The 144,179-nt window shown below is 43.7% G+C and overlaps 1 protein-coding gene across 1 annotated transcript; it reads left to right on the top strand.

The window, feature by feature from the left end:
- Nucleotides 1-65,479: 65,479 nt before the first annotated feature.
- Nucleotides 65,480-102,205, top strand: LOC128719251 (neural cell adhesion molecule 1). Its single transcript, XM_053812874.1, has 12 exons — nt 65,480-65,616; nt 67,377-67,585; nt 91,866-92,183; nt 92,271-92,422; nt 92,562-92,706; nt 92,775-92,905; nt 93,080-93,239; nt 93,436-93,606; nt 93,986-94,108; nt 100,306-100,617; nt 100,703-100,983; nt 101,625-102,205. The coding sequence occupies exons 1-12, from the start codon at nt 65,498-65,500 to the stop codon at nt 102,165-102,167; spliced, it is 2,664 nt and encodes an 887-aa protein (XP_053668849.1). The 5' UTR covers nt 65,480-65,497; the 3' UTR covers nt 102,168-102,205.
- The last annotated feature ends 41,974 nt before the right edge of the window (nt 102,206-144,179 follow it).

The raw sequence follows: 144,179 nt of genomic DNA, 5'->3' as shown, positions 1-144,179 counted from the left end.
AACGAACAAAAAAAACGAAACTTTCATCCAAATTAAAGTCTCTCCCCGTGTACATTCATATGCTGCCGGAGGTTGGGGTGGACCACGAGCACGTGGTGCGATGAAAAATGTTGCAACGGCGCGATGACAGTGTTTAATTAATTTTTAATGGTATAGCGCTGGTGCTGGTGGCGCCCAGCGCAATGGGCGTCCTGCTTTTTGATGATGCATTGCATACGGTGCTTGTACCATTCTGTGTAAGTTTTCCCTATTGTGCGGAAAAGTGCTGCTGACGCAGGAGCCTTGCTTTTTTTTAAAGCCTAATTGCAACAGGATGTACTCAGCACGGATTGGACGGAAATCGATAAAAAATGGAGCCCATCTCAGCAAAGCAAAACTAATCACACGTACACAACAGCCGAGAGGTACCGTTTGAGGTTGTGGAGGAAGAAAAAACTCGCGTTGTCCTGTCCAAAGCACCGACCATTCGCTGTAACGTACGTGTGGGGGGTGTACAACAACGCACCAGACGTGATAAAAACTTTGTCTCCATCAAATAACGTTCCTGGTTCACCTGCTTGTTCGCCTGGTTTTACTGTGGCGATGCATAGCAGTTGGCCTCAGTAAAGTAATGTTGGCATCCGGTGCGAAAGTAGAATGAAATGAAACAAAAAATAATACAAAAAAAATGAAAAACTCCCCGTAAACCAAACGCCAAAGATGCGAAAATGTGCGTTGTCGTCGACGTCGCAAAAGAAAACGTGGCAAGAAAATGATGCTTTTAAAATTTACCGCCATCATTACTTTCGGCGGTGCACTTTTGCCCATCCCATCATCTCCCACCATCGACTTCCCCCCTCAAGAAGGGAAGCCATCCCTTCTGCTCGATGGCTTCTGTCACGGGCATAAAGAAAAACTCGCCCCCACTCTCCCCAAAACAGCGGAGTCGGGTTTTGTTGCGTGTTTTCACGAGATTGTTTCTGTTTAGCGCCATCACCACCAATAGCGCTAAGGGTGTCCTTGAAGGGCTGAAGAATGGAGCGAAAAGACTTCGAGGCGCAGTCCCACGCAAGATGATGGTGTGCGTGTGTTGATTTTTTGTTTGGTTTAGTTGTTAGTGAGGAATTTCGTTAAGGAAAAGCATCATCAAAAGCGTTTGCCATTTTCACCGGCCCGCAAGGAATGTTTTTTGTTGTTGGTGGGGTGGAGGGTGCGTAAAACCGAGGGAAGGGTGTAAAGCGGGGAATGAGGGCCCTCACTATAGGTGTACTTTGGGTGGTGGGCCTAAACTTCTTTCTTGTCGGTTGGTCCTACATAAAACCGTCTGTTCGCGAAAATAACGCCACGCGTTAGACGTGCGGGACGGTTTTCATTTAATTTCCTTCCCTCGATGAACTGGCCCAAACTTGAATCGGAAAACCTGGGTGACGGGTGGTTGTAAGATGGCGCAAAATGGTGGCTGTTGATACGCTTACCCTCCCATCCCTCCCATCCCTCTAAACCCCTCCCATCTCCTATCTTATCCATTCCGCTTCCGGCAGCAGTATGGTTACTGATCTGTGTGCTTCAAAGTTCTTCTGCCTATTGGTGGCTTAGCAGTCGGTGGGTGCAGGCCTGATGTTTTCCCATTTGATTGGCACGATTTTTTGTGTGTTTTATTGTAAAAAATGCAAAACAAGAAAATGATACCCACGATACCTAGAGAGTGCGTGGTATGGAGACACTTTCCATCCCTAGCGGTAGGTTCAAGACGCACCGATCACGTCTGTACCGAGGATCGCGTGAACCGGGCTACACCTTAAATAGGTGTTCTGGGGCAATGGTTGCAATACGTTGATTAAATAGAGCTTTCATCCTGCGTAAGAAAGTGTGCCGCGTATGACCGAAACAAAAAAAAAAAACTCTTCCAAGTAGCCTTGAGCTGTTGGTACAAAGTTTTGTTCTGTGTGTTGTGGCCCGTTCTTTGTTGGTAATGATGTGTTTTTTTTTTCTCCTCCAGTACCCAGTACGCCTCAACCATTACGCTGCTCCGGTGATGCTGCTCGCACAGCTACCAGCACATCACTTTCGTAGAAATCGTTATCTTCTTGAACCGTTTTGCTCGGCCTTCCAGTTGTTGGCGCTTTTAAAACCTTCACAATGAGCTCGTTTTATTCCTCTTGTGACGTGAAGGCATAATCCAGCACTTCCGTTAATCATCTCACGTTTGGCAGCACGGTACACTCTGTGTGATGTCAGTGTCATAAACGACACGTAGTGGTGTTGTCGCTGCTAATAAGAAACCACACACCCACACACTCACGAGCTGCTGGAAAGGAAAGGCTGAAATGGTTTATCTTAACGAGAGTTTTCTTCCGATTGTATGCTTGGTTGTCACAAAATTCCGGATGCCTTCAAATTAAGCAGACCGCCTTGCGTTAAGACGACTTTGTTACATCCACCCATACCAACGGGTGTGGCGAACTGTTTCCCATTCTCGTGATGCGAGACGGAGCAGAAAGCGTCTACATTTTGGCATATTTTCTAATTATGTCCTCCCATTGGAGCTACAGCTACAAGCGAAACACTGAAGACACACACAGAATGATACACCGAGTTTTGGCATATCAACATCAAAACAGATTAAATGGTTATGTTTGTATAGAAAGTGACTTGGCCCAAGGTTTGTATGGGGTAAGGGAAAGGGTGTTCAAATTCGTTCGGATAATGAATATGTTTCACGAATGGGCACGGTGGGTATTTCGGTGCGATGCGTATGGCACGCCTTTGCAATTGCAAGACAATGAAGATGGCATCGGATGGTGATGATGAAGTCTTGCGGTCCGTTGAATGCACTATGGATGGATAAGTACATTTTAATGTTTTACTGGATCGTTCACATCATTGCATACTTTCGAAACGTTAGAATAAATGTTTTTGGTACGGTGGTACGGTTTTAATAGTGGAATGTTATTAACAGTTCATCTTGAATGACTCTCGCTTAAAATAACATGCTTGCAGCATGAATGCATTAAATTATTAAAACCAATGGAACTGATCGTTTAGCAAAACACTGATCAAAACACTGATCGAATCGTGAGAGGATTTTGGACTGGTAGCTGATAAGATTTCCTCATTACGACAGCAAGCCATTTGCGGTCAAAAATTCTTTCGAAGACCTGTTACTTTCTGGAGAAAAATGTCTTCCGAGTTCGATTTCCAGAATATTTGAGCTCCTGTTCAAATAAAAGCACTGAGTTGTAAAGTTGAAGTTGGAAAGAAAGGTTGAATAAAAATATGTTCGTTAACCAGTTAAAATGAAATGTTAATTCAACCATCACACAGTTCTTCGCTCGCAAACACTGACCATCCAAAGTGGTACCGCACACCTGCGCTGCCACAAAATCAGCAATTCAATTGAAACGCTCAAGTCTGCCCCGGACCTGCACCAGCTGCTACGTGCTCGTCTTGTCAATCCGGGCCGTATCTTGCTCCACGCCAACAATGACGCCTTGAGTGGTTAACATTCATTTGATTTGATTTTCTACACTCATTTGCACCTCCTCTGCCATTTTCATAACTAGCACTAGTGCACGCCAGCCCGAACCGGAAAACCTCTTGGGTGCTCCGTAATTAGTTCATTTCAATTTACCCCTTTTCTTTTCGTTGGCGTGCCTACGTTTCGGTTTCATTCCATTGCTGCCGGGGGAATGCCGGAACTGAGAAAAGAAAAATACATCCTTCTAGCGAAGCCATCAGTCGGTGGTACGAATTACCGCGGTACATAACCTGCGCTAGACCATGGTGAGGGCCACGTGTATTTGGCAATTTTCTCACGTTTCCCAGCCACTCGAGTCGGGTGGCTGGCATTGTCGAGCTGGGTCGCTTAACACCAGGAAAAGGAGTGGGCTGTAGTTGTAAGTTGTGACTCGCTGCTTCCCAGGACCCTTGCAACCCGGTGTTTGTAGTAATGGCCTAAAGTTTCTTCAGCATCGTTACCTTGCGTCACCTTTCGATGCTGGGACGGGGATTCTATTTTTCCTCAGAACGTGTCGCTTACGAATGGGGTGCTGAAATGTTAGGGCTTCCCTTGTGTTTCTCGGAAGTGAACCCGTAGTTGCCCCGTGGCTGCCCCAGAGGCTCAGGAAATTAACGAAAACCAACACGGTGACACATTCAAGTAATATTCAAATAAATTCCTAATTAAAGCAGAACGCGTTCCGGGTTCGGACAACCGTGTCGCATGGAATGAGGTTGCACCATTTACTGTGGGAGAGCGCTGGAATACGTTACCAAGAAGCCAATTGGGTTCCAAGCGTCCAAGGAAAAAGGCCGTTTGGGCGATGTTTTCTTCGCTGGTTGTGTAACGGAAGGAAGTGGACAGAAGTTAAGCTACATCCGCCACCAGTTTCAGCCAAACCGGATCTAATTGTGCTGAGTGGTGTTCGGGTAATGTTTTGCCGCAGAGTGCCATTTTTATTTCAATCAAGCCATTTCTCGGCGAATCGTACGGCGGACTGGGTTCGTCCAATATCCCGAGCATGCTGCCACCGCACCGGGGTGGTTTATTTTTGGGGGCTGTGCTTTGGCATTTGGGGTGAAGATGATTCTTTGTAGCAGACTGTGTCGCTGTGACGAAGTGGTTTGTTGAGTTCTTGTTTTGTGTCGATTTTTTTTTTGGTTTTATTTTGCTTCTTCGTTCACTGCCACGTTTAGCACGTAATGGAGAACCGCACAATGGAGACGCACACTGTGCAATAGAGCGTCGTCTCGCATTGGGATGTTAGAGTACCGTGGGAAAAACACGCCAACCAATCCTTTCGTGCTCTTTTGTTCGGTGAATTTAGCTGGTGTGCCGGTACGTCTGGTACGAATGGTACGAATCGGAATGGAAATGCTTTCGCTTCATGTCCTGCTTCCTGTCCTGTCTATGCGGTGTACGAAAAAACGTGCCCGTGCCAGATTTTAGGATTGCTCGCCGTAGAAGAATCGATGCAAAACGATACCATCTCGCTGGGCTGTGCTGCGCTCAGCAGCCGTGTTGGGATGTGCAATGGACGAATCTGTCGATCGGATGATCCATTCGATTCAATATGTAGCAGCAGTGCACTTGGTCACAATGTACGGGCGACGGTTGACACGACAAATCGAATTAATCGCTGCTGCTGAAGCTGATTCGTTCTCTCGGCTATTGTGTGCTGCCTTGATACGTTGACATTTTCTTTCGATCGTCCTTTCTTCTAAACCGGCACCAGAAGGCTCTTGATGAAATTACTAATTCGTATTCTACTTTCGTTGATCGTTTTCGTACTTTAGTCTTTCGCGAGGGAAGAAGGTTTTGTGTGTCTGCGTTGGTCAGGAAAGGGGCTGGAATTGTTGTTTTCCCAAAATCAATCAATATTCCGCGTCATGCTTTCGTAATCCGGTGTAATTTTGTGTTTGTAAGCAGCTTTTGGCGATGTTTTAAGTGTACAGAGGATGAACACATTAGCATTCATGGGCTTAAGTTTACTTTGTTGTTGTTTAGACAAAAGCACTACTAGGAGCAATAAATAATAGTGCTATCTTTTAAGAATAATTTTAGAATACAAAAGTTTCAGAGTTTGGGTGAGAGTGAACAATCATACACTTTGTGTACACATACTATTTCCGAAGCATTGCAAACCTTCGGTTTTTTAGTAGGGTTTGGAATTCTTTTTATTATTTAAAACCATCAAGTAATAGTAATAATCCTGTGTAAAATGGGACTATAAGTAAACACCTGGAATTGAGATTTCGAGATTTTTCAAGGGCCATGATTCGGCCCCATGAAATAAACATTATGATAAACTTCGCATGAATCATACGTTTGGTGAATCGTAGGATGAATTGAAATACAACAGCGTACCACCGATTCTAAGAGCACTCTTGGGAAACAGACAATCTCATCAAAAGCAGTCGCAGCAAACATGATGGAGAAAAATAATAAGATAAGTGCCTAATTAGGCCAACCTAATTGATTCTCCGGGGTCGAGGGGTGTTTTCCGGCGCCATCAAAGCCCTGCTGCATAATTTTCGAGTGGCGTTAGCAAACGAACCATTTCACCAACGCCCAACATCATCGCACCGCCATCAACGATTCATCTTATGAAATTCGATTACATAAAAAAAGCATTCCTCAAATGCACGTGTTTGTGTTGAATGTTTTTGCTGAATGTGTGTAAAGTTTCACCGGGGAAAAACTCTCTGAATAAATGGCTGTTAAATTGGTAGGTCATGCCAGGGGTTCGCTGTAACACGATGTGGAGGTTGAACGTCAAACAGAAAGTTTTGGTCGTTTTCAGCAACCCGCGCACAACGCTCCCGTTGTGATGCTGTGCAATAGGGAAGTATTATTCACGCTCAATTTTTCAACAAACAACTGTTGTTTTCTAATGAGAGTACAAACCGTTTAATTCCAGTCAATTGCTTTTCATTTAATTAGTGGACCTCGTCGTTGCAGGCCAACCCGGGCGAACGCACACAGCACAAACAGTTCTAACATGGAACGGTATTGGTGTATATGCTCGCAAGCAGCAATGTTAGCAGGAATGTACGTCGCAGGTAGTGTACGTCTTGAGAAAATTTGTATGTTCAATTTGTTCCGTAAAGCACACACGCACACGGAAACGATGGATGTGGAAACTCTAGTACTCCCGCTAATGGTTCTCCATTCCGGAGTGAAAGTTTCACCCGAATTCGTAAGGATCCAGACGAAATGCTAAGTAATCCACCGACAATGGGTTTTCCGTTTGAAAAGTGGGAAACCTTTATATCACCGCACAACATCAAAAATTAACGTACGTCGCACCAGCTATCGGCTAACATTTCCTTCGCAGGGTTTCGTTTGGCTATTAGCGCTTCAATCGTGTGCTAAGCTTCAATGAGGTGTGAAGTTGAGCGTGTTTAATCTTACACCGCTACGTGAATGTGCTATACGGTGGCTTATCGTGTGTCAGCGGAAGCACCAACGGTATGAAACGAGCGGACCGGGGTCTAATGAAAGTGACGTACCTTAATTATGTCAAATTCTGCTTTAAGAGCGACACACGATACAAAGGACACTGCAAAGAAACCTAACAATTACACCTTTTCTAAGCAGGCGGGGAGTTTAACTGATTGGAAAAGTTCTGGCGGTACGTGCGTATGGTGGGGGTATGTATTTTTCTCAAGTCAATCGTTTTGCTACGTTTCGTGCCATGAAGCTGTTGGTCACATTCCAGTGCTCTAAACGGTAACACATCTGCCCATATTCCCAAGCGCCATGGGTATATGGCTGTGCAAAATGCGATTATAGAAATATAAAGAAGCACCATTGAGCTGTACCCCCCGAATTACCATCGTCCCCACTTTCACTGGGGCCATCTTTGCCGAAATGGATCCCGGCGTCCCGAAATCCTTGGCAAAAGATGTGACTTTTCTTGAGCACGCGCTGAATACGCATGGTTCCGGATTGGGAAAAAGCCAACATACGCACCGTTCCGCTCGAGGAAATCGTCGGGTAAGGGAAAAGCCCTAACCGGTCTTCAACGGAACCGATATACCGCACCACCATCACCACCTGGGTGTTCGCCCGGTTCCGGTGCTTTTTCCCATTTCCCCGGCGATCGTCGCAATACGAAGGAATCCATTTTCCAATTTTCCAGGGCTTATGCGTCGCTGTCCCAGGGCTGTGCAAACAAACATACAAAGTTATAATTTATATTTATCCGGCCGCTATGCCGTTCATTCTGCTGCTGCTGCTGCTACTGCTTGAATGCGTACACACGTACACGAGGCACATGCCGGGGCCGCTACAGTTCCCAGTGGAGCTTGCAGAAGGGAACGGCGAGTAAAAGTGGGGCAAGACTGTTGACACAAAACCAGTCAAGGAAACCAGCGAATATACGAATGTGTGTGTGTCTGAGTGTGTGTGTGTGAGTATGAGCTCCATTTTCCAGTTTTGCCTACCGCCGTGGCAAATTGTAACGTTACAGCTTCCGGCGCCTCAGGTCGATTTGAACTCATTAAAAGAACGACACTGTTTTTGAAATTTTCCTTCAGCGAGTCAGCATCGGACTGGTTGCTGGCTGGGCAGCGGTATCAGCAGGCCCCCTCCAGCCTTCACCCACCCAGCAGAACCTGTTCCAAAACTGTTGATCAAGATAAATATTTGTGGTGAAATTTCGGTCCACCGAAAAACTATCGCAACACGGGGCAGACGGTGGCCTCGGAACCTTCTGCGGTGTCAAATTGATTTATACCGAACGGGACCACGACCACGCTGCTGTGGGAAATGGGACCATGGGGCCCAGTTTCGTTCGCCCAATTCTTGGGAGAAAGTTGTTTAATGATGCTGGGCGTTGGTGCTGAATTAAGAAAGTCAACGGAGAAATAGTCTTGATGGGAGGAGAAATGCATGAGGCGAATGGGTACTGGGGCTATAAGCTTACTGCGGCAAATTAACGCTTTTCCGACCCGGATCAAAGCGCCGCCGGTACACGGTAGTGTGGGTGTACCGGAGCCTTCGATTGCCATCGACGATGTCCTGGATGGTGATTACGTTTTTCGTTTAAGATTCGTGTGATAAGTATGCAATGGTTTATTATGAAGCGGTATTCAGAGGTTACGTCTGCAATTTGAACTTCGAAAAGCTCACAGACTCAATATGGTGATATTATTTCAATCCTACAGTATAACTGTAATTCTTGCACTTGGAACTGACTTTAGACTACAAATCAACTTTTCTTTTTTTTTCACCACATAGTAATGCTAGCCCAAGGCTTTTTCTACAGCAGAGTTGCTCACATTGTATTTTAATATGAAACTAACAATATTCAGCTAATAATAATATTCAGCTAACGTGTCTGGAGATGAGTTTGGAGATCAGATCTCTATCAACATAAACGATGAAATGTAATTTTCTGTTGAGATTTCGCTAATCGGTTCCAAAGACATCCTAAAAGTGAAATTATGATGTGGTAACAACGGCCAATTCGAATGGTTGCATAACGTAGAACCACTAGCGAATAAAAATCTAAATCTGTGCTAGTAATCAAATGAAAAGAAAAAAATACTATCAATTCGATTACAATTCACGTAGCTTTGAAATAGAAAACAATTAAGGAGCTGTTTTTTTTTGTCCGATACAAAGCAAGACATGGGAATAGGAAAAAATTTGAACATTTCTGTTGTGTAATGAAATCATGTTCCACTCACTGTGCACCTATTTGCTGGTGTATAGTTTTTGTCCCCACGTTATACAACCCCGTAACAATGGAACCTCCCACGGAGTGCTTTTTAATGATAAAAAATGTAACACTGATGTAACGGCACTAGGCACTAATGGTAGATCCTTTTTTAATTAATTAAGATTAAGGGCATTGTTTCGGATTCATGTTTCTTTTTGTTGTCGTGTGGTCTGTGTTAGATGTTAAAATACACTTTCGTCATCACGGCTGTGGGCTTAAAATCTTTCATCAAGACAACTTTGGTGAATTTATTTTTTTGTGTGTGGGTTAGATTTCTGCACTTTTCAGATTTGGAGAATGTGTTTCGCTTTGTTATCGAGCGAAATAAAACAACCATAAGCAAAACATTACAATACAAGTTCGTGCTGAGTGCTGTAGCGCACAGTCAATACTGGAAACGGAAACAGACAGGCTGAATTCGCCATTAAAAAATAAAAAAATGAAGATGAACGAAACAAACAGTAAAATGGATTACAAACAATCGAATTTACCAGCTATGATGTCGCCGGGTGTCGGTGTTTCCGGATGCTGTTCTCTCATCGCCACCGTTTCCGACTCTATTATTCCATAAAAAAAAAAACAGAACCGAATCACACAACAACCATTGCCTTCTAATCACAATGCTTACGACTCTCAACAAAAAGAACCGCCCGTATTTTACAAGCCGCAAAAAGATGGATGGTTTTATGGTAAATTGTTGGCCAAAACAGGCCAGCAGAAAACAAAGACACCAAAAACAGGTTAAAAAACCCATCACCCAGCGGTACGGTGAGGCGAAATGAGTTTCAAGTCGGCCTGTCACCAGTCGGCAGTCAAAACAGGCAGATGACATGCAGATGCCCCGCCGGTTTTGGGCGTTTCTGTCGCTCAAGGCGAGGATTGAGTGAGTCAACATATTTCTTTCAGTTTCTGGTGAGCCTTTTCTTGTTTTGTTTTGTTGTGTGTTGTGTAATGTTTTTATTTTTCCACTCCGGTCTGTTTCCACGCATCCATAGCTATGCCCATCGATGCTGCGAACGTGTTTGCTGACGACCTTCGTTTCCATTGGAAAACCCATTGGCATGTTGGCCTTCGTCAAATTTCTACTATCATGACAACGGCTAGCAACAATACGACGAAGAGTAGTAAGATAGAGCTAGGAATGAAAAAAAACGCATCACTGGGATTTAAATTTAAGCCTAGCTTAAGAGAGAAAAAAATCTTTACGATGAAATTGACAGCCAGAATTTAGCACTATATTTTGACGTTGCCCTTCCCGGGCACTGGTACCGGTCGGTCGTTCATGAGATGATTTGGCTAGTGATGTCAACTCAGCAACGTAACTCGGGTAACCGTGTACCCCGTCAGCCGTAACCATCCTGTTCATCTCGAGCCGACTGCTAGCTGCTTTCGTATGAATAATCCTGTTTGGCTGAATGGGACGATGGATCTTTTCGGGCATGGCTTTAGAAGTAGTAGCTCCGAGTGGGTCGAAAATGGGTCAAACTACTCAAAATCCGGTCCGGACCATCGCTAGAAAAGGACACCGAACGAGTGTAAGTAAACAAGTAACCAAAGAAGTAATAAAGAGAAGTGAGGAGAAAACTAAACAAACATTTTAAGGACAGAAAAAACCAATCCGATTCCATCAAGGTTTTGGTGGGTGGCGGTTTGGTGGCGGGCGATAAAGTGGGGGACTTCCATCTTTCCATCAATCATGGTGGAAATAAAATGTTCACTCGTTTTTGCCTCAGAAGACCTTTCTTGGTTGAAGATTTGGAGTAGGTCTTTAAAAATAGCATAGACCTAGGCTCAATATTTAAAGACGCTTCTGTGGTTCAAAGGAAGGAATACTCCCTACATTTGTCAATATAGCGTGTGTAATGTCCCCAAACACCAAATGCGTCCTAATACAATAATTGCTCATTTTTTATTTATTTATTTCAGTTTAAGTTTTTTGGCAACAAGACATGTGATTTTACAGAAAACACAGTTTGTGTATCAACATTATTGAACGAATTAAACTCTTTTCAATCCATTGAAGAAACAGAAACATGAAGAAACATTTTTAACCATGTTTCTATTGCAGTTTCAGATGTAGAGAAAAACCCCTTTTTGGTATTCAAAGAGGATATTTTAATGTGGTATCTGTTTTTAAATTTCAAAACTTTTACGTATTGTTACGTTCGATTTATTTATGTTTGGGTATTTATTTTTTGAGAATCACATTGCTTTTTGTTTAGTTTCAGTTAAATTTAGTAGTTTGTAGAGACATATCATATCGGAAGTGGAAAACAATGCAACATTTTTACAACAATGCAACATCTTTGCTTCCGTTTTGACGAACCCAACAATCGCAAATAGGACTAGAACTTTCTGATCTTTTGGTACGAGTGTTGGATTCATGTAATTACACTAATTTGTTGCAGTGCGTAATAAAGAGTAGGTTTGAGAGTAGAATAGCAGAACGCAGAATTATCGTTGTTTAATGTGGTTTGAAGATCGCGTACGAGACAAAACGTCTGATCTAGTAGCTCTTTTGCTCGTAATGGTGAAAGGTATAATGGAGATGTTCAATGTCTTCTCGAACCTACTTACTACTTACTCACAGAAATACTTTTTTCAATCTAGTGCTCATATTCGGGACAGAATTACATTATTAAAATCATTTCCGGAAAAACCAAAATCTCAGAATTCACCTTGTTTCATTAATGCTTGCCGATATTTTGTCATACTGCCTCTGTTAAACGACAGAAACATGGCATGTTTTATTCCATCTGTATTTTTCGTCTCCTTCGCTAGAAAAGTTGTTCCATTTTTTCTCCATTTTTTTTAAACGCAACGCTATGTGGATAGGTCGCAACTCATATGCACGAGCAGGATATAGGTTGGTACGAAGAGCTGAAAAGAAATAATATCCAGCAGCTCTATTGAAGCGCCATATGCATCAACACACATAGCCACAGACGCGTATGTGATATAAAAGCAGGTTGCAACATCTAGCAAATCTCGGTAAAGCGCTGCTCCTTGATCAACCCCCGTAGCACAGCGCAAGACTCGCCGGTACAATGCGATCCGCTCAATGGAAGCACGAATTCTGACATAAATCTTTGGCGTATCCGTCCGTTGTGGCACTTGGGGTGCTCGGGAGTTTTTTTGTTGTTGTGTGTGCCATCCTTTCATTCTTTTTCCCGTTTCGTCCACCCTCACACGGGTCGTGTTGCAGTTGGTCACCGGTTAGTGGTGCGATGGTGAGATGGTGCAGCATTTGCCAACCACAGAAACCTCCGTACCCGACGGGTGCATGTTCCTTCTATTTGTTTTTATTTTGATGGTACACTGTTAGCACGGCATCGAGCATCGCTATTGTGCTCATTTTTGTGTTTTTTTGTTCCGTGCTCGTCGGGCGTCGAGTGGCCGCAAGGCAAAACCGCGGAATTCTGTCCCCAGCAGCCCGGGCTGGCATGTGAATCTGCTTGCCGTGCTTTCAATAGGATGGGATGTTTCATTAAACCTCCGTTTTTCGCAATCGGTGCACCGGATGATGATGCTTTTGGGAAGATGGTAGAACGGCGGTCTTGTTATCACGTTAAGCCTTTCAAATGGTTGATGGTAGAGACAAGCAAAAGAGGGAACACCTGCATCATCGTCGAGCGTGTACAGCAAGTATGCATGCGACCGTGTGAGCTCGCTTTTATTCGACATCGACGATGACAAAACGATGCTTTGAGAAGCTTTCCTGCGGATGACACACATACACACACTCTGATGTACACATGGAAAAAAGAGCGAACACATCCCATTGCATCAAATTCTGCAACATTCATCCATCGTGATCGTTTTTTGCTACGGTTCTAAGTCATGCTTCAGAAGGAAGAGGCAGAATTCTTCGCCGTCACCGTACAGCTGCGTACTCGCTGCAATTCGACCTACGCGTTTACGCTCGGGTTGGTAGAGTCAGCGGTAGTTGGCGTTGGTCAAAGCCGGTTGGCTTTCTTGCAGCTCACCAGGACCGCACACGCAAAGAACTAGGGTGGGTAGCCAACCAATATCCCACAGCCACCAGCTTTGATGGTTTGCAATGAAACGGCAACCACCGTTGAGTTGAGTTGCGTTTTAATCAACGATTTGCTTCAAAATGCTTCCAGTTGCTGGAAACGACTTTTTGCTCCAGCTGTACCCGGGTCCACCAGAACCAGACCGAACCATTAGGGCATGGCGTCTCACCGACGCACGCGGCAAAGGAGGACCGTTTTTCCGATCATGCATTTTGATTTTGCTGAATGCGCGCGCGACATCACTCCCGCTAGGGACACATGCTTTGCTGATTTCGATTTCAGTTTCGATGTTTGCCGTGTTTTCCGGTCAGCATGTTTCGGTCGCAAAACGCAAAACTCGTCGAATGCTCGAGCTCGGTATTGTCCCGCGGGCAGCCCAAAATTTGTGTGATTGAAATCCAAAGCTGGAATCGAAAACCACAAATCCTTTAGATTCAGTGGAGATTCTGGCAGTGCGAGGAGATGCTATTTTTTTCTCTCGCTCTCTCTCTCTTCAGGTCCGTTTCAATAACCATTACCAGTTGGTGATTGTGGTTGTTCGTAATTGAATCTAATCATTTATGACAGTTTGTGGTGCTTCGAGTGCTAGCGGATTGAGATGTTTGATTCTACCGCAGGATACAATGTTTTTCTCAAATGAATGTAGAGGTTTGGGTCGATCAAATGACATGTTGGTGGTAATATCGTTTCATATTACTAATCTGTACAAATTGAAAAAAATATTTTTGAAATATTTTCTTGTACAACATTAGGCTGCGATGGATAAAGTAGCTTTTGGTAAAATCTAAAAAATCAAAATAATCAAGAAATTGATAATGTTTATAATTGTTAATTGTTTTTATTGCCTACTTCATCTTCACAAACCAAGTTTAAATTTCATTAAATTTTATTTTCGAGCTCGGAATACCATACATTTTGAAAACAGCAGCATAATTGACGTATAAATACTAGCATGTATTAATATAGGTTTGCAATAAGTTTGAATCATAGATGTGATACATGTGTGTAGATAATTTTTTTTTTTTTACACGTAAACGATTGTTTAAGACAAAGTAGAATACAATTATAATAAAATGTATAATTTTCCATATGAAAATTATCAAGAATTACTTTTGGAACTGCAAAAATAAAACAAATCATTTGTACTCCCCGAAATATACCTAAATTGGCTTTTTTATACTATGTTTATATGATTCTACAATAATATGTATTTTATTTGTATATTAAACAATGCGGTGAGTCAAAAACACTTGGAAAATAACTTCCAAATAATGAAGTTTGGCTGGTGAAGAACATTTTGCTCGAAAACTGAAATGCTATAAAAACCACACAGATACGGCGTTGAATGTACGCAAATATCATCTGACGGAGGGTTGGATGGGTTTCGGAACGCAAAGCAAACAAAATGCTCCCGAAACGCGCGCTACGGTGCCCCGGTACGTGAGGCCCATTGTAAGCTTACTCACCACTGTTTGTCGATGTTGCTGCCCGAACAATAGCAAAAATGGTGGCAAATGAGGGCAACTGTGGCAAACAAGCGTGAAACGCGAATAAAAAAAGAAAGGAAACAAATTCCGCTCTAGCACTGCTTGCTAATCGCGTGCTGCCGCGGGAATCGCTGGACGGCGCGCTTTAGGATGGTATTTCGTTTGTGATTGAGTTGGTGTTTATTGTTATTCGCCCACGAAGTACCGTATCCTGCGTGGCACGAGTGAAAGGGGCCTCTGCCGGATTTGAGAATGAGGTGGGCGGATGAACTGTAATTTTTGCACCGTTCGGAACCACAAATGGAGAGGGCCCGTTTGGCTGTGGCGTTACATTTTTCACGTCAAACACTGGCCAGGCCGGTGTGTTCGGCCGGTGTGCAGCTCGATTTGTAATCATTACCATTATTACCGATTGCGGAAATGTACCTTTTGTGACGGTTTTGCCACGATAGTTATTTATCCGCCGAAACATGGTTTACCTAATCGTGAAAACGGTCTGCTTTTTTATCTCTGTTTGTACTGCTGCGGGTTTAGTGTTTGGTCCTTTCGGGTGCGAAAAAAAACAGAACAACACAAAGGAATTGAACAGTTTGTGCTGAGCGTGATGTTTTATTTTGAAGCCGAGTGGTACCAGCAGCATGGTTTGCGTGTGGCAGCAAATAATGTTTCACATTGTACAAACGATTTAGATTAAGGACATAGTTTAAATGTATTTGAAAGCGTGAAGCTAAATGTATGGAAATTGCAAATGACAGTTGTGTTATGCGGAAGTTTCCCTTTGTTGTTTTGTAGCCAATTAATGTTATGTTAGCATTGGTAAAGAATTTTTCATTCGTCATACTCAATTCATTTAACATATCGTATATTTATGGGGGCGCCCAGTGGTTTAGGTCACGCTTTGAATTGAACACATATTTTATGTTAACATTTCTATAGCATGGGTGTTTTGGTTGAATGTTTAATTCTGGCATGTTTACATGTTTCTGAATGGTCAAATGGTTATAAAAAACTTCATTATTTTTTCTATTTTCAGATGCTGCTAAGATGCCTAACATCATACAAGAATCATGCCTCGCACTGCACGAGTAACAACGTTTAAAATGTCGCAGTGTGAGCTTTCACAAAGACCATTAACAAAATGGCTCGGAAATAGGAGTGAGGATTAAACAGTCACGAAATAACCGCCACAAATGAGCTGTCACTGGTTGTTGAATTATCTTTCCTGCGATCGAATGCATTAAACACCGCCATACCGCTTGTTGTACCACCGGGATCGTTCAGAGACAAATAAGCTTTAAAAAAGCAGCTTCGTCCAGACACCAAACATGGTGATGATAAACGAGGTGTATTACGCCCGTGCACCGGGAGCTAACAAAGATGGCTGAATTTGATATGGAAATCGTGTGAATATCGGCTCAAATTTGGCAGCAAACCGGCAGCAGGTACGGTTCGATTCGGTGGGTTTTCCAAAAAGTTTCGATGCAGTGTAGCGGCATGCAGGATGGGAGAGAAAGTTATTTTTTTCCATGAAAACTTTCGCTACGGGAAACAAGTATCTTGCAGCACGATGTGGCTGCTTCCGGGTTGCTCAATAGTCGTTGCGCTGGTGTATTGAAGTGTGTTGGTTCTTTTTTGTTTTCTTGGTTGTGGTGCGGCTTGCGTATTTTGGTTCCGTTTTCCTATAAGTTTGCCTTTCGTTTGAAGTGTGTGTTTGTTTGTGGAAGTGTGCGTACACATGGGTGTTGAATCAGTGTACAGGAAATAAGCTGTGGAAAGATGAGCCGGTGACGCCGCTTGGGTTCAAAGTTATAAATTAGCTTCCATCGAGAGAAGTTGATCGATGAATTTGTGGCATAGCGGAGGTGCTACACAGTCGCACGGCCTGTTGGGGGGCGGAGAGCTTTCGGTGCCAACAGCTGGAGTATCAAAATTACGTTACATGTGCAAACAGTGTGTGGGAGTGTAAGCGAGCTACAGTGGCAGTGAATGCAGAGAAAAAAAACCTTTCCTAAAAGCATTTTAAGGTACAACTTTCAGCGCGTCAGGTATCGAGTGCTAGCAGCTGTGACGTGACGGCGGCATCTGGCATAGATAAGCATAAAAAGTATTTCTGCCCCAAAACACACAAGGCATGATAAGCGTTTGCTACGGGGAAAGTGAGAGACATAGTTGAGGTATAGGAAAAGTGAAAATAAACTTACTCGGCAGTCACTATGGAGTCTACAATGCTGCTTCAGCTGGGCGGTCTGTTGCTGTTGTTCATAGTTCAGTACACTGCAAGTGTGAAAGATGGTAAGTACACAAAATTGCGAGAAAGTATCTAAGAACAGATGAAATAATATTATTGAAAGTTTCATTAATGTTTGACAGTATCAACCTTCTTTGAAAATTTGATTGATCAAAATGTTTTATGTAAGTAGCCATGCGTCTCCATCAGGTTTTGGTTTGTACAAGCTTATAAACAACCACGCGCCTCCATTAGCTTTTGCGTTGTTTGATTTTATTGTTTTATGGATAAAAACACACGTAAAGAACGAAAGGGTAGCAGATTTTGTATAAAGTAAAGATTCGCACTCGTACATATAATGTACAAATTTTTATTTTTTTCGTGTCATACAAAATCTCTGGAACAGTTTACTACAGACAAGGCGTCTCCATTTCAAATGTTGGTTAATGTATGTAACTGTTCGAGTGTATAACTTTAAACTATGTTTTCAAAAACAAATCACTGGGGTTGTGAATAGTTTATTGTCATTTATTATTGTTGTATCGTGTATTAAAACTTTAATGTAGTTTCGTAATTTATATTTTAAAAGAGATAGTTACAAATCATTCTGTCGATTATATCATTATTTAACAGAAAGTTTGATAACATCGCGGTGTAATTCATTGCGTAAAATTTAAAAAACTACATGCGCAAAAGTGTAATATAATTTATCAGCAAAATCTTGCTTCGTTTAATACAGGCGTAGCGATCTGGGGAGCGATAAATAAGTTACTCTCAATATGTCATGATGAGAGCTGAGATTGGACGCCAGCCGCACTGCTCGGCAGTAAGAAACAGGGCGTACAGCGCCAAAGTGAATGGTGAATTATGACGAAGAGCCTTTATGAAAATGGCTTCCGTTTTGGTCCATTGCTTTATTAATTTATGGCCACGGTGGCTGAACTTTCGTAGCCGGTCAAGGAACGAGACAGAACCGCTCCACCCCCCCGAGCCCAAAACCATGAATCGACACAACGGCATCAGAAAGCTATAATTTCGTGGATTTAACGGGTGGTGTGTCAGTGTGTGTGTTAGTTTGAATGTGCGCCGAATGGTGACAGAAAATGAAGCGAAAGATGTTACTCGAGCGGCTGTCTTCTACGCGCCGAATGAAATCGATCGACCGAAAGAATGACTAAATGAAGCACCCTCGAAAATACAGTCCGTGGGGTACATAAAATTGTAACGATAACAATTTGGGTCGGCTTTCGGTGCTGTATTTCGATTATAGACCATCGTTGAGCAGGAGTTACTGTGGCCAAAGCTGTTGGGTGGGAGGATGCGGATCACGACCTCTCGTCGGTGGCGTGATTTTCGGCAAGCGTTGTGTGGCGGGTGATGATGGAAAATCAAATGGCTCGTTGCTCGTTAAATTCCAAGCAAGCAGTTGTTACTGGGTCCATTTGGATGGGGCGCTTGAAATTGGGGAACGAAGCAGTGCAACGAATGGTTGTCGCAAATTTGGCAACATTTCGTGGTTTATAGTACATCAAGCTGGATGAAATTTGAAAACGTGCCTGAGGCTTTCGCTGGTTTCTAGAGCATGAGTAACAGAGTCAGAAAGTGTATATAATTCCATTTTATTCAGTACTCTTTACGAATAGATGTAAAAAAGATGTATCCGGCAAAAGACGTGTTCGAAACTTTTCCAAAATCTAATTGGATACAAATGATCTAACTTTGAATCATTTTCAAAACAGCTTTGTTATTATTTTCCTTGTATAAACAAGATGGTGAATCGCTGTTTTAATTATTTGTTGAATAATGTTTTATTTATGTGCAAAACAAGTAGTGAAAATGAGAAAAACGAAAATGAACTAAGTGAAGGATAAGTATTGCGAATTTGTCCAAATCAACTGTGAACGATTAGTTATACGTAAGTTGGTAGCCGCTGTAAAGTAAAACAAGACTGACAGCGTTATTTCTTTAGCAGCGCAATTCGTCCGAATGAATATTATAATAGCCTTCAAATTTTTAAATTCATAATTTCACAGCCTTGTTGCTTTCATGTGAATAAAAGTTCCAGCAATTTCGATTTAATTTTCCTATGAATCGCTCTTGCTTAATTGAGACCGTTCTAGAAAATGTCAAATTGCAATGCCCTTCACGGTGCGAGCGCCAACCAGCCAGGCGTAATGCGTTCCGGGAACGAATGGCCTCGATGATGGAAGGAAAATCGTTTTGCCACTCTCACACACATACGTGCATGTTTTATCATAAATCAATTTATTTGTATGAAAAGTTTTAATCTCATAATCTGATGATGGATGGAGTTAGTCCTGTTCAGTGCTCGTATAGTTGTGCGCTAGTTGTGTGCAGAGACATTCCGAACCGATCCGGGTTTGCAAGTTACTGGTAAAAGAGGCAAGATTATTGATGCATTTCCAAGCAGACTAAGTGGTTTCCTCCTGATCACTGGCTATGCCCCGTTTGCCCGGCAGCCAACCACGCGTTCGTGTTGCTGCCGCTTCGCTTGGAAACAGGCTCACACGGGGTCCCTGTGCATAACGGGGACCGGGTTTTTGAAATATTACATCGAAGCCAAACATCCCTCAAAGTGGGGAACGGAACCGCAACAAAGGACAAACTATTTTCCAAGCACACAACCAGCAAAGCAGATACGCCTGAGCTTGTTATCCAATAGATTTTGTGAGCGAGAGCAACTGGCTAGGATCACACGTCCGGGATGGTGCGAGTTAGTTGCCACTGCTGAACTGACATCCGTGCGGTAGGATTTACTATTTCCTTCTAGTATACCATTGGGTCCAGTGTTTTTTTTGTAGTGTTAGCTTTCCAGCAGCAGGTTGTTTGCAAGGACGGGACTAACATGCAATTCTAGAAGGTGTCAAATTCATTTAAAATAGATGATGGTGTAATGGCATGCTTTGATATTTGATAAACCCACCTATTCCGGTGGTTCTGTTAGAGAGATATTTCAAATGAATAGAGATAGTCCGTCCCTTCCGAAGTGCTGGAGCAAAGGGCACAATAGCAGTGAGTTTATTAAATGCACTTTTGTTAAGTAATGAAAACGTTCCTCCATGACTAACGTGCTGAAATGCGTTGGACACCAGCAAACAAAGAATTACAGAAGAGTCATTTTTAGGATGCATGTGAACAGAAAGTTGGATCGGTAGGGTAGGTAATTGATAACGTTCTTTGAGCACTTGGATGAGGATGAACTAGCTTAACTAGGAATTAGAAATGTTTTTTTTCCTTTTTTGTCATGATCGTTGTGGAAATGAAACATGTTTAAAGAGTTTTGATTAAAAATAGAATCGTCAATAAAGTGTATCTTTTTTCTTCAAATCGGAAAACTAGGTGACTTATTCGTTTTCTAAACTGTTGCCTGCCAAACGAAGGGTTGGCTAACAAAATTTCAAAAATATTAAACATTCAATTTATAGTACTTCTACTTATCCTCCATATGCTGTTAATCGTATCTTACATGCAAGTGAAAAATACAGCTGAGTGAATTCTTTTCAATTCCACCATTGCCATGATTTAGTTTCCTTTTTGTTAAATAAAGTAATTAAAACTAATTACCGCGCGGCCCGGTGACATGAAAATAGCGTCGCCGGTCTTCACACAAACGGACCGGGCCAAAATCCCGTCCGGACCAATCCCCCTTAGCAAGGACTGACTATTCGGCTACATATACAATCCAACAATTTGATCTTTCAATGGTTCGATCGTTTCAGAAAGAAAGTGTGTTGCTATATTTGCGGTGCCTTCGGCCAAAACAATTCCATCAAACGTAATTCAATACTGCGGTTCCACAACACACTAACCCGCGTTGCTACACGTCGGTCGAACGTTATGTATGTTTCCGTAAATCCCGTAATTGAAAGTGGATCCATGTGTTCGTTGCACCGTGATGTATGCAATTCATATTCCTGCCAGACGCATATTGATTACACAAAACTCATTTACGTTCAATTTGAATACTTTTGTCCGGGCAGTCGCTGGCCCCATCACTAGCACTTGTTCCATTTAGTTCGATGTGTTGGTATCGCTCGCATCGAAATAATGACGGCTGTAATTCTTTTGTACCAGTCTGGTGGTTGGATGATGATGGCTTCTATGGTGGGAACGCAGTATTGTAGTTTGTTATGCTTTGCTATGATGAAAATGGTTTAAACAGCCTTGATGCATAGTACGCCTTTGTAAAACAAATCACAAATACAATCCAATTAGCAAGTTTTCTAAATCAATTATTTAATCCTCATCGAAATTAACGTGATACCATCCGCTAATTCTGATTCGTCTCAGGTTTCACATACACTGTGTGAAATTTTATATCATTGAGTTACCAACTCAACTGACCGGATTGACGCCACCCAAAATGTGAAAATAACCGGATCAAATCTACTGCAACTGACAGACGCGACCAGCAACAGTATCGGCCGAAACAAAATTTTCGCCCGGAAATACTTCAAACTAGTTCGCTTAATTGCATTATTTAGCGCGTTTTACGATTGACGCTAGTAATAAAATGTTCACACAATTGTACCAGAAAACTGTCCACATTCCGAGCAGTGCAGTAGCATATTCGTTAGTCAATCTTGTCCTAAATTGCTGCTCGCCTGTCCAAGCCCAAGCTGATCGCCGCACGGAAACGTACCCGCCCCGGGGAAAGTTATACGCTTAGTTATGCAGTTTATGCTGTTTCTGATTTGATTGTGCTCGTTTTGTGCCGAACTTTCGCAGCACCGTTCCGGTTTTCATGCCAAAAGATATGTGATTTAGTGTTGGAGCTTAATGAACGGCAAAAGGAAAACTTTTCGCCGACCCCGTCAAAACAGCGTGCCCCGCGCATGAAACCGTCCGTGGGCCGGACCGTTTTCTGCCGGAGGACGGTTTTCAATCAGTCGTCTCGGTCCCGATTGGCCGGGCGTAGCTGGTGCGAAAGACGCTGGCAAGCGGTTTCCGAAACCATTGCGGTGGATCTTTCCTGTCTCGATTTTGGTGAGGCTCTATTCCATTCCAACCGTGCCATGTCTAGGCGCGTCCTTACCGGTTCGGTAGCAGTTGGTTTAGTCAAACATTCATTTTAATCTGCAATTAGCTTCACTTTCGGCAGTCGACTGGATGTAAGAGTGCGGGGATCGAGCGTTTCATGTTTGTTAAGAAGCGGCACAGGAAGCGAAATCGGAAGCCCTTGGTTTCCGTTGGGAAACTTTGCATCTCGCATAAACCCATCCACAATGGAGGAATGGGTTTTTGGAATGAGAAATAAGCAAACGATTCATCACTTTAGAAGCCGAAACTGGTACCAAAAGGCAGAAAAAATTAGGAGAAATTGTCTCGGACGAGATACCCAAATGAAATCATACAGTGACTTTGATGTAGGAACATTCAAGCCAACATTCAGCACATGTTACGTTGAGTGATAGTTATTTAGAATCAATTTGTTTGAATTAAAGGAATGTAAAATACTTGCATTCAATATAATAAAATGTTAAGTTCAATTGCTTAGACTTCCGAGTAGGTACATGAATAAGTACCCTGTTCGAGCAGACCTCCAAAAATGACATTTTCAGCTTTAGGGAACTGACTCCCCCAACGTATTTTTCATCGGTTAAATATAATAGGCAAGTTGTACTGCGTTTTAAATGGTAATCATTTACATCTGACCCACCAAACCGTGAATATCGTTCCATTGATTACACCAATGAACTTTGAGCGTTTGTTTCGGGAATGCTACAACATTTTCACTCAATCAAAGTCAAAGTCAATGGGACGGGGTTTAAAGCAAGCGTGCGCTAAAATTGACCGTAACTAATGAATGGCGCTAAATTTGTCCTCCGGAAGCTTCTACAAATACTGTCGCCGTAGGTATAGTTTCGCCGAGGTTGATTTAATTAGAGCCAATCCCGTTTCGCACCGAACCGAACAAAGCTTGATCCTATCAGACTTTTCACCACGCACGCGTCACCGTCTCGTGCCGATGCTTCCGCCTCGGCCGGGTATTAAACCACAGGCAATTAGGGTAAACTTTTGTCGCAATACCTTAGCACCGTGTCCGGGTAAGATCATTCATCTTTGCCCCCGAACAACTCCGACCACAGTTTCGCTGTCCGGGCACTCGCTGTAATCCATCATGGAGCTACCCGGTTACTCGGGGGACCGTACGGTGCGGTGTGTCAAACGTTGCGTTGACGGACACCCAATCTCACCGTTCAGCCTCGGTAGCGAACCTCATTACGTTAATTACACCCGTAGAACGAGACCGGACGGTTCGGTCCAACAATTCCAACGCACCAGACACGGGAACGTTGAAATGTTCATCACCATCAATCATATTTCGTTATTCTGTCAAAAGCTCCAACACCCCGGAGCCCACAATGGTGCACAATGGTGACACACTGTGCCTTCCGGTTTGCCACGATCGCCTGTTGCTTCGGCCTGTTCGGACACCAATAGTGACTAGCGAGTGCAGGAGCGAGAGAAGAAAACACTACACAGGACATGTCAAAACCGAAATCCCACCAGCCCTGACGTGCTTGCTGAGGATTGGCCGAGAAACCTTCGTCAAAAGTCATCCGACATTATCATCTACGGGGGTTTTTTTCGAGATCGAAATGATAGCGACCACCACGCTGCAGGTGGTTCACTGGATAAGGCAGAATTTGCATCGAGAGAAAGTTTGTTGCGAATGTTTTCTTTTTTTACCAAATTGTTCACCGGGGTTGTGGCCGGGAACTCTGTTGAAACCGGACACAATCGCAAGCATTTGGCATGATTTTTACTCTGTCCGAGATGTGAGCAAAAGTAGCAACTCCCCGGGTGCCTTTTTTCCTTTTCCTTCTGAAACGATCCCAACCCATAAAACATAGGCACAAGTGGTCGAAAGAAGAGGCTCATCAACTATCAAGCCGAGCAGGGTCTAGTGCGCCACATAAAGCATCCGTAAACACGTTTTAAATAAAACCAGGCCTTATCAGGAAAACTCTCCAGCGGCACAGTTTTAAGGATGGCGGCAAATTTATGCACTCCCGTTGTGACCATGCTTGGAAGTGAGGCAAAATTTTAAAAATTCGTCCCCGTACCCTCGCTCACACACACTCACAATTGGCATACCTTTTTTAACGAGCCACCCAGCAGCTGACCGGTCCGCTTCCGCTTTCTTTCCCGAGTGCCATTTGCCAAGGGGCGCACAATTATACGGCATAATAAACTAAACAATGGTATGCAAATTTCTACAAATTCAATTAAAACAACGGCTTCATAATGCACGGGGTGAGGGCTATGATGTGCACAGCGAGAGTGAGAGACCAAGTGTGTCCGATTGAGTGACGAAGGGAGTTGAACACTTCAAGTTGGACAGTCACAGGGAAAGTGGCTGTACGTACACCGTCGAGCAGCCACACTCTCCAAATCAAACCGGGAGCCAAAAGTTGCCAAGAGACATCGTTGCGCCCGTACCGAGTGCTTGCTGAAAGATGAAGTGTCTCGTACATTTCCCATCAACAGTGAGGCTTCCCGGCTCGATACGGTAGCCTCTCCGAGCGCTTGCAGTCCAAACTCGATCTCTGGCTCCAGTCGCACGAGCAGGAACAAAAAAAGATTTAAATATTTTAGCATAACATTTGAATACACAAACGTTTGCACCATCGAACATGAACACTGGCCCCGATCGTTTCTCACGAGGGACACTGGCTGGTTGGGTTTGGGGTGGAAGATATTAAGCTTCCTAAATTTGTTTCCAGCTAGATTGGATCGGAGGGGCCCGGGGTCAGTACGGCTCTCCTTTATGCTCCACTCACTCGTGACTTGTGAAATGGCGGCGGCGTTCATGCAAGCTTTAGAAGCACGCAGCCATTCGAATGTCACTGCGATCCGCTACCATCCGCCGACCGAACCTCGTGCAAATGCGCCTAGAAATGCATTCGCAATGCAAAAGCGAACCGACGACTCACTTTTCGACACGCCAGACACTGTGCCGGAGAGCCAGTGCTGGGAGACGGAGGTTGGGCGAACCGTTGTATCCGAAAATAGTAATAATGTATTCGTATTCAGGGCGGAAAATGTTCGGCTCCTAGCGTCCCGCATGGCCCAGTTTGTGGCGTCCAATGTTTTTTTGAGCGCGGTGCACTTGGACTGCAGGTTCGTAGTTTTGTGCCGACAGCACGACAACGCCCTGCGGTCTCGGCTGGTGCAGCGGTAGGTGCATGCATAATCCTGGTGCAGCGGGAAAGACGTACTGCTGTCTTGCCGGGCGCTAGGCGTTTTGGGGTGTTCTTGTTGTTCTGGGAACGGTTTACGAAAACATCGTCGCACATTCGCACTGGCAGCGACTTGGTGGCGAACGCCGGAAGATACGCCTGCAACCAATCCTGTCAACTTCCTGACAATTTCCCATTTCCGGCAGGGGCAGAACTGCTTCTGCCGGACCAGTGTTTTGCATTGGATGCCGACGGTTGAAGCGAGACAGCAAACGTTGTGCTGCAACTTAGCGAAGTGGAATGGGTGGCCGCTCGCTTACCGGTTACCCGGTTCCGACCGCATTGTGAAAGCAATAGTTTAGTTTCAATTTCCATACGATCGTAAGTGTACGACCGGGAGCAATTCCAAAACTGACCCTGTTCTCGTTCGCATGCGTTTGGAACGATGTTTTCGGCCGGATGTATTGATTTGAGCTAATACTGAGCATGCACACCCACACATGTATAACCATCGAGCCCGTAAAGAAGTTTACCTAGATTTTTGAGTGAAGTTTTGTGGGAGCCCATTTATATTTCCTGCCCTGCTTTATTGCAGGCTTTCATGAAGTTTAACTTGAAATACCAATTTATGGCAAAAACAAATACGACGAATGTACATTCGTTCCAATTATTTGTAGAATGAGTAGTATGCTTGGTATTTGGCTTGCCTGTTGATGCGTACATCAATAAAACATGGCACAATTACTGTCCTTCGCCATTATTGGCTTGTAAAATCCATGTACACATCGGTGCATTTGGTAAATAACGTCCTTTGAAAGAGACAAAATATTTTCACAACCATTCCCAACCGATGCTCGTTATGTTGGAATAAAGCCGACTATTCTTGAAAAGCATGTACCTCGTACTAGGGAAACACCTCAGGAAGGATCCTTGGAGCGATGATTTAGACCAGGCATGTCAGAATGCTAATTATTAGTTGTAATGCCAACAGTACGAATCGTTGAAGCTGTGTTGTTTCATTCACATAGAGTTCAATATAATCATATCATGTGGATGAGAAACTAAACAGTGTGGAGAGTAAAATGATAATAATGGTGTGCATAATTAACATTGTTCTAATAATAAATTTCCTAGAAGGTATAGCATCGATGCATGATGCGTTTCAACTGGGAATTAGTTACAATTTGTTTGACATTTTGAAATACGACCTTGCATAACTTTATTAATATTTTAAGATTTGAAAAATCATCACAGATTTGTTTAGTTTAGCGATAATCTTGATTCGAATCTTATGATTCTTAAAAGATTCTATATTAGCAAAGCTTCAGAAAGCTTTGAACAAATCTCTAGAGTTTTACAAACTGTAAAAGAAGTAAACCATGATTAATATTAACGAAACTTTGCAAAAGATTCAGCAAGCACTACACTACTTTAAATCGCCAACTATGGCATAATGTTTGATCAATTACCGAAACTGATGAAATAATGACACACCACAACACTTTTCACCAGGCAATCAGTAGCGGAAACAGCTGCGAAGAAAGATGCGTTAATGCCTTGACGATAAAGACTTGGATAAAGACTTGGACGATAAAGCTTCAGTGTGACGAAACGGTGAAGATGACTTACCATTAGATGAAAATGAAAACACGGGTTCGTTTTACTCGACCGAGCGGAAGCGCCGTCACCCTATCCCTCCGCTGGTGCTTCAAATTTCCTTAACTGATAACGCATAGGAACGGGTTCGTGGGACAGAGTAGCGCAGGAAAAGTCAAATGAAGAATTTCCATTCCCTATTACTCGGTGACGTACAAAAAACAACGTTTAGGCAGATAACGGTTTGCACGGTTGAAGTGTCCGTTTCTTTTTCATCCCACCCGTTCCCGTACTCATCAAATAAACAAACCGCATACTACTTGCACTCTTCTCTTGCCGTCTCATCACCATCGGGCCATGTTGGTACGGGACAGTGCGCCTGCAAGAAAAACGGACCAGAGAAGCGGTACAGTCAGGGTGTTCCACGAACTTCCCGCTACCGCTAGCATCCTTCCCAGGGCAGCTTGTGAGGTAACATTATACACATCGATGGTCTTTACTTTGTTCTTCCATTATGCTGCTCTTTCGAGGCAACCGACCATACCGTTGGGACAATCTTTTCCACTGCCTGCCGTTTGTTTGGCACCGAAGCGAACCCGCAGAGCAGAGAAGCGTCGTAGAATGTGTTGCCAAGGCATAATGGTTCCAGATGGCGAAGGATGTGGTTTGACGAAGACAAAAAGAAAGGCGTACATTCTGCCAAGATGTTAACGTTGGTGGAACAGGGTAGCAGGGTGTCTTACGGGGGAAATCTTCCATGCGCCCGGTAGGTCGTTCGGAACACTTTGATAACCCACGACGATGGAGACGCCCGGTAGCCCGTGAACAAAAGTTTGGGAAACATGAAGATCTGACCGAGCTATGGGTACCAAATGAGCTCGTTGCCAACCCCCGTGAAAGCCAACGTAGAAAGAGTTTCTCAAAAAGGCTGCCAAAAGTGGTGAGGAGATGAAAATGCGTCGCCATTAACTGGCGGAAAACAAGAGCAGCATCGAGCATATTTTCGGCGGGAAATTGGGTCTCGAATTTCAGGCCTCCGTGGAAAATGATTGAGATCACACGAGGAAGGTGTGTGTGTGTGTAAGAAAGAAAAGGTAATAAAATGATGAAAAAAGAGAACATTACATTAGCGAGGAAGAGAAAGAGAGAAAGTGACGGATCTAGCAAGCAATGAAGATTGCCTTTAACGACATCAATGCTTGAAGAGTGCAAATAAAATGTGTGTTTTGCCCTCGGATCTACCAGTGATGGTTTTGAAGACTATAGGCTTTCCTGGAATATGATTTGACAGAACGCCGCAAAATAAACATAATCGACAGGAAAAGGTAAAAATTCGAAGAATGGTAATCACTGTAGAATCGATGCTTTTGAATGAAAGAGACAACAGAATGGCAAATGGTATGAGGAAAATACAATGAAAAGTAAAATTTTGTTAGGCAGAGCGTACATCGTACATCAATCACCGCCATGTTTACCGAAACGTTGTGCACAGAGACCGATCTTTTGATATGCTGGTGTACATTTAGAACACTGCTTGTTTGCTCCGGTTTCTGTGTCACTTTACCAAAAATAAAATTTCCCGCTTGGAGTTAACACAATGCATACACAGTTTCACGATCAAAGGAGTGGTTATAATCGATTGAGAATTGGATCGTTACTAATACCATCATTGTCATAGCGGAAGACTACAAGCGGAAAACATTTGTAAATCATGCAGAAATGATGGCATTTGCCAAATTGATTGATATCATCAACTATATCACTTGCAAATTGAGCGTTATAGCTGTTGTTTGAGGGATTGGTGATTGAAGAGGTTCTAAAACGATGGAATACTGTGTTTTTTTATAGCTTTTTAAGAGTTGGTTTTGATGTCAAAATGGTTTTGATGTGCATTTATATAAATATGTATCGATATTTAAATGGAATAATAGTAGAGTAACCAACAATAGCATGCTACAGTCACAGTCGTCTCAGTTTCCTAAACCTTCTACGTAAGTTGGTGTCCCGGTAATAGTAGTTGTGCAGTGCGCTTCAATTTCTAACTTACCCCAAAATGGATTAGCATAACTGAGGCTTAGCCGACGGTTCCAATGAAACAAATCGCTCGAGTTGGTTTATACTATTATCATACTTAGCGCACTGCCATTTGCACAGCCCTATCAGACCGAATCTGCGGTAACCCCGGACCGAGTGTCGCGCCCGCCTTGCCGCATGGCAACCTTTGAACCGAATCCATTTCTAAGTCCACGCGTCACGGCCAAACGATGGGTGGCCCCCGAAAGTTGGTGGCCCGCCGCCGGGCGCACTCTGAAATTCATCATAATTGGATTACTCTAATCGAGTTTAAATTAACGACCTGCCTGCCGGTCGTCGTGCACGGGCAAGTCAGATTTAATTATGGCTACGTGAGCAAAAGGAATAAAATGAAGCAACCCAAAAAAAAAAAACGATGGTGACAAAAGTACAAACGACGAATTCGCCGAAGGAAATCCTAACCACCCAGGAGTACGGTACGGTGGTACTTTTTCTTCGGCAAAAATTGAGAAAATTGCTTTATAACGACCATCCCGGCTTTCTGACGGATGTTGCACTAGGGTGACAAAAAACAGCAGATAAAAATAGAAGCAGCGAAAGAAAAGTCTAAGCGGTCAATCATGGGCGATCTAGAGAGGATTTAACCTTTCGCAATGGGCACAGAGAACGCGCAATATACGCTGATGTCCGTAGAGACAATGCATTAGACTTTTTTCACGTTTTGCTGTTCGCCTGTCAAAGCAAAGAATAATTTTTAAATTGCTATATGTGTGAATGTTATATGAAACACAGTTATAAAACGTATATCAATAAAATTTAAAGATGTACTGAAAACCATTGGAAATATTTCGAAGCTAAGCGGGACTTTGTCGTCATGAGCCATAAAAAAGATCAACTTTCTTTTTTATCGGAAAATAAATTAGAAGTTATTTTTGTTGTTTTCCATTCTGTCATTTATCATTATGTTTAAATGATTATTCAAATGAAGAACTTCTGTACAAAATACGGTCAAAGATCGGGCCTCCAACTGCAAATACACTGGTCAACAATGCTGCCATACTCGTGAATCCTTCGACAGGACAGCAAAACCAACATGTCACACATGTAAACATCTTTGCAGAACAGCATGCCATTGTCGGGGCGTGACCATGTGCCTGTGTGTTACCGGTTTTGCGAAGTTGGTCCAAATTTGTGCTTCGCACGATAAGAAAGCGAACCGTAGTGACCCGGGTACTCGGGAGAAACGTGCTTCCCAAAACTCCTCCGGTTTTCCCATACAAGTTGTACTTTTTTACACGGCCGGCGAAATCAAGCGACCAATAAATTTTGCAGTCTTTTCGATAATGTTCAAGTACGTTATTTATGAGTTTTATTAGACCGTGGCCAATATATCAGCCCCTGTTTTGTGGGGCATTCCGGGGTATCAAACTGTGCATCGTTGGGCGGTGGTACGGGTTGATCGAAAAGTCATTCCGGGGGCTTACAATAACGATAAAAAGAGCCCCCGGAAGTTCACGCATGTACACACACACACATGCGTGTGTTGCGTGCGTGTTAAGAAGCTCAACTGTAGGGCGGCAATTAATTTATGTCTATTTTTGCTCATCTTCATCACACGAAACGACAACCGGCAAGTGGTTAATGTTTTCTGTTTTATTTTTTGTTTGTGTCTGTGAACAATGCATGCGACCGTGGAAGATTTGTGTATGTGAGTTATACATTTTTTGCGCCTGTTTATGTTACCACGCAAGGCGGGACGCTCCAGGCGGTCTTGAGATCCTGCGCACGATGAGGATCCTGTGCTATGCAAGGTAATGATTTATGGTGTATCATAGGCCATTATTGTGCGGGAGGCTGTCGTGGCCACCCGGGGTGGGCATGAAATATGCTCGCGCGTATTAGTGCATATCATTCTGGAGGAGACATTATCAACGCGGTCTCGAATTGCTGCAACTCGTTCGTTCGTGCCCTCAATTTACTGCGACGCGTGAGTGAAAGTGGTACATTTCTCCGATGTGATGCTGTAACAAAGTTAAAATGGGCTTTCGAAAAATGGGCTACATAATTCCGAACGCTTGCGGCGATGCTCGGGAAGTGTGTGAGTGATTGTTTACGATACAGAGAAGATGTTATGGTGAAGCGAATCATTAACCTGTTTTACGGCTTCTTTTATTGCGAAGCATCAACGTGCGGGCAAGTGATCCTCATATTCAATTGATCATTTTGTGTGCCGTGAGTGTTCGAACGGGCACACACCAACACGCACGCGCGATGATTGACAGCACAATGATGTGGTCCATTAGAGAGGGAAAATGCTTTTTCCCCCATTAAATTTATGACACGCATAATGTACACCCATAATCAGACCATTCAAGTGTTCCGCCATAAACTAACCTGTTTAAAATATATTTAAATTTGTTTTGCAACCATTCACACCCAAAAACGATAAGCTTACGGTGGCGAAATTGAATTTTATTAACGAATTGTAACGTAGCAACTGCGTCATACTTCAGCTTTCTATAATTGACAGTTGTCCTCGGATTCGTTCCGAGGCGTGCTGGCCCGTTCGTGTAGGCGGATCACCCGTAGCAAGTTGCCTGCCGCTCTGCACTGCAAATACAATTTATTCCCGAGACAGATCGAAGCAATGGGCGAGAACAGACAGCTGGACGGTTAGGGACGCTCCGGTTCCGGTTTGGAAATCGAATTTCAAACCATCCATCGTCCGTATCGCTCAGCGCGGTGCGGGTCACGAGCCAACGGATGGGAATAAAAATCACAAGCACAAGGAAGTCCTCGGAGCATCATCCGAGCGTGTAGCGCGGTAGAACTCTGGAACCGTTTCGTTTGACACACATTGTATTGTCGGCAAACACGAGGCAGGGCCCAGGGGCAGCTGGGGACCACCCGAGCGCAGAATATACGAGCTTTCGAGCGCTGCCGACGAATGGTGGCTGTAAACACATAAAAATAATCCACTTCCAGTCGTTCGAGGTTTTCGGAGCATCGTGTGAGGAATGGATGGGTAACTTCTTGCGACGGGCGAGGTCGGTCGGTCCGCTAGAACGAAGGGGAAGGATTTTATTTCGTTACGAACCGGAAACAGTCTCTCGCTCTGACCGGCACAACGAGCGTAAGGTTTACGAGCTTGTTTCTACCCGCGAATGGTGAAGCGAGTGCAAAACTTCTATCTCCACTTCGGAAGCCGCAACCAACCGCTCGAGCACTTCCGGTATTCCGGTCCAGTTGCGGGCGAGCTTCCGTTTCCGAGCCGAGCAAATCACGGGACTACTGTGGGCCATGTTGCGGAGGGACGAGAGCCGGATTGCCTATGTCTGACCTGAGCATGGTTCATTGTTAAATATGGTCGCTTGTTAGCGGAAAGAACAGCAATATAATTGAATCAAATTTGATAACATCTCTCACACGGCCACACGGTGTGCCGAACATTCTTCGCCCGATTCCGCTTCCTTCGCTCCGTAAAGCTTTGTGGGGCGCAAAGCGTTTTATTTTTGTGCACACGGCTTCTTATTTTCACTTGCTGGCGCTCTCATCAACACGTGAAGCGAACCGGCCCATCGTCGAGTGACTGGCGGAAATAGCGCTCGAATAAAAAAAATAAAACAGCAACAAGGCATGAGCATGGATTTGGGCTGTGTTGATTTATGGGTTCCGTTGCGAAATTGAATTTACTTCCACGCTCACTTACACTCGCCGGGCGATCCACTCGAAAAGTGAAAGCTATACGGCTCGAGCACACCCTGTCAGGATTGTCGGTAAACGATGTGTAATGACCTCCACCTTCCGGTACGTTGGCCCACTCGGCTTGCCCGAAATTCGCAAGGTGGCGGCAGGGTTGGAATTCCTGCAGCTGCCCGCCTGCCGATAAAGATCATAAACGTGGAATGTATGTTCCACATAACCACCAAAACGGTCACACAATCGAATCGGAAACACGATAGCAATCAACAAGCATAAAACTAATAAAAATCATAAAGAAACATAATCCCGTGCGGATTTACCGGGGCGAAAACAGGGGGCGGGACAAAATTGAATTTTCTCCCCAGGTTTTGTTTCGTGGATTAAAGAGGTTATGTCTCGGGGAAGCCCGCTAGGGATGTAGTCGAAATTCGACAAACCTAGACGAACGACACGATTGTTGGAATGTTGTTCCACCTGCGTTTACAAATTCCACCGTACCAACGTACATCGTGCCATGGTCTGTCGGTGATCCATTTGTTGTGTTGCTGCCCGTGCAACCATCTTTCCTCCGTGTGTCTATGACCATTGTTGAAATCGATTTGTTGTAATTGAATTTCTTTTGAATTGGCCGCCAACAATGTCCCCCCTCATTGTGTAAAGGAAGAAAGAATTTTCTTTCTCGTTATTACATATTCTGTATTCTCGCTTAGAGCGTGTTTTTCCGGACAGGGATGCGGCCCCATTTTGTTGCGCTTGGGGTAATCAGTTTTACAAAGATTAATTACCAGATAACTAGCTACAGCTCGCTGGAACTCGTGCTTCTTGTGCACGAGAAATTGGGAAAATCGATACAATAACCGTAGAAGACGCTTCTTTGCGAAAGGTGTACATGGTATGTGTGTGTGACTTGCACACCGTTGAATTAATTAGTCAAGATCCGGACGGGGGTAGCACAGGGAACCGAACCGAACCAACGCAACGCTGTCACTCACCATGATAAAAGACCGATGTGTGTCGAGCTGTCAATTAGCAAAATGGTTAATTTACAAAACACAGTTAAAGCTGACGAAGTTGTACCAGAACAATCGTTCACTTTGGTTGGAAAAGGTTCCGACTTTCGCTTGGTATTGTTTGATGAAACTGCACTCTTTTGCTCGCCAAAAATCAATTCATCTCAATTAGCGCGTATAAATGCGTTGACAGAATGCTCGGTTTGTTGGAATATGTATTTAAAATGATTTATTAAGACAAATAGCGTTCTGTGAGCGTTGAACAAAGCAAGTAGAAAAAATCGAATATTAAAAGAAAATAAAGTTACTTCGCCTGCGTCACCTTGCGGGGGCTCATAACAAACATGTGTTTCTTCGTATAAATCAAAGTTTATCAATTGATTGCGGTTGATTTGGTTTGGAAAAAGTCTGTACACGTAGAAAAGTTCATTAACCTTCCTCTTGGATGTTAGAAAACGATGCTGGAGGATACTTGTCCATACGCACACGTCCGCGGCAGGTTTCGCTCGTAACTTTTCTCATCTAAGGTCAGCTCCATTGGTCCAGTGTCCCGTCCAGGGCCCTGTTTGAGAAGAATGTTTCCGACCCATGCTGGTACGGTTGTTGCTGTTGTCCGTGGTGAAACAAGTAACAAAAAAGAAAATTCTCCCTCCCCAGCGCTGGCCGTTCATTCGCTTCACCCGGATGATAAACTCATGCAAAGTTAGGGCAACAGTCGGACAGAGCAACATTCTGCAACTTTTACCGTGCCTGACCCAACAGCGTACTTTACGAGTTTGACCTTCCCGAAATGCTAACCCCGGGAGTAAAATCGGCGACGACGGTGATCTCGCATCAAAGTTTCGTATATTCCCATTTGCAGCAGAAGCTCCTAACGCCCAATGCTCCGAGCACCAGAAGAGAGAGAAAGTCTGGGCATGGGGACCGGTAAGCGTATAGCTAGCGAATGGTGCAGGGCTGCTTTTAACATATTTATGAGATGTGATGAACAATAAAAATCTCAAAAACAGAAGTTTCGTTTCGGGTTTCCACGCTCCGCCATGGTTTCTTCCCTATTCGCGACGCTTCGATGGGTGACCGTGCGGCGCCAGCTAATCCGACGAAATAGGGCAAAACTCGGACGACCAGAAGCAGCGGCACGAGGTGTCTCATTTCCTGCACCGGGCTTGGTTTGACGTCCTGCAGGAGCCTTATTTTCAGCAGTTCTTTCAATCCACTTCCGCTACGGGGTTGGAAACTCCAGGATATTACGAAAGAAAGCAGCAAAAAATGCAGCCACCGACACAGTCTCAATATTCCATATTAGCACCATCATTGGCAAGGGAGAACTTCACACCGGGGTGTTGGATGCACTTTGCAACCGAGAATCGATGCAACGTTGTTGTCCCACACTGTCAGTGTTCTCGACTCTACGACTCGAGCTTGTGGTTGCAGGAACAGATGAAGAAAAAAAAAACCAAAGAGCTGCTCCAAATGGCATGCCGCAGTGAGCAATGGGGAAGTTGCATAAAATGCCACACAGAAAAGGTGGAAATTACCACTTGGGCCATCGGTTCTCCAGCCTGCTTAGCCGACGAATCCATCATCGGGCACGTTGTCGGCTATCGATTGCAGACAGCCGCCGGGTACCGTGTACAAGGTGAACGGTTTTACATGGCCACCGTACAACGTACTGGTGGTATGAGCCTGTCGAAGCATTCGATTGGTAGTATTTGAAAGTATCGCCCCAGGAAGCGTCAGCGGTATGAGAGTGCTGGAATTGCTGCTGTTCGTGACTTTCGCGAAACGAGAACTCGAGCACGAACTAACTTTTCCCGATACCGACATGTCCGACCAGTTCGGATGGAAATGAAGCAGTAGGAGGAGGAGGAGTACTGAACCCAGCCAGCCCAAGAAAGGAGATGAAATTATTCAAATATTTTATATCTTTTTCTTACTGCTACTTCCCAGCTCATCTCCGCTTCACCACACCCCACCATAACTTCAACACCCTCCGAACGTGCTCATCTTTCCATTAGGTTTGCATTGGCCTCGTTCGCCTGGTGCCGATGAAAATTTGCCGTTTGCCCATCGTCATCTACTTCCGCCGTTATCGACCGTGCACAAGTGTGCAGAGAGGCGAATGCTTACACATTAGCATATTTTTCTCACACGATCCTAGAACCCGGTGGAATGTTCTGGGCTGGCCTGGTTTTCCCGTCCGGGCGGCCAGGATATACGCTAGGAAGGGAAGCAATATTGGCGATGTTTCGATCGCCTTGGCTCGACGGAGGTCGCCAATAACGCCAAATGGAACTGCAGTAACTAAGTGTGACATGGTTTTTACTTTTCTTTTCTTTCCTATGGTGTCCTCTTTTTGCATATCGGAACTGCTTCCGTCTCATCGATCGTCCATCTTTGGCTGCTTTCCGTCTGTCTATCGGTACGCTCGCCCCGAAGTGCATTAGTTCGTATGCATACAATGTCGGTGCAAACATTTGCGGTCATCGTGATCCGAAACTCGGTTTTTGAGTGCTAGCCAAGTGTTTTTGCACTGCAAGTGGGGGCATGAGTTCGTTTATGTTCGGTACATATTTGTCGAAAGATTACTAAATGATGGAATTACATTTAATGCTGCCCGTACCATGCCGGTAATGGGGAAAATGTTATTGCAAACGGGAAGCATAATTTAAACTTGTAAGTAAATGTGTCCTTATGAAATTGATAAAAAAAATTAAATGATCTTTCTACTCCTCTGCCTCGTACCTGGAGTGTGTGTATTGCGTATTTTATATTACCAGGTTCGCAAATGAAAGGATATGTCGACCGTAACTTTCTGCATCGTTCAAATGAATAAGGTAAATGGATAGTTTGATAGTGAAACACTAAAAACTTTACTGAATCAGCAAAACTGAAATGGAACATCGTGCGTCGGTTTACATCACTCTGGTGAAGGTTTTGCAAAACAAAACAAACCGTACCAAATTTACCCAAAAATAACAAACGGTTGGATTAAACATACCGCCTCGCACCCTTTTAAAGGCCTACAGATGCGGAGTTGAATGTCCCAAATATTGTACCACTAATAAAGACACGAAAACGGGCTCGCCTGCTCATGCTGCCAAGCCGTGCAAACCCGGCCAGCTTTACTGTCTACAATGGAAAACTCAGCAGCACATAAAACAATGCAAATACATAGCCCATAAGCTAGCGATTCCATCGGCCGAACATGTAAAACGGGAACAGGGCTGGCAAGCGTTCGTCTGCCAGGGGATGACGGTCGGTACGGGCATGTTTTGCGATAATAATGGGCGCCTAGAACTGGAACAGAGTGCAATGGAACGGAAGCGTGTACAGTAAAAATCGTGGTTGGCCACCACGCCAAAGAGGAGGGTTGGGAAAACGAGAGGAAAAGGGAACGGGAAGGCACGGAATACGACACAAACAAAAAACAGCAACGGGCGCGCGTGGGGAAAAAGAATGAAAAAAAACCAACTTGCAAAACACAACATCGAACAGCCGCACTTATAAATTCTAATACTGTACCGAATTATGTCCGATTCTGTTTGGGTCAGCTTTCGGGTCCCGTTCCGGCCCTCTGGCACTGGTGGCGTTTTCACAGTGCCACGCTTCCATGGCCATGGTAACGTGCTGTGCAGCAGTGCCTAGCGAATGGGAGGGAAAGCCGGCACCGGAGAGGGTATGGTGCACAAGGGGAAGGGAAGAAATATGTTTTTAAGTTATTTTATGCTCCACATAAAACAATACAACGCATAGGCGCATGTTGGCCGGGAAACCGAGAAATTGCCCACTACGGCAAGCGGAATTCACTGTGGACAGTTCGATGCTGTTGTTGGCACGGTCTGGCATTTCTAGTTCTGAATTCTGATGGGTACGCGCTGGAGTGCGTGTGTGTGTGTGTGCTTAGGGGGAATTCAGCATATTCGTCATCACTTTCACGGGCTCGGTAGCGTACCGCGATCGAAGTGAAACTTCGTTTACAGGTAATTTTTGTTCCAAGCGTTCCGTTCCGTTGTTCGATTCGGTGCGTAGATTTTGCTCGAACACAAGCACAAATGGAGCGTATAGCCTGCAGCCATATTTCAGCACACCAACCATATCGACAATGGTCGGCAAGATCCTCGAGATTTCTGCACCGTTTGGGATCGATCGTTGGCGTAATATGTGCGATTCTGTCGACCAGAACGAACGCTTCAGTTGATTTTACATTTCATCGCAAATGTTACGCCTCGGGGAGTATTTTGAAGCGAGTCAAGCAAATACGTGTAGGTTGCCAGTCATAGCCATACCTTGGACTTAAACGAGCAAAGCTGTTTAAATTCATTGTTTGTTGCTGATCATGACGGCTTTAATAGAGTTTGCTGTATAAATAGTTATAGATAATAAATAGTTTACTACACTTTAGTGTAGTTTTTTGATACGCTGCTGCATTAATAGATGTCAGCAGTGTTATTGAAATAAGTTTTTTCTAATTTATTTCTCGAATCAAACCTTTTGCGTAAAATGGGTTTTCCGATTTAGTTCGAACCAGTACCCTGCAGTGAATGTTTTTCTTTGCCTAAGAACATCCTGCTTTACTTAGTACTGCAGAGAAAATCAACAAAACAAATGTCGTCCCGTCCTTCAATCGAATGCATCTCGATGCAACTGCCCACTGCCAGCGTTATGCATGAGCAGTTTATTATGCGTGCATTATTTCATAATTTATTGCTCCATTCTCTTGAAAATGGATTGAACTCGGATTGTGTTGCCCCAATCCGGTCACCGGTGAATAAGTAGAAAAGCGCATTCTTCGGCTTCCGTGCATCATGCAGCACCTGGTCCCCTGTTTCAAATGCATTGTGGATGATTCGCTCTACCGGAAATGTCAACCGTCGACAGCCAATACCCAATCCGAGGCAGTTCGTATGTAAACAAGCAGTACGCAATAAGTCAAAAGTTGCCGGACAACAAGGCCCACCAATCGGGACCGTAAGGGGCTGAATGGTTTTGCAATCATGCTGCTTACCGAAATGCTTCACGTTCCGGTTGACCTGACAATGTTTTCCGAAGCTTCGTACCCCCTGCACCGCCGCATATTTTCTCCTTTGTCCGCCCGGTCAGCTACCGTCTAGTGGGGCGCATACCTCATTTAGTCGGTGCGCTTGAATGGTTCGACAAATGATGATGATTTCGGCTTTAGCACCTAATTTCCATCGGAATATTTGGCAAAATGGACCCTTCCTGTCTTCACCGACCGGCTTCTTGTCAATGCGGGGGTAGTTGTGGGATGCGGACACTCCACCGTACAAACCGTATGCTAATGTGGAAGGAGAGAGCGAGAGAATGAAAATATCGTCCCGTGTTCCCTTGAAACTCTTGTTCGGGTCTCTTTCGTACAGCAGCGATCAAAGGTGGCATCACACGTACACACGCATACGCGGCCATCACCAATACCGGCAACGCATCAGTTCCGGGTCATGCTAATGGAGCGGAAACAAGAGTTCTGACTTCCGCCTCGAAGTGATTGTATAAACAATCGATACCGAAAGCAGCTGAGTCAGCCAGCAAACCACCGGTATGGTGCTCCCGGAGATGTTGAAGATGAAAATTGCAACCCGTAGCTGAGATCGGTTCACCGTAAATGTTGTGATGAAAATTGTACTTTTCGGCACAACATTCACCGGTGAGCTTTTGTTTTCGGGACCGCTCGCAAATGAATGAGCTTCGGGGGAGTGGATCATGATGAGCTGAAGGCTTTCTCTCGCTCGTCTGAATGTTCTCTTACCGTATGAGATTTTTGGTAATGGAAGTGATGTAGAAATTTCCCGGCAGTTTTTCCGACAATTACATAATTTAAATACAAATATTTAATATTCAATAAGTGAAAATAAAATTTAATAAGGGAAATGTTGGATGGAAGGGCCCAAAAATCATCACATTATTGTCCCTAGAGAAATCTACCAAAAAGTAGGCCACGATACTGTCCAATATGGCTGAAATACATAATAATAAATTATGTAAAACTGATGCTATTCATATTACAAAAAGAAAAAAGCAATGCTGTCTTTCATAAAAAAATAATTTCTCTACTATATTTCTGCCACAATTTTCCTATTTATTCCAAAGAGTTTGAACAGACAGAAGCATTTGGCATAGGCAACGAGGTCCAAACAAAAAAAATAAAGTTTTCCAATCAAACAAGACAGCGTTTTCCCTTTCTGTTGCTACAATCAATGAATCGGTGGTAAAAGCTATCTGATTGAAGCTTTTCCCTTTTCGTAGCGATTAAAACCTTACTGAACGGGAAATTGAACCGAAATGAAAACTCTCCACCATAACGATGATTTTGCTACTCATTTGTTCCGACAAGTTCCGGAAGCAAAAGATGCTGGCTTCGAGCGTAAATCCGTGGCCACCATTCAACGAGGCAGCCATCGAGCATTGCTTGCCGAACGCTGGAAGGGAACAGGTCGTAGCAAATTATTATCAACTCGGTTGGAAAACTTTTGGGGAAAATCGATGAACCGCCCTAATCAGTACGCAGAATTCCCTGCACTGCACGGCAGCAGCAGATGGAGCATGGCGTAGAAAGGGGAAAAAACGGAACCTTGGAAACTGCGGCACGGCGGGTGGTATAGGGTTTTTTTTTTGTTCTGTGCTCTCTTAACCACCCAACGCCATGGTGGTAAGGACACGCAGGAGGTGACGCCATTAAGACGTAAAGATGTATGTTTATGCCCGCTGTGAACGTGATGTTCCCGGGGCTTTCGTGGTCGTGGTCTATTGCCCAGTTGACCATCCAGAAAGCGTAAGATAAGCGCCATGGAAAGCAAAACCACCAGCTATTAGGAGGCGCGCGTCCGGCGGACCGTTGGTGTGAACGGAAACGACGTCATAGAATCGGTCCAGATCACTCCCCGCAGGACAAAAGAGGTGGACACATGGGCAGCGATTAAGAGAAAGAGAGAGAGAGAGAGAGAGAGAGAGAGAGAGAGAGTAGAAAAAAGCGAGCCCGTAAGGGTGTTCTGCCGTTGACGTTATGGCATTGTCCTGGCAGTTTCCCGAAAGGTTTGGGCGAGGGCCTGTTGCGTCAGCCATTTTCCGGTTCACGAAATGTCCCACCCAGACGAGCATGGGAAGATTGTTCGAGGGCGTTGTTTGCTTACACGCGTGTGTGTGTGTGTGTGCGTAATAAACGATAATCCTTCGTCGGGACAGAACGTACCATAACTTCTTACTTTTCGTGTACCAAGTGCTCGCGTGTTTATAGAGTGACGATGGAATGTAAAACACATTTTGGGAAGGGCAACACAGCATAAGAAGGTGGCACGTCAGGGCAAGACGGGGGGAAAGGAAACACGCACACACAAAGAAAACCTGTATGGGAAAACTGATTTCGAAATATTTATGCCCAGACGGTTCGGGCAATAAATTGTACACAAGGCACCACCCGTTACGCCCATTCCACCCCGTCCGATTGGACCGCCCTCGCTTTCCGCCAAAGAAAAGGCATTTGTCGATTTTATGCTTCTGTCCCGTGCACGTTTCACGCCTTTACCATCGGCAGTCGTCCGATTCGCTCGGTGAAGTTTGTGTTTCAATTTGTTACCGTTTTGTTGCTGCATTCTCGCGTTTTCCATTTTACCAAGATTGGCGGGTAGCTTATGTGCAAATAAAACAGGGTTCGGTGGGGTGAGCTGGTGTTCAATATTTTGTTCCCTACCTAACCAACCAGCCCCTCCCCACGTTTAACGTCTGTTTGGTTGGTGGAACACTTTCAAATTCATCTCCTACGTAGAGTTTCGATTTTTTTAATGCTACGCTTCTGTTTTTTTCGCGCTTGTGTTATTAATGAAAAGTGGCATACACCTAAACACCACCCAAACGATCGTACCGCACCACTTCAAAGTCGGAATCCATCCGTCTCCTGCCGTAGTGTGTGCGCTTCCGGGCCCTCCGTTCAGGCAATTGGGTCAGTAGCAAATTCGCACAAATGAGAATATATTGATCTGGGGCAACAATAAAAGGTTATTTATTGGCAGTGATCGCACCGATTCCCGTACCGCGTCCGTGCACTCGGTGACCTCGGTGGTGATGGCGGTGTGTTGCAAGCAGGTCCGGCCCGCGATGTGCTTCCGGGTTTCCTGCTCCTGTCCGCGGCATTCACCGTGGCATTATGGCCAAAACCGAAACCGAGCACAGTACGCTAGAATTTGGTACGACTTTGATAAACCTTTTATGCTTGCTCGAAAGGACTCACTGGAATTGATCACGTGATACACGTGGGGCGTACAGTACAAATGGGTGCGCGTACATTTATAATGGTGGAACCCATTTTCAGTACTCGTTGATTTGGGTATGATGTATGAGGCTTGGCAATAGATGAATGGAGCATTTTTTTGTTTCGTTTCACGTACAAGCACACACGCACACTGTATCGATATTGCCATAAGTGTAACGAGGTGTTCATAATCTTGCTGCCAAATTGTCTGAAAAATTGAGTGTGTATCGTTTGCGCGCGTTCAGTTTTTATCGCGTATTTCACGTGGTACCATTTTTATCTACGCGGTGAGTTATGATGGTAGAATAAACTTTAGGAAATTCCATTTTGAAGTCCCGTGTGCGTGTGTGTGTGTGTATGTGACGTTGATTTTCTTTGGTTAGCCTTAAAAAAAGTCATAATTCTCTGTCAAATGCAATTGGAATTCGGTCCCGATTATGGAGGCTGTTAACGATGATTCAACTTTGCCTGTACCAACGAACTCTGCACATGCACGGCACAGTAATATGATTTACGGGGATCAGACAGTCTGCATAAGTATTTATGGGTAGGAAAATTCTTACGTTCTGCCATTTCGTTCGACGTTCGGTGATAGCTTCTAATTTTGGATGAAGATGTGACCTGCGTAAATGTGATCCGCGTTTTCGAAACTGTCCTAGATATTAAGTTGACGTTTGATGCTCACTTAAAAACTGTTGAGAGAAAAATTCAACGTCAATGTTAGAGTTCATTTGCTAGTTAGTTCAATAGTTTACTGGCTCTTTTGTGAGTAAGGACATTGGATATTAGGTGTTTTTAGGATGAAAGATAAAGTATTAAAATTGGTACTTAAAGGTATCATTTGATCAGCATAATAGTATCATTTGATGTCTGTCCTCCAATTACCAAAATTAACTATTTCTTGCCCATAGACGTAGTTCAATTGGTAGGTTTGCAACCGAAGAGATTGAAGTACCTGATTAGTGGGTTAAATTGAACAGATGTGCTGGAATATTGTACAATATTTATGTCTTGCCATAAGCCGCTCCTGTTAACGATGATGAGACGTTTTAATTTAAGATTCCAATCTTCAGCAACAGTAAATTATGGCTATTTAATGCTACATTCAGATGGAGGAATAGGCTTGAATGGAGTGTGGTGATATCAAAACCGAGAAGGTAATAAATAAAACAATATTAAAAATTATTTAATTCTTATTTTTATTATTGACCCCATAAATTGATTACTAGATACATAAATTAATAAATGAAATGACAGCTATATCCAATGATAACGGTTTTGCAATTGATTTTTGCTTATTTGAAGGTGGTTAAACATGAAAAAGGTTTTAGGGTATATGATTAAAATTTACAATTTTTAAGGGGAATGGTGTCACTATTTTTAAAAATATTATGTGTATTTCATGCAAAACATTTTTTATGAATGGTTCATTTTGGTGGACTGCTTTTAACATGCTAAATCGATTATTTCACGTAATTCAAGTCTTCATCTCAATCCCATACGATTGTTATACAATTTGCTGCATGATAGGCCTAACTATAATTTCCCGCAAACACCACTTGATCCTGGCGTTCGTATGGTTTCCTGGTGTGGCGTTTGATAAATATTCGTTAAGCTAATCTTATTCAACCGGCAATCGGAATGCATAACAAAAGCACATACACCTCACACGCACAAACGCACACACTAACGTGGTGTTCGTCAGGAGAAAAAAAATACTATGTTAAAAGAATTTCATCAGCAAACTCTAGGGAGTGCACGTCCTGTTACCCTATCGAGTGCAAATGGCAAACTGTTCATCATGCAGCAACTAACGCGAGAAGAAAAACTGAATATTAACGAGCAATAAACCAATTTCTGACACCAAACATCATTCATCAAACCTTTCGCACGAAACGGAAGCCAAAAAGGGGAGAGCGACAAAAAAAACAGCAACCGTAACCAACGCGCTTCGACATTGAGGCTCGACTGTGTACGTGGGCTCACCTTCGAGTGCCAGCTACGGGTGGAGGAGGCCCGTCGTACATTGTAGGACGTTAGCAAAACCAACAGACAGGTGTGATATTTGTCATCGGGTTTGAATCAATTTATTATTTAGCCCTTTGCTCAAACCGTCCCGGCTGGGCTTCGGGGATTCCCGTGCTATAGGTTAGGCGCGAATGCGATCTACATTGAACGGTGACCGAACAGCAGCGGGTCACATGCCCTTTAATACGGTTAGGCTGTGGGAATTGTGTGCTTGTTGAGATCGGAGAGTCGAACGGTCGCCGCTGGGTTGCACCAGTGGTGGAAATGAACACGGCCAACTGTGCTAAATGTGCTATCACTCACTTTGCCGAGGACACCAGCAGGCAGTACCTAGCGCGGTAACTTTCGCTGTAGAATGTAGCAATCCGGAATCGTTTCAGCTTGTACACGGATGGGAACGAGCTGGTGTGATGGGTGGAGGGTGCGAAATGTACAGAATTTAACATTTAATACGACGCCTACCCACTGCCCCTACCTTGGCGGCATCCTGTGCCACAGTTCATCATTTTGAAGTTTCTTGTTCGTTTCGGCCTGGAAGCTAACACCCGGGTAAGGGTAAGTCGCTGAAGTGAAGCTTCGCTTTGCGCTGTCACGGCCGCACCAGGGCAATGATGTTGTCGTCCGTGTTCGGCACGCAAGGAAGGTAGGGAAGGTATTTGATAAGAAGATATATGGTTTCTTCGGAGGCCCATCGGGAACATCCTCAGCTTCACCACAGACAGGCTCTAGTTGATGTTGCACGGGCTGGAAACATCCATCATTCCAGCCAGGGGGTGCTGTGCCAGAGCGAGTCGGGTTTTGTGTGTGTGTGGCTTGTACGTCACCGTGGTTCAGCATCATCATAATCATCATTCAGGTTCATCAGGCCTTCTCGAGAGTGACGTCAGAGACACTCGGAGATTTTCCCTGTTGAAATGAAGCCGGCCAACTGAGCGCAAGAATTGTTTAGACATGCTGCGATACCGGAGACGGATGGGAACGGTACAGAAACTCGAGCCAAACCCTGTCGCTGCTGCGGTGGGCGATGGTACATAGCACGGGACGGCGATTCTGGGCCGGAGTCCGTACTTTTACGCGTCATCTGGATGAAGTAAATTTCCTTGCCTTTAATTAATCTTTTATCTAAATTTATTCATCAACATGTACTGGTGCGGGGGAGAATGTTTCGCGCAAGCTTTTCCACGTTTTGTTCATACGCTTTCGCATCGAAAATGGATTTAGACAGCGTGAAAGGAGTTAAATCGGGAAGGTAAGGAAGGTAGGCACGAAGGGTAACGGAAAACGCCTTTTCTGCTCGGTACGTAAATTATGAGACATTTACACAGGACAATCGAGGAGTTTGTTACGCTGTTCCGCTGTCATGTCGCGGCTCGTTCATTCGCCAATGTTTCTGTCAGCTACTAGCAGTCGTGCGAACAATTTGGTCTCCACACCGTGTACAAGAGAAGAAAACGCGTGAGTGGTGAGATGATAAGATGGCAGATAAGTGTCGCTAAGTGAATGGTGGCAGAGTAGCACTGTTGAACTCTCGTACCAGTGAACGGTAGCTGATTGTCGCAAAATACAAGAGCGTTATGATGAACACTATGGACACGAAATCCGATCACTCAGCATTTAAGGTACGGTGTCACCGTTGCAAACACTTTCCAAATGGTAGGCATGGTATATCTGCCTAAAAGCACTTTGCATGCAGATTTTTGTTAATGTTAGATTGAAATCGATTCTTGACTTTAATGAAGTTAAAGCGATTTACGGGGAATGTGCGACACTTTGCGCTATTTAAAGTCATGGATACGTACCTCTATCGCTATCATCAACCTCTTCCAAGAAATAAACTTTTAGAAAGAAAGGTCAGAAGTAACTTTGTTCTCAGAAAAGAAGACTTATTTTTGCAGCGTGTGCCGATTAGTCAGCCCTTATTGGTCTCTAGGAAGTCTTTACAGTATTGTGAGAATAACCGATGACTTGCTGCCTCTTCTGAAAAGTCCCTATTGTCAATCAATCAATCGATCAATACTTGGGTTTATACTTAAATTAGTTTTCTTTTGAAATAGACGATTTCTTCCATTCGATGCACTCTATTCATGATTTGTTTTGTGAAAAAGCATTCTACAAAGTTTGAGATTGCTTCGAGCAGATGCACGATTATCTGTTCTTATGCAAACAGTCAACCGATTCAATCTACTCGTTCTCGCTTAGCTTAACAACATGAAAATTTTGGCAACCGGATCTGTGCGTAGAAAGTTGCTGTCTTTATCGCTCCCGCTGTATTGTTTGCGGTTTTCGAAAAACTCTCATTCGGTTTCATGTTCGCCGGAGGTACGAACCTTCTAAGAGTTGGATTGTTTATTCCTCATTTCCCATGCCACCGTCATTTGCAAGATGCTTTTCGAAGGATAGAATGACATTTAGTGCCCACAAAACCCGGCAAGGAAACCAAGGTGCCTTTTATGCAACCGAGATTCGCAAACACTTGCCCAATCGCTTTGTACATCGCTTTGTGCACCGACGAGGTCATGGGACACGGGACTCCGGTTGGGGATGATGGAGTTGCATATTTTACCGCCAACCGATACAAATCGTACTGATTTCCGGAGCACACAGTTTCTACTGAAGTGCGCTTATTTCGGGGATCCTTCCCGTCAGCGTGATACCCGTAAGAAGCAGGTTAATACTTCCGACAGCGCACAGCAGAAGGGGTTGTTTGGCCGAAGGAAAAACTTTGCCATGCGGTTAGTGCTTCCAGGGTGGAGACAGCTCCGAGACCTTGTGAGCTCTTTGATGGAGGCTTTGGGAAAGTCTTTTTGAATGTGTAAGGGAAAACTATCCGTTACCGCAATGTTAAGCGCGAAGATTGTGTCTGCTCTTCGGTGCTATCGTTGCCGGTAGTGAGCTTTATCATCGTTCGGGTGGACGTGCGAGATGAAATATGGTGTAGTTAAGCTGCCGTACTTGCTGTAGTGGGAGAAAGTTTTCCGAATAGCTAACGATAGCGCAGAACCTCGGGAGTGATAGGAACGACGTTGAGCGACGTCGGAGTTGGGGACGAAGACAGAATGTACGGGCACGTAAGGAAGGTTTCAATTGCCGGATAATGAATGTGAGAAATGAGATATTTTTCCTGGTAATCACTACAGAGCGCATGATGGCGTAGACGATGTAACAGAGATTGTAAACGCATTTACGCCTACCTATGGTTTTGGTGGAATTAAAGCGATCCAAGTGAAAGCTCTACCAGGAAATATAGTGAAATAATTAAAGCTGTTTTCATCAGGGCAATATTATTAAAATCTGTTTGCGATGAACGCGATTGCGATGAAGAAAGTTACGATGATTGGGGTATAATTTCAACCTGGATCAGCCCAACAAATATTCACAGCGACAACAGAAGCTTGTGTTACACTTGAGTAGAAATGATTTATCGCAAAGATACACTTAGATTGATTGCACACACGACCACCATATCCCTCATCGCAATTGCACGAGGTAAGATCGTCGTATCGTTTCGTTATGGACGGTCGAGTTTTGAACGGCTAGTCCATCATCCGTAAGCCCCGTCCATAATACCAACGAAATAAAGGGATGCAAACGGAGATTGGAATATAAACAGGCAACGTTTGAAGCAAATCTGATTGCCCAGCAAATGCTTTAAGGCGCCAAGGGATTGGATTGCGCTGTTCGCAATATGGAGTGTGTTTTGATTTGCTGTCGCTTCAAAATAACATCCATCCAGTCAACAGCTGCTATGTTGAAAGCGATGCAGGGAAAGCGAATGAAATAAAAGAAACTCAAAATCTAAACGTTTGTTGTGTCACGTTGCATATCCTGCGTCGCAATGTCACTGTCCTTTTGCAAATGGCGAAATCGTTTCGATTGATAGTGAAATGGTTGATAGGAAAGCACATCCGCCATCCATAAATTATGCAACACTATGTAGGTTACACAAATGGTTTCCATATCTCATCCATCGAAAAGCGATTGTGAAGCGTGGCCAAAAAAGCGTTCGCCCATACCCCGCCAGTAAACTGTACTGGAACTGTACAAGGAAAAGCTGACAGAAAAAGCTTCATGCAACCCATCGTTTCTTGGGTGTAAGAAACGCGTCCAACAGCCGATCGATATCTACTGCGATATTTGAGTGTTGCTTGTCGTACAAAGTATGTAGCGGAAAGGAAGCTTTTCTGGTTCGATCAAAGCTTTTGCCATGATTGGCATGGGTTTCGCTATATTTTCCCATCCTTCTGGACGAAACAGATGGAAACATACGCGCTCGCGCTCGCGCACACACACAAACACATCGAGAAACATACATAGAAACTTTGCGATTGATTATGCTTTTCGTACGAATATTTGGCACGACATGCGACTGCTTCTGACAGATGAGCTAGCTTTTGGGAGTGCTTGTGTCAGCCGAAATTTGGATCAATGCACGTCGCATGGGAAATGGCAGCAAAAGAACGTATGTGACCAGGTCGTGACAGCTTGCATGACGGATAAGGCGGCACACGACCACACCACACCCTCGCCCCACACCCCCTGACAACGCCCACAGGGTGCTCATAATTGATCAACGATGGAGACGGATGGTTGTTTACGTATGCGATTATTTTGACATATCGGTAGCCGTTCGCCGTGTGAGCGTATATGTCGATTGAGTGATAAAATTGCTAGAGTTGGATTGATGAATTATGGTATAGCCGTATTTTTTGTTTTGTTTTCGTTTGTATGTTCCCTCGCGGACGTATGTTTGTTATCGCAGGTGAGTGATCGTACACGTTAACAGCAATATGGGACGACACAAGTGACACAATGTAAACAAGTTGTTTTGGGTGACAAACTTCACGTGCTGAATGTGATCCGCGTGGGGATTGATTTATGGCACTATGAACGGATGAAACATACGGTAAATTGGTTGCATCATTATCAATAATTCATAGCCAAGGTGTAATTGAATAGGGATGGGAAAAGACTCAATAAACTTCAATCAAAATGTAACAGAAATGTATGATTGACTCGTTACCTTGATATCATCTACACATTAGTATACGATATATTAATTATGTGGTTTATTGCAATCCAATTGATTTGCCCGTGTCGCTCTTAATATGATTGAAGTCATATGATTGTAAAATTTTAAGCAATTGGTAGAAAGCGTTCAATCAGTAATGAAAATCGATTTCCAATTAATAATAATTAATGTTTTTTTACATCACTGACGTTTAAAACATAAAGAGAAAATTATTCCATTTTTTTGTCACCTCATCGTGGAAAGCTTATGGGTATTATTCCGTAATAACCTTACGTAATTGAAATTATACATGGATATAGTTAATTGAAATAGAAAAGCAGAAAATTATTTAGTGTATCCGAAGAAGATGCAGTGACTATTTTAATTGTAATAATTTAATAATTTTATTTTTATTATAATAATACTACAATCATAATATTGACCTGGGTATTGACTCGGTTTATTGCTATTGCTGAGTACAGGGTATTGCTGAGTGCAGATCGCGATACTACTTATGGGATCCGTAAACCAATAATACCTGAGTCTTCAGGGTGTACCAGGAACAGGGATAACTTACAGAAGATGGTTCTCGAAGTTCCAGTGAGTTGCAAATGAACCTTTACGGAGATCGTCTCGGATCGTACAGAGGCTCTTTTGAGCTCTCCAGGGTCCTGCGAGTTATATATCCTTAATAACCTGGATTGTGACCTTGACAGTGTGTATTTCAAACACGTTGGTTAAGTTTGACTCCAAACCTAAAGTCTAGGAGTGTAAGGTTGATGTCTAAGAGAAGATGGTAGACTCCTCCACTCCTTCCTGTTGCTTCAATATTTTTGCCAGGAATCTGATCAGTGGTTTTTCGTTTCTAAACCCTCAATCATAGTTTTTTACTTTGTACTACGAATGAGATTAGTGTATTGTATAGTACTATGGAGAATATCTGGCAGGCGATATGCAACATCATTTAAGGATCCAACCACAAGGGATCGATTTAATATTTCATACCTATTTACTAGTTTGATGAAGGAAAGCAAAAACTCTTTTGATGGAGTATCGTTGTTTATTTATTTATTTACTTAATTACCAGTATGACTTCTGTTGCTGTATTATCATAACATCGTTTTCTGCTTTAATTTTTAATATATATCCAGGATGACAGTTCTTTTAATATATCCCCCCACAAGAAATCCCCAAGAAAAATCCTTAAGACGCATTTGAGAATATCCGATAACAACCATCTCTGTACACACGATAGAGCATTTTGACCTGATGAATTGATAGGAGTTCCCACGCGCAAGGAAAACAAAGAAATTATCAGCAAATAAATCAACGCACCGTTGGTTGGTGTTTGCCCAGCGGATCATGGTTTCTAGGCAAACGGTTAATCACATTCCTGCACACCGGCAGACCAAAATGGAGCAAACTTAAACCAACAACAAACCATCCCCTCAAAATGTCCATCGGTTAGGGTTGTCAAATAGCAGCAGAAGAGCAGAAGAAGAAGAAGCAACGAAACAAAAATCCTTCACACGTGCATATGTGCTCATCGCCAAAGCCACTGATGAATCCGAATCGAAGGTAGTGGCTTTTCTGTGCCACCTGCTTATCGCTACTGATACCATCTCGCCCGGCATTCGGTGTTTGTACACTGACGAAACACAGGGCAAACATTGCACGCTTCTGAAGGCACCCAACGAAATGTGGCACGTTTTATGACACCTTGCGGAAGGTATGTGTGTGTGTGTGTGTTATGGGATGGCGGCAGAAGGAAACATTGGTGCGTCGCTGGAAAGTGAGGAAGAAAAAAAAAACCTGAATGTCTGCACATTGCTCGACATCGGGGTTTTTTTTTAAATGAAAATGTTGGAACATTCTGCGTATGTGTTTGTATGGGATGCTGTGAGGGTTTTTCGTCCCCCCCAAAGGCTTTGCTTATTGAATCGGTTATGTTCTGAAAGCCTCCGGAGAGACCCGACCATAGAAATGGCACGATATCTCACATGGTATGCACACACCGCCCGCACAGCACAGCCGCACCCTTCCTTCTGCCACAACATCAACAGGCACATTTTATGTGTTTTCGTTTGTTTGATAAAAATCAACCAGGGTGCAGGGTAAATAGAGCCGCGTGCACCAAAATGTACCGTAATCAGCGAACCGGTTGCGGCTCTGCAGCAAGAAAACATGAACAACACATATGTTCGGGCAGCATCCCGAACAGTTTGGGCCTCGTGGTGGATGGGCAAAATGGCGACCAGCAAGCGGGAGCGGCATTCATAAGCGTGTGTGTGCGTGTGAAAGGATTGAGAAAATATTTTCCCAGCACATAAGCATGTTGATAAAATCGATTGCTTTCATCACCTTGCGGTGGTGAGCATGTCCGGTATGGAATGCTGTATTTGAGCGTTTTCGTACCATGGTGGTAAAGTGTCTACGCTACACTATCGTGATGTTTCACGTTTCGCATAAAGGAACCGCTTCGACGAGATGCAGTAGCATCACCATGTCATCATGACCGTCACATCACACTGGTGATTTGAGCGCAATGGCGTAGTTCTGAAGCGTACACTCCCGTCCAATATCCCGCACTGGCCGCAGACACTTTAGAATGATAGCACAATCATGACACACTGCGGCACCTGGCAGTGGATTCGCTTCCCAACCCACCCCCCTCACGGAACATATTTCTTTTCAATAACTTAACGACCACCATGCGCACCATGCAGTGCGCTGTCCAATGAGTGTGCTGTCAAGTGTACCTTGGAAGGATATTCGCAAGTGGCACAACGCAAAGCAAAAACGATAACATCAGTCCCCCGCCCTGAGCGTACCGGCACACAAAAGGAGTCGCGGTTTTATCCATCCTTTAATGAGAAAAGAAACACTTGAGGCGACGTCGTCCGTCGTCCCGGGGGCGTGCGGCCATTTGCTTACCGGTGATTGTGATTGTGTGGCGACTGATAACGATCTACCACCGGCCCAACCTGCCGGGTGTCGGTTGGTGTGGTTGGTACGGTCCGAGCCTGCCTAACTACGCTAGCGCACCTCTGCTTCGATGCTGCGATGTTGGTGGCTTTGTATGCGGTGTGCATATTCCGTGCGTTTTTGTCTTCGCGCTACTCCTTAAAGCTTTTATGCATCGTTTCATCCAGTGAAAGCGTCATCCGCCCGGGAAGATGGGCAAATTTGTGCCCCGGAATGAAGCATAAAAACCTTCGCACACCCGAATCGTTTCGCCACGGCGCAATGGCTTCACGTGCATGTGGCAAAAGTGTGGTCTACCTCAACAGCACTCAACAATGTTCGGACCGGAGTAAAGCTTTATGCCCGGTTCGGTTCGGTACCGCTTCCCTGGCCGCCCGGTGATGCGCCCGGGGCCGTGGAAGGATCAAGAAGTACATAAGCCCTACCAGAAAAAAGCCCCACCCCGTCTCGAAACGATCGATGCCTCGAGGGCGTCGGGAACATAAACGTAAAGCCAAAGCACAAATAAATTATCCACGCAAGATGAATACGTAATATCTTAATCTTCATCATATTATGTGTTCCGTAAGGGCTTTTCCATCAAGCGAAGGCTTGTTTTTCGCTTTCCGTCCTTCGTAGCAGCGGTTCATTGTGGTACGGAGGTCGTGCCGGTTCGGTCGGTTATCGGGTGTCTCTTCTATTTCTGGTTCAACGGATGTGACGGTGCGCGACGGGCAGCGGGTTGCAAATGGAGCAAGACTTCCAGCGAACTTCGTCCCCAAACCACGATGGGCGTAACACCAAAGGGGGAACGAACTATGTGTATATCCCGTTTGGCACGCGGAACCGTATCCTCGACCGCTTGTGTGTATGTTTTTTTTTTCTTCGTTGGTTTTTTATTACGAGCGTCAAGCCTTTTATGTGCGTGATTGTGTCATTCAGTTCCTGTGCCAGCCGAAGAACGGCAGCAGTAGCGCTGGCATTTTCATCACAATTTTCCACCGTCTGCTCGTCGTTCGGATTTTGTCATATTTGCGGGTGCAAAAGTGTGCCCGGAAGAGGGCAGTACACTGGTTGGGAGCACTGGCACTGGATTGCAGAACATCGGAAGATGGGAGCAATCTTAATGGGCCAACAGAAGAAGCCTCTTCTTAGCGTTTGATTTTTGCTTTTGCTGCTTGAGACTGTTTTATGTGAGTGTGGAAAAGTATAAAACGTGTCTTTATGTATGACGAAGATTGGTTGTTTTGATTGAAGTGAAAATCTCTCTCTCTGTCTCTCTTTCTTCCTCTCTAGTTAAGGTGATTTTGTTTAGCCTCTTTTGCACACAATGTTTATGAAGAATACGATTTATAGAGCTATTACTAAAATTAGTCGGTAAAGAAAGTAACTTTTCAATAATAAAATGAATAAAATAAACTTAACATTGAGAGAGTATCCTCCTATTTTGGAGAAATCATCATGCTCAGTTGCGTTGAAGTGGTTAACAGACAGGCACAAAGGGTTTATCGTTAGCTATCGGGCAACATGGCAATTACTAAACGATCGGCTATTTCGCTCTTATTATCAGATCTCAAACCACAAAAGCTTGAAACCGGAGTAAGCGCCACATACACAAGATAAAGACGAGAGAAAAAAACTTTCCCTAAACACAGAAATGACACTTCTAATCACTGTTCCGATGAGGCATGAAGCTGGAAACTTTTCCCATCGCTATAACACCCTACAATGTCATACTTGGTTCTGGCCCCTTTTTTGTCCGGTGTTTTGCTTCTACTTTTGGTCCCATGGTAGAGGCTTTCGTTTCTTTTTTTCCTATTGGCAGTCCAAGTTTCACGAGCCAAAGGGACCAATCAGTAACACTCATCACTATCCCGGGGTGAAGCATGTCAGGGCTCGAAGAAGGTGGCAGGGTCCACCTATACGGACACACGCTCATCGCCCGTTTTGTGCCGAACTTTGTCACTCAACGGAACAAGAGTTCTGCTGACGTTTTCGATAACATCTCATGCTCGTCCGGCAATGGTTGGCATGTAGGCGGCACACTTCAAATTACGCATGACTGACAAGCCTGTTACAAGGGCGAAAAATTTGACAAAATGTTGAACAAAATTAATGGTTTCATTCACTTTCCCGAAAGGGAAAAGGTGATGGCTCTCTTAATAGAGTGATTCAAACATGTGTCATGGTCGTGAATGAAGTAGCGTGTATCGTACGATGCTTTAGTACAGTTAAGTAATTAATTCTCATTTTATTGCTCTTACTTAACGTCAAAGCTAATTTGCCCGGTTTGCATTTAAGTTTTGCATTCTCTTCGTTGTAAGTAATGAATTTTCTCCAAAATCGGATTTTCTTCTTTAATTTGCGTGTTACAAATAACGTTTTTTGCTGTGGGTTTGCGTTCCAATAACGGAAATAATTGCAATAAATCACTGTTACTTGTCTTTCCGGAAACGAGAGCTTTATGGAAACTTTAGCTGAACGTCTTGGAGACTCAACAGGCCATAAAAACGTAGCACATTCGTTCACATCGGCCAACATAAATCAATAAACCCTAAGACTGGGTATCACGGGGCCATCTCGAAAAGCTGTCTTTGAAGTTTTGCTTCTATATCATTTTCTCGACAAGATTTTGTTTAGCCAAGAAGTCCTTCCAAAACAATAACGTTAGGCATAAGTTTCAGGTGTGTACCAATTGCCAGCACTGCCAGCTATTGGTTTTAATTTCCTTCCGTGACACACGGTGCCACACTCAAGCTGACGGCTCAAGTGATGGTTCGTGATTAGACAATCGGGAAAGCTACATTTAGCTAAATAATCCATAAATATGATACAAATTTGATGATCATCTACAAGTGGGTTTATTGTAACTGTTGTGCTAGTTAAGTGGAATTGATGGTATGGATTTCATATTCGTTAAACACAATGTATCTTATGCAAATATCAAATGTATAGGTAGGTGTAGGCATTAAACCGCAATTCATCACATCTGCATGAGGTGTGTAGGCTCGTGTAGTAAGTAATCATTTGCGGCTGAAATACACATAATTTACATATTGGTGAAACAATTTACACACAAATAAGGTTTCGCATCAACAACAGAAGCTAGTAACGGTTGATGAAAAACGAGTACAATGTAACTAAAACGATCGAAACAATTTAAAACAAAACAATACGGTGGTGTTATTGCATTGCACTGTCATCAATGAGTAAAAATAGACACAAATGGGGATATGTTATAATATCCTATGTTTGACATTTGCAAACCAAGTTTTTTTTTATATTATTCTTTGGTAGATATAGAAAAGTTATAATACAATCGCGAGGTGAAAGCAAAAATTGGCTTACCCAATCATCGAAATGCAAATAAGCCCTCAGCCTGGCCTACATTTGAGATGCATTTTATGCATCCACATACCTTTCATTGATCCTTTGAATGAAGCGCTAATTAATTAAATTAGTTCATCCCCTCCATTTTGTGCAGCCAGAAACGCGTTCGCTGTATCGAACCATTTCAGCTAAAAAACACTGTACCACGGCCGGCGCAAGGCACTGCCGACCAGTATTGCTATTAACGATGGTAGCAACATTAGGCTAAATAATGCATACGTCTGAATAATGGCCGGATATTTCACAAAGAAGATGTTTTTGATTTAATTAATTTTGAGTTTGATCTTTGACGGTATATTGCTGGCGTTCCGCATCAATAGCGCGGTTAACAAAAGATGGTAAACCTCATTGCCATGTGCTTGTAGATGGTGGGTGTTGAATATATACGGTGCATTGTAGAGTTATGCAACACTTCTGTAAGAGTTTTAGGGAAGTGAACTCTTCATTATAATCATTAGATAGCCTTGAACAATAATAGCAAAGCTGTATGATGTTAAACGGAGACTGGTACGAAATTTGATCAATATTTGTATAAATGATTTGCACTGTTTCCTTCACGGACAATATTCTCAAAAACTGCTTTATAGCATCAAGCCGCTAGATGAAACCATCCGCCCGCATACCAATATGCATTACAGCGCCATACCCGCTGCCATACCCCCTGCTGAGGGAAAATTATTTTGACTTTGAAACATAAACAGAGCTCTTGAAAACAAATCTTATTTTAACGAGGTATCGCCTATGTTGCCGATATGCAATCGAGCCGATGTTTTGTATCCACAGCAACATTTCACGAGATCACGTTCCATTGAGGATTCGTGTGAACGTGTACTTTGTTGGCATCATTTCTCCGTAGCGCTATAGAGAAGTCAGATGCTGTTGTTATTTGGAGCTTTTTGTTTTGTTGCTGTTTTATGCAAGCTGGCAAGTTTCAATGACTGTTTTTGTTTTGTTTTCCTTTGTTTTTGCTTGCCGTGTGAGGATTCCGAAAGCCGAAACGTGTCGCAATCATGTCATTTTTGAACGTATTCTATCTATTTTTATCATTTCTCCTCGTAGGTGTTTGAATATAATAACCATTCTGTTTAATACAGTTTCAATTCACAAAATGGGCATAAAACACTGAAGCCAAGCAAAACCTCTCCCTTCCAAAACTTCTGGCTTTAAGATGTTGTGAATCGTTTGTATCTGTGAAAGGCACGGAACGTCACCCTTTGTGTAATTTTGGAAAGAAAACTCAATCGTTTTTTTTTAGACTTTCTCTAGCGGAACGTAAATAACAAAGAAATCCTGTTGGATTAAATGTCTGACTGAGAAGAACAACATTGCGCTTCAAATTCGGTTAAGCTTGGAAGAAACAGAGCTTTAGCAAGTGGAAAACCATGTATTTGGCTTATTTTTCGCTAAGACTTCAAACATTCTGTACTGGGCCCAATGCTTGAACAGCTATCAAATGTGCAGATTTCGGTGAAATGTAATATGCTGTAAGAAAATAAAATATTTGTGCGCAACAATCAGGCAAGGCTTTTTCCCTTTTCCAGGAAAAAAACACAATTTTTGGGGATCACCTGTGTTCCGACTCCGATTTCCCTCGGAGCCATCAACAATGAGACGTTCGTATTTTCGAACGGAGAGCCTTCCATTTTTTATCGTTTAAATAAGGCATGAGGCAACCCACTGCCGTATAACCTCCGCATTGACCACTCTGATTGATATTCTGACGTCAAACGGACCAACGTTCTGGCACAGATATGCTTCGTTAGCTACCGTTCCAGGTTCGAATATTTCACCTGCTCGCACCGATTGCAAACCCCTGGCGGTGGTGATGGTGGCTCAGCAGTTTAATATTATTTCCCATCCCAAGGGACCGAAGCGATTCCTTTTCGGGCTCCCTGTTTTTGCTTTATGTGCGTCTCTGGGGATCCTTTTAAAATTAGCCTAATTATATTTTAATTGGATCGTATTATTTTTCGGTTGCAAAGTTTCTCGAGCTTCTCTGGGGGGACTTTTTTTTGTTGTTGTCGGTTCGATTCCAGTTGAAAAGTTTCATCAATGCTGTGTAAAAACGATGACAACCTGTGCGAATTCGATGCGGTTTGCCAATGCGAAACCGGACGATGGTTGGCAAATCAACCAAAAAATTGAAAAAAAGCCACTCTGACCACCAACCTTAACGGTTACGGGCCCTTCATGACTTCTAGCACTGCTGGTACTGGCCAGGTACGGGCAAGGTGAGATGAAATGAAAACGGAAGAGACATTACATTCCTGATCGCACGCAGCATCAACATTAAAAAAAAAAAAACAAGCAACAACAAAAAACTCTGACCCAAATGGCAGGAAATCAAAGAACCAATCAAATCGAGGAATACAAGTTTAATTGACCTTTACTGACTGCGTGGGGTTCGGCATTAATCCAGGGCCGAATGTACCGGGTGCTGTGGTTCGCTTCAAACGATTTGTGTCCTCAATTTCACAGCATCTTAACTCTGGCACCATCCCCCTCCCTCATTCGACCTTCCGATCACCCAATCGTTCCACAGGAAATCGATTGAAATATGGCCACAGCCCGGAAAACATGGGATGGTTTGGAAAACGGCCGATGTAACCCTTTCTATTCCTTGGAACATTCGGGTGAGGAATAATTCTCGACAATCGAACCTGAAGCTTTGGATGAGGTAAAACCAAGTCAAACGGTTAAACGGATAGATGAACTTCAAACGAAAACCTTCGGAAAAGGTCCGATTTGCTCTAAAGCTTTTCGGTTTGATTAAGCTGAAATGCAACTGTAACAGCACCGTAGGTGTTCTATAATCTTTTGATATAGTGAGATCTTTTGATTAAGGTCAGCTGGTCAATTGCTAGTGTTTTACGATTGGTTTTCATCACTGATTAGTCGGATTCCGTTGGCTTAATGTGTTTGGATGCTTAATAACGTTAGGTCGATTGGTGAAGTTTGCTGATTTAATACAGGTACCCTGTGAGATATACTTCATCCAATTTAAAGGGGTTACTGAAAAGAAGCAGACAATATTCGACAGTGAGTAATTTTTAGCTCAATGAGGTTTACAATACGTCTACATCCAAGTACCTCCGATGCTATAACTATAACATTAGAGATACATAAATCACAGCGTACCTCTAAAATAGTGAAATATTGGTCTCCTCGAGGACCTGTGGTTTTGTGTGTTAAAATAACAACATCATTATTTCAGTCTTTAGAGGAGTATTTATCAAAGTACAGCAAAAGTATGAAGTTCTAGTTGTGTAATGAGCCTGATTTGTATAAATGTTGGTTGTGTGAGCTTCCACAGAGACTTTGAGACTTATGATGATTTCAATCCTGTCCAACATACATTGTACGTGTTGTATTCTGATCCATAATTTATGCAATTTTTTACCAGCCGAACGCGAATACATTAGAAGTTTTCCGAGTTTTGCGTTCACAGTTCTAACATATCATTAACTAATCTGTGTCACGCGCCGTAAGAGAGCAAAGCATCCGGTCCAGTGAACCGACAAAACGATACTCCAATGAAATTCCTACCAGAACTGAACCCATATTGTAACCAGCTTACAAGAGGAGCCTGAAAACAAAACACATAACCGGAGGGAAAAATGTTTGCCAGGGCTCGGAAAATCACAGCAATACTCGATTAGTTCCCGTTGGCGTGCAACGAAAAACAACTCTCTACTGTTCCTTCTTCTCGATAGGCCTCGACGGAAGCTGAGTGCTGAACTGTTCGCCACAACAGGAAAAACGGAAAAAGCTTGTACACCATCACCACCAACACGAGTAAGAGCAAACGGTCCCCTTGCTCTAGAACGTAATCCGGGTGGCTGTGAACCGGGATGTTCGGTTTGGTCGGTGATTCTTTCGTTCACCGTTCGCGGGGAACCAGATTATCATTTCGTTCCATTAGATTTGCGCGCAACGATCATCAAACGTTTCGCCTCACAACGCAATGTGCTCACGAGTGAGTGAACATGTGGAAGGTTCGCTCTATTGTTCACCATTAACGAACGTTTCGGATTGTCTTTCAATGGTGGTGGTGGTTGATTTCGCCGCTCGATGAGCTATAGATGCTTTGCCAGGGGGATGCTGTAGATTGTCGACAATGCGGCTGACGCCACATTCCACCTGTCGCCATCGTTCGCTAAATCAATAACATCTCTCCCGATCCGGTTCCCGACAGGAGCGCTTCGTTTCGATACGAGGTGGCCCAGAGTTGTTGGGAAGTCAAAAGTGGGTGAAAAGAAAAAGAATACCATCGTTTAAAAAAAAAATCGAAGAACACAGCAAATGCGCCACAATGTCGTGCTTCATCGGATCCACGTTGGGTTGCTTGATAGAAACAAACATGAAACACAAAAAAAAAAACACAAATTCGTTTTGCAAGCACTGGAAGCAATGGAATCGACGTTTGGGAAATAATAATCGTAATCTTATTTGTAATTTGTCTACCGACTCAAGTCAAAACCCGACAAGTCGAAACGTGTCGACGCTATGAACGTAGCAGCGAGCAGAAACGCAACAAAATAAGTTGAATGAAGGGAAAATATCCCTCCATCACGGTTTGTCTGGTGGTGTATGTTCCGAGGTGCCGGAAACCATCTTTGCTTCACGCTTTTCCCGGAGATGTTTTCCATTCTTCTTACCACTCAACCGTTGTACCAGCAGCTTGTTGTTATGGGTAATAGTATTGACGAAAGAGATAAGCGATCCATTGGAGCGCTTGTCACTGGCGTGGCGCATAAAGAAACATATTTCCGTTCATTACCATTTTGGGCTGATGTTGGCAACTTAGCAAGGATTGCTTTCACTTAAATTGTGTGTAGTGAAAAATTTCTCTCCTTCCTTCGAACGCTGGGTAATGGAATGGAATGGAACGCCATCCTCAGCACAATAAGCTAGCACGAATGGGAAGGGTGCTAGAATTCAACGCGCCGCTCAAACCGTGAAAGACAGTTTGCGACACAGTTCCCTCAACCCATCGAACATCGATCATTTCGGGTCAATCCAAATCGGGCGAACGTCGAATATGTGTGTGCTACCCTACGCCGGGTTTAAATTTGGGGCCCGTTGTTAATAATCGATCGGTTTGCGGTGGTGATAATTTTCATTAGCGACAGCCACCAAAAAGCCATGGCTCCAAATCGACGTTTCACACGTGTCAGGTATAATGTTATGGTGCAAAGATATTGAAACGTGCAAAGCAAATTGAAAATCCAAATTGAGCATCAATTTGTGTCTATGTGTACGCAACAGAGAGAAGATGGAGGAAATCGAGCGAGGGCCCCAAGTTCACACATATCGATCCTGTTCAGGAATGCTTTCAAGTTTCCCTTGTCAGGCAGGGCGCGTAATGATATAAATTAGATTTGTCTCCGTGGCATGATTTCGGTATTATCGCCATTTATTTGACATTTTAAATGCAAATCATTTTTGTCCATTGTTCGTTGAGTTACCGCCGGTAGGATGTCTTTTTTTGTTGTTGGTTAGCTGTACGATTCCTCTAGTGCCATTCGGTACATAAAAATGTGGTGATGATGAGAAGTGTGTTATTGTCACTGTTTTTTTTTGTGGATTTGAGCTGAAGTGGAAATTTAAAAAAAATAGTGAAAGGTTATTTTGACGAACTTACTTGCACAGGTTTAGTAACCTTGGCCTACTGCAGAAGTTCTTCTGTGAACTGATCTTCTATTCATCTTAACATATGGAGTTAACTCATCTACATCATCGTAGCATGTCAATTTAATCCAGTCAGAACTTCTCTATCCATACGGATGACTCGTTAAGCGTTTACGAGCAGGATGATCTAATGTTATTCGAATGGCATGACCTGTTCATTAGATTTGAAATACTATACATCTTTTCATCTTCTACCATAAATTGACATGATGTTCGATCGTGGAAAAAATATGTTAAATTTTTGTATCATATTTTACATCTTGAATGCAATTCTGAGTAATGTGATCAGTTGGGGGAACAATTAGATTTAGTTTAGTTAATGGTCATGTGAATATCAGCTCACAACCTCTGGTTTGATCATCTGGTTGTTTGCACGTCTAAGTTGTGTCCCGCGATTCCTCTTTGTTTCATCCAGGTCACTTTTAATTATTGGTTATGATTGTTTAATCCATTATCAACTTATCCTTATCAAACTTTTTTGTGTGTTTATTTTTTTGTGTACGCATGTAACATATCTGATTGTACACTGTATTATGAGTGGTAACTTTAGACCAATGAAAGGTAACGCATTAAACTTCTAAAGTTCAACCATTATGTACTTTTCGTCGTGAAACTCTAATTCCAAGCTACAATCAGAAGCGTAACGTTCAGATTTGGGACATTGCTTCAATATAAAGAAGTAATTCCATTTGTTTAACGTTCTCTTAGCTTTGATCCAGTCAGCATGATCATTTTGGCTGTCATTGTAATTTCAGCAATAAATATACTACACATCAGCATCTGAACATTTTTTTTTGTTATTTATGCTGACTTTATTACAGGGTTAGGTTAGAAGAGCAAATCATTTTTACACCGTGTTCACGGTAGCAGCCTGTTATGCGGGCACGAGATACCACCGACACTCCCTGGAAAAACATGCTACAAAATGGACTAAAATGCAAGCTTTCATCCTTGTTGCTGTTGTTCAGTAAGCTTACTCCTGCCCATGTGTGCGAGTAATATGCTCCGTCATCTGTCCAGGGTTAGCAGGCGTCGTAAAAATCACTGTAATTTGTGTAATATCCTTTGATTGTGCAGGCAGAATTTTTTTGTTTCATCCCATCGTAAACCATCAACTTACCGTGCCAGATGGATTGCCGTTCGGTTTTCGGTACGGTCAAAATTTGTCCCTTGTTGGTGGGGATTTTTGGGTGTGTGTGTTGAGTATAGATCCCACCCCCAGAGTGGCCAGCGTAAAAGTTGATGAAGCAAACCGAACCGAAAGCCTTCTTTTATTGTACCGATGACGTCAGCATAACTAAACATATGATTCCACAAAACCGTCCATCCGTTTGTGCATTTATCCATCCAAACTGTCCGCTTTGGTCGGAAGCTTTATGTTTTGCTTTTCTTTCTCTGTTGGCCATCCGTTTTTATTCCGGTTACACCACGAGTTTGGGAAAGTCTTACACTCCAACCCACCACTCAATCCATCATGCGTGGGTCGGAGTGATATTTGCAGCTTGAAGCAGGGTAATACATGCGGTCCTGTTGACCTATCCGGTTGCTGCCATTTGGGGGCACACGTTGGAATAAATTTGTTATTCCCCCTGCTCACGTAACGCGGGTTTGTTTTATCGTCGCTTAGTTTCACATTTCCATTTCCAAACGCGACGTACATTTACTCGTCTCCTATCGGCTAGATTCTGGCCCGTAGCATTTTGCTCTTGTTCCGCACCATGACCGCACACCAATCGTTGGAACTCAATCATTTGCGATGGAAAGTATCTTTTACGCTGTGGGGCAATTTGGTGGAAAAAAACCACTTCCCACCCTACCATTCACTGACCTGCTTCATGAAGCCATCAAACAGATCGACCGGTCGAAAATAGCAAACCCCGGAAATTGCGTCCGATTCACTCGGCTGGAGAAATGGCCAGTTCGGGAAACGGTTTCATATCGACATTCAAATCGCGACCGGTGCTATGGAACGCTGGCCTATTGGTGAAAATTTCGATATGACAAACAGAGAAAAAGGCTTTTTTGCTACTAGTGGAAAACAATAACACAATACCTTATTGGTGACAATGGCAATGTGATGGCAAAATGTGGCTGAAGTCTCATGATGGAATGAAATTGAAGCCGTGGCGTCGCAAACACAAATGATTGCTGATGGAAACAATGCAGCACCGCGCGATAGATGATTGGTTTTGTTTCCTTTTTAAGTAAGCTTGCGCATAACTGTTTATGGTTGGTTTTTCGTGGTTTTCTGTTGAAAGCTGAAATGACGCTGTTACGATAATTTGATTTGCCGTCCAGTCGGACCAGTAGCATTTGTTTTCGAAAACAAATCAAATCATGTAGTTTATATAGCTTCGCATTGTTTGAATTTATAGTTTCAGTAATGCGCAATAATTTGGTACGCTTTATGCTGTGGTTTTCAGTCAAAAATAAACGTTCATCTAAACCTTGATCAACGATGACATCTTTATTGACATGTTCTATGTCTATGGATATGATATTTGCGATATAGGGACCAAATAAAACCAAAAAAAGAGTTTTTGACAACACACTTTGCAGGATGTCATTTGGAAATCAAGGTTGTTTCGGTAGCGGTATCGATAAAATTTTCTGTTCTTCCCGTCTCTTCCAACGGCTCTTCCATGTACCGATTTAGATCGTGGATGATTTGATCTAAGTATCTAAGCAGTTGTTAAGCATATCCTGTAGAAGAATAATACAAAACTTAAATTTCACCAAACAAAACCAGAATAGAGAAAATCGGAGCACTCTAAAGGTTTGGAATGTATTGCTATAGACCATCATTAATCTACTAAAAAAAATCTTGCAGGCTTTATTGTTGACCATGAAAGGTAAAAATGATTTGAACTACTAGTTCCTTTTAGTGATCAAACTGTTACCCTAATGAACTTTTATGACACATAAAAATAATAGTTCAAAAGATACACGATACCTTATCCGCTCGTATTGGTTACGTTTGGGAGAAAATACAAGAAAAGAAAACAACATCTGCAAATCCAAACCGTGCATCCAACCGGAGAATCGTTAAGCGCTCATCGCACCGTAAACCATGCCGGCAAGCCCAGACACCAAATTAGCCCCCCATTTAATCTCAAACAGTTTCGGCAGCAGAACCGGTACGCATACAATAGCGACTTCCGACGGGTTGGGCCATAGGTTCAAGCCCGACACGAAAGGGTGAAATACAGTCATTTACTCCTTTCCATCGTTATGATAAAAATCCTAAAAAGCATTCCACACTTTCGAAACGGCACGAGCGGTTCCGTGTTACAAACGAAACTTGAGAAGCGGAAAAAAATGAAGGTAACACGCTCAAAATTCGAAATTTGACCACGATGGGCCAGGTTCACTGATGGGACCGTGCGATGTTGGGCTGAATTCAAGCTGATGTTATCCCGGTTACTTCAACGTGACGCAGCGCAGGATCACCGTTACAATCCGGGTTGGGTGAGTGTAGTGTGTTTTTTTTTCTTCTGCCTGTTCTCATCCGGTCCAATTCGGGGCCATTGGTTAGCTCACATCCAACACCGTGCTAGCACGGGATAAGCCGTGTAACAAGGATCACGTTCTTGTTGGGTTCCGTGATGGAGGGCCCGGGGTTTTTTTTTTTTCATTTGATCCGCAGTCCGTTGCGTTAGCTTCATTTTACCATCAAGGTTTCCGAATTCTTGTATCTTCATTCGGCACCCAATGAACCTTTTTTGCTGTTATTGTTGGAGAAGCTGTGCCGCGTCTCATTGATGGGTACATGCTACGGTCTCTGGGTCCATTTTCATGATTTCAAACACCCAACGACGTGTATTCGAGACGTGGTCTGGCAACCGGAAACAGATTCCGCAACGTTTGCAGAAGCGCCCGTGGACGATTTGTGGCAGTAAACGATGACCGGGACTAAACTGGAGTTCATCAGTGTGTGTTGGTGTGCGCATTGGGGTATGAGTGGTTTTTTTTTTTTTCGTTAGTGCCACTTTTCCCATATCCCTATGCGGACGTTCGACAACTCCTCGTTTGGATGCTGTATTCTGAATATTCATTTGAGTTTTGTTGTATGAATCTTTTATCTCCCCCCTCCCCATTCACATCCTCGTGCCCTCCACCCACTTCCTGGATGACCTGCAAAAGCATGATTGGGCATCCAATCGTCGATACTGTAGAACGGGAAGCAAAAACGACCAGAAACATATCACACGCTCGCATACGACTCCGGGAATTCAACAAAAACACAAAACAGCGCCCGTAAAAATAGGGGCGACTTCAAGCTGGAACAACAATCGAATGTAATATGCATAAGAGTACGCCCACGGTTTGGGGGCAGTGACGCACAGGAACAAACACACTCTGACAGACATACATACATGCACAAAAAAGGATGGGAAACAAAAAAAAAGGAACATTTCATGCTCGTCGCCAATGGTGCTGATGGTGGCGTTCATTTCCGACAGGCATCCCAGGCGGATATATTGGCAAACAGTTGACAAAAATATTGACATAAATCCCGGACACGATCTCGCGCTCCGTGCCGTCCACCCGCGAACGGCAGAACAGAACGGCTGGCAGGCAGGATTGACATGTTTCACTCCCATTCTAACGTTCGTATTCGTTTCTTCCACAGTTCCTGTCGTTACGATGGAGGCGCTCGTTGGCGAGACAATCTATCTGCCGTGCAACGTCAGCACACACGAACCGGGTGACAATGTCGTGCTGGTGCTATGGTACCGGGAAGATAAAGGATCGCCCATATACAGGTAAGCCGATTACGCGGCAACAAAATGAAAACTGACCCACGGAAGGGGAGTGTGTGTGTGGATCGAGTTAAAAACAAAACAGAAATGGAAGAGTGTCTAGCCGAAAGTTTCGCGATCGGCACCGGCTCAATCCTGGTTGAACGAAAACCAGCGCCTAGTTACAAAGCTCCACGAATGACTGATTTATGGGCAACAGCGAGTCTTCTGTTTGCACCACCAGACCCGTACCAAACACATGCTAGCATACGAACCTCTTCCGACCGGACAGTGCTGCTGACGAAAGGATCTCATTTGATTATACAACCAATTATTGAGATTGCACTCGCAGGAACAGAGCGTACTGGTTCTGGTAGTTAGAGTTGCGGGTTGTATTATTCTAATTAGCAAGCAGTGCAGTGTTTCTATTGCAACGGCTAATTTGATTAGTTGGCCACGGATACGGTGAGGATTTTGGTGTAAGGACCCAAAACATATCTCATGACGAACAGTGCGTTTGCATTCGTACGAAGATACTAAATCTCACATCGTTGTGTTGGAAGAAACATTAGAGAGCTGTTGCGAGAAACGTTGCAAGCATGGGTGGTAATATCGCCGGTCTTTACACGACTGAAGCGGAACCAAATCTCATCGGGGATACCTCCCTGGACACAGAGGACAGACTGTGACAGAAGGCAGTTCATGATAAGTAAAGTCAAAGTAAGACGTAAAAGGCAGGCCTTCAGATTTGGGGATGTAATGCCAAAGAAGACGATGAAGAAGCATGATTCAATCAATCAATGATAAAGTCAACCAAATGACTTCTTTTCATACGGCCTTTTTTCAACAACTTCCCTTTTTAATATTTGAGCTAAACAAATTACGTACAACCTGTTTTCAGCTTTCAATTAAAGAAAGGACTCTGTTTGATTTATCCTTAACCTTTTACATGACACAACAGAAAAGATCAATCAACGCCAATCAGCGCGAAACAAACGCCAATACGCACTGTTTTCCACTGCGTTCCGAGCTTGCACAATCTGGAAATGTCCAAATAAAAATCCCTTGCCACCCGAATAAGCTGATCGAAATAACGACGACGGCAAAAAGCCGACATTCCACATCATCGGGTGTGCGGGTGTCGTCGACAAAAGTTTCTCGCTCTCAGGCCTCAATTTCGCAACACTTCAATCAATTCTTCATCAATTATGTAGATCATGTTTCCTTTGCGTACTGCGTGTCCTTCGCGGCCCTCACCCAATCTCAACGTCTTGGGTGCGGGTACGGGGCAAAGGCTTCGTGACGCTATGCAACGACGATTTCAGTTGCTTTGGCCGCGTGAAGGCCTCCCCGTTTGAAGGTGTGAATAAATAATTCATCTTTAGTCGTACTTTTTTCACTTTTTTTATGTTCTTGTACGAGACTTGGTCCAACGCCCCAAATACCTTAAGAAATGTTCCAGTCCCACGAGAACCGTACTTTGGTGCGGTGAGTGGATTAGTGATGGACGACAAAGGACACGGCTACGCAGGCAAACAACAAATGCACAAATTGTGAAGATTGAGATTTGGCGAATTCGTCCGAAACTTGAGCAAACTGTGCCGCATGATAGGAATACTGTATTAAGTTATATTGCTGGAATAAATTAAATGTAAGATTTCCCAACTTCACCAACATGCGAATGGCTTCATTTCATACAGGACACCTCTCGTTACTCGGTTGGCTTCGTTTGGGGTTTTGAAGGTACCTGCTTCTCATTGCTTAATGTCTCTTTCTCTTCACAGTGCTGATACTCGAGGGCGTGAGATCGGATCGGCCAAGCGCTGGTCCGATGATGCCATGTTCGGCGATCGGGCGTACTTCCAGTTCGAGAAGGAACCGGGCGAACTGGCGGTACAGAATGTTCGCGAAACCGACAGTGGCATGTACCGGTGTCGGGTGGACTTCATCGTAGCACAAACTAGAAATAGTGTCGTAAATCTTACAATAATCGGTAAGTAACGGTTGGTTTGGTTAACTGCAAACGATAATTGATTTGCGCGGTTGTGACTGGATGTGGTATTTGTTAAACTATTCCAAAATACAAAAAGTTAAAATGTCTTGAAAATAAATTCACTTGCAGGTAACTTCTTCACGACAAAACTCTCTTGAAGTCTTTACGGAGAGAGTTTCCGTTTTAATGATGTTCCAACATTAGGTTTTACTTAACTTAACGCATAATGATAATAAAACAAATTACGTCAGATGGTGATAATTCCAAAAGCTCGTGCGCTTACAGATCAGAACTTTGTCGGTTTGGATACTTGAATAAGATTTCATCTCAAGATGGGTTAATTCCACAAAGCGATATGGTGGAATGGCAAACGACTATTTGCGGCAGTGTTACAATTTTTCGGCTTAAAGCACTTACCGCTTACACTTCAATGGTTTTCCATCAAACAATTGTAAATCACTTGCCGCGAAAAAGTATTCCCTCGACAGTTAAACCATTTCCTATCGTGTCGATCTGAACCCCTTTCGTGTCACTCATCATCGCTATTATCAGGACGGCCGCCGGAACCTTATCCCGAGTACGATCGTTTGGGGAAATGGTTTCCCACCGGCAGCCGGCTGTATCGTTGATTTCAGTGAACGTTGTAATGATTAAATATAAATCAGAATCAATAGCGTTGCTTGTAACTGCGTGGTATTAAAACCCAGTGCCCGATTCTCTTTTACGCTCCACCGGGGACCAATTTGGTTTGCCGGCGGTCTGTCCGATTGCGTTCGCGCCAGTATCATGATTCCTGCTCCGGTACTTACATCTTTCCGTTCGGATATGAAACATCGAAATGTGTGTTTCTGTGCAATGGAAATATAGTGCCCGGATGTGATGTGCGGGAAGATGTGAGGGAAAAAGATGAAACCAACATCGCTTTAAAAGTACTTCCAGCGCGATGTTAAAGAGCCACCATCGAATCATAAAGCACCACACAATCGTAATGCTCTGGCAAATGCTGGTGACATATCTTTACGACCGTCCGGTGTGTAGGGTGGGATGGTCGTTATCGAAAAACTCGGGCTGTACCCGTGATGATAGAGTATTATGATAGAGCAATCATAATCGGGAGTTCGCGCGCACGGTACCAGGGCCAAGCATACACGACATGGCACATGGCAGGTCACAAAACTTCCCAAATTGACATCTTGACGACCGACTGCCACTCGATGCGCTGCTCCAGATGGATTAGTGTCGTCAAGATTGCTCGTAAGCAGTAGCGGTGGACCGTTATGTCATTCCGTCAGTTCGATCACTTGCCCGACCTTGTTTGGGCTTGTTTAAGTTGAGTAGTATCGATGGTAAAGGCCAACAAAAGGGAAGAATACAGATCCACTGGAAACCGTGGCACTGTTCCCTGGTGAAGCGGTGGTACCATACATGTTTGATTTGACGGGTAGGCTAGTTACCGGTAACGGCAAAGGAGCAGCTTTGTGAAATTCCCATGAGGACATATTTTTTGTCCTCCCACCGTGGGTGAAGAGTGGAATGGAGAGTGGATAATACGGACATCTACTCGTTATGCTCACCATCCGTTCTAGTGGGATAATAAATTGATATTTGTGTACAAACCTTGCTGCACCTTACTCGTTGACGATACTGTGACAGGGAACTGATTTTTTTTGTCCTGAACGGTGGGTAAATAAATAAATATTACACGTATGACATGAGTGCTTCAAGAGTTTCTATTGACACGCGGGACTAGAGTGTAGGTGAAATGATGTTCTCCGATACGAAATAAGGGCAACATTCCTACACGGTAACGAAAAGTTAATCAATGGGCAACTTATTAATAACGTTTGAAAGAATTATCTCTGCAGTAGAATGAAGGTTTTTGCTTCACAATGATTTCCATTTCATTGCTTTTGCTTGCTTTCATGTATTCATTTTACTCTAATAACGTTTGTTGACCTGCCAATCACAATAGTAGACTATCTGCGAAATGAATTACTTACACCTATTGTGGAAGGTTGTTATTACTGAGTATGAGGTGGAAAATAAAGCAGAGACTTCTCTCTTCTCCTTTAATGACACTAATACCTCAAGAGGTCCAGACCTGCAATTTCTGGCTTTTGTTTGATTAAAACCCTTTACCATAGAGTACTGGTTACACTAAGAGCTGCAGCTTAGCCGCATTATTGTTTCAATAAAATCATCAGAAATGCACAATAATATTAATGAGTTGGTGTGTTTCTATTACTCTCTATCATACTACAATAAGATGGCTCCGATTGCCAATCTGAGATGTCTGCATTCTGTCGGAGGATATTAAGATTGGAGTTTCAAATCACCATCAGCTCACTAGAGACCAATTACTTAAGTAATCCAATTCGCACAGCACACTTTAGACGAAAAAAAATGAGGCCCAGGAAATCATGAAAGACAAACAAAATGATACCAAGTTGCACTTACTCTTTTACAAGCATTAAACCGCTCAAAATCGATTCCGGAACGGGCCGGTACTCCAAGCGCAAAACATAAAATGGCATATTTATCTGGGGAAGCATTTTGCGACATTTGCTCACCATCTGAACTGAAGGCAGGCAGTGAACCGTCCATACACCCCAGGTGCCTGGTAAGGCGTATGAGCGCGTGCCCTGCTGTGAGTGAAAAGTTGATGGAATAAAAATAACCTAAACCGTTTACAAACATACCGTTCCGAGTACGAACGACCGGCCCTCCCACACACCGAGCGCCGATCCATATGGCTGCAAAGAGTTCTCGAAGAAGTGGTTTAACCACCAAGCTGCTGCCTTGCATCCGTTAGAGTTGAGAGCGCACCGTGAGATGTCGTAGGTGTGTCCCAAACCCTGAGCACCCTGCAACATAGACGAGTGTCAATGTTGGGCACTGTAGGCGGGCCGCCGGATACTTGCGATCTGAGGTGGCCTTAGATAACCTTTTAAAGTGGAAATTTATAACGTAATAATGTGAGTTTTGTTATTTTCCACTCTTGGCCGGTGTCGTTGCGTTATGGCGGTGGCCTTTTGCGCACCAAAGCAAAGCTCACCGTGGTGCTGGAATATGACACGAGCGGTTCGTACCTCGTGCTTGCTTCTGCTTCGGAGCTACTTGCTCGGGGTTTGATTTTATTAAACGAAGCACCCGGCCCCTCGAACGATGCTTTGTCATTGAGCTTTTAAGCCCGGTACACTGTGGCCACTACATACGGCCACAAGAAGTCATCAAGTGTAGCCGTCCTCGACGTAACAATCTATGTACCATAAAGTAGTGAGTTTTATTCACTCCTTTTTACTATCTTTAAAAACGGAACCCTGAAGATGCTGTTCTTATGAGATTTGACCGACGACTTTTTTATCGCTCAATTCGGGGGCGTTTGTTTTGTAATGCTTGGGGATAAGATAACGATCGGTTGTATGCACAGAGGAGCCGTTGTCTCAGGCGAAATGAGAACTTTGTAGTTTCAACTTCATACCGTAAAGAACTCACATTTAATTTCACCTTGCATAAACTTATGATGTGTCGTTTATCACATTATCGCCCCACAGTATCAGTTCCTCAAACGATACCTTTAAACGCCAAAGAAACTCAGCTAATCATTTCAAGCTACTCCTTTTAGTGCCCTGTTTAATAACGAAATTGTGCCGCTAAGTGTATTTTCACACTGCTAAAAGAAACCATTTTGTGCTGAAAATTTGCTCCTTCATTATGCTGACATTTCCCTTCGGACCAGCCGCAACCAGTCGAACCGTGACTGTAAAGCCAAACTACACAGCACGTAATCAGTGACCGGCCTGGCAGCAGAAAACTTTCTATACAATCAACCCCAGCTGCCGGTATTGCTCCTGGTGGAATAATTCTGTCGAACGATTCCACCGGTACGGAGCGGGTTTTCGCCAAAGCAACGTAAATATGAAGGCGCCTGGCAGTGGAAATGGCTGGTCGGGAAAACAAATCCTAGTGGACCGGTTGCAACGACCCATCCCCGTTGCGAAGAAGCGAACAGTAAAGGCGACAGTAACAAACAACGGTGGTGCGGATGGCTGTTTGCCATTGCCGTCGCATTATCCTCGGTCGTCAGCCCAGTGTCAAGCTGTTTGTCACAACTCTCGCACAGAATGGGAATGGGAGCATTTGCCCGGGTGCACTAATCGTCCTGACCTCAAACTTTTCCACTAACGAGATCGGACCGATTAATTTCCGTTTGTTGCATTTGCCACCGCCGCTCGGCACGCTGTTTCCTTCTTTTGCACTTGCTTTTTACTCTCTTCTGTTGCAAACCCATTGAACAGCCATCATCTACAATCATCCCGTAAGGTGATTGGGAACAGAGCGCGCTGCAAATAATCATCTCATTCAACAGATCGATTTATGTTAAATTGATTATTTTCCCCCATCCGTTCCGACGTTCTCCGGACACTTGTCACGTCCTCTCTCTCTTTATCTCGGTTTGGTCGTGCATTCGGGCCGGCCATGAAATACGATTGCAGCAAAAGGATAGTAATGGAACACGGAATCGCCACATAGACCATCATCTCCCGAGTGAACAATCGGACAAACGGGGACTGCGAGACGTGAAGGTTACAGCCAACGAGACGAGGGCCGAGGGTGACTTCCATTGAGAAAACGATTTGTTTTTCTTCGCCGTCGTCGTGCTGTTTGTGCTTCTTTTACACCCGTTTTGGCATGGAGTCGTGATGCTGGTAGTGGTAGTGGGAAAGCTTAATGGAAGGAAAACATTGAACCGTCGGCAGGATTGATTGATCCTGTACTGGGAAAGGTTTTCTTTCGAGCCGTTGTTGTAACCCTGCCTGTTCCTCCACATCCACCTCTTCTCGCTTGCCATCTAACCAACAAACAAACTCCCAGACATTAGGAGCAGGCAATGTTAAGATCACCTCTTTCCGGTTGATTGAACGCAAGGCAGCAGCATGTCTCGAACGATTGTTTGTCAACGATTGCACCCCTTCTTGACTTCTCATTTCACAGCGAACTCCACTCCAGAGTTTGCAGAGAAGGGTTCACGGAGACAAAGAGAATAAAAAAAAACACACACACACCCAACCATTTACCACCGACGTCTGTAGGGAAAGGCAAAGGCAGGGCATTCCATTCCGACGTCATTCCATCGGTTGACCCCATGCCCAGAACCCAGGGTCGCCATTAGTGGGTTGAGCCAACCGTAGGAACTGTGGAAATGGAAAGCATGTCGCCCGAATACGGTTGTTCACACTGCGCCACACTCCAGTCGAGTTTCTGACAAGCTAACTGATGATGACTCGTGTCGATCGAACAAGGGCGACCAAAAATCGAGCGAAAACAATCTCGTGGGAGGGTTTCGTCCAACACGCGTCACGTGAAATGGGCAAACGTGTACGTGTACGGAAACCGTTTCGGGATCAGAGGTCAAACGCATGTTTTTCCATGTGTGTGTGTGTGTGTGTGTGTGTGTGTATGTTTTGCTATCAAATCGGGAGTTTGCTTTTGCCTTTTTTTTTGGCAAAAGCACTTTGAAATAGATTCCGGCAACAGTTTGGACGTGATAAATGTGTTATCTACAATTGTTCTGGTCGAGTCTTTTGAAAGACTTTCCTGTGGAGGAAACAGGGTTAAGTCGATGTATTTGCTGATCGTTTGAAATCAATGTGAGATGGGAAGCAGGGAAAAGGCAAGTTTGTTTGTACCTTTTCGTGACACTTTAAATCGTTAATAATATGAAACGAGGAAGATCTAAGTGGAAAGGTTCAACCATGATTATTTATAAAAGGAAACATAATTTTGTTTTATGCTTATCACTTAATAGTCCTTTACGACACATATGGTTTTTCGAAGTTTACTTGAAAACCAAGAACTATTCGCCTTTAATATTAAGGACTCGTAAACAACCGGGCCGAAAAGTGGCAAAATCTGAATATCCGAAGAACTTATTATTTGTAGTAGCTATTCTGCGCCAACTTTGTCAGGATATATTATACAAACAAAGCGATGATTCGTAATTCATGTATCTAGCTCTTTTTTAATGATATCACTAGATTTATATACATAGCGTTACTACAAGAAACTTACTTATTATTGAAGTTAAAGAGAGTAAACTTGCATAATAGATGAAGCCCTAATGAAACCACAGTTGTCTGTGTAGCTGATAGATTAAAAATCCAAGTTATATTCTAATCATAACACATCTGTTAGATTAGATCCGATGTTTGACAAATATCTAAATCTTTTCCTACTCCGTATGTAAATTTTATCGTTTTATTTCACGCAGAGTGTCTATAGAGTGTGTGCCTAATCATAACACATTCTCTTTTTAAAAGTTAAATATGAAAACTAATGCCATCAAAAATTTGTAAAAGTACTAGTAATCAAATGATTCAAAAGACATAGCGTAAAAGTATGGATACGTGTTTACCAACTCCACTATCAAACATCAGCAAAAAGAGAAAACTTTCACTACATAATTCACAACAACTGTCCATTCTCTTTCTTTATCAAACGAAGAAGGAAGAAAAAAAACATGTTCAAAAACTTTTCCAAAGCTGTTACCATATTCTTGAATTTGTCAACCTTAACGCACGGCAACTTCCGTGCGAATGTACCCATGAAGCGCAACCGGAATCGAACACTTGCGACAGCGACGGATCGGAAAGATGGTCGTTCGAATTTTTCTATTGGAAAATCGCTTTTTCCTGCATGTACAGCAGCTGGCCCCTGCTATCGGAATGCTTTCGCCGTAGTGGCAAGTCGTTGGATGCCGCTTGCGCGCGCGCTTGGTAGACATGAAAGTTATGGAAAAGTTTTTTCCTCTTGTTGCATAATTTTCAATATCCTATTCAGGCTGGTTCATGGCTGAAGCGCGAAACCCCGTTTTGCCTCCGGAATTTTCCACTCGAACCCGCGAGCCAACTCGTTCGCCTGGGCGACTGAGTCCTGCAAGACTGGGCGGGTCTTGCAAACCACAATAAATATCTCGAAAGTTGAAGTGTCTCGGGTATAATGGTGCCGCTACCGTTGCGACGCTCTGACGACGACGTCCTTGGCACGATCTTGGACGCGTATGCTCGGTTTGCTCTGAAAATGCCTTCATCCTGGCGCCCATTGTATGGTGGAGGGAGGCGGGGGAGAGGTACAGGAAGGTTGGGCGAATGAAGGGGCTGGAGGGAGGTTGGAGAAGTAAAAACATTTCCCACCGCGTAAAGCGTAAAGAAACGGATGCGCGATCACCGATAGAAATGTATAACTTTTATGGCGCATAACTTTGGTGTATTGAAAAAACGCATCGATTCAGCGTTTGAAACGAAGTTTTTGCTTGATCCGGATGCGGTCGCGTTTTGTGGAGACGTACTATGTGGACGTGCCCGTATCGGACGGGAAATGAAATCGAACTTTTATGCCTTTCCACGAGGGCCATTATTTCTCCATCTTCAGCCGTACTTCACCACGCCAAAAACCCGGCGTTCCTGCACTGAGCTGGTCGCGAATCGAGTGGTTCGTCGGTTAACCGGGAACGGAAAAGACGGAAAGAGGCGGCAAGAGGCGGAAAGAGACGGCAGCAGCTTTTTTGTGTTCGATTTCTTCTCACGATGACGCATTTATGATCTTACCGATGACCTTTTATAATGTTGCTGCTAGTCAAGTGTAAATGTGAAACGGTCCTAGCGGTTCCCGGCCGTAAGACCCTGGGGCGGGGAGCGAAGATTAGAGCTGCCTCGCGGACGTTGAAGTGATGGCTCCTGAAGCCCTCCTGAAGATGTGTCGAGCAAAGCTGGATGTGGCTCGTTTCCCAGCTGAGTGAAAGTGACAATAACGATGCCATTTTTATGAGCTCAACCCATACCCGGGCGATGTAATCGATGGGAAGCGTTATCGAACGCCATGTCATCGCAATATTATCAGTCGATGAAGACCTTCGAGCACGATGTGCGCTATATTGGAAAGGTTGACGAGGAATTTTAATTTCGTTATGAAAACCGATGATGAAAGGGACACCTCTTTTGTTGGGTAGTTTGCTCGAGTGCAGATACTCGAGATCAGCGCGCCACCGAGAGTGAACTTTTTTTTGTATTAAAAAGTGCAATATTTAGCACTTAAAATGAGAATTAATTGTTTTTCTTCACACAAGTAGGATAACAGGAAAATTCAAAGTTTAATTTGAACTCAATGCATCGCACTCTAAGTAAATAAGTGTTGTTGGAAGGTTATGCAACCTTAAAAATACACTTCACACGAATTACCATTCGACTCGCTCAGGTGCTGCCATGATGATCATTAACATTGTTTGTATTTTTGTTAACGGTTGCATATCGGACATGTGCAGATCGGAAAAAACTACATGCCTCGTATGTCTAGCATTATTTCATCCCTTTATTATTGATTTTTTAATGTCGATATTGACTCGAGCTCTACCGATAGTTTGTTTTCAGGAGTGTTGAAATACTCTTCAAGCTTATAATAACAGCTTATGAACTTATTACCAGCCCATAACGGGTGAGTTTCTTTACACACGTTTAAAGGTTTAGTAAAAGAGCTCCTGAACTCGTATTTATTTTTTTTAATCGTGTAATGACTCACATGAATCAAGCTAAGGACTAGCAAAAGTGACTTTCACCCCAATAAACTCCAGGCACGTGCCAATGATCCACTTAAGCTATATGCAGTCGCATTAATTGAAGCAAAAGCTAAAGCGTTAAAGTCTGAAATGAATGAACTGCCAGCGGAATGGCATCCTTCTGCCGGTGAAGTACTTTTCCGCCTCCTACCACAAGTGTACAGCGTCACGTAAACTTATCCCGAACCGTTTTCATCCCATCGATTACCACTCACCTTTCAACCGGAATGGACGATGACGGATGTTTTGATAGGACGCGTTTGTCCCTAACGCGACTACGCTCCTAAAGCGCTTTGATGCTACCCTGCATAAAAGTAACCGTTAAAATCTAAATGGTCTATACCGGTGAAGCGAATAATGACCCGCACCGAACAACGACGAACAGCAATGGCAAATAACTAACAAACAAACAAAAAAAACACATCGGTCTCCACAAAAAAGGGCGTCAAATGAAATGGAACGAAATAAACATAAAACACGATAGGATGGTCCGTTCCCGGTTCGGGAATCCAAATGGAGATGGAGGAATAAAATTGAAGAACCATCGAAAAAAGCAAACCAAACAGCAATATCCAGCTCACCCGCTTCATCGTCGTCAATGCTAGACAGTATTCAAATTCAACCTGCTCATCAGTGCTTGCCATTTTCATTCGGAGAGTGAGATACACAGAGCAAGATAGCCATACTGTAAAGCTTTTCCATTTGGATTGACTGCAAAACACGCTCATCCGCATTCAAGTGGCACTCACACACACACACACACACACATCCGGACCACAGAACCGGCGAGTGAAAGTAGCCGGAAATATTGCTGACCATAGGGAAACCTCGTCAAACCGGGGCATCGATGATACAGGCGAACATGGTGCAGCGAAAAAGAGAAATCACCGCCTGTGATGGAAAAAAGCTGTTTGATCCCTTCCTTATGGTTACCGTTTGTCATTCATCGTTCTCATTTCCGGGATTTGATAAGGCGCGTGCAATGGTGTCGTAAAGTGCTATCAAAAATGGCGGAAACGCAAAAAAAGCGAAAGAAAGAAAGATAAAATCCTTCGAACGCGAGCCTGGCGGCCTGGCGCTGCCAACGGTTACCCAGTGCGCGACGGGAACCGGGAACCATAGCATGGTAACATCATTGAGAGATGATTTGTGTGTAGCACTTCAAACGTGAATCGTTCCATGAAGCGGATGAAAAATATATGTGTGCTGTGTGTTTGCTTTTAAAGTACTAACCCAATAAAGTTAACACACTGGGCGGCGATGGGTTCAGTTCATTTGCTGGGGCGAAATGCTTTCAGCCTTTGTGTGGAGGTGTTGAATGTTTAATTCCTCAGTGGTAGTTGAATTGCAAATGTTTAAACTTAATTCTTCCAATTTACTCTGTTCGTGGGAAAATTTTTGCCCTTTGCGCAACATTCTATGCTGCGGCGTACCGGTACGACCGGTCGTACATCTGGTTGCAATAATTCCGCCAAACCATTTTAGATAAATTGCATCTCTTTAGTGCAAGGCAGCAATCGAACAGAAAGGAACGTTAAAATGCTGTGTAAAAGTACGAGCACTCTTCTGCTTCGAATTCGTTCACCGGAAACCGGTGGAAGTACATCAATCTTGACCGCGTGTGCGCAGGTCGCACTCTACCGAAACCGTGCGACTGCACAGAGACCAAGGAACAGCTGGTAGAGGTTAATTTCTGGGTTCACTTTGCCCAAAAGAAGCAAAACAACGTAAAAAAAAACACCTCCCAATACCTGTGCTTCATGAGGCACTAAATTTACCCAATGAAGAGCCGGTGCCGGAGCTCTGGACAGGAGGTTCGCGTTCTATTTGCAGCTGTGTTAAATTATCGGTAGCAAATATTAAGCGACTGCAATTGCCGTTCGAACGATACGGTTGGCCGCCACCAAACTGAAAGCTAACGAATGGGATCCAGCCAGACCATGGACATCAAGGAATTGGTGAAGGTTTTGCACTTTAAGAATTGGGACCTACTCCACTGCGAAGAAGCGGGTTGCGAAGGAGAACGATGCAAGAGTTATTGCTCGACAAACTTGCTATAGAACTCCGGCGTCCTGTTGCGAGAGTTCGGGAAGCGAGTAGCGAACGGCTAGAATGGTCCGGTATTATTTTCGGTTCAGTGCACCAAGTAACCAGTGTGGTTTTTCTCGGGTTCCGTATCATGTAAGCCGACTGCAGCTCCCACGTCGGGGTTTCGGCGCTGAAGATCTGGTAAAACTGAATCGGCAATTAGGATACGCGGCGCGGCATGATATGCTTGATGAAAAAGAAAAAAGTAGAAGATGAATAGGAGGAAAAAGAAATAGAGTCCAACAACGCAGCTCCCTTTCATTCGGGCATTCGGGAGAACATCTGCTTTGCCACCCCCGGTTACTGACTTGACTCACTTTTTCTTTGTTTGCGAATTCAAGCATCAGCGCGCGCGTTGGATTCTGCGAAATCTTGGCGCTAATTCTTTCCCTTCAGACATGTTATTCATGCTCCATGTCTTTACCCTTACCTTTTTTTTGCGGGGTGGAAAACCACCCCGGTAGCCTGTATCGAGTGTTCTCAGTTGCAGAGAGGTCCCCGGTCCCAGTGTACGCCTTTCACGTTTCGCATGGCTGACTGTTGGCTACACCGTTAAGTGGAATCTCCCAGCAACTTGCCTTTTCGTCTCCAGATTCCACCCCCACCCCACATGGCCAATGCCTTGTGGGCAAATCTTCTGCGTTAGCTTCACTTTACTCTCGGATGGCCGTTAATGCTTTCGGTGCTGTTCAGCCGGGTGAGACTTCAAGCCTCCCTGTAAGCAGCAAAACCGTACCATTGAAAGGATCTCCGTCCTAAGGTTTTTTTTTGTTGGCCCAGTCCCTTCACAACGGTGGCAGGGTGGCCATTCAGCTTAGCCAAACCGAACAATCAATGTTTTCTTCTTAGGTTCGTGTGAGAAACCCACAAGAACCGCCTACGGGAGTGTGCGGGTAGGCAAGAATAGCAAAGCAGATAAAAAGTAAAGCAGCAAACCATGCAAGCGTGGCTCGCGGAAGCTGAAACCGATCGAGGTGGTGGGGGATGGCTGGTGGGAAAAAACGGGCTGGAAAACTCACCGGTCTTACAAGCGCTCGTCTCGTCTACAGGCTCACGGCTGGAGGTTGGGAAGGGACGTTAAGTAAAAACCATCGAGACGGGACGGAGCGTTCTAGAAGAAAGGTTTATTTTTGCACAAGAGATTTATTCACTTTCCTCTAATGTGTGTTTAATGCCCGCTGCTGGACCAGACGCTGCTGTCGCTGTGCTCTTCCATCTGGAGGATGTGCTATGACGCACACCTCCCCATGCTTTCGGCTCTCGACCGTAATCTTCGTTCTTTTCTCTTCGGAACCTTCCATTTCTGAGGGGCAGCTATTGCGCCCAAGCGAAATGATTTACGGGTAGAAGAGTTTCGTGTAAGTTGTGTATGTCCTTTGAGATTGTTCTCTGTGGAACAAAAACAATTTTCCCGTCTCTTTTGGCAACACTAATAAGAAATAGTGTTTTTAGGGTAAGTCTCCTAACAAATCATTAGCATCTGCTTAAGGTAATGTGTTTCCCAACGCCAGTTTCCCAAATGCTAGACAATCGATTTACTTCTTTCAATAATCCCATCGACGATACAACCTTCCGCCAACTACCCTGCTGGACGTCCCCTCAGGTTTGTCATGGCAGCGAACGAAATAAATCACTCTTTAACGTCAAATATACCGCTTTTGTTAGCGGAAAAGGATCATCATCATCGTCAGTGTCTGACTGTCGGTGTGAATCGCACCAAAGTTGAAGCCACAAGATGAACCCCCGCTTCCCACCCACCATCCGTCGCACAAAGCCCATCCTCACCGCCTTTTTGGAGCATTTGGTTTCGGTATGGTGGGGAACATTAACCATCCACCCACTGACAGGGATGCTGTTGCCCACAACGAACGCTCTTTCTGGAGCCTTTGGTCGATTTTGTCGCTGTCACTAATCCGTTCGTTAGTATACCGCCGCTGGTGTATGCCCAGTGTCTAGTCTACGGTTTGCGGCAAAAGGGGAGACACACGCATACCAAAAAAAAAAAAACGCTGATGGTAAGCTTTCCCAAACACAGGACCCTGGCCCGGGCAGGCTTTTCCCTTTTTCACCGCCTCAACCGTTTTCCATCAAACTCCACCAGAAAGCTGTAAATTAATTATGTTTAAATGGTTTAAGCAGGGAATAATGATGGGAGATTTGGACAAACAACGCAACCATTAGGCCGTCGTTGACCGGCAACGGATTGTCCAGCGTGCGGGATGGATCGTTTTTACACCCAGCTGCCCCCCTGTTTTTTTTTTTGCTCTACTTAGCAGCGTTTTTGTTGGGAGTTTGTGTGTGTTCTTTTTTGTTTTGTCCTGTGCGTTTCATTGGTATGGAATTGTAAGTAATGAAGGAGAGCTTCACAGCAAAACCAAAAAAAAAAGGAAGGCGGGCATATACAAAGCATAGCGGAAAGGCCTACGGGGCTCATCCCGGCCAGCGATGGTTGGGCATAATTGCTTTCGGAGGTGCGTCCCTTTGTCAATGCGAGAACTGATGACTGATGAGTTCAGGACATTAGGCATCGAGGAGGCTGGGATCACGCCACCCGGGAGGAAAGGAAAGCTTGCGAACGTTCGCCAGAGATGAAATAAGTTATTTAACAATCGAAAGTATAATCCTTCGTCATACCGGCAGGACGTTGGGAGTTTGGTGGTAGAGTTGGTGGAATAGGATGTCGGTGTTTCTAATTTTGGGGCAGAAAAACTTCATTCAGTTTTTTGTTACGGCATTAATTTATTTTTCTAAGAAGATTAATCCTTAGCGTAACTAAGCGCCCATTAATGGTTTCGTTGTCTGTGTGTGGTCTAACAATAGAAAATCAATAGCTTGTGCCCGTCGAGTGTCGATAGTTGTTGAAGGATAATAAGTGCTGAAGCTTAAAAGATGTAAAGAGCCCTCTTGGAATCTCTAGAGCACTAAACTGATGATGCTCATTGATGTTTGAGCAGTTTGATGTTACACTATTTTTAATTGGCCTCAAATTGAACAAAGAACTAAATGCACATCATTAGCATAAACTCTCAACTTTATGGATAGCTTCAGCTTTGCTTCCACCAAATTTCCACCTCTCGTGCACTCATGTCTTACAGGCATGAACAAATCATGAACTGGAGTGGTTACATTTTGTACATAGCAACCAAAACCGATAATCCGCTTGTGGGTAGTTGGTACCGAGAATTTTATAGAGTGCGCAACGCTACTATATGTGTCCCAGGTTGGAGTTTTACTTTTGTTTACACCAAAGGGAGAATAGAATTTCCCTCTGCGGTAGGGTTCGTTTCCTACGCTATGTAGCACCAACAATGCCAGTACATTAGCACATCTTTCGCTTCCGTTGTCCCCAAGCGCGGGGTTCTCTTCTCCTCGTCTCCTGCAGCTTCCAACGAGTTGGTTTGCTGGATGATGAGCGGTTTGTAATAGATAGTTTTTTGTGTGCCTTGATCCCCGTCATCCGTGCTGTTTCGTTCTTCTGTTTGACTAGTATGCTTCTTTCCAAACAATTTTCCAAAACTGCATGTGCACCTTCCTTCGGTAGCGGACGTTTCGCAATTGCCTCCGTTACCGACCGATGGCAGAGTGTACACCGCAGCAGTCACAGCAGGGCCCGTGTTTCCAGTTCGGGGTGGAAGCCAACGGAAAAAGCACGAGCATTAAACTGTATTTGTTTTACTTTTGCTTGAATTCTACCCAACCATGTTTCCCCGGGTTTGCGCAGTATGGGATCTCCATGTGTCCATATTTCATCCACATCACATGCACTCGCCGCTCCCACTTCATCCTTCCTGCCCGGTCATCTCCCCCCACCTACCAACCACACCGGTCCTTGGCTTTACTTTTTACGGTGAAAATTAGCCACGAGGGAGTGCTTTGATATTCAACGAGTCGCTCGCGACCCGGTCCCAACCATACCTCGGGGCCTCCCACCACCACACGGTCGGTCGGATCCACTCCACAATGTGGTACGCTTCACGCGAATAAAATATGAAATATGTAGAACAATAGTCGGATTCTGTTTCTGCGCATTCCAAATTCCGCAAACTCGAAACGGGAGCTATCAAGAGCTGGGGCCAAAATATGGATGGCTCATGCATTATGCGTGGCTGGGTGAGCGTACATGTGCGTACAAACATGAGCGTGTGTGTGTGTGTGGGTGTGAGTGCATGTGAAATTGAGCCGTCGTTTTGTCCCTCCGCTCTCTTTTCATACTGTGCCACAGACACATACACACGCCAGTCTACATCCCAAACAGCCCCAACGAGCTAAACTGGCCGGAAAGAATTGTGCTAACTCGTTGAAAACACAACTCAATGGTACCCGGCACATTCCCGGTTTTTTTGGGGGGTGGAGGGGGGTGCGGTTTGTGAAAACTGTCTTTTTTCCCATGCACATGATTGCAGCCAATGGTATACACCCTTCAGGAAGCTTCATTCCCTTGATGGACATTTTTCTCATTTATGTGTTATATTTTGCCATTTTTTATTGGCAATTTTACTGTATGTGTGTGTGTATGGTTTTTTTTATTTGTCACTGTGTGGTTCACATCACGAAGCGAGTTGGTCGCGTTATGTGCGTTGTGCCCGCCAAGCACCAGTTCAGTTAAGTTTTGAGCATAATCTGACGTATAGCGTGCATACATCGTACGTGGGGATGGATGCGAATGACAAACCATCGTTCGGTACATTTATGCTTTGCGCTTCATTTATGAGCGTACGACAGTTTTGCCATTGTCTCGTACCGCTGCTCAAGCTCGTTAAGTTAACAAGCTAAGCGGCTGGCGTAATTAGCTGGCTGATGTGTTTGATATTATTTTATCGCTTTCTGCAATATTAACTTCTCTGTAAGCTGAGCATACGAACCAACTATAATTGGTTTGTTTAATATACAATTTTATAATAGCTACTTGTTATCAACTTGGAATTACATTTTCATAAAAACAATTCCTTCGACGGCAAAATGACGTATAACATAATAGAAACTGAACACGTTTTTTTTTCGAATCTCTGAAATAAACCATTTATTTCCAGTGAAAGCTATGAGCATCTAGTAATTGGTTAGTGGTTTTGGACGAAATTAACGTTTTAGCATTAAGCAAATTCATTTTCTGTAACTTTGAACTGTTTGGTGATTTGTTTAACACATATCCGGAATGTAACTATTTGTACTTCCCTCTTGATTAACAGTTTGAAGATATGCTGGGCACATTTTTAAACAGTGAATCCGTACTAGAGGGGTCTCACACTAAAAATGGAGCAGCCTGGTCCTTTGTAAAGCTGAAAATCCTTATTTCGTGAAGCAATTACACTTTTTTAAAAAAAAAACAAAACATGGGAAGCTTCTCGTTACTTTTACTAGAAACACCTACTTTTTTACAGCTTAAAATAGCATAGATTTAACTATTCTAAATGCCATCTCACTGCTCTTGATTCGTAATTCGTTTGTTGTTTCCGTAGTTAGATACGACCATGTTGTTTTCTTGTGCTTCGAAATGAAAATTAGTATCTGTCGGTTTCAGTTTCTGAGCTGTTACAACTTTTTTTTTAAATTTTAGTAATACAACATAATATTTTTATCATTGGTATTTAACAGAAATCGTCTAAAAGATCTCTACATCAGTAGATCTCTTGATCGCTAGACAAAAGTCTTTCACACCAGAAATTATAGGCATACCCACGGAGGGTCGCATAACTCAGACACTACGCCACGAACAAGAAGATGACTGTGAAGATGATTGTCTCAAAGACGAATTATTTAAAACATCATAAGCGTGATAATTAACGTCACGGTTGAGAATCGAATCCTCTAAGAGAATTTCAATGAAATCAATGGACACTCTACCTGTCAAAATTGCCTTTTGAGCTCCAAAGATCGGAGTTCCAGTATTGGCACGTTTGAACCACTGTATTTAACAATCCCTGGATGAAGAACTTTTAAAACCCTCTGATGACTTTCATTCCGGAAATGGAAATAGTGTAATTTCAATAAAGCATTCCAACATCCAAGCATCCAATCCCCTCCCCTTCTAAGCTTCCACCAAAAGCTAAAGCAAACCGTTTCGAGTACACCTACAATTGCACCTCCCTTTTGGCTGACTGCTTAAATATGCTGTCTGGAAGATTCACTGCAGTGCATAATTAAGCGACAGAAATACTTGCAGCAACACCATTACACCACTGCCACCATGCTGTCTGCTACTTAGCTGTAGTCAAAGGACTCATCCGTGAGTGTCAATTTCGTGTTTTAATGTTCTTCCCATCGATGCTCTTCGCTCCAATATGGTGAGAAGCAGCACCGTTACAACCATCATCATCATTCCCTTCGTTATCGCTTACGTTGGTTGCCAAGTACCAGTATTGGGTCAAGAGTTCAGAGAAAGAGATGCAGTTCTGGTGTGTGTGAGTATGGGTTTTTTTTGTGCGCACTCTTCACCCCCATCCAGGTAAGGTAACCACCAAGTTGCCGCAAGCCAGTAAAACCCAGCAAAACTTCCCGTCGTTGCCACCATGGACAGTGTGGATTGGAAGGTGCGCTTGTGGAAACGTAATTAAACTGCAGATCATTAAAATTAGTGCACAAGAAAATGAGCACTGCACTGGTGGCCCCCGTGCAGACGACAAGCGTTTGGCAAAGTTTTTGGTCAATCCTACAGCAACCGTGGTCTAGGAGGAGGAAGTCGTGGAGAGGCTGCCGCAGATATTGCGCGTGGAAAAACGAACCGAACCGCTCGGTTAGCAAGGCGGGGAAAGAACTTTTGCCAAGATTTTCCATTAAGTACACATCCTGTTCTAGTTCGCACGATCGAAAGGGGGACTCGGCGTTGGGAAAGTAAGCCGGGCAAGCCGGAGCAACCCTCGAGGTGATTGTTGTGAAAACAACGCGTCAATGTAGTGGTGCGCACGCGGTGACAGCGAAGGTTACTGCAGTAATAAGTTCACCGTTTGATGAAATGTCAAGCGAGATAGGATCATGACGAAACAGTGTGCGAGTCGACATTGGAGAAAGATGATGGCCGTTAGGAGAGCGGAAAATTGTATAAATAGGGGGTGAAAGGGACGATTTCGTTCTTTTCCAAACTAAGCGGCAATAAAGACCAATTTGTGGTTGCTAACGATTAGCACAACCGACAAAACCTTTTTTCGCCGTTACTTTTACAACATTCCACAAATTGTTAATCGTGTAACGCGATTCACCCGAGTTCGTTTTTTTGTTCACAATTTCACGTAGTTAAGTCACTCGCGGGTAAAGTGCAAATCGTTCGATCACCAAGTAGTGTTACGGTACGCGCGCGAAAACTACGAAAGTGAAACCGTCAATCGACAGTGGATTTTAGTGCACTCATACGAGGTGAAGCGTTTGTTGTAAGGGACATGGAAGAAGCAAAAAGTTCAGGAAGTGCGAGTGTGGACCGGGAGCTTCAGCCGGAGCCACTTCAATATACTTCAGGGAGGCGTACTGATACACATGCGCCATCCGCTGATGAAGAGTCCATCTGCTCAAGAAGGACGAATAGATCCGACCTGGAAGCCAGAGAGCTCAATCTGGCGCGAAAGCAGCTGGAGTTGGAACGTCGAGAGCTGGAACTAGAGCGTCGCGAATTCGCACGAGAACGCGAAAGAGCCGTTTCGGACGGAATACCGAGCGGAAAAGTGGAAGGATTAGAGGGCTGGGTGCGAGACACAGAGAGGCTGGGAGCGACGCCGACAGATCGGGTCGCAGCCACAATAGCGCAGCTTGACCGGCGAGTTCATCACCCCTTGACCCCAGTATCGTCCCCGGATGGATACGGAGCACGAATGGCGCAACCAAACAGCAGCAGGATGGCGGTCAACCAACGTCGCTGGCGTCCATTCGAGGGCGCGATGGCCGCATCACCGCCATGCTACGACCAAACGTTGGTCATCGATGAAGCCGCAGCAGCAGATCAGGAATACGCGGAATGGCGTCGCGCGGTCGATGAATCCCTTGCAACGCACCGTGAGACGCAGGACGGACAACAAGAGAAACCCGGAAACACGACAGCAGGTGAGCGTGGTGTGTCTTTCCAGGTAGCAAAGCCGTTGGATGTTACCCCAGAGGATGACACGTTAACAGCTCGTCAAAAGGCGGCACGAAAGATTGTAAGCAGAGAGCTGCCTACCTTTTCCGGGGTACCAGAACAATGGCCGATGTTTTACTCCAGCTACGAGCGATCGTCTGCAGCTTGTGGTTTTAACGAGGAAGAAAACCTACTACGGCTACAACGAGCCTTGCGGGGTCAAGCCTTGGATTCGGTCGACCACATTCTGCTAATGCCGTCGGGACTGAAAAAGGCACTGGACATCCTCAAATCCGAATACGGTAGGCCGGGGCTCATTGTGGAGAGTCTAATACAGAAGGTGAGGAAAATGCCCGCACCTAGGGCGGAAAGTTTGGAGACCATAGCAGCCTTCGGGAAGAGCGTACAGAAGATGTGCGCAACGATCCAGATATCGGGGATGCGGCAATACAACTGCGACGTCGCACTACTCGAAGAGCTGGAGGCAAAGCTACCCCCGGAGCGTCTACTAGAGTGGGCCCGATACAAGCTACAATTGTCGGAGGCTACAGTCAGTGAGTTTGGCACTTGGATAGGAGAGATCGCAACTGCGGCCAGATTAATGGCGAAACCATCGAAACGGGGGCCGATTATTGACCGTCGTGAATCGAACTGGCCGCCGAAAACTCGAAACGCTCACGTATCCGTACACACATCTGAACCATCCACCAGCCGCGAGTGCAAGTTGTGTCATGACTCGTGGCACAAACTGGTGGACTGCGAACTATTTCGAGAACTACCGTTATCGGAACGACGTGCACACGTACAAAACGAAGGCTTATGCGTACGATGTTTGGCAGCGCATCGAGGTGTGTGCTTCATAAAAACGGTGTGTAACATCGACGGGTGCAAACTAAGACACCACACACTGTTGCACGAGAGAAATGACACTACGCGTAAAACCGGCACTGAACACAACACTAAACAAGGCGCCACACGTAACGGTAAACAATGTAACACACACTCAAGCACAGATGCAAACATCCTACTACGCTATGTACCGGTGATCCTCTACGGCAACGACAAGGAGGTGAGGACATACGCCCTCCTCGACGAAGGGTCAACGGCGACCTTCATTGAACATAGTTTGATTGGCGAGTTAGGTGTTGAAAGCAGGCCGGATCCATTGAGCTTGAGGTGGACGGGAGGCACAACTCGGCAGGAAGTTGGCTCAGTCCGTGCGGCACTTCGCATCGCAGGCGTGCGCGATGGGTCAAGATCATTTCACCTAAAAATAGTGCATTCTATTAATGACTTGTCTCTTCCAGAACAATCGCTAAACATGGAAGAGCTAGGTGAGAGGTATACTCATCTGAAGGGACTGCCCATTGCCTCGTATAGTAAGGCGAGACCACGCATACTGATTGGAGTGGACAACTGGAGTCTAGGAAGGCCCCTCAAGTATGCAGAAGGACGAAGTAGTGAACCGATCGCCACAAAGACGAAGCTTGGCTGGACAGTGTTCGGGGCACGCGGCGGGTCGATGCATGAAGATGAAGTCCGCAGCTGCTACCATGTCTGCATATGTGACGACGCCTCGAACGAGCTTCTACACAATACGTTGAAGACACACTACGCTATTGAATCGCTGGGAATTAGCAACGTAAACCATCTCGTTCCGAGGGAGAGTGAAAGGGCCAATGCAATACTGGCCTCAGAAACCCGGCTGCTGGATAATCGCTACCAAACCGCCTTGCTATGGAAATACGACGATGTGCGGTTACCGTGTAACAGGAGCATGGCGTTGAGGAGATACTTGGGCCTACGGAAGAAAATGGAGAAGGATCCTACGTTAGCGAATGCCATTATCCAAAAGATGAAGGACTACGAGGAGAAGGGCTACATCCGTCGAGTGACGGAGAGCGAGATTGCCGAACGGGGACCCAGAGACTGGTTTTTGCCGATCTTCCCAGTCTTTAATCCAAATAAGCCTGGAAAGCTTCGAATGGTGTTCGATGCTGCCGCGCAGGTCCAGGGAGTTAGTTTAAACAGTTTTCTCCTCACAGGACCAGACCAATTGGTAGGATTGGTTGCAGTACTCTACAAATTTCGCGAGTTCCGGGTTGCGGTAACGGGAGACATTCGCGAGATGTTTTTCCAAGTCCGTATGAAGCCAGCCGACCAGCGGAGCCAAATGTTCTTCTGGAACAGCGATACAACCCCAAATGGATCGCCAAAGATTTACGCAGTCTCCGTCATGACCTTTGGTGCGGCATGTTCCCCAGGTAGTGCCCACTATGTGAAGAACATCAACGCGGATAGATTCGCAGACAGATTTCCTCGAGCTTCGGAGTGTATAAAGCTTGAGCACTACGTAGACGACATGCTGTCCAGCGTTGAGACGGTCCAGGAGGCGGTGACGCTAGCAGAAGACGTTCGACACGTACATGCACAAGGTGGGTTCGAAATCCGTAACTGGCTATCCAATTCCAGGGAGGTCGTTGAGCGCTTGCGGGGGGGAGCATGCAACCAAGCAAGCATCGAGATGTGCCCCGAGCAAGGTACTGAGAAGGTGTTGGGAATGTGGTGGAACACGGAAGACGACACGTTCACATTCCGACTCAGCCCGAAGAATGACCAGGAACTATTAGCTGGAATCCGGATGCCCACGAAACGCGAGGTACTTCGAACATTGATGGTCATATATGACCCATTAGGCCTGATTGGCCATTTCCTGATGTTTTTAAAGGTCTTACTGCAAGAACTGTGGCGATCCCGACTGGGATGGGACGATACACTGGAGGGTGACGTCGCGAAGAAATGGTTGAAATGGGTCGCCGTGCTGCCCGACCTGCAAAAAACAACCATCAGAAGATGTTATCGAAAACTATCATCGTACCACACCAAGAACATACAGCTGCACATATTCTGCGACGCCAGTCAAAATGGTATGGCAGCGGTGGCTTACCTGCGTTTCGAAGAAAATGGTGTAATAGAGTGTGTGCTAGTCGGCTCGAAGACGCGAGTGGCGCCGATCAAGTACCTATCCATCCCGAGACTCGAGCTGCAAGCGGCGCTAATAGGAACCCGTTTTGCCAAGCACATAGAAGAAGAACATCGATTGAGTATTGCTAGAAGGGTATTCTGGACCGACTCGAAGAACGTCATTAGCTGGATCAGGTCCGATCACAGGCGATACTCACCATTTGTGGCTGTGCGGGTAAGCGAACTGGTCGAATCTACTAAGGCGGAAGAATGGCAATGGCTTTCAACTAAGCTAAACGTCGCGGACGACGCGACTAAGTGGCAGACAATACCAGAGATGGGGCCGTCAGGACGATGGTTCCGTGGACCGGAGTTTATCTGGCAACCAGAAGGAGAATGGCCGATTAACAACACAGACGCCGGAGAAACGACCGAGGAAGCCCGGCAAGTGATCCTGCACCACACAATGGAAGATCACTTCGTTAACTTCACACGGTTTTCTCGATGGAAAACGCTCCTGAGATCAGTCGGATACGTTATTCGGTATGTAAAAACTTTACGGCACAAGGTTCGACAGTTGGAAACACCGAGGGGACCACTCACTCAAGAGGAGCTATCAACGGCGGAACGAATCATATTCATCACGATTCAAAGGGAAGAGTTTGGTTGCGAGATCAAACGCATGACGAACACCGCTGACAGAAAGTATCTTTGGACGAAACCCCTAAAAAAGGATAGTAAACTATATAAACTCTGTCCCATTTTAGATGAACATGGCGTGCTTAGGACACACGGGCGTATTAATAATTACCTTTTCGATGAGTCGCTTCAGAGATCGGTCATCCTCCCGAGACGACACCATGTCACAACACTGATAATTCAGGATTTCCATGAAAGATACTGTCACCGCAACCATAGGACAGTAGTAAACCAACTGAGGGCCAAGTTTCACATACCGAAGGTGCTAATGGAGTTCAACCGTGTGCGGCGACTGTGTCAATGGTGCAAGGTTCGTGATGCTGTGCCAAACCCCCCGTTAATGGGGAAGATTCCCGATCAGAGGCTTGCGGTTTCACAGAGACCCTTCACTTACACCGGAGTGGACTATTTCGGTCCGATACATGTAGCCGTTGGACGTCGCCACGAGAAACGATGGGGGGTGATCTTCACCTGTTTGACCACGCGAGCAATTCATTTGGAGGTGGCCCACTCACTAACGACGGCCTCGTGCATTTTGGCGATTCGACGATTTATGGCGAGGCGCGGATCACCGCGCGAAATCATCAGTGACCAGGGCACCAACTTCGTCGGCGCAGCGCGAGAGTTACGAGCAGCTATGAAGGACGTCGACGCTAAATCGTTGATGGAAAGTTTTTCGAGCCCGACAACGAAATGGAGCTTCAACCCACCAGCTGCACCTCATTTTGGTGGTTGTTGGGAGCGTCTGGTGCAGTCCGTTAAGAGGGCACTAAGTAGCCTGGATCTACCAAAGACTCCGAGCGAGGAGCAGCTGCTGTCAACACTAACGGAAATAGAACTTATTATTAATTGCAGGCCGTTAACGTACCTACCGTTAGAAGACGAAATGGACTCCCCAATAACGCCAAACCACCTTCTGTTGGGTAGCTCGGACGGAGCTAAACCACAAGCCTTCCTTGACGATTCACCGGCAGCAGTGAGAGCGATATGGAGCGCGGCTCAACGCAATGCGCAGCTATTTTGGAAGAGGTGGATCCAAGACTACTTGCCCACGCTAACCCGTCGAACTAAGTGGTTCGAGCCTGTAAAGCCGATCGCGGTCGGCGATATCGTGTTGATCGTGGATGGGAACCTGCCTCGCAACAGTTGGCCGAAGGGACGTGTGATTGCAGCGGTTAGGGCTAGTGACGGTCAGGTTAGGCGTGCGACAATACAAACCAATACCGGTACGATCGAGCGACCCGCAACTAAAATAGCAGTATTAGATGTAAAACCGCGGAAGGAATAAGGACTTATCAAACGATCAGAACATACAAAACTAGGAACCGCGTGGTTTACAGTGACGTTTCGTTAAGTGAAGAACCGAGTTGCAACACTGGAGGGGAGAATGTTGTGAAAACAACGCGTCAATGTAGTGGTGCGCACGCGGTGACAGCGAAGGTTACTGCAGTAATAAGTTCACCGTTTGATGAAATGTCAAGCGAGATAGGATCATGACGAAACAGTGTGCGAGTCGACATTGGAGAAAGATGATGGCCGTTAGGAGAGCGGAAAATTGTATAAATAGGGGGTGAAAGGGACGATTTCGTTCTTTTCCAAACTAAGCGGCAATAAAGACCAATTTGTGGTTGCTAACGATTAGCACAACCGACAAAACCTTTTTTCGCCGTTACTTTTACAACAGTGATAGTTGAAAGCGTGAATTTCCAGTACGGTTCAGAAAATGATTCGGGGTTTTTTTGCGCGTGTACAGGGAAAAGTTTTATTATATCAGTAATTTTATTACTTTTCTGACGCTAACTTTCTTTTTCCGTATTGCTGTTGTACTTTCGTTTTCGCTCGTCTTGTCTGCACCCCATGGACCGGTTGATTACTTGCAGTCCCGCCGGAGCGGATGGTGATACGTGATCAGCTCGGCATGGAGCGCACGACGGTGGCCGGACCGTACAGCGAAGGGGACAACATCAAGCTGCGCTGTGACGTGTACGGTGGTCGGCCAACGCCGACCGTTACATGGTACCGGGACGGTGTGCCAATGGCAGCCGACACCAAGTACATGCCGCTCGGGAAGCATTTGCGGAGTGAGATTGCGCTCGGTCCGCTGACCCGCCAGGACCTGCACACCAAGCTCGTCTGCCGGGCGACCAACCATGCCCGGGCCAATCCAGTGGAGCAGTCCGTCCAGATCGATATGAACTGTAAGTGATTGAGCAATGTTGATCAGCAGTATTACACTATACTCATCGGCACTGTTTTCCGTCTGGTTCTCGGATACACACCACTAGTTGCTCCACTTAACATAAGACTGATCGGCGCCCATCAACCGTTGTCGGCCGGCCGAAGATATGACCTTCTGTGCCAAAGTGCTGGTTCACGGCCAGCCGCTTCCATCACCTGGTTCCTGGACGGTGTGCGGCTCGACAAAAGCAAGGAAACGGTAAGTCGACCATGTTTAGCGTTGGAATCGTTTTGGCGGTTGACCACGCGCCAGCATCACACTTACACATTCTTGGTATTGCAATCCGCTGTCACCACGCCAACGGGGATCTCGGCGACCGGCGCCATCACAAACGCAGACATCGGCCGACGGCAACCAAACCACAAGCACACTATCCATCGTGTTGAACCGAACCGATGCGGGCAAATATTTGTCCTGCAAGGCGTACAATTCCTACGTGCAATCGGACGCCCTCGAGGACGGTTGGCAGCTGGACATTCAGTGTAAGTAGTGCCAAGCAGTGGAAATAACCGCACGCGTTACCTTATTCGCATTGGCTTGTCATTTGCAGACGTACCAGATGCGACCGTCAGGCTAGGGAGCTCCCTGGACCCGAACGCAATCCGTGAAGGCACGGACGTTTACTTCGACTGTATCGTCAAAGCGCATCCGGCCGTTTATAAGGTCGAATGGAAGCACAATGTGAGTGGATCGTCGGCCGGAACCGGCAAGAACTCCTCGTTGTGTGCCTTTTTTTTTTAGTCTGACTCAACTTTTTCTTTCAATTCTCTAAATTTCCTATTTCCTTGCTATGCGGATAAAAAAACACTGCTCCAAATACCGACGACAACACGATCCTACCATCGGGTTGTGCAGAACAAAACGCTAACACGCAACATATCGCAGGGTGTCATCGTTAGCAAGCACTCGCTAGTGCTGCAGGGCGTCTCACGTACCACCGCCGGCAACTACACCTGCGTCGGCTTCAATGCCGAGGGTGAAGGTAGCAGCCCTACGTTCGAGCTGAATGTGATGTGTAAGTGAATAATTGAATTTTTCATTTCGTCTACCGACCCACGCCGTCATGCCCGGAGCATGTCACACCGGTACGCTTGCACTGTCGGGGTTCCGTGTTACAAGGACTCGGCCATCGATTCGGTGTAGCGTAGCGGGACAATTGGTTAGCAATGGTTTTGTCGTGTCATGTGCCGCCCGTTCTTTCCCATTTGCAGATGCACCGACCTGTGCCCCGAACCAACCGCGGGTGTACGGTGTGGCCAAGCAGGAAAATGCCGAGATACGCTGTGTCGTCGACGCTAATCCACCGGACGTGGAGTTCAAGTGGACGTTTAATAATTCAGCCGAAAGCATCGATGTGCAGGCGAGCCACATTTCAAGACTGGGTAATGTATTGCCATTTTCATTGACTTCCTTCGATGGTTTTTGATTTTTTAAATTGTCAGTACGGTTGAATTTTGTCACAGTACTGTTGCGAAGTAGGAGGTTTAGAGCAGTTGGTAAAAGGTAATATCGTACAACGGGGCGAACGTAAACCCATCCATTCTGCTTACAAGTTCGTTACGATGTTACCGGTTCATTTTAATTCCAGTTAGCTGCATAACTTCCACTAACTCTCCGCATTTTGTGTTGCTGTTTCTTTTTTTCTTTTTCCTGCTACCATGCTGCTCCTGGCGGGCAATATCGTTTCGCTCCGTTTTCGTACTTGTCGTGCTGCCCGAATAAATGATGAACCTCGGGGTGTGTGTCGCCACCGTACAGCAGGCACGTCATCGATCGTATCGTACACGCCAATGACCGAGCTCGACTACGGTACGCTGCTCTGTTCGGCGACCAACAAGATCGGCAAGCAACGGCAACCGTGCGTTTTCCACATCATCGCTGCAGGTAAATTCCAAGTCAACGGTAACCCGGCAAGACGATGAACCCCGTAGCCGTATTTGAGATTACTTCTAGGTGATGCTTGGGCGAGCTTTTGCACCCCGGACTGCAATAACTTTCACTTGTTTGCCAACTTTTTTTTTCGGGCCCTGGTTAGATGCTAGCATGATGAAAGTGTATGTGTGTGTGTGTGGGAGGGGGTTGGGGAGTGGTTGTTTTTGCTGAAGATGAAAGATTTGCATCATGCGGCACATGATACCTATTCGCTGTACGTCCGACGGGACGATGTTAGATATTGATTTTATCACACTGGTGCTGTTTTAGATGCGTGTTTGTGATAATATTCGGCGCTAGTTTTAACTAAGCAAAGTTTTTACTGCATTGTTACGTTGTTTGAAACTGATTATTCTTGTTAAACAAACTGGAATTAATTTTGATAAACAACGAAACGATGTAGCTTTTTTGGGACCGTTGGGACGTGAGTGTTTCGTTCACTTATTTGTTGCGGCAATATGCGAACCTCCCAAGCACCAAGCTTCGGTGATTGCGCACCAATGGGCTACTAAACGACACTTACTCAATGAAGAATTTTAAGCAAAATTTCATATCCTTAACAACCTTACCAGACATCAATTTATTCGGTCCGTTGGGCCGCACCGAAACAGAAGCTCCGTTTTGCTGGACGCTCTGCTAGCCGTACCGAATGCGGCAAGATAATCCAATCGGTTCCGTAATCGTGAAGTAACATTTTGACATCAACCGATCGCCTTCCAAACTTCGATTCGATGAATCAGAGCTGAGTGAGGGAATGGCGCTGAACGGAACGGAGATAGAATGTCGGTGCCTATCTGCTAGATACGAGACCGCATAAAACAGCATCTAAGCACCGACTTTATCTACGGATGCAGAGCAGCTTCTGCTGTGTTGGGTGATGTGTAAAAAAGTGAAGTAAAACCAAGGGAAAAAAGCTCCATCCCGTTACGATCTTTTGCCAAGGCATTTGCTGGGAACGAGAGATCCATTAGCTGGTTTTAGTATTTCCTGCCAGGCAGCGTTTCATCTCGCCTGTCGATCACTTCATTCCAAGGCAAAGACGGACTGATAGGATGAGTTGAGTACCGCACGAAATTAAATCCAGGGCAGAGGGAAGTTTCATCTAATCAACTTGATTAGTAAAGCGAGTGTTGTTGTTCTTCCAGGGCAGCAGTCTTCTTGCTCTCTTTTGTACCAACTGGTACTAATGTATTGCTCTCTCTTCTACTGGTGCTGTAGATAAAAAGCACAAAAAATGGAAATATAATCCGGTACCGGTAAATTAATCCAAATAGTGAGGATGCATAAAACAGCACACGCTAACAATACCTTTACATTGATTAGTGGAAAATTAATTTCAAAAAAGAATGCTTTTAAACAAATCTTTCTTTGCTAGCTAATCGGTTTCACTGTAAGCAAATACAATGAAATCACTCCTAATCCGGAACCCTTTAAATATCTTTAACTTTTCGATAACTAAATATCTTGTTCCTTGTCGCTTGCCCGGCCAGGCCAATAACATTATTTTCGCTGGGAAACAGCAGACGTGAGATTAGCATATTTATTGCTGTACGTTCTACTTCACCGTATATTGCATTAATCAACCGTTTGAAAATCTAATGGTCACATCAAAGAGCGACCAGCGAAGAAGATGTAGAATCTAATTATATGTACTAACATCCACACACACACACACACACACACAAAGATATGTTTTGCTAAATCAAGCGTTGCTAGCTGACGAAACTCTCGCCAATCAATTTGGTACCTTTCGAGAACCCTACGTCGGTGGTATTGGTTTGGTAGCTGGTAGTTGTGCAAACGTTTAAATGAAACCTTCCTGGAGGGATTTCATTAGGAGTTTTCGTGGCATAAATTTCTTTCCACACCATCCGTCCCATCTGTTGGCCCGGTGCGGGCCCAAGCAAGCACAACGAATATCTATTTCACTTATCAGTACGTTCTACGGGGCTCTAGCCGTACCTGATTGGATGCTATTGGATTTGCTCGTTGATGAGTGATCTTTTTCTTTTGCTTGGCAATGTTTTGATTACGGTCCTTAGTTAGTAAAAATTGAAAATCATTTTGCAATTAACTGTGGAGGTGGGTTTTTTTGAGATAAATTATGTGAGCAAATGTTTAAAAATTATACTGCTGCATTTTTAGTTAGTTTTTTACGTTAACAAATATTCTACTACATTACGAGTAATTAAATTGTTTACCTGACTCGTAGCACAAATGCACAAATGTCTCATATAAGATGGTCAAAAACAAAGCTGTTTTATCCAAACTGGATAGATGTTTCGTTTATAGTAACGTTCATTTTCTACATATGAAACAAAGCATATGGGACGCTGCAGCGATTCAGTAGCGTGGTGGCATAGCTGGGCTTCCGTACGACTGGACCAATATCAAACCTGTTCCAGACCATGCCCAGGAGCACAGCTAGGCCTATTGACTATTTCGTAACGAGAAAAGGAAGCTCTGTACAGGCAGTCCTCGAAAAACTCTAAAACATCAAACATTAAAGATACCATTAAAGATACCAAAGATACCATACCATATGCCGTATGGTCGCGTTTCATTGACGATCCTGGGCGAAATGTAAAATTTTATAATAGGAACAACATTTTTAATCCTTTGGTTTAGGATCGAACACCGATACCTTTTAACAAGACTCGATTTCGGCAGATTATTATGAGTGGGCGCACTAGAGCATAGTGAGCGAAGAGTACAGTCCTTAACGTATTTAAAAGCAATAGATGTAGCAACTATGCCCACTAATAGTGCACCTCATCTTTCACCATGTCTTGCGCTCATGTCTAATTAAACACAAGCTGAAAGATGGTTTGCGTTGTACTTATAAAAAACAAACAGATTATCTTACCCATAAAAATATTTCAATAGCGAAAGAAAGTACCTTAAACAATAGTGCGAAGAATATAAGGGTATTAAATGCCCGTACCAATCCACTTAAGCTTTCCGTTCAAATGTTTCGTCGCACACAAGAGCCGGACTAAATTAACGAGCATAATCCTGGCTGATCTTTTGTCAGGCAAATTGTTTTGCCTTTACGTGGGTGCACCGGTTTTTTGTGAGGTGAGAACGACCCCACGAGGAAACATTCCCCGAGAGTGGTATAGTTCCATTTCGCAGAAAAAGGTCACAGGGTAGCTGTACAGGAAATGGAGATAGTATTCCGTGAGAGTGAAACTGAAGAACAGATTAAATATTAAATAATACACCCAAGAAACAACACCCAATGTGGCCGAAATGAACAAACCAAAAAGAAAATCCATTATCCTTCTTTTCTACTACCTTTTCCTGGAGTTCTAAACGAAATGTTTTATTGCTGTAGAAAAAGCGCAGTTAAAGGAGTGTCCTGTTGTGTGCCTGTGCCGTTGAGAACAAAAAAGACAAGCTTTTGAGCATAGTGCCACACCTGAAAGGGAAAAGTATTGCAAAATGAATGAGGCAGTACACATACCTTACAGCGAACGCGAAACCAGATCTCGGAAGATGGAAACGAAGTTTTCTGTTTTGAAAATTTAACTACCTTTTCGGAACGCCACTTTGCCCGCATCTTGAAGCTTTTACTAGTAAGGGGATAGCAACTACGAACCGAAAAGAAGGGAAGACCGTTTGCTGGACAGTAAGGGTAGAAGCCACATGATAGTTGACTGATGAAAGCTTCGAACATCATCGCCGTGTCGAACGTCCGGTTCAGACCCAACGTTGTTGATGTAGATGATCAAACGGTGCGCACTGTTAACTAGTCGGCCCAACCGATCCAGGGTAATCTTTTGTATTGGGTTGCGTAGCTCAAAACAAAAGAATCATCGTCCTGTGAAGTAGCAGTAGCAAAGGTCCTCCTCCGGGAAGTTGACCGGAAAGTCTACAGTTGGGTACCGTTGTCCGGAACATAGCTCACGTCAGGATGCTGTTTCTGAGGGATAGCACAATAAGAAGCGCTGGTTAATGTGTTGTGAATACACTAGTTTATAATTGTTCGGATTTTGTTGAAAAATAGTAGGATAAAGGTAAAACAATCAACAGGAAGATAGCAGAAAGGAAGCACTGTGCGATGGAATTAGGGGTAGATAGTTGGGATAATATCGTACCTAATTTGCACATTACTAATTTGCAGTTGAAAATCGTAAGTAATTATGTCTTAATATTTATTATTCATAGATAATATGACTATGAAGCCTTTATGACTAAGGCTTACGTTTTAAGATAAGTAATTTGAGTAATGTAGAATATTCTTGAAACTCGACTTGCCCCTTAGAATGTCATTTCGGAGCTAAAAATTTAAAAATTCTCTTCAATTCTTAGCCGTCACTGCATAAGTTTTGTAATGAATCTTTAAAGCTTCTTGCAAACACGTTGAAGTACACAATTGCCACAAAATTCACACAACTAGCTGCAAATGATGTGCCCAGTAGCTCACGTAAGAATGCAGCACATCATTATGTTATCATCACCAACGTTTCTTTCCGGCACGCTTTCTATGGCCCGTTCAATCCAACCTAATGGCGGTGAACCTTACGGCCACCGTAGTACTGTGATTACCTTGGCTAAATACCGCATTTAAATGGATCTGGTAAAGTAGCGCCAACGTCACTGTAAACGCTACCACCTGCACCAGAGCAGCTGTGCATTCGGGCACAAACAAACATTTCAGCACAGCCACCGCCCAATCCGGTCCCAGTTTCCCATCCAGCAAGGACCCGCTCCGGTGCTGGAAGTTTAATTCGGTAACGCGAAGCAGAAGCAACCCAATCTTGGCATAACCTGCGAATAAGCGGCAGCATCGTCAGCACTATTATGTTTTTGTGGTGACTTTGGCAAATTTTCAACGAGAGGTTCATTTCGAGGTTTGTTTGTGGTCTTTTAGTAGGTGAAGAGGAGCAAAAGAACGACGCAAAAAATAACCCACACACACACACATACACACAAAGCAAGGTTTAAACGAGTAAATGGGAATAGTGGAGGAGTTCTCCGAATTTACCCTCCTGAGGTGGCGCAGTGGAGTGTGCCACCTTTCTTTTTTTTTTGTCGCAAGTTTACTGAAGTTTGATGTTAGTTTGTTTGCGCTGGAAGTTGTTGTTTGGCACCACGTTTTTGGGGGAAAATTCTCTGCGGAAGGACGTTTTCCGAATTTTCGTCTTTCCCTTTGAGAGTTGCGGAATTGGGGTGTAAGCGACCAGCGCCACCGTATGTCGTAAGTGCAAGTGCAACTTTTCAGTGCTCCTTCAAAACTGGTTTGAGGCACGGAATAACAACAAGAGAGAGAAAAAGAAAAGGGGGATGAGAAAAAAACCTCTAAGCGCACACAATTCCACAACGCCCGGGCCGAGTAAGTGTCGAGTACCATTGGCAGCTATTTAGGAATCACTTTTCATCAACATCGACCGAGGTCGTGGAAGTGCGGACAGCTGCAGCATTAGCTGGAAGAAAGAACGAAACTGCAGCTCAGTGGCACAACACTGAGATGCAGCGGTGCTGTTGGAAAGTAAATCTTATTTTTCTTACTTTGGTGCGACGCGAGCATATAAAAAAGTGCACGTACAGTGGACCATCACGTATGTTCGCGACCCGTACCTTCCCATCCGTCTTCGGAAAGCTGTTTGCGGAGCCAACAAACAACCAATTACTCTCTACCACTCCTATGGACGAGTGGTGTATCCTACCCTTTGCCCGAATCTCGGGAATAAAAGAATGTTTTCTCCAGCTTTTTTTATTGTGCCATATATCTTTGCCTTCCATTCTTGTCCACACACAAAGAAAAATCATTTCATCACCTGGCTGGTTTATCGAACGCTGATCGTCAGCTGTGCAGCAGTCGAAAGGACCGAAGGGTCCTAATTGGAAGTGCACTTTTTTATTACCACGGTCGTGGACGGATAGATACGAAGCGTCCATTTTTATTCACCCAGCTGAGCTTCTCATGTGCACCGGACAAGCAATAAGTTCCTATCTGCCACGTGGAAGCACAACTCGTTCGCCACAGCACGCTAGGCCATTGAAGTTCGGAATTGGGTTCACCGTTCGGTGCACAATACACGGATGATACCTTTTCTATTGCAACGCTTACATTGTTTCCCTTTCCTTCCTTTTTTTTTCTTCTCTTTCTCTCTCTCACACGCGTTCCATTCTCACATCCTTAGGTCGGCCGGATCAAGTACACAACTGTACGGTGGCGAACGTGTCCATGACGTCGTTGGCGGTTCGTTGCTATGAAGGATTCAATGGTGGGTTAGCGCAATCCTTCTTTCTCGAGCTGCGCGACAGCCACTCGCAAGAGATGCGCTTCAACAACACCTCGCCCGTGCCACGGTTCACGGTGCCAAATCTACACCCGAGCGCCATCTACCAGCTGGCCGTGTACGCGTTCAACTCGAAGGGCCGCTCGGAACCGTACGTCATGAGTGCCGCCACCCAGCGACTGCCGGAGAAGCAGATGAAGGACTCGGAGAAGGGTACGGTTCCTGGGACGACCGTTCACGGCGAACCTGTAGGATTACACTCATTTTGTCTCGCTCTCGTGTTCCCATCTCGTTGCAGTGGAGCGTCCCCGATCGCCGCTACCGCTCACGCCTACCCTGTCGATTGCTATCGGGTTGGCGGCGGCCGTACTTATTGGCAGCTGTGCCATCGTGCTGGCACTGAAGTTCCCGTGCGGGGCGGGTGGCCGACGGAACAAGGAGACGGCCCAGAGTACGACCGTGCGGACATCATCGCCCGGACCGAGCGATAAAAGCGTCGCCAGCAAGGAGTACGATGGTAACGAGAGTGACGAGAAAAACCCGGACGTTATTCCGGACACAATCGATTCAGATGATCAGGTTAGTGTGTGCTTGAGATGCATGTGATTGTTTTCAATGTTGGACCGGTGCATAAATTGAAATCACATCAAAGCGAGAACCCTTCTTTAGTATAACGTTGCTAGGGATGAAACGAACTAGATCGTATGATCGTCATTGGATCGTGTGCAAAGTCGTAAAATAGAGATCGAGATACAGGACAAAACCGCTACTGAATGACATTTTGTATATTTCGGACCCGTATTTTGGCTTTTGACTCGGGAAAAGTCTTCTATCCGAACAACCAAAAGTTGTTTTATCAGATTTAAGTGGTAAAGTAGGACATAATGCAGGATTTTTTATTTCAGCTAGCAAAGTCGGAACCATTTCTTTACCACATGCACTCAAAGGCAACGCAAATTATCAAATTATGAGACTAAAATAAAAACGTTTTTTTATTTTTGTGGCTCTTCTTTGCACACATGGATTCAGTATAAGGTTTCAACGGCAAATAAATTACTCTTAAAATACCGCTTACAGAGTTCTTGCGATAAAATAGAAGAGTTGAAGGCAATGCTGGGCTCGTTTAAATTTAAATACTGTTTTAAAAATTCAATATTGTTTAAACAATTATCATAAAACTTTTCAAAAATACGTTCTAATGTTAACATTCCCATCCCTAGATGGAGTTCATCAAACGAAGACAACACATATCGACCATTGACACAAGCAGTCCGAGCAGGTTGCTACTGACGACCACCGCACCGAATCAAAACTTCATCGGTTCGTCAATGGCGGCCGCACTGCATGCCAACCATTCCTCCACCCTTGGTTACTGCACGCTCCGTAACGGTGCACCGCAGGCCTCCAACTCCATCACGAACGTGTCGATGTGCCACATGCCGTCGACCTTCACGACGGCATCCCACACGACCTGCACGCTGCCGCGGCATCCGGTGACGGCCGTCAGCGGGCCCGGCCCGGGCATTGCGATGCCACCCAACGCGCACCACTGGCCATCGTACGGTGGTACGATCGCGGGTGTCCGCAACATAACGGCCATCTCCGTCACCAGCAACCAGGGCTCGCCGGCCCCACCGCCACCGTCGGCCATCGCAATGCAGCATCTCGGACCGACGGCCCGGACACGGGTGTGCATCGGGCTGCCCGAGGACGAAGTGTCCGCCGATACGCCCCTCATGATGAAACGCGAAAGCACCGTATGACTATAGGAGTCTCACAGGGTCGGTGATACGGCCCTGTGAGAATGTGCCGCGGCTCCGTTTCTCACGCGAAAGGGTAACGTTCGACAGGCGATGCCACTAGCACCGCTGGCAGACGAAACAGCCAGCGGCGGTGCATTGTCAACCTAATTAAGTCCAGAGGGTTTGCTTCCAATGGAAGTCACCATTACCGCTGGAGCGAAGACCAAACAGTCGACTGCAGGCTGCAGCACACAGATGGCGTGGGTGCATTTTCGTTTGCTAGAACCGTTGTATCATTTTGTGATATGAGTACGCTGTGAATAGTAGTCGAGTTCGTGTTGTGAGAAGGTAGGTACCGTGGGGCGCTGTAGTGTGGAATCGAACGAGTGAACAGAACCAGCTGGCAAAGTCGTACAAAACGGACGCTCGGACGTAGTGCGTCCTGGCAGCAGCATGGGGATGGACAAAATGGGGGACACAACAAAAGAAACACAAATCCACAGACACCCACACACACACTAGTGAGCTTTTTTCAAATGCAACTTAATGCAATCGACCCTATCCTTACGACGGATTCGGCCTGTAAATAGTGTACAAAGACAAACTGGCTCAAGTGACCGTAGGAAAACTTTGGTGTCAGTTCCAACTCTCCCCACATCACACATACACAAACACAGAGATCCATCAAAAATAGCCAAAAAATACTTCATTCATTCGGGTTTGGCAAAGTAAAGGATGCATTAGGGATCTATAAAACATAAGCGAAAGATGATCATTAAACAAAACAAACTTTGAAAAACTAAATTTAGAGACGGAAAAGAAAGCAAAATTACACCTGTAAACAAACACGCGGCACAACCAAAACACACACACGCAAATACATAAGAAACCAATTCCACATGCAATTAAGAGGTATTAGTTCCCGCAACACACTAGCTAGCGAATAATAAAACCCAGTAAACAAGTGAAATGAGAACTGACTGGGAAGGAAAACGATTGCCAAACGCGATATGGGGATGTTTCTAGTGAGACAACCACACTGAGGCAGTGTGAAAAGCAATGTGACCGAGTTGCAACGAACGTCGCCTGTATGTGCGCCGCTCCTGTTCCCATGTTGGTTTCTGTCCCGCCCGGGGCCACCCTTGCTCCGTTTTCGATGAATTGGATAAGCGCGTCTCAGAGGTGATTCTCGTGTTACCGTTTTTCTTTTCCTAGGACACGAGCACCTTAGGAATTGCGCCTTATCGCCAGTAGTTGTGCTATCTTTCCATCCAGCGATGTGTCGTCCATTTCCCATGACACACACACACTCTCACTCTCTCTCGTTCTCTTTCTCTCCCTGGGAAGCCTTTCCGGTTGCATAACGACGCGGTAACACACCAGTGCATACCGGTGCGCCACGACAGTGATTGATGACGTTAAAAATGGCGAAATATTTGTGTCGCTTTTTTGCTGTTGTGCTGTTGTTGTTTCCGTATTGGAAAACGTTTCGCGCAGTGTCGCAGGAAGCCACTATCTTGTGGGTGTATGATATGAAGCTCGCTTCGTGTGAGCTTCTTGCCCGTTACAGCTGTCAACACAATCGATGATAGATGTTTTCTTTCTTTGTCTCTCGCTCTCTCTTTTCCCGCTCGTTGTACGTAACCGTACGTACCCTTGGGTGAAGGAAATTGGATTTTCACGTACGGAAAACTGTTTCTCGCCAGTATGCTTTATTTTTGCTTACTTTTATTTGTAACGTGCTAAACTGAGTTGATGTTGTAGTTGTTTGTTGGTTTTGTGTTACATTATTTATTTTAAAGCTTTTTCATACTTCATTTTTAAATCTGCACTCTTTCTTGCTTAATTTCTTTTATTTTTACTTACTTTTTATTCCCTTTCAATATCATTTGGAATCAAATTATTCACGTTATGAAATATGTTCGATGTACATTTTTAATTATTTTTGTATTATGCATAGTGCTGGGTTCAATTTCATTTTAAGCATTGGTTTTAGATGCAAATTTACACTCATTTCACGTCACTCAATAAAGTGGCGATGGAATGATTGTTTAGCATAATAATTAATGAAACAGCACGGTTAGTTATTAATCAATTTCAAGACTTTCAAGACGCCGTTTCGACTTCAAGTGCCAAAGTCAGAGCGATTTTCAGATTATTTTTAAGGTGAAGTGAACAATGTTGATGTAGATGTGAAATTCTATCCCTCTTCGTCAAACTTTTTAACAAGAAAAAAATGATTATGTATAAAGCTTTCAGTGTTTTATTAGATCAGACTGAGAACATAATCGATATCAGTTTCTAAAAGTTTCCGAAAGTGGCAACGCTTTCGGAACTTCCCCATCATATTCTTGATGCACTTGTACGCAACCTAGCAATGCCTTCAACTTTAAAACTTGAGTTAGAATACCCTGTGTTATTATTTTAATTTTCCTTTCTGGAGTGAAACAGTTTCATACAAACATATTGGAATTTTTGACAACTTGCATTAAACCCTTTCCGATCTGTTTCAATAACTGAATGCGATTTTCGGTGTTTGCAAATCTTCCCACAGTGTTTTTCAAGGACATGTACAGTTATTCATGTGACTAAGGGCTCTTCATTGTTAAACAAGTACAGCATGAGCATAGCTCATTTAAAGCTTTTGTCTTAACAAGGCGTGGCACATTAAAATGGATTTCCATATCAGGGTCACTTAAAGTATGCCAGCAATAAAAGCAACATGCTGCACAAATCTCCACGAATCTCTTCATGATTTTCTCTCTTCTTCCATTGGGACATGAATGGCGCTCAGCATTGGCAAGTTTAAAAGACTTCTTCTAAAAGATAGCTTTTCTGGAAGATTATCACTACGTTATGATTCTGGCAAATCACGGTAAGCAGCGAGCACACACAGCATGCAAAATCAAAGTTAAAATCAAAAGCAGCTCAATCCTTTCAATTAGGTCAATTGCCTTGAACGTTTGCGCCGTGAGATCGACGGCTGGTGGTTAGCGGCCATTCATATTATACGGTCTTCTAACCAAGGCTAACATACGTGTGCATGTCTTGCTAAACCTACACAATCTGTCAAACCAGTTCCAGGCGCCGTTAAGCTGTAAATATGTAATATTACGTACCAAACGATACAAAATCTCACAAATTAGCCGAATGAACGATAGAAAAGGAAATCACTACCGTGGGTGGAATAAAAATGCGACCCGGAAGGAGAAAAAGTAAAAACCACAAAATCAAAAGTTGGATTCTTTATTACCTAGATATTAATATATCAATACATGAGGTCTAAAGTGCGCTACACAATTTAAATTGTAGGACCCGGCCCGACAGTCACAATGACGTCTACGGAAGGGCCAAAACGGGGAAAGAAACGGGGGTTAGAGTATGAAAAGTCCTACCATAGGTAATATCGACCGATTAGTTACAGAAACAATGCAGCATGTTATGGTTGAGCGGTGTAAATTGGTGCAATCGAGGCCGTTTCGGGGACACTGTTTTCAAAGTCGGGCAGGAAAATGAATCTTAAGCACAGTACAGTGTGTGCAAACATATGATTATAAATTGCAGTTGTAAATAAAATAGATAAATTTATAAAACATGAAGCAGTGAATTGTTTTGCGGTTCGTTGCGTTTTGACCAGTTTGTGATGACAGTTGCGATATGTTTGCTTCACCCATGAGTACTCATTCATTTTACTTTATTAATCTCCGAGCGGTCATAGCACTTTTTATCCACGATGACACTCACTGTGTGGCGAAATGTGCATTTCCGGAAGTGGAAAGCACACACACAACTATAACCCGGTAAAGGCAGAGAAAACATATCAGATAATCCACTTATTGCCTGTCCAGAACGTTCCGTACGCTTGGCAAACAAAAACTACATCCGAAGCTCGAACAAAACTGTTTAAAAACCGTAAATTAAATAAATTAATTTGAATAAATGGATAAAATCACACGTTATGCCGCGCTGGTGTGCGATACCGTTCAATGTGCGCGCGGGTGATGGTGGTGTGCGTGTGTTTCCGCACACATGAATGATTTATTTATTTGCAGCGTTTCTTCGCTGGACAGAGGGAATCGGACAGGCACACAGGTGGATTCGGACAGGATGCCAAGCGTTAACAGGAAAGCGGAAATTCGCAACCCAAAACCGACGCAAAACAATGTCCCGGCCCCGGCTTGGCGATCGTAACCACGACTGAAAGGTGAGCATTATTAGCGTGCAATTGGAAGGAGAACAGCACAGCAGAAATAAAATAAACAAACAACAACAATCTCCACCAAGTGTTGGCTATAAAGCAAGCGAAAACGAAGAGAAACGAGCTAACGAGTATGACCTGGAATGAGCCAAATGAGTCAAATCGAGTTCCGTTCAACAATAGATAAAGTATTCAATTAAATTCACTTCATGCAACGTGTGCATAACCACATCAAAGCGGTTCAGGCTGCTGGCCTTTCATTGTCATTGATTGAATGGACAGCGAAGACAAAACAGATTTGAAGTGGCATATTTTTTCCGAAACACAGCAGAAACATTCGGGAAATTGTAACAACTTGCACACGTTCAATACATAATGCGCATTATGTGTTGCCGTGTACTTTTGTATGAATTTCGGCTTTGTACGCATGAATTTGATTAGTAACAGAAAAGGAAACATTTTCATCGCTAGCAAGAGTGCATTTAAAATGAAAAAAGCAGATTAATATTAGGTATTAAACTAAAATTCTTTGAAAATCCCCAGAAATGGACGGTTTGGAATAATAGAGCGGGTTTAGTTGAGTATTCCCTATCTAGTAGATTTTTATAACACTGGTAATTCCAAGCGATAATAACAATCCTTTCAGGTAGAAAGGCTTTTAAAGGATTTGGGTACACGTACATGATATGATTTTTCCGCCAACTCCATTCCAGCAAAAAAAAAAAGCTCAATCCATGGAATGATTCTTTCGGATTGCTGATTCTGTTCTTCCCTTAATTGCAATTAGGATACGGTTTGTGCTCAAATCAATCACACATTCATTTCCATCCCATTGATTGTCATTGGCACAGTGAAACATTTATGTTGCTTTCCTTTTGGGCCAACATAAATCCATTCCATTTCTTACTCACATGGACGCCTTTTGTGCACAATGTTTCAATACGTTCCCCATCGCATCCTGCCGCGACACATATTAAAATGAAATTTTACATTAATATCAGCTGAACAGAATGCCATTCATTTAGGCTTCTGTTTTGCCTTCGCACGCAATATTGTTTATCGCTTTTTTGTCGACTTGTTCCATGTTGCTTTCCGTTTCGAACACGGATGGGAATGCGTTTCCATCACCTGTACGGTGAGTTACACGCCGCCGGTACTGAATTGATGTTTTGTTGTTTTTGTTAAGGCCAGCTTTCATAGTAGGCTTTCAATTTTCTCCCCGGGGCGGACCAACTTCGAAACGTTAATGACACATTAATTCAAAAGGTCTCGCGAGCCAATCGTACCGCCGCGGTCGAAATGAAAACTGGCGGAACGTAAAATGAAACGTGAAAAATCGAATTTCATTTAATTAGCCGTATTTACGACACGTATTTTTGGTCCCCGGTACGGTTACGGCAGACGGTCGTTAAAAAAGGGGTCGCATGTGCGAAAGGTTCCAGCAAACAAAGTAACGTAAAGAAAGCGTAATGAAAGCAAGCGGTCCTCGAGAAGATTGGTGAAAACTGCTACAGGATAGATAAATAGCGTTCGAAATGGTTAATGCACGGTAGCAAGACAAACAAAAAAAACGATGAACGGTGTAAAAAATCACCTTTACTTTCCGGTTTTCCATTACAATTTATTCGCTTCAGTAGTCATTTACAACTTTGTTATAGTTTTTGTCAGAGATTGAAAAAATAAAAATATTGTAGTTGGTTGCACTAGAGGCATTCGGTATACCACCGGTCCAAGGTGATCATACGCAAAAAGGTTTATTGGGGGTTTTTTTATAATCCAGATGACAAAGTCAACAAAGTTAAGTTAACGTGTTAAATGTTTTTGGTCAAACACCTGCAAGGTAAAGAGTACAAATATTTTTAAAAAATACGGACCTTTAGATATTTATCCTTTTATTTTAAATCACAATATTTATCCGATACTTTTCAAACGTATTGTGTTCGAAAAACTTGACAATCAATCAAATAATCTTGTTGTTTGACTTTTAAAATTAGTACAATTTTATAACAAGCAACGCAAGCCTAAAAAAAGCGACTTGAAAGCAGCTTTACAATTTTGTCCCATAAAATCGAGGGTATTCCCCAGTGAGTTGGGTAAAATATTCATTAATAAACTATGCATAAATGTGCAGGAATGCGGAATCGGTGCATGAATGTGTCATGAATGGTTGGAACGGAAACAAAGGAATAATATATGAATGTGTTATGGTCGAAAGGTACCAAATTTGACTGTGTTTGTCTTAACTACCAACCGAAATAGAACAGAGTTTTTCGAAGCCCATCGTTAAATAGGAATTTAAGTCTTTGTTTGTAATCCGAATAATCGAATGAATGCCTAAGTTGGAATAAAATTTAAAATGCTGCTTTAATTTTTGTAAGTAAAATGTTGAACAACATCTTGCTGCTTGACTTTAAGTCAAATCATCCCGAAACGCTTTTGCTTTCATTTGTCTAGTACAGGTTGAAATTGAAAATTAAAATGCAGGTCACAGCGAAACGACGTTGGGTTCGGGGTGTCTTTGTCATCGCGAATGAACTTTTCACTTTGATTATGTGCCCATGTCCGTTTCTGTTTCGTTCATTTTTTTGTTTTCACAACCCAAACTTCTTGCCATCAAATTACGGCAACCTTTCTCTTTGTCACAGCTTGCGGATTTCGTTCCGGTTCCGGTGTGTCTCGCTGTGTTTCCAATATCGGTGATTTTCCTCACTCACCTGGCACAATGTTGCTACACGATGCTTATCACAGGAATGGGACATTTCTTTGTTTCGAGACTTTGGGAGCTGAGAAACAAACATCATCCCAAACATAAGCAACCATCACAGTTTTTAATGAAGACTTTACCATCATGCGACAACCGTGGTAAAACGGCGGGGCGGAAATCCGGACCATGGATTGGACGAATTATATAAACCTAAACGGAATTAGCAACAAAAGCAGAGGTTTGCAGATTGGGCTGCTCAATTGTGACCATTAGATGGATTACTTTTTGTTCCAACCTGCTCTGTTAGGGTTCGGTTCGCTTTGTTACCGTGAGCAATGTTTCATGTGCTGCGAACTGAAACACACCATGCGCCTCCATTTCGTAAATTTCATTATTCGATCATCATCATCCACCGTACGTCATGTCCGTTGGGTTGCTTGGACACAAAAAAGCACGTGAAAATTTTCGTTGCGTTTCATCTCCTTTCGTTGTTTCCAGCACACCAGACCAATTCTTTGGCTTTCCCTGCCCTACGCTAAGCACCGCATCAGCTCCAAACACAGTAGAATCAGAATTCGGGAGCGTTTGTTGTTCCGCTTCCCTGGGACACCGGGTTTTCTCGGGTGCGTTTGTTTAATTTTCCCGGACCAATTCGTCCCCGTTCGTATGGTTCAATAAATCTGTCACACCTGATTGATTTATTGCCCGGCACATCCCGTCCCGTGTAACGCAGTACGAATGACAAACGAAGGGCCGATGAAAATGGACATTGATGAAAACTATTATAGAAACAAAACGTAACAAAATCAATACGGATAGGAGAGAGGGACAAAAAAAGACAAACAAAACGATACCCTGGATGCTATAAAATGTGATTTTATTGTACCCGTGAAAAATGAGCCCGGTACTTAGGAGATCTTTATCTATGCGCAGAGGAACCAAATGATTAAGCAGTCGATTTTTTTGGGCATTTGGCAACTTTACTCTACATGAAGTATACATTTTGAAAAGCTGCAAAGTATAACAATTGGATATGTAATGTTTGCACAGGATCTGAAAATTGATTCCGTTTCAAATCTGAGTTTCACTGAATACATTTTTCAGTCAACTACAACTGGTATTCTGTGGTTGGTGTACATTTGCAAATAATTCTAGAAGTGACATTTTGTTTGCTTTGATGTTAATTAACTGTTGCTTTTGAAATAGATTTCTGACATAAAAATCCGTCTGCTGCTCATGTTGCACGTTCCAACAGGGTCAATAGTTCAAAGAACTAAGGTTGACAGTAAAAAAAAACCTTAATGATGAAATAGCTACTGACAATTATACTGCTTATAACATCAGTCAGAAACAAACTAACAACGTGGTTGGTTACATTACCAAAACGGCTGATTGTATGCTTTGCTCGTTAACTATTTATGAAACGTTAAATCGTTGTTAACAGATCAGTTACGTTTGCAGCAAAAACGTTGTTTATGTAACTCCTTTTTTATATGTACCATCTGCAGCAAAATAGCATCCCCTTCGAGCGAGTCCATGCACAACAATAAAATCTAGCAACCTTGGTTAAAGTGTCTCTCTTTTTCAAGGTGTTGTTTTGTTGCTGTTTGCGGACCGCACCCGTGCCGGGTGGTCAGCCGGGTGGGCGACAATGCTTGAACGGGATAATGGCACGAGAAGAATTGCATAAACAACCTCGAAATGAACCACAGCGCAAGGAAAACTCGTCTAATCTGTACTGACGTCAAGATGGTGGTCGTGGTCGATGGTGGCTGTGAACTTGAAACCGGAAAAAAGGACAGCGAGATCGTAAAAACGTGGCGTAGAAACAAGACAGCCGAGAGATTGTTCGTGCTGCCGCGCACTAAAGAAGTGGACGAAATCCACTCGATAGATGGTGCACGGTGTGTGCGGAGTGCTTCACAGTGCTTCACTCGAAAACACTCTTCCAACTCACCGCGAAAGCTACACCGAAACAAATGAAAAGTAAGGGACACAGAAAAAAATGCCCGTTGAAACGAACTCAACGGTGGGGTTTTTTCCCCCCCTTCGAAGAGACAACGGAGCGAAGCCACCGGACAAAAACCCCCTAACGACGGAGGATTACGAAAACTAAAAATGTCACCTTCGGTTTGCTCTTTCATCGTAGCCCAGTGGCAGTGCTCCATGGTCTCGATCATCCTTGAAGGCGATATGTTGGCGCCGAACAGCCTCACCAGCAGTTCAATTTTTTTGTTGCCGTGCACAGGGTGGCTCGAGCTGTGACTTCTTATAATGCCGATTGTACTCGATGCCCGAGTTTTGCGTTTTGTAGGACTTGCTTCGGTGTGGCGTTTGCTTCCATGGCCGTACGGCAAATGCTACGGATCACTGGCGGTGGTCGTTGCGGTGCGTCCGATCCTTGACACCAGCGCCTTCGCGTGCACGGCCCGACGGTGGTTGGGGCAGGGCAAAACCAACCATTATTCCTTCGTTGGAAACCATCTGACTCGTTGTGTCTTTCGTGGCTTTCCAGCTTTTCCAGTGCTTCCCCGGGAGAGATCGCATCGGGTGTCAGCACACATCTGAGAGGAGACGGCACATAAGCCTCAAGAAGCACGGCTTATTCTCACTCCAACGGCGTGTTGGGTGGGTGGTCGCTTTGCACAGTCTGCCATATACAGAAAAATCCTGCATACAGTCAAGATTCGCTTTCATCTCCTGCGCCGCCAGTGCAACTTCACCGCTGCCCCATAACCCAGGTAAATCCTTCCATCAGGTCCCGGGGCGGCGTATCCGGCGCACGAGTCTTTTCGCACTTCAGTGTGGTGTTTTATCTTTTCAATTTTCTTCCCACCGGTTGTTGTATCCTTCGACCGGGCTTATAGCGGCCGGATTCACTTTCCCGGGCCTCCTGACCGTATCTCCTGACTTTGCCCCTTCAAAGCTTGCTGGGAATTTCGAATTATCCATTTTGAGCTCCACGGTCCCCAACACTCCATATTTGCGTTGCGTCCTTGAGACACGAGGCCGCAAAAAAAGCCATGATCCTGTTCGCTTCCATTTTCTTCTGCCTGTTCCTTGATTTTGTACCATTCTTCCCCACCGCCGTTCGGTGCGTTGTGGCTAAGATGTGTGGATTGGCGCCAAGGTTTGCCATTGCCGACCACAATCGGGCTCGTGTCATATGGTTTGGGGTGGGAGGGTTTGTCGGCACTGTAGGCGAATGGTGGTTTAAACTTTATGGCTTAATCTTACGTGCTGCTCAGCAGCGAAGACCTCACAAGCCGGTACTGTCTGTTCTCATTACCACCATGTACGCTTTACGGCCCGGGGAGTTTGGAAGCGGTCTGTGTAGAAAGGTGTGTATGTGTGTAGAGAGAAAAAGATGTTCAGCATGCCGTAGACACCGATTCATGGCAAAACGTTTTGGTGTTTTTGTGGTCAACGTTTCTACTTACAATGTGTAAGAATCATCAAACGTCGTTAGGAAATGCCGAGATGCTCAGTTTACACGTGAAAGTTTTCACTGCTTCAACAAACTCACTAAAACGATTGTCATTACTATTACTTTCACATCCGACATCAAACCATCCAGGGATTGATTAAAAACAATTATGCAAAGTTACAATATTTATTAAAATGCATTCTTAATAAAGGCAGCATAATACACAAAGAGCGTTTGTAATGTACAAGAAAGTTTTTTTCACATTAGCTATAGAAGGAATCACTTGAGAAGCCTCCATGGACGATGGTTTATCTGTAATGCAACATTGAACGTGCCCGTAAGCCTCGTGAGATACTCGCACCTAATGGACGAGATGGTAAGGAACATGTTACGAGTATGATGAACAGATATTAATCACAAGAGACTGAAACAGTTCGAGATGCAACTGTGGCACGGAGCATAATGGAAGCAATACGTAAGATGCTTAGTAACATGATGGGAAATGAAAGAATCTACAATGCTGATAATGCTTATGAACGTAAAGCTAATGGATTGTTGAAGAAGATTATATTGCATTTGGCAGACATATGCAAAGTTGCTAATACGTTTTTAACTCTCATGAAGATTTTTAATTATTTCAGCGAATATTCAGTTGTGTTTACTTTTTGCCCGATAAAAAATCTACGCCTGAGCATAAGAACTGATGGGACTTAACAGACGAATCAACCATAGCTACGTTCTCAGGAGACGGCATCAACCATTCCCGAATGTGAAAATGCTTTCCAGATAAGCTTCTCTATCACTTTGCACAGCTTTTCACTGCTGTCCACCTGGATGGCTGCTAGGCAGGCAGGCAGTGTATCGTCATGTGTCCACATGCGCATGATGACCGCATACACGGTCGGAACAGCAACTGGAGCACACATAAATTTGCATCGGGCAATGCGACGGAAGCTGAAAAGTTATGCACCTCGGGGTGCTGCGAACGTTTCGAAGTGTACCAGGCCATGCCCGGCAATACGCTCACCCAACTGCCACCAGCAGCCATTGTGCCATGGTCGAGCGCACCAAACAGCTACTCGACAGTCGTTAGTAGCGCTGCAAGCAAAACCATGTACAACCCGCTTACAGAACGGATGGTGAAGGATGCAACGAGCTGAGTGGGAAAACTTTTTCAATTTTCTCCCTCAATCTTCGATATATCCAATCGAACTTTATTATATTGATGTCCCAGGCGATATGTAAATCATGCGTAATTTGACGTTGCATTGGTGGAAGCAGCGTGATGAAATCGGGTCACATGTAGTACGTGGGCAGCACCGTGAAGGGATTGCACGTGGGAAACACAGTCGATGGTTTCCTCGCCGTTCGCTATAGCTGAACGGCGTAAGCGTCGATGAGGATATGCACCGTCAAGATCGAGGATTGATGAAAAATTCCAGGAAATTAAGCGTCATATAGCGATGAGTGCAACCAAGCGCATATCCAAGAATGAGTTCCCTGTCCTCTAATCGTGCAATTGGCTATACGCAAACGTAACAGTCGAGCGCACAGTCTCCAATCGCCGGGAGATATTGGATTGATGCAAAGTTGAAATGATACTGGGAACTCACTTGGGAATGGACGAATGTACGCTCGATTCTGGTGTTAGAATAACGATACGAGTTTTAATCGAGAGTGGCGCTACATGGGAAGAATGAACCCATTAAGGGTTTAATTTTTAATTTGGTTTGGATTTTACTGTGAATGATTTTCACCGTTCTCTTTCTTTTATATTGCAGAATAATTCTCCGAATACGATCGATTCCTCCTACTACTTCAAGAACTACTTCAATGGGCTAATTTGCAACCGCAACAGCCTTTTTTTTGCACTACTTCACCAAGGTTTCATTACATGAAAAATGAAACCTTGACAAGCAATAACCAGTCAGGATGTGGTATCGAGCGATGCAACACAAGTGCCATCCCGCTACGGCCATCGATTGCCGCATATAGCAACCGCTACATTAATCTACGCCAACGAGCATCATAAAAGGCATTTCCGCAGTAGTTCCTCATATTTCGACAAGGCTCCCGACGACACATTCCGCTTATCAGGCAGCACCCGATGGTTTCGATAAGCGGATGGAAGATGAACTTTATCGATGTCATCATAAAGTTCGTTAATAACCACTGACAGTTCGGGTACTGATAAAATGCCGCTAACGATGTAGGGGCTCACGAAAACGGGGCGGTCAGGATTTGCACTTGCCGCTACACTGCCGCATCGCGTCCGTGAGGTTCCGCTGTCTTGCGCCTCCAGCCAAGTTTTGGGTTGATGGGTCGTTTACAGCCATGAGGAGAGATACGCATTGCCCTACCCATATCGTGCCCAATCGGAAGCCGAAAATGTTGGTATGTTCCGTAGGTACGATGTTACGATGTTTATCCCTATCGCAAAAAAGAGCTTCACCAACATAGCCTCAGAAAGATTGAGCAATCGTCGCCATGTGCTGTGGGTTACGTTGCTTTGGCGTTGGAGGGGGGATTTTGTTGTTGTCTTGCTCGTTGATTCACACACATTTCTCGTACGGAACATAAATATTCAAAGTTTCTTCAATGGGGGAACACACATAGACACACAAAAAAAAACATTTATTTGCGTTTCTTAATTGGTTTCTGCGCGCGAAAACGGCACCAAATTGGTGAGGAAATGAACGCTGGGCGATAGGATAGCTACTAGCGCCAACCCCACCAAAAAAATGGCAAGAAAATGGAACAGCGAAGAAAATACGCGAGTAAATGAGCAAATAAACAGCGAACCATCCGGATGTGGCCGTTCCGAGCGGTTTGTTTGGTTTGAAGCAGCGTTTTATTTCTACCGTTTCATTACCATTCTTGGCTGCCGTTCCTCAAGCCAGCCCATTCTAGGGGTGGTTTGTTGGTTTCTTTAGCATTTGTTTTTTGTTTGTCTTCCCTTCATTTGCCCGTTTTGTAGCGCGATAGGAGTTGCGCTTTTAGGATAATGCCGTTCCTAGGGAACAATAGCGCAATAGTGTCTACCCTTGGATGTGCTATCTATGGTCATAAAAATAGGATTAAGTATCGTTACTGCATTGAGATCGCTTGGGTAAAGACAACAACAGGAGAACAAAAATGCTTTGTGGGGCTCATGTACAAACTTTTTGCTCCTGTACGACGAAAGCAAACCAAAAGCTGCTGTAATCGATTGTTATAGTCTTTCTGGAAGAGGTGAAAAATCAGTTGTATAATGTTACGGATGAGAAATGTACCCATAACTGAGAAAATATTATTTCCAAATACTATGATAATCATTTACTAGCTCAATTAAATTAATGAATGATAGCTAGTACTGTACAGAGTTAATCCTACAGGAATTGGAATGATCAGTAAAAAATTGGAATGATTGGTAAGTACTTTCACGTTGTTCGAAAATATGTCGATGAAGGTATGGAGATCATTTTCCGGGATTTGTATCATCATCAATCCAGTTCATTATTTTAGGGAATTTTGGAGACAATCGATTATAACTTGTAAATCTTCCAGAAAAAAACAAGACTTGAAAAAAATCAAACCGACTTCTAAATATTCCAGTTCAACTGCAACAGTATCCAGAAATAACACCAAATTCTCTAGTTGAAGACGAAACCCCTGTACGCTGTTTGCTGCTTGATTATTTCACCTACAGAGACACCAAGAAATCGAAAAGAAATAGGACTTTTTTTTCTATTCTTCAATCCTCCGTTATATCTGCTGGAGTACTTCAGGATTGTTTGTACGTTTTTGCTCTCTTAACTAAAATTTTACTTAATGAACCATTTTTTTAACCATACGATCTGTTTCCCAAAGTGCATCGGCAAACGCAAACACGCCGCTTGTTGGGCTTTTTTTTTTGGCCTGCCGTTTTGCTAGCTTAAATTAATTCTCAAATTCATTAAAATGTAATTAACAAACTGTGCAACAACCGCCAGCATATTAACGTTTTCGTGTTTGCACGCTTAATTCGGTATAATTAAGAACCCGCGCCGGGGTGATGCTTTCGGTTCGGACGCGAACGTGTGAAAAATCCTCTCGCCTTACCACATCATGCTGTTTGTTGCAGTAATCGAACCATTTATTTGTTTTTATTTTCACAAAGTTTTTTTTTTTTTTGGTGCTTCGCAACGTAAGGCGTTCTTGTCAAATGGGGAATAGTTGCAACATTGAATTAATTTTGCGTTCATTATTCTCCGTTTTTATTCCCATCCAATCAACACCTTCAGAGATGCATTTATTGCAAAGCCGGAGGGTGAGTTATAGCTCTTACAACCACGTTTTTGCTTTCGTTAGTTTGATATAAGGGTTCGCTGAATAGGATGCAATTCTGTACTTTACCCGAACAAAATGGGTCATCCTCACCGTTAGCAGAAGAATCTTCTGCTGAAGTGCAGAAGTTTAATTAGGAGAAGAAATGCAAATGTTGGTGTAAAGTTTTCCTTCAATGGAATCATTACTTCCTGAAGGTGGTAGCATCAGGTGATCCATTACGCTGCTTGGCGTTGTTGCTGAAGCACCGTTTTATGAGCCATTATAAAACAGAGTTTAAATCGTTAAATGACGTTGATGCATCTTTTCCAGAACTTCATATAATAGAAGCTATGTTAATCATTAGATTAGATATTAGATTCGCTATGCTTCAGTGCACTGGTCATGTTACTAGCGTGACACCGGATGCCCCAGCCTGATAAAAGAAACAGCATTAAGATGATAAATACCCACCTTCATTATTAACACCGCCCGACCTTGAACGGTTCAGAGGACTCCTGCAGCAGCTCAAGACCGCGAAGCGACTGTAGCGCCAGATAGGTAAATAAGTCTTATACACATTAATAAAAAAAATATCTTATTTAACATTAATTAACTAGCTCACCGTTTTCGACAAAAAGCCAAGGCAATCAAAACTACTGTTTTAATATTAACATTGCAAATGGAGCTAGCCGTTCTAATTAACTACAATGCTTCCACGAAAGCTGCCGTGAGGTCTGATTCGCAGGATGGATTTATTTTCTCCCAACAGTGCGATCCCTGATAAGCGTTCTTAAAACTCTACCTCATTCCACTCTGGTACCTCAATAACCCACGCCCCTTTCGGGAGTAGCTCAAACGTTCAGTTTAAAAGTCGACGCAGTTATGCATTCCGGCCGAGCCGCATTCGTGAGATGGAACCGGGAAGCCATTGGGAAATATTGCTGCATTCCATCCGCAACAAAGCACAACATATTTGCCGTTTGCCTTTGGCACAGGTTTGATTCCATTGTACTGGTGGAAAACAATTTGAAAGAAAGCTACGTAATTAATTTAGCTAGAAAATTGCATTCCCTTCCTTTCAGCACACGCACGCAACCCTTTACGCCTTACCGCGAGCTGCATTTGAGGGTGCGTTTGTGCAAAGATTTACGCAGCACCAGTCGGTGCTCCAAGTCCTTACTTTATTTCCCATTTGTTTACTCCACTTTCAACCCCTCCACCAACACCTTGCTGCCCAATAGCTTGAGTGTATCAGCCGCAACCTCCGGTAAGTTCAGGAGTCTGGCCACAGTCACAGCATAAACACGGTGCGCGCAATACCGGAGCAAGTTTAGCATCAACACAGAAGGAAACCTCCCGTTGTCCGATTACTACACCGCACCGGTGCCTACGGTCAGCAAACAGTTTTTTTCTTTACGACTTTCTCTCACTTCTTTGGCGTAACACTTGCGAGATGGTGGTGGGCCATCCGAACGCTTAACCGGTGTTCGCGCCTTTCAAAGATGAAAGGGCCGCTCGGCGCTAGGACTCGCGGCAAAGGATTGATGCTGATTGCATAAATTGTATTGTACGCCGGTTCAACGCGGCCATGAGTTTCCGTCGCCCCGGTCCGGACCGGTGGATGGTATTGGGAAACGCGCAAAATCATCCACCAACCAGCAGTAAATGGAAGGACGCGGTACTGACTTTAACGTGCTGCCACCGTAAAAAAAACGTAGCGAATGCTTTGTGGGTATGCTTGTTCCCCGTGCACCGAACGGTTATCGGTATGGTGGCAAAACGATATTCGCTCGTTGGACAGCACGCATCCACGGCGGTGAGGTTGTTGCGAGGCGGAAGTGAATTTAATTAACACTACCTTTCATTTCTCATTTCAATATTTTTCCGCTTACAGGTCAAACCCGTGGTATGAACAGGGTGCTGCGATGGCAAGAGATGGCAAGAGTCATGGTGCATGGTGCTTTACTTCCCGCAGCTTTCCCAGCTCAACCAGGTACAACGGGTATATTTTCTACCTAGCAGAAAGGCTTGCCACGTTGGCAGCGGTGGAAGTATTGTGCCAACCTCATTTCTTTAACGAATCATTCACCATGCACTAATGCTGTTTGAAGTTTTCCCACGTGAAGGAGAAGCATTTGTTGGATGTAAATATTAAACTCCACTAATTAATTAAGTACTGTGTAGGATAAATCTTGACGCAATCTTACAGCGCGTGTCGGGGCATTCAGTTTTTAGAACTCTACAATAAATATGCATGATGTATTTACTTAGAACCACAAAACCAACCATCGATTTGGAATAATCGAGTTCATTCGTATTTCCAACGAGATAGCTCGTGGTATTGTTTAGAGCAACGTGTTATGACAAAAACAAGGTAGATAAGAAAAACCAAACTGCACTCTGTTAAGTTCCCAATACACTCAGAGGCATCAGAGCAATTCTCATTTGCATCATTCAATTAGAGCAAAAACACTGTTAAGATTATTTTTTTCTACATGATGCCTTAGTATTATTAGCATATCCATGTTTTTGCTAAGAAGAATGTTCATGGGTTGATGACATTGAGTCGGTTTGTTACAATTTTTATTGGATTTCAGTAAACATTTAATTTGTCTTCGGTGCACAATATCGCCTAAAAGAGCTACTTTGCTGCTAAACAAGCTGCCAAAGCATAACCATGATAGTAATTGCAATTTTTCTAAATGGGCGGTGTGTAATTTATGGTCTAGAAAAAGTGTTTTTTAAGCACATAAACATACGTAATGGATCATTACTCAAGTATGATTAAATACCTTAAAGTGTTCGTGTTGGAGCAGGTACGGAGAACACAAGAAGGCCTATACTTGATGTTACCTGTCATATTTTTTGTGCCTCGTTATTTCAACAAATTAAATTGGGGAAACACTTCAAGAGACCTCTTCATCGTTCGGGTTATTATTAAACTATTGTACAAAAAGATCAATCTTTAATTAGCATAGAATCATAGAAAAAATTGTAAATGCAATTACTTTATTTAAAGCACCTTGATGAAGTCATTTAGGGGAAGAACAACTAGTCTGTTTTGAATGCTTCTTCGAAAAAGCATACAATTTTCCCAGTATTCTCCAGCCGTATGAAGTAACAGCAGCAGCAGGAAGCATTACTTCGCGAGTACGCGAGTGTGGCAGTGACAGCTTTCACCGATACGTCACTGAGTGTGCAGTAAATTCTAAACCCGCACTAACAGTGCCCGTATGATGGTAGAATGGAATCAGTATCGGACTCCCTGCTAGCAGTAGCAGTAGTGCTGGTAGAATATCCCGTCACCAGCAGCAGCGTAGACTCGGAACGATCGTGAAGGACGCGTTAAGCTTGGAGCCTGTAGCTCAAAATGATAAATTGCTTCAGCGAGATTAAGAATGTGTGAAATTAGATATACATCGTGCCGATGGGAGGAAAGTGTTTTTTGGAAAGTGTGAACAAAAAAACCCACACACACCCCCAGAGCGTGGATGAAATCTGCCCTGAAAAGTGGAGTGTATCCGGGGTTTCCGTCATAACCGCGTGCATTTGCCACAGTTACGTTGACTGCCGACCCGGCGCAAGGAACTTGCAGGCACTCGGGCAAGGTCGCATCCATCCGCCATTCGCGGCCGGTGTGTTTGTGAGTGGGCAATCCGTGTTTGTTGGTAGGTGTCGCTTTTGCACGTCCCTGTGATTTTTTTCCCACCCACTTGTCTACAGTCATAGAATTGTAGAAGCGTGAGGTTTTTTTACTACTTTTTTCAAAGTAGCATCCATAGCCAGGTCGGACATTCGTTCGGCTTGAGGGGATCGCGTGGATCGCTAAGTTCCTGTTGTCTCGCGTGATGCATACGCTAGCTGTTACCGCGGGCAACGTATTTTGGTGTGGACGACGGATTCCGGTACGAATGGCAAACGTGTGCTTATCGGTGGATGTGCTTACGTACTGCGAAACCCACCCAATGTGGGCCACAAGTGGGAGCCACCGTTCCTTCGCGGGAAAAATTCCGAAATTATTCCCAACCGAAGCGCGAATGCAAATGATGCCAAGTGCATGTGCGCCACGGCTAAAGAAGATAAAGTGTTTGGAAAAACGGATAGATTGAAGTTGCCAGTGTGGTGAATATATATACGAGCGAGGTTTATTTCTTCCATTTTGTTTGGCTTGTTTGCACCCAGTTTGTTCGTACGTTGCTTTTTCGTGGAACATTTATACACCCGTGCGAACTTTTTGCTGCCGACATGGTGAGCAAGCGCCGAAATGGCAATGCGGAAAACACCACCCTTAACGTGCTTTAGATAATGAAAGACACAAAACAAACAACCAACCATTTATTGTCTACCGGGAAAAATATTGGCTGCCGAGTGTTCAAAGCAACACATTTGCTTTGAAGGGGAAATATGTTTGAATTGAAGACAGTATTAAATGTATTTCTTAGCTATTGCCATGGATGTACTTTTATCTCATCAACAGCAATACATTTATCCAATCTATCTTTCTAAAAACTTTAACGGTATGTAATGCTTTGAACATAAAAGTATGTTTCACATATTGAATCAATTGAAGTACCGAATCAACTCAGCAGTTTCTTGCTAGAAACTCTCAGCGACAAAATCAACTGCAGAAACAAATCCAACGCTTGTCAGCCAGAAAAGAATGTATTTGTGAATGGGTGGGAGGGGGTGTGAGGAGGGGTGGGGGGGGAGATCTGTCGACAGCAACCATCGAATCCATCGCTTGTGTGGATGGCTTATGGTACACTTCTATCTACATCGTCGTACAACACACATTTAACATTGCTTCAGACAGTTTCACTTTGACCTTTAGCAATGTCTGAGCTACATACGTACGTTTCGGCTTAACGTACTCTGATGTGGGTTATGGAATTTGCTAGTTTTACAAATACCCACTTCCACTTCTTGACTGACATCCTCTTTCGCACACTGCCTTCCACCTGACAGCGTCACCATACCAAGGCACCGTAAGAAGGCAAGCAAATTCTTCGCTCCGATGGTTTCCTTTTACAGTTTCCATTACCTGCGCAAAAAGGTAAATACGGGACGGAAATTTACTCAAAACCCAACGGTTACCGGTGGAGGGCGCTCTCACGGAACCAACTATCGTCACTAGGTAGCCTGCATCGCTGGCAACGGCAGGCAGCCACCAACACGCTTATCCGCACTGTCCTATCGGAACTATTCGCACGGTTGATAGCGGTGCTCCCTACACACAAACCATGCCCTCCTTGCGCTGGTTACTTTCGCCTTCGGTAGCATTCTTTCCGCCAGAGCATACCTCAATCCCAATCCAGCTGCCAGCAGCGACCGCTGCTCTGTTATATCCTGACGACCTTTCTGCATACCCTTTTAAGGGGTTCATCACAATAGGCGAGTTGCTTAGGTGGCAAGAAGGCCACAGTGGGTGACGGTTCCGGATCTCAACCCCACATATAAAGGGGTGTACAATTTGCTTGTCTTGAAGAGACAATAAGCAAACGAGCTGCACAACACATACAGCTTACCATCCATCTGGCTGGTGTATATATAGCCTTTCATTCAACAGTGAGCTACTTCATCATATGCTTGCGATGTGGCCCGGCCCGGAAAAGGGTGGTCGAAAAAGAGGCACATCATCGTGACCCGACAAACACAATGGCGCACCGGGAATCTTACCAGAGATGTAATCTGAAGGAAGACTGATGAACTACAGCAACCGACACAGGGAAAGCTTGCGAGGGCGAGTGGATACGGCTACCGTTTCCAAGAAACTACATGTACGCACAAGACACAAGAACCTGTAGATGAAAAATGCACAATCAGAGCGGTAACGTAAGAAAGCTATGGCAAGGTATACTTCAGATATTGAAGAAAATATGTGTACGAAAGCTGGAGCGAGGTTTGTTATTTGTGTACCAATGGTACAATTAAAGGACACTGATGCAAGGGACATCCTTTACTCATTTTCTTTCTAACTAAGAACTCAAAGATGCGGCAAAGGGCTGTGTTTGAAAAATATGTTTGCCAAACAGGAATCCCAGAATATTTTATCTGAAACAGCCCTTCAATCTTAAGTCAATACTCACACACAAAAGAAAGCGCAAATTTTTCAGAGCTACAGACTCACCTAAAAAGTGTCTCTAATCGCCACCGGAAAGGCCCTGAAATTTGATTTGCGACCACAAACGTATTTTATGTAGAGTTGCTCGAGACAGTTATAGTGACTACTAGTATCTCTAAAAACTCTTTAACTTTATTAAGTCAGTTGCCTAAATGGCAGAAGACAAATTGTGAAAGCATTTGACACAATCTGCCGCTCATTCAGAAACGGAGCTTCGATCGTTTTGACGGAAGAGGGCGCCACCATCAACCCGGGTAAAAAGGGCTGCATTCAACGATCGGGGATCACTTTCCTGGTGCAAACCATACAAACGACAGTAATAAATTTCTAGCGCTCAGTATAATTAAGAGTAGTTAGAACTATTACAACACCCAAACCGAAAGTTTGCGACACTGTTGTTCTTTTCAGCGCTGTACTCACCTGTTTGGTTGCCTGGTTATATAACATTTCGTGTATCCTACAATCAATAAAGCGTACATCCCATCTCTACTCGGCAGGTATCCGCTGTATCTTTGTATCATAGATAAGTGCTGCTTGCATAATACACACGCCGGGATTCACTTAATCTCCGAGCCAAAAAAGCTTACCCATGCATGCGGCTAGCGAACGCTGACATAAAAATGCAACGTGTTCTCCCACAAAATGGTTCGTCTTCCGTTTTCGGCTGGGCGGACAAACATTTTAAGCACCCACCGTTAACATCACAAGACGTGGAGACGTGAAGACGTGGAGCGCCCACGTCGGGCAGCAGCAGAGTTTCGTTACATTCTCACCACATGATACCAGAGCTCTTTCTCCTGTTTTTTTTATCTTTGCCCAGAACGGGGCTTCGTCGTTGCTAACTGACGATACTGGCGCTCCTTGGATGCTAATATATTCAAATTTAAAATAATGTGCTTCATTATAAATTTTTATGATTATGTCTGTTGGGATATATTTTCAACCGTAAATTTGAATAATTACAAAAGTCGTCTTTGTTGCACGGTTCTTCTACATCACCTCCTCGAATTTTCCTCTCCGCCCCGCTCAGTATCATCCATGCCTGAGAGACGTTCGTTACACAGCCGTTGGCGTGCGCCGTTTGTCTGACGGTGTCCGGGGCCAGGCCTTCCATCTGTTATCTATTTTGGCAGGATGGTTTTTATAGCATCACGCGATTTAATTTTAACTCTTTTCACAGCCCACCCCACACACTAGCGCCCATTTCGGCGGTACGCGTAACATGTGGAAGCGTGCGCACGCTTGGAGCAACGCTGAAGGATCGTTCACAGTCGATGTCCCTTAATGACTAGATTATGGCGAACGGCTACGTGATTTGACTGCGGAAAGCATGTGAGCTTTACCATTCCCGGCGTTGTAACTGGTTCACTGTCGGGTGGGAGAAAGCAGCTGGAAGGAAGAATGAAAACGCGAACACGGGCACAATAGCATGCATCGAAAACGTTCACCAGCCAACCAGCCAACCAATCATTAGCCCAGCGACATCACTTTATTTCGACACCAACCGGCACACGCACGCGACGGCTGCGGCGCCGTGGAGAAAATGTCCTTTTAATGACATTTACGAGCGATAACGGATTTGATTCGGAATTAGCTAACAAACGTGTGTACATCCACGATCGTAGGATTGGAGCGCTGTGCACACGCACATGATGCATTGCATGATTAAAAGGCTCAATTCTTAGTCGAATGGGATTAGCAGCGAATTGCATGCGAGGAGAAACGAAATATTTAATTCCAAAAGTAAACGATTTAATCAAATTGAAATGATATGCGATGATGGGGAAATATGTGGCGTTTCCATGGATACGTATTGCCGGAGGGGGGAGGGGGGGGGGGGGGGGACTTGTACACCGAACGTCATAGGTTGAATCTAATCGAAACCTGGCCTTTTCCAGGAATGGTGGTAATAGTGTGGTCTAGTAAGGTACTTTATTCAGGCGTTATTAACGAGCTTCTTAATTTAAATAATGATCGGTTTTTTAGTGCTTTTAGTTACAAGGTACAACTTATATTTTGCATGGTTTTCTAATTGACAGCTAATTAAATATACTTGTCAAAGCAGTTTGATACTCCTGAACGCCAGGGTTCCAGCGATTGGTTCCAACAGATTGCAATAGCGATCGCGATCTATATATACCAGTAGTTTCGTGCCTAAGAGCCTTTTTTATTTGGACTGATGAGATTTAGCGGCAAAAAATATGAACAACAGTGCAAGTAAACCGTAATAGTTAAAATTGTGCTACCTAAAAATCGTCCGAAAATTCGACAATACTTATTGTGCTTCTTAAACATTGAAAATGCAAAACTATAATTTTATGCTATAAATGGAGCAATCTTTCGCACCATGTACTAAACAGTTGTAATATTGTAATATTACCCAAATCGCCGAAATACCCGAAAAAAACAAGGGTCCAAGAGTTACCTAGAGTACATGGACGATGTGCATCTTTTTATGTTTTAAAGTGTTTTAAAAAAACCTTTTCTCTCTATTGAACCGTATTTTTATATCAAATTATCTGTAATTTTGTTCTGGGAAATTACATTTGTTCTTCAAAATTTGCATTTCCAGAACGTGACCAAATAGTTGTGGTAGAAAAAGTAAAGTAACCAAGTTGCATGCTGTAACGCTTACATTGTTTCATGATACTGTCTTGCCTGTAGTTTTTGCATTCTAATGAGTGGTTAAACAGTGGTATTTACCAATCAAACATCATAAGTACATGCACTTCCACCGATGGAACTAAGAGTGGGTAAACGGAAGTGCTCAAGTTACTCGTCAAATAACTGCGTGTCCCTACCTAAATGAGAATTCACAGCGAGAAAATGGTGAAGCATTGCTAAATTGTTCCACGAAGTACCAAAACACTCATAGCCATAAAACCATAAATCAACCATTCATAAGTTGTATCTGCTCCGCCGGCACGTGACTAATATCGCAAAAATTTATGATCTATTCCAAAAAGCCATAGCATAATAAATAACCAGTCGGGTGGGTTGGCGTTGGGTTATTATTCCACCGGTCAAATTGTTTCGTACAGGTCGAAATAATAACGATCAATGGCGTTTACTGCACTTTGATTAATCGTTAAATTTTGTAGGAAGAATACCAAAAAAAAAAACACAGCACCATTTTACAACCCATTTAATCCATAATCTGCCATCTCCTAGTGGAACACTACCTTAATCATTGTTAACGGTCAAACGGTGAGCGGGTGAATCGTGTGAAGGACAGTTTTTTGTTTTGTTTAGTGCACACGCAGCACAACCCATACACCCTTCAACCATACAATGTTCCATCCGAAGAGCTGGCGCAAGCAAGCCATACCAGATCGGTACAGCTTTTGGTCAATAAATACCGCATTGATTACAGCCTCCAGCAGTACTGCACAAACCATACCGCAACAGAGCGATACACACACGCAGCCACCCGTGCACATACACCTCGTGATCCGAATGGAAACGCCAGTTTTTCCCGAGGACACACGCAAACCCTCGGTATCTCGTATCTCTCGCAAACCATTTTTCGCAAAACCTGTCCCGTATCTTGCGGTAGTTGCCTGGCCGGGGAACGACACAAACATAATGCATGATATTTTATTGCAGCAGTTGTAAATTATTTTTGATTCCTATCAGGTAGTCCGCACGAAAATTATGTTCCACTCGATATAAACTGCCACAAGATCGGAGTGGCTGTACGAAGTTCACCCGGAGACTCCCGGCGCTAAAGTCATTTACTGCCGGTTCACTTTTAAACGGTCACCAGTGTCTACGCGTCTAGCGCGTCGAAAGGAAACACCGCAAGGTAATGGTACGGAACTAAATGCAAAGCAACGCAAAAACCCCCATCCCCCCACGGTACGTTGCGGCCCGAAAGTCTTAAGGTCTGAGCGGGTGAGCAGCAGTACGCAAACAAAACAAGGCAAGCACAAAAACACTCGCTACGCGTCTCCGTGCTGCTGCAGCACTGCAGGGGGCCCCGGTCCGGGAATGGCCAGAGGTCATCGTGATGGCAAATTTTATGGATTGCGCACCGCTCCGAAAACTCGTCCCCGCCGCTTTTGCGTCCTGGTGCTACTCGGCAAACGACCCACTGCAGTGTCTGATAGACGTTGGCGTTTGGTTGCGATGCGTTGCGTTGTGCCGTGTCGTTTCTCTGCAGCAGCCGCATCAACCGTTTCCTTTAATCAGCTTCACCCTGCAGAACGAACGGCAGATTGCATACACTTACGAAACTTGGACTTCTTTAAAGCCGGTAGAAACCTTCGAAGCGCGATAAACCCATTTTCCGAGTGGTAGTTAAAAGTGCCCACTCCACACACACACACAGATCTTGTGATACAATCCATCTCGAACCTCGGCCTCGAACGGTGAACACACGGTTGATGCGATGGGTGAACACGAAGAAAACATAACCTTTCCGAAGACCGAAACTCCAGAGTCCGGTTGTTCTACGGACGCACCGTAGACCCCCTAGGGAGGGGGAACTAAAAGGGGATTGGAATAAAGGGAGAAAGCGAAAGGACATGCGCTCACTCACGTCGTAAAATATGTATAAATTTTCACTTTGTTTGCCATTGCTCTTATCCGCTTCTGTACGTTGGTGCTTCCGGCATTGGCGCGCTTTACAATGGGAAAGAAAAGGCGTTTCAACTCTTCATCTTAAGCTGCCGGCTAAGTTGGCCCGTTAGAATGTGGCTCTAGCTCACCAACCCCTGCCCCATATCCTCGGTGAGTGTCCATTTCCTTTGCGAGGGTGGCGGAGCACCAGAATGTGAGAAGGAATTTAGTATGAGTACGCAACGGTAAACGGAAGGTAACGCTGAAATCTCCCACCGGTAAAAGGGGTTCTCAGTGACGTTGCTAGGTAGAACGCTCCCACAACACACAACGCTTCGGTTGCGGGTGTGTTGATGAGAACGTGTGTGTGTGTATTGTCGGAGAAAATTAATTTCCCTCTTGCGCACGCCAAGATCGGCCGCTCGGATAAGGACCGGATCAGCTTGCGGGCATCTTTCGTGACATCTTCGAAAGCAGGTGGCACAGTAGACGTGCAGGTGGCCTCTTCCGGTGAAGGACCGATTGAAAAACAGCACATACAAAACTCACATACATGTGCATGCGTCTGTCCTTACATAGCCTTCCGGGTTTTACAAGATTTCCCGTTCCCAGGGAGAGAGACAGAATGAATGCTGTAGCATTATGCTTATTCGCATGGTTCGGTTGCTTCGGTGTGGTTCATTTTCCGCTTGGCAAGACTCCCACTTCTTCGGAGAGGGATTACAGAGCACAGCATTACTTAGAAATGGATGTCGGTGTTTTCCTGATAACTTTGGCGACTGGCAAATTCTAAACGCTTTCTTCCATCATTCGGCCCAGCATACAGCTATGCGTTATTCGTGAAAGTCCTTCCACCGGTTAGACGAGACGAGGCTGATCATTTTCTCGAATAAACATCGAGAGTTGTTTTTGTTGCACGGACGCGACCGTTGTCTGGTTTTCGAAACAAGCGCAACCCATATGCAATGTGTTGCATTGCCGACATAACATCGCAGACGGCTAAGCCTGCATTAACTTGCAAGTGCACTGGGAGAGTAAATAGTCCTTCACGGGCTGATGCTCACTGTTGCCACAAACTTTACCCGTACCTCGCTCAATGCCTGTTTGGGCAGTCACAAGTCCGCCCAACACACTGCACGCGCGTAATGGCTTTCGGGTGGCTTTACAACAGTCACTGTACATTCTTGAAGGGAACTTAAAATGCCGTAGCCCACCGTCCTCGCAGCCCTCTCAACCCTCGCTTATGTGTGCGTGTGTTTGTTTGTCGCCGTTGCGCATCGTGAGAAGTGCCAGAGAATAATTAGCAGAAATCCCCCGCCCTGCTTTGCGGCAATCGCAAACAAAATGAAACTAATTTTAATAAATTAAACCCAAGCAAACAAACCGACGGATTTCGTTCGGTCCAGTATGCAGCAGTGTAGACCTTGGTGGTCTAAAGCGATCCGGTCGAGTACGTCGCATCGTAACGTCAGATGATTCCCGATGATACTTTATGCCAGCGTAACGCACAACGAAACAGAAGTCGTTTACGATCCCTCTCAAGCACGACTTCGACGCTGACGCTGGTACTTCAACGTTGTAGTACAGCTGCATTGTAGCACGCGCCATTACAGTGCGTCCTAATGGGCGTTGTTGATATTGAAAGCTTTGTCATAAGTTATGTACCCGATAAAATCAAATCTAAACGATATTTCGAGTAACGTTCAATATCGGATGGAAATCATTGCACATGTACAGATACTTGTAATACACGGAAGATCCTACTGTGTACAAGTCAGTCGAGGTACGAGAGCCTCATCGTTCGTTCGAATTTGATGTTACAATCTCAACAGGGGTTTACTCAGAAAATACCCGGTACGTGTATCGGTGAAGCCTTTTTCAGTGAGAAAACACTAGTTTTGCACAGTGTTTTGTCACGGGAAAGAATACAAAATATGAAAAAAAATCTGTAGTGGTAAATGCTATCAAGTAGTGCAGAGTGGTTCAGACAAAATGGGATTGAACGTGCCTATCTTTAAAAGATTACGAAATATAGTAAAAAATAGCTCAAGTAGCTGTAAATAACGAAAAAAAAGTTACTCTCTTTCTGCTTTGTTTTATTTTATTCCCTTTCAGTTTTCTGCTCTTGTTCGCTTTATTACATTCCTTTTCAGGTCTTTTTTCCGTTGTGTATTTTAAAAACTGTTTCCTTTTTTGTTTAAGTTCATTGTTGTGCTTTTTCGAATCTTTTGCATTTATGTTTTGTTTCTTTTTAAACGTTTGCATCATTTTTTTGTCTTTCTGACTATATTTTTTCTTTTTAGTTATTTTTAGTTTTCTACATTTCACTTCGATTTTTTAAAAAAAAAATTTCTGATTTCTTTTATGTTTCTTATAGGTCAGAACTTTTCAAATAAAAGATATTACACTATTTTATATTGGTGTAAATTCCAAACGAAAAAATCAATAAATTATAGTAATAGTAATATAAACTATGAGTTTAATGAGGTTTTCTTTTGATTGTATCTTAAAAAATAAATGTTTTCTTTGGTACAAACGTTACCTTAAAGAAAATTTAACAATTTCAGTTCAATCATTTCTTATAATCGCTAATTTACATCAACTGTAGTTAGATCACACCGTCAGGTTAAAAATATTACCAGAAAAAAATATTTCATTCGACATTTGACAATCCGTTTTCATTAACCTGTTGTTCACTGAATCGAATTACTGTTTCACAAAAGCAGTGACATTGAAGGTTTCTGCCAACGAACTGTAGGGACCTTCGCGTGTAACATTGGGCTCGTCATTAAAGTGAATTATTTTTCGAACAATCTTCTGCAATATCCGTTATCAAAGAGGATCGTGTCGCAGAATGTCGTAGCGTAGCGGTACGTCAACCGTCTCTTCATTGTCACCTTCCAACCCAGCATCGCGTCGGGCGGAGGCTCAAATCCAAGCGGCATGAAAGAAAACCACAGCGACCGACAAAACCCTCCTAGAGGAGTTGCACGATGTCAAAGGATCTGACGAAAACTAATCATCAAATGAAAGCAAGTCCCGGTCTCTGTCTCCTCCCCCCCCCTCAATTCTCCCATAGCCGGAGAGTTCTTTTAACTGTGATGTTGTGTTTTTCCGCTTGTCTCATCGTGCATGATGATCACCTGCGCCGTGCCGTTGCCGGTTATATTTCGAAGCGTATCACGACCATTCGCCATCATCTAACACCCGTGCCAGCAAATCTAAGAGCTTTCTACCGGGAAGTATGGTTCCACTCGTTTGGCCAACCGGGCTCATCTTGATGCGGTGACAAAGCACATGCCGGCATCCCATTTCCGGTGCGCTCTTTACGCTGTGAAGCATTCTATTGGTTAGCGGTGTAATGCGACCCTTACCCAAAAACCCTCATTTTGATGTTTCGCCCATTTTGGGGGGCGGGTGGACTGGTTGGTTTTCTGTTTATCTTTTTTTTTTGTTGTTTTGCTCATTGCCGCCTCCAAGAAGGCCCATTCCACGGCAATCACAAAAACAATGTCTTGCCTAGTTTGTCAGCAGTACTCCGCCTTACCACTCGCGAGTGTCACTCCGGCTTTATTGAGGCACAACAACGACCTGCTGCTGTAACCATCGTTCGGGACGGTGTGTCCTCGGAACAGGGACAATAGGTTTGTCATAAGCGGGGCAAGCAATCGGCAGCAAAACGAGCAGCCAAACAGGGGTCCCATCGAGTTGATAATTTGCTAACCCGTTGCGAAGCCCATTTGCGAGAGAAAGCAACAAATTTACAGCAGTTTATGGGCGTGTGGGCGTCTGAGATGGTCCAAAAACGCCCGAAACATCCGAATGGCGACGATGGCGAAGCGTACCGTACCGTATACATACATACTGTGTGCGCATATAAAAGCATCTTTGTTCGGTAATGGTCGTAAGTATAAAAGGTTTGTCTAATGTTTTCGCATATCCACCGTGAAGGCGTTTGATAAAGAATTAGAAATACAGTTACGTCCTCGGCCGATCTGTGTCGAGTGTGATAAATTATTCGGTGAAATGTTTATAGTAATGGTACGGTTAAGTTCTGTTACTTTTAGATGGTATGCCTCGTCGTGCCAATCAATGTGCCGCTTTGTTTGCTAAGAACAATTGTAACAATCATTCATCAATGGTACAACTGTCCCGATGTAATGTTAATGGATCTTCCAGTTAATTAATTGAGACTGATAATTGTGAGCACCAACACCATTTAAAAGCACTTCGCACCGTACGCTGCGTTCGATTGTCTACCAATAATACCATTTGCATAGAATTGTAATAACATTTCACCCCACTTAATTTCCCAGCGAATGTTAAGTGCAGGAAAAAAAAAACCTCACCGAAAATTACTCAATTGCAATCATTCACCAAGACGATGTTCGTAACGATGTGATTCTTTTTTAAGATTCTTTGCCAGTTTAACTTAATTTCCGAAACGTTCTTCAGACCTTTGGCCGATGGTCGGAATAGCCAAGCTGGACGACCGGCAGAGGTGAACTGGCCGTGCACAATCTTGCGATCCCCGGCAATACTAATTCTGCTGCGCTGATGGGTTTTATCGTCTTTTTATCCGCAACAACACAAGAAAAAAACCGCAGACATGCCATTTTTATGAATCTTTACCGATGTTTTTTTTTTATTTTTAATGTTTCTATTGTTTTGTTTCACCAGTCCGTCCCAGAATGCGGCCCAGGTCGTAGGTTGAACCGTCAGCAGGTGGAGTTTTTTTTGCTGAGGGGCAAATTTCCCGTAACTGTATCTTTGGTACGAGGCAAGAATGCTCATTTTATGGTAGTAGCTTCGCTCCTTTCATGTTGCCAATTTCGCATTCCGCAATTGGTTTTGAAGGAGTTTTCCCCTGAACTAGGTTTTTGAATTTCTTCTAGCCAAACTGGTTGGTTTTTGGCCTGCACAGTTGTAATGGGTGATTATTTAGGAAATGTTGTGAAATTTAACAGTTTTTGCAACTACGCTATCTGTTTTTGTATGATGTTGTGGACACGAAATTGTGAGAATGATGAGTTTAAAGAACTGTGAGATCATGTTCCTATCATTGTCATGGAGGGTTTTACTGTGAATTATTCCTTGCGGTGCGAATGTGAAACATTGGTACAGATTCCAACAGCGGGGGGATGGGTATTTCGTGGAAAAATTCTCTTATTTTCGTAACATTGAAAAGAATAATTCTTTGAAAAACAATTTTAGCACACGAAAAAACATCTAAAAGTATTGTTCTTTTCAACAATTCAAAATTGAAGTTCGTAATGTGTAAAAAAGTTCGTTATGTGAAATTTTATTTTCCATACAATTCGTGTGAAATAATCTTTTCCAAACCGGAATTATATTCAATTCGTAATCTACTTTTGTTTTTGGTTTGGTTTTCATTTACTCGGGTAACCGAAGTTCTGGAAATTTTTCCTTTTTATTAAAATTATTTTCACAATGGTCAATAGTTTCATATTACAGAAATATGAGAAGCAACATTTGCCTCTTAAAAATTACTCATTCGTAGCGCCCCGGCATCATCAGGCTGATGTTTGCTAACATATGAGGAACACCTTTTTTATGCCAACGAGAGTTTCTCTAGAGATAAAGCTCACCAATAACCCCTTCATTGAGTTCAGCTGGAAAAGTTATCTGTATATATTAAAATATTCCAAGCTAAACTATCAGTTCACCAGCCATTTGGAATCGAAGATCCGAAACTAACGTGAGTTTTGGCGGAACTTTCAGGAAATTCTTATGTTCGATTAGAAGCTCACCGAAATGATTGTCTTTTATTTCTGTTTCTGTGCTAGTGGCCAACGTCGTAGCGTAATCTAATCCATTAACGATTTGATTATTTGATTGGATTGATCTCAGCTCTTGAATATTCCATTCCAGACAAAAGTTTCATCAACGTTACAACATTCACTAGTGGGTTGACTGTATTTACATTTAAAATAACTTTCCAGGCTGTGATATAAACGTCACAGATATTTGAAAAATATGTGTTAAAATGGTTGAGATAAGATGAGTAACATTTTCTTCTTGTTTTAATTTTCAACAATATCACAATTTTTTCATGAAGAATAGCCCGACCTTAATGTTTAAATCTATTGAAATCTCAATCTTAAGTACTGTTCATATTGGTTTGGAGACATTTTCTTCACCGAACAGTGAAATAGTACTTTATCTCGGGAGTACTCGATCGTCATTATCATCCATTATTACCATTTATTATACGTTTTATGAAGTCACGAGCCGACATCGTTGCATTTATCGAAAACTTAAACATAACAGACCGATACAACACAAATATTCACGCTCGGCGAATGTGTCGAAGGATACTTTGAAAGTAACGTCACGAAATTCCTTATTCGGTTCCTTCCAACGTAGACAAACTGTAATGGAGGCATGCAAGGAATATTTAACTATTTTTACCATTACACTCTGTACGGAATTAAAAATACGCCCAGACGGTATATAAATATTCCCTTTGCTAAACTCTTTCATGCACAAAATTCCTTGTGGGATCGTGATTTGGTGCAGCCCTGTTTGATATTGTTACGAGGTGTTTCGTCGGTCCATATGTGTGCCTCGGGGATATAGGTACAATTGTTCAGCAAACGAGGTAGCGCTAGAGCTAACTAGAGTTGCGGGGTAGTTCACGCTTATTTATGAACATTTAATGGCAAGTAAACATGCAACTGCATACGCTTTGATATAACCGGCAGTTTTGTTTCCGTATCCGTGTTCCATTCCTTGGTTGTGGTTTGCACCTAGAACTACAGAAAGAAAAAAACACAAAACACCTTTCGGTTGGCGTCCCTTTGGCGAAGGAAGTAGGTTAACCATACAGGTTTGGCACATCAGTATGGCTGTGTGTGGATGGCATTATTTGAATAATTGCTTCATAAAAATACGTTGCCATGTTTAAAGCCTATAAACATTCCATTCCAAAACTGTGTCGGTAGTGTACATGAAGTGTGCTATCAATATATTTGTCAACACTGTTTCCGAGAGCGAAAGAATAAGAGACTGAACGAGAAATTAATTATGATGTAAAAGACAAATCAAATTTAAAAAACTAACTTGCATGACGGAAAAAGCAACGTCGAATAATTAGAAATTCAAAGTTACTATACTATCTTAAAGTGTCAGTAAAGATTCAGCAGCAAAGAAGGTATTGAATAACAGATATTTACCTAGTTAAGCTACTAACCGAGACGAAACAGTTTTTTGTCGGTCTAGGCTTTAATTGGAAAATATGCGAGTAATGAGTAATGAAACTAAACTATCTGTTACTAGCCGCAGAGTCCATCTTGCATCCTGTTCGTAAGCCGTAGAGACGCTTCTATTGGTTGCAAAGTTTTGGGGAAAATTCAATATTAGCTAAAGTGTAATCCCTTCACAGCATTCATTATAAGGCAACAGCACAAAGCAGCGTTTGATTAAATATTTGACTGATTCGTCTACTGATGAAGTTCGTCTACCGATTTCGACCATAGTTTAGTGTACGGATGATTCTGCTGATACCCTCCGATGGATGTTGTACACTAAGCATGACTTAAGTACAGTAAAATGCTTTTCATTATATTTGAGATGTAATTAATCTTTCGCATACATTGCAGTGTAAAAAATTAACAAAAAAAATAAAGTTCGTAAGACGACTCTAGATGTTTGAAAAGGATAGTGTTGATACAGGGTTTTACACATTAGTTTTGACTGGCAGCACACAGTTTTTGACGCGCCGCACTCGATTTCTTGTCGCCGGCGCACATTTTTGATTGCAAGCACCGGATTTTTGAACGGGAGCATTTAATTTTATCAGTCCGATTCTTGACAGCTTTTCGGCCGTATGTTTATAATCCCCCATGTGAATGATTAGTTTAAGTTTAAAACACTTGTATACATGCAATATTGTTTGTTTTCAAGCTACTTGATATTTTTGTATACAATATGTTTAATAAATTATGAGAAGATTTATAAAACATGTATTGGGTTACGTATTTGAATTATTATGCCCAAATCAAGCCCTGCATATAAACAAGTGCTTCAAACTCAATCCAATCTTGTATCGAGGTTTTGTAAGATTCTTTGCAATTTTCAGGTCTTTTGTATAACCCGTTGAGGTAAACAATGAAAAAAATGAAAAAACATTCCATTACAAGAAGAAGGTAAGAATAGACATTGGAATGACGAAGGCAAAAGATAGAAAGGGATCGTTTGAGCTCTGGCGCGTGCGACAAGTAGGATATTATATGTGGATTATCATTGAAATGTCCATTTTGTCAAAGCCCAATCGTTCCAATTGGAACACTAATGAATTGTTCCACTAACCCATTTTTCTATTTTACCATCGTTTAAAGTTAAACTATAGAAGTGATCTTTCAAAACTTGCGCTTAAAATTAGTAAAGTGACCAATAATTTCGATTAGCATTAGTCTAATTGAAATAACTGCTTTAAAAAAATGTGTAAACAAATTATATTTATTTATTTCTTGCATAGCTTTAAAGAGGCAAAACATAAACAGACTAATATTCATTAATGAAAAGAAAACAAAGTAAAATTTAGTATCATAAAAAGTGAAAATCAACTGAATATTTTGATTAATCTACTGAATCTGAATATATCATGTAACTAAAACCCGAATTCACATTTGCACAAATTAAACAGAAAAGTTCAACATTCGTGACGCGTTCATTTATACTTGTCGTGCTATTTCAAGACAATAATTAATAAAGATGAGCCGAGTGAGGTACCCTTTTTCCATTCCTTTCTGCCACGTTCAATGTATCTACACGTCATTCACGGTTGTACCGCTTACACAGTGGGATACTATATTCCTAATTAAAAGTTTCATGGTTTCCAAGCACTGTTTTTGATCCCAGACCGACCATAAGTTCGTTTGGTACTCATTACTCTGCCGGCATTCTTCGCTTACCTTACCCTAGCTGGGAGAGGTGTACAACACGGTGTGTGGATCGATCTTTAACCATGACCATACACTTCCGGTTTTATGTACATGCTTTCGACCGGCTTTTCCCACGAAAAACACCAGGACGTCCGTAATGAAAAGGGCATCACAGCACAGTGAGTCAACCGGGGTTTGGGGTGTTTGTTTTCTTTCCTCTTCTTCTCCTGACATCCGTCCACCACCCATCTCGGTCCCCAATGGAAGCAGGAACTCCCGCTGCTATCAAAGGGGCGAACGAACAGATATTCCCGGAAGGGCTGCATTGATACCAATATAAACACGGACATACTCTTTTCTTACCATTCTCTGTACCGCTTTCATGTTCTTCCAGCCAGCTCTTTTCATTTGCTTTCGCATGTTGTCACAACAATTATCTCCACTTTCGCCCACACCCCACCATGGGGACGAAACTTCTCCTTCGTGTTGATAGATGCGTTCTTTGGCCGTGCATTCGCACTTCACACAGATGACAAATGACGGCCGCAAAATAACGTTTTATTAATTTTCTTTCCACCACCAGTCACCGAACCTATCAACTCGATCCTTTCCTTTTTTATTCTTCTGCCAAATAACAACCAAAGGAACCAAAGGCTGAGCAAAGGAACGAACCGCGCCGAAGGTGTGATCAACAAAATGGAAGAAACCTTTGGAGAGAATGTCGGTCACGAACCTCGGCAAAAGATGCTGTACGTCATTACCCACGGCCGTTGAGATGGGATCGTTCCGTTGTGAGTTGGTGTGCGGTTATAGTGTTTTTTTTTTCATCCATTGTGCCCATACTGGTAAGGCATCCGATCAGCATTTCACTCTTGCTCCACGAGGAACGGCTTGACCAAGGGTCTACGTCACGTAGCTGTTTGTGGGTTTTGTTACGAAATGAAAACCTTTTGTTTTTTTGGTTGCCGCGTGTTTCATTACGACGCTCTTCCACCCGGGCTTGGGTAGGAGACTCTCTAATGGTGTATTGTTTTGTGTGTTTCACAGGGGATCAGTAGGAGCAAAAAAGCCTCCCAACGTGAACAACAGAAAAATTTCATGCCCCGAGCATTTCGGTCCAGCAGCTTGGTGTGACTGATAGACTCAATTCATCTCGATGCAAATGTGACAGCTGAACGACGAAAATCACCAGTTTTACCGTTGCTTTATGCTATTCATTATCCCACCAGCCCCAATGCACGTTACGCTGAAACGTGAGCCAGTTGTCGAAGGTTTTACCCATTTTGCTATCGTTTTGCTTCGTTCCTTATTTTGTGAGCGAAAGAGCGATTGGATTTTCTATCAATAAAAGGCTCATGTTGTAGTAATTTTATGAGTCGAATTTCAGACAACAGTGCAATTGCGTCATGACAGGCGAAATTTTGAAGTGATGTGAAAAATGATGCGTAGACGATGGAATTGTTAAGGTATTGTTTTATAAATAAAACAATCAAATATCAAACCGTAAAGTATTTGATGAGTCTGACAAGAGTAGTATTACTTTTGATAATTCAATACCTTAAGCACTGCTTGGATTTATTACACAGAAGTATGCTAAATCTTAATCTATTTTTAAATCCATACATCTTACAACTCAAACTTGGTCCCTTCTCGATCTGTTTTGGGTGATTTTCGAAATAATTGTCAGCTTGCTATCAATTCATCATTTCTTTTCCATAACATTTACTTGTTTCCCCTATTGTACCACAATATACATGTCCGTCTGTTATGCAAAGCTCCCAAACTCACCAGCAATCGATCTGCCACGGCTGCCATCTGGTAGCCACATGAAGCCACACGCAGCAAAACCGAATCAAAAATGTGCTTTCAATGGTTCGACCTGGGCTGTCCTGTTGCTGTCCGTTCCGTCTTCGAACGTTCGTGTACTTTGGTTGTGATATAGACGCCACAGTCATGCCACCAGACACAACACATGGAATGCTGGCGGTGGTGGCAGTGGGAAGTGAATTGGCAAAAAATAAACATTACCCTGCACATACATTCCGCTGACGAGTGTTATGGGCAAGTCGGCACGCAGAGCAACTGAGCTACCCAGCGCCAAACGATGAATGCTACGTGGGTGAGTTTGTGTGTGTTTGTGTTATGCTTCTGTTGAAAATTTCATTTCACGCTTCAAGTCAACTTATTCATCTCGTCTTCATGATGATATGTATGGTCGAGATGTTACTTTACCCCTTGCCGGTTGCACAGCCTCCACCGTTCCCTTTATGTCAGGCAACAATGTCTGTAGAAGATGGTACAATATTCTCTTTAAATTCTTCGCCTTAAAACACAAATGTTTAGCTACTTGTGTTGAGCTGAGGTATTCTCTTTTTATTCTAAAAATCCATGCTGGCTTCAGAACCTGCGAAGAAACACTGTCCTATGTAAAAAGTTTCTTACAAACCGATTCGCTAATTACCGAAACGGTACTTTTTGTAAAGAAAAAGATATTAACGATGATCACAGTTTACTGTTAAAAAAAGACTAAATTAAATAGTATGTTTATAAATTTAAGACAATAAGCGAATGAACATTTTTAAAATCAATATTTTTCCACGATAACCTCATTGAATATGATATTATGAATCTATCAAACTGTATTATAATAAATTGTTTTTTACTAAAGCAAATTGAAACCGTTTTGCTTTTTTCGTAGTTTTGCTCATGAAGCCATTAACATCACTTGAAACAGATAAATTCCCTATAAAATCATCAAAAATGAAACAAAATTAATTATTATTATTATTAATCATTCGTCAGTTGTTTGCGATTCGAGCTTTACAATTATCATCATTAATTATAGACTCCTTTTTAGGTTTTTTTAGCTATCTATGAACCTTATACTTATTGTGCTACAATTATTTTAAAAAAATATGTATTGGAACGATTAAGATGCTTCTTAAATTAGGGAATTCTCAAGATAACCAGAACAGAGCTTGTGTAAAGATCAGGTAAAGCCTTGGCCCAATAACCATGTTTTCTGTTTACTTTATCCTTTTATACACAATTCTTTACGTCAGCAGTTGAATGGTATGCAGCACTTCATTATTCAGCAAAACTTTGTAACACTAATGAATTACCTTAACGATATTAATTGACCGATGAAAGAATGCTCCCGAGGATGGGCGAGTTTAGTTGCTGAGTATCAGAGGACTTTCAGGACATTTTTCGAGAGTAGACAACGCTTACACAATACAGGCCCGACAAACATTTCCCAGGAGCATGATGAACTACCAAAGACAAGCAATAAACAAAGGCCACAGCAAAAGAAGCCGAAAGTAACCGGAAAGTAATGACTGTTTCACGCAAAGATCGGTCGTTTAGCTCTATTTTTGGCTGTCGTCCTTGAACGTACGACATTTTTTACATAATACACATAAAAGCCCGATGCCTATACAATGGTAAGAGGACACCGAGGCACACGTTCACTGTGACAGGGTTAAGTTTTCGCCACTACTCCACCGTGGTACGGCTTGAAACAAATTTGATGCCACGACGGTTGTGCCGGGAGAGGAATCTCATCGTGCCAATTCACACATAGTACCCAAAATGATTCTTTACCAGAGTCTTTGACATTCCGTACACATCCTGCAAACCCACGGGACATTCTCGGGACGGAAACTTTCCCACCGAAGGGTTCGGTTTAGTCTACCGCTTTGCCGAGCTGTTACGAGGACCTCCAGGGTATGGGTTTCGACAGACGTTTCCGGTCACTTTTGGGGCCGTTCACACACGTTCGCACGGCTCGCCTAACGATGTTGAGAAAACGGTTTTCCTCACCCAAAAACTGACCATTCGCACGAAAACGGCACTCGGTACCCGGTACTCGGCGTCACCATGATGATTAGCCGCTGTAGGATATCTTAGCGTTTTTGGTTCACAACCCAAATACCCACGATTCTCTCCATCTCATCATCAGCTGTACTGGCAGCATCCAGCTGGCAAGTGTCTGTCAGTATCAGCGTAATAGTAAAACTTCGTGAACGATGTCGGCAGGGGTGTCAGCATCACGAAGGTCCGGGTGTGGACAGTAACTGGTCAGCACTGCGCACGAACCGACCGGAGAGTGTTCGTTCCGCCAGAGTGGAAGACAATTAGTACAACGACCATTGCAAATAAATGAGCCTTTAACGAAGCCGAGTCAAGTGGGAGCGCAGACTGGGTTTAACAACAAGCCCCACGATGCCCGGATCCGGAACTTCCGGAGCGTCCCTGGGGGTGTACCCAGCGATACCGTGCGACGGATTTACATTGCCTAATTTCTGTTCCTTTTTTTTGTCGGACGAGCTATACCGGCGAAGACGGAATGGCCAGTCGGTGAAGGAATCCGAAACCGGATAGTGCTGCAACGCACTGCTGGCACAAATGGCGTCTCGTGTATTTCCCATCACGCTAACGAGCAGAGAACGAAAGTAAAAAAAAACGAAACCATGATCGAAGAAGCTATTCATCTCGGAACTTTTTGGGGTCAGCAATGGATCCGCTGGATTCGCCTGCACCGGACGGCCCAGAATGCCGTCAACCTTCACTGTCAGTGGTGATTACTTTTGTTTGTCACATCACGCCTGGAAGTGACAAAAGCAAAGCCAAAGTTCGCACACTCGTTGCCATCCTGGACGGTCTATTGCCGGCGTCGATCCGATTGCCGGCCGCAGCGGAATCGAGATTGACGGATCTAATTTTCTGGTTGAAATTAAAATAAATTGATGCCCTTTGGGGTGGTTGACCAAGCGCTCAGTGACAGTGATATTGGGGGCGTCGTGGAGGCTTCATTTGGTTTTTTTTTCTCCGAGAATTAGTCCCCTCCCATCTAATGACTGTTGAAAACGAGCTGCATATTACATTGTGGTGCGGATAGAGACGATCCAGGATAAACAGCTATAAGTGGATTCCTCAGCTGTTCAAGCGTACAGCCGGAATATCTAGATTCGTTATGCCGTACCAGGAATTAGTCTAACTCATGAATAAAAGTTATTATAAGAAGCTTTTCGTACGCACAATATGCCATTGATAGGAGTATCGCACTTCGATCTGCGCACAATACCCGGACCAACGCCGTGCTCACTTCACGCTGAGCAACACACAAGTGCCATCTTTTGTAGATCATTCCCTTTCCTGCTTCCCAAACGCCCATAATCGTTGAACGCAGATGGGTAAGTCGGGCCCGTTACACACTTCCCATGCATAAGTGTAATTGTTTGCGTTCGGCACATGTCACCCAGCGGCTTTCAAATTCAAACCGTGACATTTCTCAATCTTTTTTCCCTCACAAAGCTCTCGCTTCGTTCGTGTCGAATCCGTACGCGCTGTGGCCGATCTCAGGTGTGCGTGTTTTCGATGGAAGAGAAAAAAAGAGTGATGGAAATGGAAAATCATTCGCAAAACTTTTCCACACATCCAACATACCGTCGTGTGCTGTTGCTTTGCCACTTTGCCTTCTCTCATCTGGCAAAATGCTGCAAGGAAAAAGCGTACAGTACAGTGATGGGCGAAGAAATGGGTGTTTTCGTTTCGTTAACTTTCGTCCTGCCCTCATCCACCAGCCAACCTAGCCGCCCTTCCACCACAGTCATGCAGCAGCATACAGTTTTGCGGTACATGTGAACAAACTGTGACATTCGTAATGATAGGAAAAATGATAAATTATTCACAGTGGCAATTTTTTTCAATTGAACTTTTCCAACCAAACGCACCTGATGCCGGTTAGCACGTGGCAACCTTGGTGCAGGCGGAACGGGAACGGAAATTGTCCCCAAAAAAGTGAAAAAATGGAACAAAATATTGGAGAGCCTGGTTTAAGGAGTTTCGAGTTTTTTTTTTCGGGTTGATTTGGATGGAATTGACAATTTCCTTTATATTCTTGGCGAAGGCTCCCCGTTTTCCTGAGGATGGGTGGAAAGCTTCGGCAAACGGAGCATGATTGACACAGTTGGTGCGTCATACGCACGTGGTATGATTGGTATGCTAAACAGGGATGCTTGATTTGTCATTTAAATTGATATGACATTCACACTACTGACCGGGTCATACGTTACATCCGCAACGAACCACGATCGATCGAGAATTGTGTTTGTGTTGCGAATGGGTCTCATTGTCTCTTCGATGTGGCTGCAGTTATTTTTTATTCGGCTTGTAAGTTTTCCCGTTTTAAAGTCATTTAAAGTATCCAATTGCCACTGCCAGTTCGTCAGAGTGGTTGTTTTTTTTGTTTGTGATTTTAAGCTTCTTAACTGTTTTTCATTTTTTCAAAAGCTCAAGAATCAAATTTTACACTACAAAAATAAACAAATTTTATGCTAACCGCGCATCGAACGTACGTACGGTACATAAACAACAATCTACCAATATCGTCTAGTGAAATATTTAAACTGACATCAAAGCAAATGCCTTTGCCAGTAAGAAATATAATCTCGACACGTAAACAACATGTTGTTTTTTTTGCATAAGATTTTGCTACGTACAAAACAACCTGATGCTCTCTCTGTTTCGCACTTTCTCTTTTTCGCACTTTTACCATTCATTGCGCTTTCCGTTGTTGAACTTTGCACAACATCATTCTAACGATGGATTAAAGCTATTTATATCGGTTGGTCGTTGGGTTTGGTTCTAACGTTTACTTCAAACAGCAGGCGTGAATCGATGGGTAAACATCGCGAAGAAGAAAAAGCTCTCGCTGTTTCCAAAAGCTTGTGCCAAGGGTAAACATCTGTAGACACACTTTGCTTTACATTAGCTAGTGCTGTACCAATTTGTTTGTTGTTTAAATTGTGCGGTTTCAGCAATGGAGTGAACTATTGTAGGGCATTTCGACAAGAGACCGTTTGTCGGTTAATGTGCTTGGGATATGTGAAAGATACATCAAAATTTGTTCTGTTAGTCTGTTGTGAACATGTTTAATTTCTCCATGAGGTTGATTATTACATCTACTTGCATGGCTGTGTAATAGAAAACCCTGAAAACGTGGACAAGGTTTTTGCGTTGAAAACAACCAGGCGTCTCCACCGAAAATAATGAGGCGCCTCCATCGTCGAATATCCAGGCATCCTCATCGAAACTAATTATAATTAGATATTCCTGTATACGTTGACTAACATTTTCATTTTTGATGGTCAGTGATGTTTCTCACGATGAGTGCTGGAAAACATTTCTTCTACAAGCGTGTCACTTACGTTCCAAAAACCTTTAAAATAAATTATGTTTACCAATTTTGAAACTTACTTTCAGTTTGATTGATTTAATAAAAGAATAATATGAATCAATCGAAACATTCCCAACGGTTCACTCATCAAATGGAAACGCATCAGTTAATAATCACATTTACATTTACATTTACCAATTGTTAATGTTCAAATAAATATGAACAAAATTTAAAACTGTTTCATCTGCTAGAAACGCTAGCTTTACAAGCCAATCATAGTGAAGATGAATGCTGAAACCAGTTTAACAGGTGTGAAAGTAAAGAAGAACATTGATTATGATGCTGCACTGGAATTTCCTTGGTTCTCGGAATAAAAAAGTATTTTACTATATCAAAGATTTAAATCATCGCCTGGTCGTATTACTCAAAGCTTGGAAGCTGTTAATAATCTACGTTAAAATTGTAGTAAAATTTCAGCCAATATATTGTGTTTGTGTCTAATTTGAAGTTGAAATGTAATTTTTGAATTAAATATTTTAAGCAAAGCAAACGCATTTTGATATAATTCAAATCTGACATGCAAAGAGGTTGCTACCAAATTTAAAATAAAAAAAAAACATTAATTTGCGTTCCACTTGCTGATTACGGTA

Source organism: Anopheles marshallii, chromosome 2, assembly GCF_943734725.1.
Source record: "Anopheles marshallii chromosome 2, idAnoMarsDA_429_01, whole genome shotgun sequence".
In the NCBI taxonomy this organism is placed as follows: Eukaryota; Metazoa; Arthropoda; class Insecta; order Diptera; family Culicidae; genus Anopheles; species Anopheles marshallii.
Note: the sequence above shows the minus strand (reverse complement) of the source record. Positions and strands in the feature narration are given on the sequence as shown.

Excerpts from the sequence above, each read along its gene's own strand:
- LOC128719251 (XM_053812874.1), top strand. The coding sequence starts at position 65,498 with ATGGAGGCGCTCGTTGGCGAGACAATCTATCTGCCGTGCAACGTCAGC. Across the intron at positions 92,184-92,270 it reads CGTCCAGATCGATATGAACT|TTGCTCCACTTAACATAAGA; the intron begins GTAAGTGATTGA and ends ACACACCACTAG. Across the intron at positions 92,906-93,079 it reads AGGTCGAATGGAAGCACAAT|AACAAAACGCTAACACGCAA; the intron begins GTGAGTGGATCG and ends CGGGTTGTGCAG.